The sequence below is a fragment of the Phocoena phocoena genome, chromosome 14 (genome assembly GCF_963924675.1).
Source record: "Phocoena phocoena chromosome 14, mPhoPho1.1, whole genome shotgun sequence".
Classification (NCBI taxonomy): Eukaryota; Metazoa; Chordata; class Mammalia; order Artiodactyla; family Phocoenidae; genus Phocoena; species Phocoena phocoena.
The window spans coordinates 4,300,329-4,444,507 of record NC_089232.1 but is presented as its reverse complement, the minus strand read 5'-3'; the positions used below and the strand labels follow the sequence as shown (position 1 = coordinate 4,444,507).

General features: G+C 41.1%; 2 protein-coding genes across 2 annotated transcripts in view; both read left to right on the top strand.

The window, feature by feature from the left end:
- The window catches only part of SLC9A2 (solute carrier family 9 member A2), an 85,156-nt gene extending 74,896 nt beyond the window's left edge, over nucleotides 1–10,260 (top strand). The window contains exons 8-12 of the mRNA XM_065890776.1: nucleotides 672–833; nucleotides 4,844–4,940; nucleotides 7,175–7,306; nucleotides 8,778–8,868; nucleotides 9,890–10,260. Of these exons, the coding sequence (XP_065746848.1) occupies nucleotides 672–833; nucleotides 4,844–4,940; nucleotides 7,175–7,306; nucleotides 8,778–8,868; nucleotides 9,890–10,260 (853 nt within the window). The remainder of the gene's footprint in view (nucleotides 1–671; nucleotides 834–4,843; nucleotides 4,941–7,174; nucleotides 7,307–8,777; nucleotides 8,869–9,889) is intronic.
- Nucleotides 10,261–38,774: 28,514 nt separating this feature from the next.
- Nucleotides 38,775–86,722, top strand: TMEM182 (transmembrane protein 182). The gene is made up of 5 exons (XM_065891437.1): nucleotides 38,775–39,118; nucleotides 39,357–39,456; nucleotides 41,110–41,208; nucleotides 69,759–69,896; nucleotides 86,131–86,722. The coding sequence occupies exons 1-5, from the start codon at nucleotides 38,987–38,989 to the stop codon at nucleotides 86,349–86,351; spliced, it is 690 nt and encodes a 229-aa protein (XP_065747509.1). The 5' UTR covers nucleotides 38,775–38,986; the 3' UTR covers nucleotides 86,352–86,722.
- The last annotated feature ends 57,457 nt before the right edge of the window (nucleotides 86,723–144,179 follow it).

Genomic DNA, 144,179 nt, shown 5'->3' with positions numbered 1-144,179 from the left:
AAAAAAAAAAAAATCCACGAGGCTGGACAAGACGGGAGAGTGAGTGGAGGTGGAGAAGGGGACCAGGACTGCACCCACTCTGACATAAGAGGAGAGAAAGAAGGAAAAGAACCAACACAAGAGGCTGAGAAAGCGGTAGGAGGGAACCCAGGGGAGTGTGGTGTCCTGGAAGACACTGTTTTAAGCAGGACAGGTTAGGAAGGACTAGCAGTTGACCACTGGGTTTATTTTGTGGGGGTCACTGATGACCTCAGTATGAGTAGCTTCAATGGACAGTTAGAGGCAAAAGCCTGATCTGTGAATGTTCAAGAGAGAATCAGAGGAGAGCAATTGGAGAAAGGGAGTATTAACAACATTTTTGAATAATTTTGCTGAAGGGGGAAGCAGAGACATAGGAAATGTAGAAGTATCTGTATTTTAATCTATAATTAGTGAATATTAGATACATGTATGTTGTGGCTATACACAGAAGTATACTAATATGTGCTCTACATATACATATATGCTCAGGTATGCACATATAAAAATAACTATAATGATCAGACTAACTAAACGCTGCTATTAAATTTCTTCCTGGGACTAGTGGAAATGATTTTATTGGTAAAACCAGGTTTTTCTTCTTAATCCGTGGCATGTTCATTAATCAAAGCTTTGCTTTTCTTTATTTCTAGGTTTAAGAAGTTTGATGACAAGTACCTGCGGAGGCTTTTGATTCGGGAGAACCAACCCAAGTCGAGCATTGTGTCTTTATATAAAAAGCTTGAAATAAAACATGCCATTGAGATGGCAGAGACGGGAATGATAAGTACTGTCCCTTCTTTTGCATCTCTGAAGTAAGTCCTGTTTTGCAAATGAAAGTTAGTATTACTAAATATGTCTTTATAGTTTTGTGAAACCAGTAATAACAGCACATTTGACTTATTTCCTAACATGATTCCTTAAGACCTCACAGCAGCACAAGATCCTGGTTAAAACGTGAAAGCCTGGAAGTGTGTCCATGATGCTGTGTTCTGTCACATCACGGCACACCATGCTGTGTTACTGCAAAGTGGACCAGTCAGAAAGTACTTTGTCATGTTTAGGGTGATCATGCCTTTATGATATCTGCTTTGGGCAGTTCAGTGTGTTCTGAAAGTAAAGCCTCTTTAGCAAGCATTTTGAAATGGAATATTTTAAGGTGCGTTATAATTTGCAATTATAAATATGCATGTAATTACAAAGCTATTTCCTCATGGATTATTTGCAGAGTCATAGTTTAAAGTCTCGGAAAGATCATCAGTGATCATCTTGTGCAGTGGTTGTCAACCCAGGCTGTACGTTAGAAAAACTGTAGGAGCATTTAAACGATACGTATGCCTGCCCCCACCCCCGCCCAGACCAATAAAATCAGGATCTCTGGGGTTGAGGCCCCGGTATAGGTTTATTTATAAGTATATAATAAGCGTATGGAAGTTTCTAATATGCATCCAGGATTGAGATGCATTGACCTAGTCTGTCTCCCTAATTTTAAAAATGAGGAAATGAAGACCCAGAATGTAGAGACTTAAAAGTCTTACAGCAGACTCTTACAGCAAATCCATAGCAGGACAGTAAATACTGTTAGCAGATTAGCAAACGAGTTTATCATGTAAGCATCATTCCTCCTCTACACAAAAATGACAGATTAAGGGTTCCACTGATTTCTTCTTTCACCGATGAGCCTGAAGCTCCTTTAAGCTAAATGTCACCTAAATCAAAATGCTGTCTATGGGATGGTTGAAATGGGAGAGGAAGCTCCAAATCACACCCGACCTTATAAACTGTGATTTTCACTAGGACTATAGTCCCCTATAAAAACTGTGGTAGTTTACACAACCCAGAATAAAAAGAAGGTAGTGGTCAGGATGGCTCAGACATAAAGGCATTATACTGAATTGGAAATGGTGGTGCTTGAGCAGAATGACTGCTTTATAGTCCCAGCACTGCAAGTTACTCACTGTGTGACCTTAAGCTGGTCCATCTGTTTCCCTGATGCTGAGTTTCTTCAAGTAGAAAATGGGGCTAGACTTGATCCTACAGTTTACTCTAGCTTTACAATTTACGATCTTTCTTATGCACTGTTCCTTTTGTGCTTACAGCAAGCAATAATTCAACTATCCAGCTTCTCAAAAGGGAGCCGTTGCCTTTGCGGTCACAGAAGAAGGAAATCTCACTTTTACCTCTGTTCACAGTTCATTTTGAAGCCAGTGGTAGAAGCCAGTAAAGGCAAATGTTTAGGGTTAGGGAAAGTCGGTAACAAAATTAATGGATAGCCACGTAGCTGGGTAAATGATTGCCATATTGACCATTCCACCTCTCCTGAAATGTTTTCTTTAGAGGAAGATAGAAGCAAGAAAGGGAGGCAATAGGGAGTCATATTTCTGGCAATAATGAACTGAGGTCCAGACCAACTACCTTCTGAGAAAACTAGAGGTAAAAGGACAAAATATGTTTTGTCCAAAGTATATTTTAAATATCTGCTTGAAAGCTGGAGAGTACCCTTACAGTGAGGAATTTCTTGGCCAAGAGTCAAAAAAGAGGGAAGTTCAAGAGGATAGAACTGGTATTTGTTGCCATTTTCTCTCTGGAATACAGAGAATGTTATCTGAGACTCTAAAAAGCTAAAACAGAGGTTTTGACAGACTAATTGGTCTTAGAGAATAAAATGGGAATTCAGAACCTACGAAGAAGGAGGAGCATTTGTATGTACTCAGCTCTAGGTTTTCCTTCAAAATCCTACACCTTAACCCTCAAAGGAAAGAAGTCCAGCCTAGAATTATCTCAATTCATGATTGTTTAAATCATCAGAGACTGAGATTGCCTCTATCTCAGCTGCTCAAGAGAAGTACATTTAAATCTTCTCTGGAGGAAATAATATTGTAAAGAGTGTTAAACTATCTCCATCATTTTTTTAATATATAATGTCTAGCACTCAATCCAAAATAACCAAGCATATGAGTAGACAAGGAAATGTGACTGAAAATATTGAGGAAAAGATCAACAAAACATAGAGTAATAATAGGCACAAAGGGGATTCAGATAATTGATTTAACAGACAGTGACTTTAAAATAGAAATAATAATGTGTTTAAGGAAAGAAAATGGCATTGACACTTTTGGCATCCTCATGGAGATTATATAAACAAAAACTATCTAAGTGGAATATTTGAGCTAAAAATAAAGTAACTAAATTTAGGATATCATTTGGTAGGTAGAAAAACAGATTAGACACAGCTGAAGAGAGAAGTGATTAATTGGAAGATAGGACAGAAGGAAATAACCAGAATGAAGAAAAGATGAAAAAGAAATATATGAGATTTCATATATATATATATATATATATATAGTGAAAAGTTCCAGAAGGAGATGAGAGAGAAATTGGTAGAAGCAATATTTTAAGAGATAATGACTGAGAACTTCCCCAAATAGATAAAGGATATGAACTGTGACAACCCCAAGCAGATTAGATAGGGAGAGAACCAAATGAGATACCTGCTAGTAAAACCACTAAAAGTAAAAAATACAAAGAGAACATCTTAAACATACTCAGAGGGAAAAAGAGACTTATTTTCTTCAAAAGAGAAAAAAAACCTGGCAACCGATTTTTCAGCAAAACCAGTGGACACCATTGGTAGCTTGAAAAATTCTGAAAAAATGTAACTGAACCTAGAGCTCCATATCCTGCTAAAATATCCTTCAGAAAAAGTAGAGTTAAAACTTAGGAACTTCTTGCCCTTAGGAACACTAGACAGCACTTCAGAGCTATACTTGGGGACCATTTAGAACAGCAAGATCACCAATAAAAAGCACAAAAATGTGAAACATGGCACTAAATAGGCTGTGAAAAGGACTTTTTTTTTTACAGCATGAGAGCTGAGACAAGGGGGCAGATGAGTTTGGCCTCATTTGGGAACATGCATGCCCAATGACTCAAGTTTTTCTCCACTTTGCACATGTCTGTGAATGACTGGGACAGTGCGATGAGTACTGATAATGTGTTTTATAAATTTTAGCAAGTAGTTGAGCTTGCAAATACGGAATCCCTGAATAATGAGGATCAATTGTATGTACATACATATTATAAATGGTGTCTTTGTAAACGTTTCTAATGAGGTATTTAAAAGAATAGGCCATAATAGCAAAATGCAGCTAAAGTTTTTGTTGGGAAAAAATCCTGTATTAATTTGTGGAGTATTAGAAATAATAAAGTGATAGCATTGCAAGCTACTCTGGTCTTTCCTCTTAAATAATTGCATGAATAGACCCTGAAAAAACTTGTGCATGATTGAACTTGTATGAATGATTTTGACACTGAAATCAATGTTTTAGATTTTTGAATCATTTAAAAATATTGAATAATTCCTAAGTGTTCTTTAAGATTCTTCTTCTTTTTTTAAAAAATTAATTAATTAATATTTTATTTTTGGCTGCGTTGGGTCTTCGTTGCTGCGCGTGGGCTTTCTCTAGTTGCAGCGAGCAGGGGCTACTCTTCATTGTGGTGCACGGGCTTCTCATTGCGGTGGCTTCTCTTGTTGCACAGCACGGGCTCTAGGCGCATGGGCTCAGTAGTTATGGCTTGTGAGCTCTAGAACTCAGGCTCAGTAGTTGTGGCCAATGGGCTTAGTTTCTCTGCGGCATGTGGGATCTTCCTGGACCAGGGCTCGAACCTGTGTCCCCTGCATTGGCAGGCAGATTCTTAACCACTGTGTCACCAGGGAAGTCCCAAGATTATTCTTCTTAAATGGTGATATTATATCGCTAAGAAAGAAAATTGATGAATTTGATACATGTTGAATAGTAAAATATTTTTTTCTAAACTTTCACAGTGACTGTCGTGAAGAAAAAATAAGGAAGCTCACACCTGGTGAAATGGATGAAATTCGAGAAATATTATCAAGAAATCTCTATCAGATCCGTCAGCGAGTAAGAATAATTTACTTAGCAAAATATGTATTTGCCTTTGGCTAAAAATATGCCTTCAGATTAGATGCTGTCCAGTTACAGCGGCTGTTGTCCCACCGTCATGCACCCTCAGCAGGTCCCACACCAGACACTTCCTTCCCTCAGACCCACCCCAGGGTCTGTCCTTTTAGGGTACTGCCCTCCTCCCAGACATCTTGGTCAAGGCTCTAGGCTAGAGACCCAGGGAGCTGGGAGTTCTGCTACCAAAGGATTGGAGATTAAAAAAAAAAAAAAAAAAGTGTGTTATCTAATGGCGAGGAAAGCAATTGATTGCTCTTTTAAAATTTTTTTAATGAAATAGCTTTATTGCTTAGAAGAAGCCTTTTAAAAATGTATTTAACCTTCTTTGTTGTTCATAAAGTGTGATCGTTTCTTCCTTTCCTGTAGCTTCTGAGTCACTTCCTTCAAACAATTTCCAGTTTTAACACCTCGTTCTCATAGTTTGCTAATAATACAGTTAACAGTGCATACAGTTTGCCGAGCCCCATTTCTCTGCATCGCGTGTATTACCTCTTTTAATCCTCTAACAAGTGGTGTTATTTTTGTCTCCATTTTACAGATAAAGAAACTGAGGCACAGTGAGGTGAAGTGGCACAGGGACACAGCAGTTGTCAGGGGTCCCAGTCACTCACATCAGGGCCATTTCTGTGGCTTCTTAGCTGTCCTCCCCACAGACCAGCCCGTTCCATCCGACATGACGGCTGCTCCATTCTTTTCCTCAAGCCCCTTTTAACGCAGCATCCTCCTATTTAAAATGAGACAAAGCAGTCGTGGCTTTCAGGCTAAACTAACTATTCTTTCAGCCTTTGGGATCTATTTTTAAGTTCCCCTTTCTACCTCTCCCTCAGCCACCCAGACACCCACGGAGGACAGGTCTGAATTCATTCCTTGGACTGTGTTGCTCTCCCCTGTGTCTCCACTTGGAATGTCCCACTTCTTCCTGTCAGTCCATCCATATTCTCCAATTTTTAAGGTTTCCCCAACGCCCTCTATGTTGTTCCCAGACCTGTCTTTGAATGGGATAATAGCACTTAGAGCTCCTACATGCCACGCAGTTCTAGTACCTCCTTTCGTGATTTAGTTATTATTTTGCTAGCTTTCAATGCCCAACTAAGATAGCTAGTTCCTCAAGGCAGGAATTGAGTGCTGTTCTGCATTACTTCTGTTTATTACTTCTGCTAGGTCTGATATAGTTCTGGGGATAAGGGTATTCCCAAGAAGTACACATTATTTCTATCAGAAAATGAATTTAATTACTAAATACAATTTATTTTAGGAAGTGGATTTCTCTAGAGCTTGTAAAACTAAAAATATTATGCCCTGGACAGCCCTCGTTTATAAATCGTATGGCTTCAAATACCAGGACATGATCATTAGTGAGGGAGCCAGCAGCTTTTCTCAATTTGAAAAGAAGAAATGTTCTTGACTTAATAGAGGGTCATGGCGCCACCAAGTGGCCCAAAGTGGTTGGTTTCTATACTAGCAATTACTATTCAATAGGGAAGGTATGAGTTGACTTGTGTTTTTCCCTGGCCACTACTGATGGGTACCTATAGACAGGGTACTTCAGGGTAGTCGAAGGTGCTTGATGAATTCGATCGTTTTCTCATTTATAAAGATCACACTTTTCAATGAAAAAAAGTATTCACCAACTCTCATTAGAAGATGAATTCTTCTTTTTTCTTAAGTAGAGGATTTTATTTGGTTGAATCAAATACATAGTTATTGAATACATGTGTGGATATATGTATTGAATATATCTATGAATAGAACAAAGCACTATATTCCCTGCAGAAGATACAAATGAATAAAGTACAGCTCCTGCTCTGACACATTTAGACAAGACCACCACCATCACCATCTTCATCACAGCTAATAACAGTAGGTAATTATCAATTGAGCACTTCTCTGTGCCCAGCACAGTTGTAAGGGTTTCTGTGACACCGATACATCATATATCTCTACAAATAACTTGAAATTCCTACCACTGTTACCCTTAAATTGAGATTTGGTAGAACATGAATTCGTTCAAAATTTGAAAGAATGTTAACTTCTATACTTCTCGTTTTTCCCCTCTGCACATTCATTGTTAAGTACCTATCAGAGGTGCAAAGCCAAAGAAATGGAGTAAAGTTTTGGAATTTCCGGGCAGTGATCATCGTTTTTGTAATATGTTGCTTGTGTTTTCATTTCAGACTTTGTCCTACAACCGACACAATCTGACTGCCGACACGAGTGAGAGGCAAGCCAAGGAGATCCTGATCCGTCGAAGGCACAGCCTTCGGGAAAGCGTTCGCAAGGACAGCAGCTTGAATCGGGAGCACAGGGTAAGGGGGCTTCGTGGCTCTGGGACGCAGAAGCCTTCCAACGGCAAAGCCAGGATGGCCCTGGGGGGCTGATTCACAGGAATCCTGGGATGGAGCTCATCATCACGTCTTTCCAGACGTTGCTCGGACACCTATCACCTTCCAGACACTGTCTAGGCACTTGGAATACGTTGGTGAACAAAATGACAGAGCTCTTTTTCCTGGTGGAATTCACATTCTAGTGGGGGAGAAGGCCACCAGGAATGGGCAGAATAAGAAAACTATCTGTTATGTTAGACGCAGTAAGTGCTGTGGACAAAATAAACCTAAAAGGGCTGAGGAAGGAGATTGGGAGGATGGAGAAGGGTCATACAGGGTACAGGTTTTTTTTTGTTTTTAACATCTTTATTGGGGTATAATTGCTTTACAATGGTGTGTTAGTTTCTGCTCTATAACAAAGTGAATCAGTTATACATATATATATGTTCCCATATCTCTTCCCTCTTGCGTCTCCCTCCCTCCCACCCTCCCACCCTCTCTATCCCACCCTCCCACACTCCCTATCCCACCCCTCCAGGCGGTCACAAAGCACGGAGCTGATATCTCTGTCAGGGTACAGTTTTAAACTGAATGGAAGGGCCAGGCTTCATTTGGAGTCTTGTTTGACCTTTCCAGGGAGCGGGTGCAGCCTGAAGGGGGGCTGCCGTGCGTGCATGTGTGGAAACTTCTAGGAGGCCGTGTGTGTGTGTGTGCGTGTGCGCGCACGTCAGGGGAGTTTCAGAGGCTGCATGCTCAGCATTCGACTTGGTCCAGGGCATTGCCATAGATAAGGAAGCTACTTTAAAAGGATATTCTGAATGATTGATCGGACAGAGCAGGCAGTGCATCTCATTCTCAATAATGTTCTATACTGAGCTGTCAGAGACCAAAACGGTTATGTGTGAACAATATTATTATTTTTTTTACATGTGAAATGTGGCAGCATCGATTAAAAGTTAAAGAAACTAGAGACTGTGGCTTTAGAAATGCCAGCAAGTTGGCTATAGTAATACTTTCTGTTCTGTCATTTTCAAGATTTGTGAAAGTAAATACAACTTAAACATGCTACATGTTTCATGTATCTTCCTCCCTATCCATGTAGGTTCTAAGTCTTTTTTAGTAATGCTGTCATAAGTGGGTGTTTCTGTAGCTTTTCTTTAAGAAAAGCTGGTGGTTTTCATACCTTGTTCCTAAGGGTCCCACTTTGTTTTCCTTAGTAGTACTGATTTCCATGATATTTTAGGAGAGGTTTTACCTATTTTAAATAAAATGACTATTACTTGGAAATTTATTCCCCATCCCTATAGCTCCTCACCCAGTAGTTTCGGAATCCAGAGCTAACATTTTAATTTTTAACACCAAGGTTAGGTTTGACATGAATTCTAAGCCCGTAACATACAATAAGTGACATGTGTGTCATCTAAACAAGGTTTTCTATTTTTTTGTTTTACAGATTTCCACCTCAACCTCCCGATATTTATCCTTACCAAAAAATACAAAGCTTCCAGAAAAGCTACAAAAGAAAAAGAATATTTCTAATGGAGGTATTGAATACAGCTGGAGCAAAAAGACTTTAAACTTATTTATTAGTGTTTATAAAATAGAAAATTTTTCCTTCTTTTTTAAGGACAATGAGTTCAGTCATTTGCAAATCTATAATAATAATTTGGTGACCTTTCATTAGTGTTGCATCCTTTTGGAATGGAGTTCTGTGCACGTTATACGTAATTCAATCAGTTATTTGATTCTATTCGATATAGCAAAAGCAGATGTCACCGTGTGTGGCTGATGAACAGGTAAATAGAAAGTTGTCAGTCTTCAAAGGTTTAAATTTAATTCTATTACTCTTACAACATTTCTAACTTTAAATGTTCATAATAATTTTAATATATTTTCATAAAGGCAACTATATAATTGACTTCTGGCTGTAATTATTAAAGCTTTGACATGACGGCTAACATCTCTTCATTTGATGGTAATCTTTATGTAGATTGCAAGCCATAGTGGTGTTTTGACCATTTTATGAAAATAAAGAGGAAATAAAGCTGTGCATGAGATTGTACGTCCTAGATCAAGACAAGAATCTTCATAATAGCAGCTAATTACTGATCTGTTTACAGTGTGCCAGACACTGAACTGAGCCCCCTGGGGCCGTTCTGACGGGGCAGGTGAGCGCACAGCTGCCGCCAGGTGGTCTCAGTTTGACATCCATCTCCACCACTTACTAATATCTTTTGAACCTCAGTTACTTCATATGTAAAGTGGGTGGTTATGAGGATTCAGTAGGTTAATGCACTTAAAAGTGCTTAGGACAGTGGCTGGCACATGGGAAGCTCTTCAGAATTAGCAAGAGTACACACTTGTGGACACGCGTGCTCGCGGGACTTATGCACGCGCCCAGGACTCAGCTGGAGTCGGGGTGAGCCCTCTGGCCTCCCTGCCCGACCCCCAGAGCCCCAGGGAGGGCACAGCAGGTGCCAGACCCACAAATGTATTGGCCAGTCGCCTGTAACACCTTCTCCCTAAAAGGCCCGCCCACACTGTCCTTCTTTTGCTCTCTGGCAGGTGGCAACAGCAGTGACTCAGACCCAGACGTCGGGACCACCGTCCTCAACCTGCAGCCCCGAGCCAGGCGCTTCTTGCCAGAACAGTTCTCAAAGAAAGCCCCCCAGGCCTATAAAATGGAATGGAAGAACGAGGTAGATGCTGATTCCAGGCAAGGGCAGCCCTCCAGCTCCCCAGCTGCCCACAGCAAAGAGGGGGGCCCCCAGGCCCCAGGCGTGCTCTGCCAGCCCCTCCTCTCCAAAGGTCACTTTGGCTCCATGCGGGGCGACCGTATGAACGAAGGCATCCGACCCAAGGCGCCACCTAGGCTGGTCCGAAGGGCATCAGAACCTGGAAACCGGAAAGGTCGATTCGGGATTGAGAAGCCTTAATGGAAACGGCCAAAGCAGACCTGGGGGGACCGGCCCTGCCCAGCTGTGGCTGGTTACCCAGCAACCTGACACAGCAAGGGAATCCACTTCCAACCCTCTATGCATCTAAATACTGTCCTTGGGTGGTAGAGCCATGCCTTTGATCCATGGGGCAAATGCTTATCCCAAGAAGCAGAAAATCAAAGAAACAAAAGCCCCATAAAATGTCTCATATGACCTGTTGCTAGCAGTTGTATTCTGTGCAAGCCTGAAGAAAAAAAAGCCACGTGTGCCTTTATTGAACTTGAAGGACAGAACTTGAAATTTTTAACACACCCTTGTTGGTGAAAGTTTTAATATATACATGTATGCCTCAGATTTTATTTATGAAAAAATATGTATATCTGTAATTAGTTTTTCAGTGAACGGCACTGAAAATACTCAGAACACCTTTCCATGGCATCCAGGGCAGCTCCTAGAGGATGGGGGGCGTCAGCTCAGGGTGGAGGTGTTTCCTGATCCTGAGCTGACGCCAGTTGGTTAAGGAAGAGTACGGCACGGAGCAGAGACCCCTGAGGATGGCAACAGCCAGAGCATCTAGGCAGAACCTCGTGGCCTGGCTCCCAGACTGTAGCACCTATGAAATGATGAGAGTCAGCTGGTTTTCAATTTGTTCCTCGTTCTACCGCGTGTTTTGGGTGACATCTAGATTCCATCTCCCCGTCGTGTTTAAATGGTACAAAGAGAAGGGCTGTGTGGGTGACACCAGCTTATGCTGTATGCCAGACACAGAGCCAGCTTGTGACGAAGTCTGGCCTCACGTGGTGGGTGTGGAGATGACAGGGCAGCGCCTGCACAGCTGGCTGCAGGGTTTTCTCTTGTGCAATACTGGGAGGAGGATGCAGGAGACCCCCCTGTCACGCCCACCTGCAGCCACCTGCTTTAGACCTTTTCTGTAGCACATTCTAGAACTTTGAATCCAGGACAGAGGCTCCAAGCAGACAAAGATAAAAGTAGGGATAAACAATATTCCAATGTTTAACCAATTGGTGAGAATTCAGGTTTTGAATTTTATGCAGGAAGCACTTTGGAGAATGTGGAGTTCTCTTTTTTTTGCACTAGTCTGTAATTTCTTACCTCTCCCCCCTCAAGAAAGTAGTAGCTCAAATTCTTCATCTAAAAACGAATTCTACTCATCTGAGTACTTTTTAAAAGTACAGCAGAAAGACAAGAAGTGGAACATAATCATTCAAGATTAATATTGGAATCTCTCAGACGATAGATTTTATTGGCCTGTCACTCTTCCCAGAAAAACCCCCTCTTTAAAACTTGACTAGAACAAGACTCAAAATTTCTGGGTTTAGATATGAGATGAAGCCACTCATGTAGTCCCTTGGATTCACATTGGAGATACAGCAAAGGAGACAAGTGACCACCTACAATTGCTGGAAAAAGATGAATAAATTCAACAAAAAGATCCGGTACTTAGAAATCCTCAGCCGTAAATCTTATCCCTTCCTTCTTCCTCCACCAACGTGAAGTAAGTCTTCTACCTTTTTTTCTCATGTTCTAAAATCTTGGAATACTGCTAGATTGTTGGGCATGAGACAGAGGGAAGGGTAAACACACAAGGTACAAGTTCAAAAAGTGCACGATTTCTTTCCCAAACTCTCCCAGGTTGATCAGTGGAAAGCAGTGTAGACGTAATTTGAAAACTGCAAGTTTAGGACCCTGTGCCAAAATTCTTAATTTTAAATGGAAATATTTATATATAAAAATATATATATGTATTTCATCTGCTGGAAATAAATTAAAACTGACTTTTAATTTAGAATTTTCATTATAGGACTATGATTCACCAAGAGATGTGATGTATATTTTTGAGAGTTTGAAGACTAAGTGACAGTTTATGAAATCTGAAAAGGAAACTGAGATGTAAAATGATCTTAAAAATGAATTTCCTGATTTTTCTTGGTGTCCTAGATTAATAAATATTAGAAGGAGTCTAACGTTCTGGAACAGAAGGAGAAAAACATGGAAATGTTTATCATGATACTTCTTGTTAAGCACGTAGACCAAATTCAGCTTTCACCAATTAAAAATCAGGTAAAACACCTGGATGACATTGTGTAAATTTCTAAGAAGGAACACTTACATCATTTTATCTTTATTATCAGTTTAAATTTTTCCTTATCTGTGGAATGATAAAATCGATGAAAAAGAAATTTGACTTTAGTATTTTCTCTGTACCTTCTTTTTATGAAATTATTAATTTCTAGACACTACAGGAGGAGAGGGTATGGAGTTGAAACCCTTTAACTAAATGTCACAACAATCTAAATTTCTGCAGTACAGAAACATCCCTGCCCTTGTAAATGATTCCCTTGTTTCAAACAACACTTGATCCGGCCAGAGTTCCACTGTGATTGTGGAATTTTGATGGGTCTTTAATATTTGTTGTCAAAAAAATTGATTTGAACTATTTACAAAGTCAGGGCTTATTTCTTTATATGTGATGCTAAGGCCGGTTATTGGGAGCAGTTCTGTCAGTTAGCAGACGATTAGAAATTGGCCCCAAAGTCTGACACTTTTTAGAAACGTGCGTTTGCTGTATATGCCCGCAAATATTCAGGGTGAAACTCCCTTCGGCTTTTGTTAAGTTTTGGAGTCGGGGTGTACCGTTTTACCTGGCGGGGGGCGGGCATGTTTGTTTACCTAAGAAGCGAGAAGCAGTTACATGTCTCAGCACATTTTGCATCTGTTGCATTGCCCAAATCATGTTTATGTTAAAACTGGCATTTCACAAACAAGTATGAGAACTAATATTTTATTAGTTCCAAGTGCATACTTTACTCTTTCAAGAGTGATTGAAGGGTTTCTTTGTGCAGTTGATGTAGCTGTGACATTATCTGTTGAGGCCTGAACACTGAATGTTGATTCCCTCCGTCAGCTTGAATAAGCCAGGCTCAGGAATCAGAACTGTCTGGTGATCTGGGATTTTCTGGTTCATTTTTTTTTCTCCACTCTTAGAGCAAAATGGGTAGTTTGCTGGGGTTTTTTTTTTTTTTTTTTTTTTTTTGATGTGAACCAATTTTTTTTAGTCTTTATTGAATTTCTTACAATATTGCTTCTGTTTTATATTTTGGTTTTTTGGTGGCAAGGCATGTGGGATCTTAGCTCCTTGACCAGGGATTGAACCCGCACCCCCTGCGTTGGAAGGCAAAGTCTTAACCACAGGACTGCCAGGGAAGTCCCAGCTTGCTGGTATTTTATATCCCACATTTCAACCAGGTCCTTTCTTCAACCTACCTGCAAGGCAAGTGAGAGCCCCAGCTGGTACCTGCTGCCTGGCAGGGACCATAGCTCTCGTCCACGATAAATGACAGCTCCCTTTGGAATTTTTCCCAATGTCATTCACTCCCCATGTGGCTGACACACTCAGACGGTCGGTCAGCAGATGGTGGCCAAATACCCACATGGTTAGTTAGTTGTTGAGTGTTTTCAGTGTTCTGCTGGCACATCAATTTCCAATCCCTTTTATATTTCTAGTTTTCTACAATTCTTTTTCAAATAAAATTCTACTTGACTACCTCTAAGAATAGTCAATAAACTGTGGGTAGTTCTCATACCGGTCTGGTCAGGGAATGAGTTTTTCTGTGTGCAGAGTTAACCTAGCTACTGTAAATGGATGGTCACGTTTCAACCCGCATGGCCTATTGATTCTTTTGGATGGCTCGGGACCTCTCAGTCTGTCACAGAGGTTTTATGGGGACCCGTCATCCTCGTATTGTAGGGTGGAGAAAATCCCTCTGTGAGATGCCGACTTTAACGCTGGACATACTGGTGGTGACTTTTCTGATTTTCACTTCTGTAACGAAATACTTTGAATTAAATATTCAAATGTTTTTCCCCTTTTTTATTTCATTGGGTCCTGCTGAGTCATAAGTATGAGTGGTAACTGAATTTCTAATTTAAATGAGGCTTTTTTTCTACTTAAATTTCTAATTTAAACGAGGCCTCCAGTTACAGTATCTGCCAAACAAATTGTATGTGTGTACGCTGACAAAGGAGTGCTTCTCCTGGTTTCTGTGAAATGTCGTACAGAAGTTTAAAATATTAAGTTACATGGAAACGTTTAATTAGTCACTATGGAGAAAATCATACATCACATGAAACTAGGAAAGCCCCAGAAATTCCAACTTTTATATTTATACATCAAAACCATTCTCATTTGTACTAAATGGGGTCATGAGAGCTGGAATTTGTGAAAGAAGAATTTTTAAGAGTATTAAAGTAGTTTCAGGGCCTTCCCTGGTGGCACAGTGGTTGAGAATCTGCCTGCCAATGCAGGGGACACGGGTTCGAGCTCTGGTCTGGGAAGATCCCACACGCCGCGGAGCAACTAAGCCCCGTGAGCCACAACTACTGAGCCTGCGCTCTAGAGCCCATGAGCCACAACTACTGAGCCTATGTGCCGCAACTACGGATGCCCACGCACCTACAGCCCGTGCTCCACAACAAGAGAAGCCACTGCAATGAGAAACCCGCACACTGCAATGAAGGGTAGCCCCCGCTCTCCGCAACTAGAGAGAGCCCGCGCGCAGCAATGATCACCCAACACAGCCAAAATTAAATAAATAAACTCATTAACAAAAACAAATAATAAAATATATTTTACACATGAGCCACTCTTTGGGAACATAGTGTTGTATGTACATGGTGTTCACTCACTGTGAGACCAGCTATTTAGACCAAGGTCACAGCTGATCAATCCCTGGGACAAAACTGACCATTCTGTTTGTACTGCATGAATGACTGGACGCCGAGGCCTCAGGACCAGCATGGTGCAGTGGAGGGCACACAGGAGCAGGAGAGAAGGGGCGCATCAGTGAGAGGTTCTGAACTGCAAACTACTGCGTGGTGAGAAGTGGCAGTGGCGAGATCAGCTCTGGATCTTTCTACCCCCTGTGGTCGGTGTACAACCCACCACTCCCAGTGGCCCCTCCGTCTATACATTTAAGTTTTATAATTGATAAGCCATGTAGTTCAAAAAGGCCCAACTTCAAATAGAATCCTAAGATCTGAATGGATTTGATGACTGTCAATTAACTGAAACAAACAAAACTGGTAATAACTTCTGTTTACATTCTTTTCTCCTAGTACGAATTTGGCAGGGAATCATGGGAAAAACATGTTACAATTTAAAAAGCGGGCTCTCATTCTGACTCAGCGAGTCCTTTCAGATCCAGCCACGCAATCTCTTCAGGCCTATGTCTTCTCAGAGGTCAACTGAGGGAGAGAGATGACCGAGGGATCCTTCTTGAAATAAGGGCACTGCCAGTGCTCACCATCTGCACACTTCCTTTTTGGTAAACCTCAACCCCCTATTGTACTACAGCCATGATGGGTGGCCTCAGAGGCGTAGGGTTATACTTTCAACATGTGTTGCCAGGTGGAAGAGGACTTACCACCAATGCGCTGGAAAAGAACTGCAAAACGCTGCAGGAGGAGCCTGTAAAAAACATAAGTGATATCTATAAAATCAGCTAGACCCATCACAAAAATGGATGAAATTAACAGAAAAACATTAGGGGAAAAAAGACCATTTTTAAAAAGTAAATTACCCCATAATAATTTTTCAGATGGAAGAGTAAATTAATATAATTTTTAGTAAAAGGCCTTCAGAATAAAATGGAGGGAAAGCAGGAGAGAGACTAGAGGCAAAGGTCACCCTTAGGGACCTTGAGAGAGTCCTTCTCACCCTGCATGAGGCGAGAAGTCATGACTTCTCCATGACTATAACATTAGGCTACAGGTTCCCGCAGGCAGGAGCCCATGTCTAACCAGCTCCCCGGAGAGGCTCAGTAAGTACCTGTGACGTCACAGGCGGTGTGGGGCATGGGGGTGATGCTATACCTGGAAACCTCTCTGAACATACGTAGTCTAGGAAAAGATGAACTACATTTGCTCCAGGGTCGTACTTTGAAATAGTCTGAAAATTCATTTTATCCCCTTTTCAGTTCACCGTTGGATATTACTTAGCTAAAAGACTGATGTGTTTTCAGGTACTCAGTTCAGGGGGGTGGAAAATCAGTGCCCTGAAAATGTGCAGGATTGCTCACCTACTATTCCAGCAACTGTTGGACTCGCTCCAAAAGACTTGACATGAAGGCTCAGTGAAGGGACGACCGTGCTAACACCAAACAACTCCTAAGGAACAAAACGCTCATTAACGCAAATTGGAAACTGAGGCCTGGGTGTCTTTAAAGTGGTGATCCTAATTATAAACTGATTTTAAAAACCCCACAGTATCTAAAATTTTGAGCAAACAAGAACTCAAAATTGTATTCTACAGTAAGCTATACTCATCAAATTCAAGGAATCAAGGAATCCAAATACAATGTGTAAAAATAGTTGCCACCTGTAAATGCCTGGATCGCCCTGAGAATCCATTTTAACTTTAGCTTCTTTGTCACTGATCCTTAATATTCAAGGAGCATGTACTACATGCATTCCTCAAATTTAAAAAATGGGGAGTAATGAAATGAGCCAAGAGGGAGGGATAATGCGTATTTCTGAGCAAAGCAGCACCTGTTAAATAATGTGAAATTCCTCCCGGAGTCAAGGAAGGAGACCCATGTGCCGTCTATAGCCTGACGAGGTAAGACCTGAAGGGAAAGTCTCAGTACAGCAGAAAGAAGAGAGAAGGCTGGTGTACTAGGGGGTGGCCTGGCGTTCTTCACTAAGGCACAGAAGGTGCATGGGCCCTGGGGTCAGAGGTTTTCAATTCCAGCTCCATCACTTACTAAGCATGTGCCCCTGGAAAGTTATTTCATGTTACCAGCGTCGGTGCTGCCATCTGTAAAAAATGGGGATAACAGTACCTGCGTGGTAGAAACGGGATGAACATTAAGAGACATGATGGCTGAGGGAGGTCTGACACAGCAGAAGTGGAAACGTGTTCTCTTTCCTTCAATTCTGGGGTAAGTACTGATCGTTTGGGCTAACACTCTTGAGTTAGTAGAAAGACATTTTTTCCTTTAAGTTTTGTTTTCCTTCCTCTGTCACTTGGTTACCTGCTACAACTGGTTCTGGAGAGGACAAACACATCTTGCACACACACAGAGAGTTTTCTTTATATTCAACCCAAATTCCTTTTCCTATAATCCTGGTTAAATAGAAATATCTTTTTTCTTCCACAATTAATCCTTTGCTTCCTTCTCTTGGTGGCTGTACATTAACCTAACATAGAAACACGAACTTCCAAATACGCTTCTTAGGGGCCCTTTTCCATGGTTACAGCTTTAGATGGCCATATACTTAATATCCAGTGACCTTAAATAGGTGACACATTTATAATACCAGAACCATGGCTCATTATTTCAATTTTAAGATTACTTAAAATTTCCTCTGTTTCTGAGCCTATTTCTTCTGGGCTTTACTATCAGCTTTGCCCCATCAGCCTGCTGATGATTTATAAGACTCAAAATACATCAGCTAGCTATTGAGTTTTCTGGATTTTTTAGAAAAGGAAACTCAATTGTCCAACAAGATTCTTTTTTCCAAAAAAATTCCCAGTACCACTTGTCATTTATTTCAAATGATTTTTCTACATAAGAAGGGGAGAGGAAGCTGTAAGTAGTCAGGCTGAAATCTATAGGAGGTAAATATGAAAACAGCAACTCATAACAGACTTACTTTAACACTTAGTGAGCCTGAAAAATATTATCTTTCTCTAGCCGGCTGCTAGCTCTTTCCTCTCAGGAAGTTCTGTTTTAAAATTGACTTCTCCATGACTATAAAAGGCAACTTCTCCCTTCTTCTGAAGCCATAGCTTCTTCAAAACCACCCTCTTCTGCGTGCACTTCAAATCTGGCAACTGGTCATGTGCTTATAACCATTTATAAGGAAATCAGGTGAGAGGGGACCACTTAAACCTTTCTCAGGGAACATCTACCTCTCTCAGTGATATCTGATGAATACATTCTAAAGTTTTAGGACCCTTTAGAGGGTAGGAACCCAAATATTTCTTGATTAGTGGATTATCTTTTTTTAAAAAAAGAATTACCACCTGACTAAAGCTGATTAAATGGAATCTAAATCTCTCCGGGTATCTGGAGGAAAGAAAGGACCACAATCATAGATCTTAGCATCATCTTAGGATGCTAATCAAAAAGTACCTAGAGGGTCATCTTAGTCTTCCTTCCTGAACAAATTAAAACCTGGAAACAGATAAGAGCTCAAAACAAAACATTTTGGCAAATGCTTTCATCTTATTCCTTTCCTCTTCCAATTGGAAACCATCTTCCTAAAAGTCTTAGGGGTCTTTACATCCCTAGGTATATTAAAAATAACAACTAAATTATGTATAATATTCCTTAGATGTTAGCTAACAAAGAGCCTTTAGATTCTTCAAGGATACCCAAAGTGGCATATATTTTAATTGTTTACAACGTTTTCCATTAAAAAATTCCCTATTCTCTTTTAACTCTGGGAAATCTTACATTTTCTCCTTAAGATATTAGAGACCTAATGCTTCTTTCTAATTATTAAAATTATTAAAACTTTCCGTCAGGCTTGCTAGATTACACTGTACCATGTGCACAGCATGGAGCCAACATACGAGAAGCTTGGAATATTTAAATCGGTATCGGAAGGTCATAGTGAATGATCTGCAAATGTATTTTAAAAATCTCAAACTATTTTGCATTCTCGTCATGTTGGTCTCCAAAGCTCTCTGAACCCTGGTCTGGACTTTCCAGGTAAGGGTCCAAATCCTCTTCATCTGGCAGAGCCAGATTCCAGTACCATCTGAGTTAGGGTGGTCCCCATCCCCTACCCGAGCATGGATGACACAGAACTCCCTTTCCAAACTTGAAGAACCACCCACAGTGGACGGTTCTGAATTCTGGGTGACTGGATTGGAAGGCTGAAGAAGCACCACATCCTGAGCCTGAACTAAGATTAAAGAAATGGCATCAGAAGGAGAGCCAGGCTCTGACCCCAAGCACTGAGCCTGGGGTGGGGTCTGCCACGGTAACTGGAGACAGAGATCCTGGCACAAATGTTGCCCTCCCTGGGTGTCTCACAGTTCTGTGTCTAAGGGATTTGATGAATATGCTTTCATTGTTGTCTTAACAACTACTAGCTCAACATTAAACTTTACAGACTGTTGAACACCTTGCACTGAGGATGGGGAAGGAGGCTGTCTCCCTGCTCCTCTCCTAGCTAAGCACCGCGTCCTAACTCGAGTCAGGCATCAGACTGGGGAGTCGTGCTCTTCACCTGCATCTGGGCAGAAAACAGTAATTCCTCTTTGCCAGGACCCAGTGCCCTTGGGGACCATCTTCAAGGCCCCAGAAGGCAGCCTTCTCCCATTGACACTTAAACCTGACCAGCTCCTTTTGTCTTCAAGATGAAGTCCCAGGCCCAGCAAAGAGGAAATCCTCCTGGGTCCTTGTCCCAAGGCTGCCCTAACCCGGATTAGCTCACAACCAGGGCAACTGAACCAGGCCTAGACTTGGGGAAAGAGGGGTGAAGAGGCAGATGTAGGGTTCCCGCATATAATGGCACAGGAATTACCAACACAAGCTCAGTTAGTAATACTGCAAGGTCTTCCCAGTTGGGAATGTGTATTACAGTTCCTGGAGCTCCATAACCCCTACCCCATAACAGGTTTTCAGAAATTCCATGAATAAATGGAGGGCCAGCTGGCTGGATGGTTTACCCTACCATACACTCAGTTTTCTAATCTTCCCATTCTACATGGGAAATTAATAATTGTCATTAAACCAGGACGCGCACACAAGTCGTAACAAAACCGAACCTGGCTTGTGCAATATACAAACAGTTTGTCGAAAGGCAGATGTGTATAATTCACTGTGATTTGCATTTTTAAGCATTCCAGTCTACCAGGAACCCTAAGGAAAATGTATCTAATTCTGCCCAAGACCAACAGAACTTCCCCACCTGGCTTGGTAAAAAGGACCTGTGTGTTCCTACCGCTCCCGCAGTCACACCTGAAGCTGGTGCTGGAGCGTCTTAAACAGCGGGGTTGCGATTGGGGGGCGCGAACTGGACCCAGTGGAGGCGCGAAGGTCAGGCCTCATTTGTGGTCAGGTGCAGAGGTAAGGGGGTTACGGGGCAAGAGCGGGACTGAGAGGTAGGGAGGCATCACCAGGCAGACCGCTGCAAGGAAAAGCACCCTTGATCGGGTTCCAGGTCGCGCACGCAGCCGGCACTTCGCGTCCAACCCCGCACGCACTCACCAGGAATCCCACCAGGTAGAGACAAAGCAGGAAGCAGCGGGCTCCGACGGTACCGGGGCCGGGAGCCCCCGCCTGGGTCCCTGTCCTGGGCTTCTTCCGCGGTGTCGCCGAGGCCAGGCCCCGGTCGGGAGCCATGCCGCCTCAGCCCCAGCGTTCCGTAGGCTCACACGCGCTGGGGGATGAGCTCACCCGACAGGCCCGCGGCGCTGGCCCCGCCCCTAGGCGGAAGCGAGCGGCTGCGCCTGCGCAGAGCTGAACGCCGCGGGCGGGCCTTCTTGGGCTGTGCTTCCTAAGCAGGCGCGGCGGGGGGAGTCTGCACGGGTTCCCGCTGGTTCGCGTCCCGCCCGGGGAGTGGACGTGTGTGCACGACGCGCTGGTTTTATGACGGTGATAATGAAGCTCTGCGTATCCTGGGGATAAAGAGCCCGCCGCCCATGCTATTGGAGGGCTGGAGGTAATTGAGATAATGAGCTAAACCTGAGGAGTGGTAGGGGTGGGCCTAGGTGGTAGCGCCGGCTTCGGTGGGAAGATGCGTGGACCGAGGGCCCTAGTTGGCTGTGACTGACCTGGAGAAAGTTCCTTTGGCCCCTCCCGGTTTCGGTTTGCCCCCTTGAAACACAGGAGGACATAGTGTGGACCAGCCTCCTGGAGTTGTAAGGATTCTACAAAAGCCGCGAGCGCTTTCTCTGGGGCCTGCGACGGGAACTCATATCTGGAACATTCGCTGTCCTTTAGGCAAGTTGGAGCCGGCTGGTTTTGAGGTTTTCCATCGCAAGAGGGCAGGGCTTCCACCAGGGACGTAACAAAGGTGCTATTGAGAGGAGAGGAGGCCGTCATATGGACGTTTGGGCCTCCAGGTGCTACCAACCCGTTAGGAAGCAAAAGGGGTACCTCTCCTGGCTGGAGTGATGGAGCCTGGTTAGCGAGGAGAAATTGGGTGATGTGTGAGGAGTGTGATGTGTGATGTGTGATGGAGTGAGGAAGGACTTTATGTGGAAAATTCCAGAAACATGGAAACAAAAGAAGATAGAACTCTGGAAAATCAGTTCCTGAACTCGCGAAGGAAGAGTTTCATCCTTGCATGAAGTAAAGACCCCTGACCAGCTTATGTGTAGGCTGAGGGCAAGTGAAGGAAGAAATAAGTAGGAAAAAAAAAAGAAAAAGAAAAAAAAAATCTCAGTTTTGGAATCAGTGTCTCTTGTTATTCCTATAATAGCTGTTTCCAGGAATAAGTTGATTAAGGGACACTTAGTTTCAAGCTTCATCTATAGATACGAAATTTTATGTGTTAATTGTCATGCTGTTGTCAATTTGAATTAGGTCATTATTACTACTGTTTCTGAAATCTCTAGAAAAGTTTTCTCCTTTAGATAAAGAACTTTGGCAAAAAAAAAAAAAAAAAAAAAAAGAAATAGGTAGCAAAAGAAGGAAGCCATAGATATCAGCTAGGACCTTGGGCCCGGGCCCAGTACAGAAGTGAGGACATGTAGAAGCTTTGCATATTTTCTCTCTGTTATACATGTGGGTGTTCGCGTATGCTAATCTTCTTCTGTCTTCTTCCAAGTGTAATTTTACATACAAGCAGTTGGAGCCTAACTTTACAATTTAGTCTTTAGGTAACAGAAAATGTAGTAAGACTGACTGAATTTGAGGAGTAATTGAGTGATGTATAGAGCCAGAATGGGTGCAACGACCGTTGAGACTTTTTTTCTTGTGTTAGGTGGAAAAATAGAGTTGTTTTATGAAAATTGAAATGTGAACAGAAGGATGCATTTGGAAGCTGAGTACCGAAGAATGGACCGTGCCAGTTTTCAGTTTATTGCTCTTAGCTCCAGATACACGCCTTATTGCCTTGCTGTGTGACCCTGGAGCTGGACCCTGTAAACGTATCTCCTTTGCTAGGTGGCATGATGTTAAACTCTGGCAATAGACCATGCTGAGGGACACTGCATGGGGAAGGAGCTTCTCTTCCAGACCAGTGTGCTGTGTGTGGTAGCCATGAGAATGTGAGACACTTAGTGTTCCTTAGCCCCCAGCAAGGTTCAGTGGCACCCATACAGGCGGCAAGTTCAGTGGGCATCGCAGCTGCTTTCCAGGGGAACCTCCCAGGTGCCCCAGCAAGTAACTTCCTGGCCATTTCCGTAGGCACCCCTCTGGTGGCTTCCCAGTGAGTTTCATCAGTTTCCCAGCTGAATGCAGTAGGCAAGCACAAGATATAAAAGACATCTGTATTTGATAGAAAGATGTAAAATTGTCCCTATTCATAAACCACATGGTCATCTATGTAGAAAACACTAAGGAATCTACAAAAAAATGTACTAGAACTAGATCCCAATGGAGTTAAACTAGATAACAGAAAAAAAGTAGCTGAAACACTCAGAAATATCTGGAGATTAACAGCACAGTTCTAAATAACGCATAGTCAAAGATACACTCTCAAGATAAATTAAAAAAAATATTTTCAACCAAATGAAAGTGAAAATACAACTTATCAAACTTGGCAGATGCAACAAATGTGGCACTTGGAAATTTATAGCATTGAATGCATATGTTAGAAAAAAGATCTAAAATCAATAATCCAGGATTCCACTGTAGGAAACTAGAAGGAGAGCAATTTTACTTTCTTTGTTTAGAACCAACTTTCTGATCTATATCACATTCCTTCTTCCTGAAGAACTTCTTTTAACATTTCTTATCTTATGTGCTGGCAATGAATTCCCCCTGTTTTTATTGTATGACTAGGCTTGTTTTTTCCTTTACTTTTAAAGGGTATAGAATTCTAGAGTGAGATGTGGGTTTTTTCTTCATTCAGTCCTTAAAAGATTTCACTCTATTGTTTTCATCCTTGTATATTATCTGATGATACGTCTGCTGTGTTCTTCTGTAGGTAATTTGTGTTTTCCCTCTGGCTGCCTCTAAGATTTTATCTTTTTCTTTGATATTCAGCAGTTTGAATATGATAGGCCTACTTGTGTGCTTTTTCTATCTTGGTATTAATCCTGCTTTATACTGTCTGAGTTTCTTTGATCTGTTATTTGCTGTGTTTCTCATTTAGGAACATTTTCAGCCATATTTCTTCAGATACTTCTCTGCCCCATTTTCTGCCTTGTACTTCCCGGGACTCCAGTGATGCAGTAGCATGACCTAATGCTATTACCCATTAGACCTTGAATGATGTGTTCTGTTTAGTTTTTTCTTTCACTCTTTTTTTCTTTTCATATTTCAGCTGGGATAATTTCTATTGATCTGTCTTCAAGTTCACTGATTTCTTCCCTTGTCTGTGTTCAGTCTGCTGATGAAATTGTCAAAGACAATCACCATCTCTGTTATTGTGTTTTGATATCTAGAATTTGCATTTGATTTTTTTTCTTACAGTTTACATTTCTGCTGAAGATGCCTATCTGGTCTTAAATATTGTCTACCTTTTCCAACATAATCTTTAACATATTTATCATAATTATTTTAATTTTATTGTGTGATAATTTCAACATCTGTGTCATATCTGGGTTTGGTTATGACGATTGCTTTGTCTCTTCAGACTGTGTTTTTTCTTTCTTTTTTTTTAAACAACATTACTGAGATATAATTCACATACTACACAATCAACCTATTTAACATGTGTAATTCAATAACTTCTAAAATATTTACAGAATTGTGCAACCATCACAAAAATCAATTTTCAAATATCTTAATCACTCCAAAAAGAAAACCTGCACATCTTAAGCATAACCCTCCAAACCCCCAGCCCTCCAAAGCTTAGGTAACCACTAATGTACTTTCTGACTCTACATTTGCTTATTCTGGATATTTCAGAATGCATGGAATTATGTAATATGTGTTCCTTTGTGACTTTTTTTCTCTTAGTATAATGATTTCATAGTTCATCCATATGGTAGCATGGATGCTAAATAACATTCATTGTGTGGTTATACCACATATTATTTATTCCTTCATTAGTTGATGGACATTTGGGTTGTTTCCAATTTTTGGATATTATGAATAATGCTGCTATGAACATTTGTGTACAAGTTTTTGTGTAGATATATGTTTTCATTTCTCTCACAGTGGAGCTTCTAGGTCATTTGGTAACTTTACATTTAAACATGGAGGAACTGTCAAACTGTTTTCTACCGGCAATATATGAGTGTTCTAATTTCTCGACATCCTCATCAACACTTGTTATCTAATGATTGTGGATTTACATTTCCCTGATGGGCGATAATATTGAGCATCTTTTCATGTGCTTATGGGTCATTTGCATATCTTCTTTGAAGAAATGTCTGTTCAGACACTTTGCCCATTTCTAAAATGGTTGTTTGTCTTTTTATTATTGAGTTGTAAGAGTTCTTTATATATTCTAGATACGAGTCCTTTATCAGATATATATACTTTGCAAATCTTTCTCCCAGTCGAGGGTTATTTTTTCATCTACTTGATAGTGTCCACTAATGAACAAAAGTTTATTTTGCTAATGTCCAGTTTATCTAATTTTTGTATTGCTGTGCTTTTGCTGTGACATATAAGAAACCATTGCCTAATTAATGGTCATGAATATTTATACCCGTGTTTTCTACTAAGAGTTATATGGTTTTAGCTCTTACATTTAGGCCTGTAGTCTATTGTGAATTACTATTTTTTGTAAATTTTGCGAGATAAGGAGGGAGTGGGCCATGGCTAAAATGTCAAAGGACTCTTGCTGTTCTCGTCAAAATTTAAGTAGATTTTTTTGAATAAATGTTTCTTCATTTGCTCTTTGCTTTTAGGACAATTTTCTTAGACTTTAAATGGTCAGATGTTTTAAATAGATTTCACGAGTTATACTAGTTTCACCGGGGAATGGATCCGTGGAACTGCCCTGGCTGTCATTCTGGAAGTAGAACTCAGACTGGTTTTTCTTGCTTTTCACATTCCTGTAATATTTTGTTGAAAGCTTGGCATGTTGTATAGGACAGTAATAGTGAAATTATACTATTACATATATATACACACACTTTGCCTCCTGCCAGTCCTTCACTGTGAGGGTGTGTGTTAATCTGGTCGAGAGTGGTCTGAGATTGTAGTTTGTTGTTGCCGTGGTTGCCCTCCAGACACCATACGCTTGACCTTTCTCTAGTGCAGTGTTTCTCAACTACGGTGATTTTGCCTCCTGGGGACATTTGGCGCTGCCTGGGACATCTTTGAATTTGGGGTGTGCTACTGGCGTCTAGTGAATAGACACTAGAGATACTGATGAATAGCCTACAACTCAGGGCAGCACCCCACCCTCCACAACAGAATTATCCAGTACCTGATGCCCGTGGTGCCGAATTTCTGTTACAGTTCTAGGTGTATTCCACTGTTTTATGTACTTGACCCATGTTGGCATGTTGGTGGCCGGCAGGGGAGGGGAGCATTCTCCGATAACTGTGTCTCAGCCAGGCTCTGTCTTAGACGGGCCCTGCGAACCTGAGTCTTGGGGGTGCAGCCTTCACAAATGCTCCCATCCCTCTTTCAGCTGTAGTGCTGGGCCGGGCATCACATATTCCAGCTCCTCTCTTAGGGACAGAGGGTTTTTTTTGGTTGTTTTCTTTTTAGGAGACTTTATTATTTAGAACAGTTTTAGGTTCACAGAAAAATTGAGCATGAAATACAGAGAGTTCCCATATATCCTCTGTATCCACACACACAAACCCAGCCTCCCTGATTATCAGTGTCCTGCACCACAGTGGTATGTTTTTTATAGTCAGGGAACCTACACTGACTGGTAGTTATATCCCCCAGAGTCCATCGCTTACTTAAGGGTTCACTCTCGGTGTTACATATTCTGTGGGTTTGGACAAATGTACCAGGATCTGTATCCACCATTATGGATTCATACAGAGTAGTTTCACTACAATTCTCCATGCTCTGTGCACATTCCTGCTTCTCTCTCAGGGGGAGAAAGTTTCTCCTCCCTCCCTTCTTTCCTTCCTTTCTTTCTCTCTCTATCCCTTTCTTTCTTGTTTTATTAACCTCTTGTCTTACTCAGCCACAGAGGGTTTCCACCAGTGCCCTAATGTGACAATTTTGTTGCTCTTCCCCATGAAGATTAAGGCTTTTGTTCCATAGGGGAGAGAGGTCAGTGGTTTGGCAGTGCCTGCTTTTCTGCTCTCTCAGCCAATACCAAGATGGGAAAGGATCTCAAGGATTGTTGAGAAAAAGTAAGCTGATCAAATCCTCCTTTATTGGGACCTGCAGGGTCTTCATGCTGACCACACTTGGCCTGTATTGATTCATTAGACCTTTTTTTTTAATAGATCTTTATTGGAGTACAACTGCTTCACAATACCGTGTTAGTTTCTGTTGTACAACAAAGTGAATCAGCTGTATGCATACACATATCCCCTCTCTCTTGAGCCTCCCTCCCACCCTCCCTATCCCACCCCTCTAGGTGGTCACAAAGCACCGAGCCGATCTCCCTGTGCTATGCAGCTGCTTCCCACCAGCCAACTATTTTACATTCAGTAGTGTATATATGTCGATGCTACTCTCATTTTGCCCCAGCTTCACCTTCCCACCCCATGTCCTCAAGTCCATTCTCTGTGTCTGCCTCTTTATTCCTGCCCTGCAACTAGGTTCATCAGTACCATTTTTTTTTTTTTTTTTAGATTCCATTTGTATGCGTTAGCCTACGGTATTTGTTTTTCTCTTTCTGACTTACTTCACTCTGTATGACAGACTCTAGGTCCATCCACCTCACTACAAATAACCCAATTTCGTTTCTTTTTATGGCTGAATAATATTCCAAAATAGGACTTAATTACTCTTAAAAGCCTTTGCACAGCAAAGGAAACCATAAACAAGACAAAAAGACAACCCTCAGAATGGGAGAAAATATTTGCAAATGAAACAACAGACAAAGGATTAATCTCCAAAATATACAAACAGCTCATGGAGCTCAATATCAAAAAAACAAGCAATCCAGTTAAAAAATGGGCAGAAGACCTAACTAGACATTTCACCAAGGAAGCCATGCAGATGGCCAAGAGGCACATGAGAAGATGCTCAGCATCACTAATTATTAGGGAAATGCAAATCATTAGAACTTTTTAGCTGAATATTCTTAGGAACTTACATGCTTGCCATTCTGCATTTCCCCAAAGCTTGGGTCCCTTTTCTTCCCACAGAAGAAAGACAAGTTTTCCTCAGAAACACAAGTTGGTTGATTGTTTACCTGAGACCTTGATTCTCCCATGGGTTCAAGAAAAGTCATGCATTTGAAGTTAGTCTCACCTTTTACTTGCAGAGAAGGTGGCAGAATGCTCTTCCCAGTTCTCTATAAACTCCAAGATGGAAATGGAAGCCTTATTGCTTTTTCCCCATTGTAGTATTTCTTTGACAACTGATGCTGAACTGAGATCTGCCTAGAGCATCTAACTCTTGACTTTATCTCTGTGTTCTGGGGTGACACGTTAAGGCCTCACCCTTACAACCTCATTTAACCGGAATTACCTCCTCATGGGTCCTGATTCCATATGTAGTCACAGTGGTGGTCAGGGATTCAACAGATGAATTTGGGGAAGAGTAACAAATCAGTCCGCAATAACGAACTCTGCCATAGAGAGATTCAGAGTTGCCTTGATTTTCTCGATGATGAAACGGGGGAAACCACAGCACTTATCACAGTGGGTTGTTGTGGAGGGTAAATGGCTTAATAAGCCCAAAGCTCTTAGACTAATGCTCAGGACAAAGTGAGTGCTGGGTGTTATTATTTTGTCGCTGTTGTCTTTTTTATTATTTAGCTTTTGTGCTATTTGAGTATGCTGGTAAGTCCTCCCTTAACCCCTTACCACACGTGTGATTAAATTAAATAGAACTTAAGGGACTTGGCTGAGCGGGACATGAAGAGAAGTCTGTAGCACCTGCAGCGATCAGACCCTCTGCCTGCGTTCTGACTGTAATTTCACACCAATGCAACACCAGCTACTTTCCCCCGACGGACGAGACCCTCAGGGGGTACTAAGGTCACACGGGTGTGTCTCTTCCTGCCTCCAACACTCTCTCATGAATTGGATTGTCTTTCCTTTGAGGTCGACCTGTGCTGGCTCACAGACCTGGGGCTCATTTGAGCTTTTCACAAATCCCTTCTTGGAAAAGTCTTAGGAATGGAAATGTAAAAGTCCATCTTCATCTTTACAAATAAAGAAAGACCCAGTGGCAAAGGTATTTAAGGGGAAGGCAACATCCCCAGAGCCAAGGATAAATAAAAGTGTCTTTCTCTAGCTTAAGACTCAAGTCAAGTGTGCAACTTTGACAACCAGGAGACCAGAGAGGGGAACCTTTTCATTCACAGGCTTCTGGTATATGGAATATACGTGTACCCTCAGAAAGAAATACAACGAGACAAAGGGATGAGTAAATTAAATCAAAATTATAATCGTTAAATGTGTATTTCTTTATATAATACATTCCTATGGTTACATAATTTTCATTTCTATTTTCATGTATCAGAAAATTTCCCCTTTGTCCTCAGTTTTGTTTCTGAAATGTTTTTTTCTGTGTTGATTGCAATTGAAGGCAGGTTTTTAAAAAAATAAGTTCCAAGTTTTTTGTGCCTTTCAAGAGTTAATGCACTTGAGTGCACTAAGAGTTCTTTATGGGAATTGAACTTGGAGCTAGGCATCGGACACTTTTACAAAGTGAAAGATATTTTTGTAATATAACTCCCTTTATTTGAGTTACTTGTGTAAGTAGCTCTCAATTTAGTGGAGTGTAAATTGCCCACATTAATGAAGTGAATGAGCCTGTGGATCCTGATACAGTGTGTTCAGCGTGAGCTATTTATCAGGGCCTTGGTACTTTGATGGCACCATCTTAGTTAAGGCTGTTCAGCATCGTATCCTGTGAAAATAGAAAATCCTTTCACTACAGTATTTGTGTGATATACAAATCCCAATAGCAAATCCTTGCTCTACAATATTTGCGTTATATAAAAATCCCAGTGGACCAGTGGACCATGGAATGCAATTTTTTACTGTGGCCAGAAGATGGCAATGTTCAACCCAATTTAATTCAACTCAGTAAGATTGCTACTTGGTCAGCTAAGTTTTTACTGAGCACGTACATAAAGCATTGTGCTAGGTGTTAGGGATGTAGCAGTAAACAAAAACAGAACCTCTTATCATCCCCAAAGAGTTTATTTGTTGTTCCTGTACTCTGTGTAAGATGAGAAGGCTTGTGAAAATAATCTCTTAAAATTCCAGATTGTGGTCCTATCGTCGTATTGTTGGATGGGGGAGGTAGCAGGGAGGGTGACACACGAGAACCAAGAACCGTAACACAAAACAGATTTACAAAGGTCATTAGAGTCACAGAGACATATAGTAACGGTTCATGGTCAGGAAAAATCTGTTTCAATAGTGATCAAAGGGAAAACAATTAATTTTAGGGTCATCATTTAGTCTATTGTCTTGTGTCTAGGACTGTGGGACCACAGTCCCTTATATGTAACCTTGAGGACCTTGTATGTAACCTTATACGTAACCTTGAGGGCCAGGTGTATTTAGAACTCAGAATTTTGAGGATTTTGAAAAAGTAGCAACATGCATATACCGTACATCACTTAACACCCCCCGTGGAACCTGGCGAGCCCTGTAATCCAACACATTCATGCTTGTGAAGTCAAATACGTAAGAATTCACACGATAGCTTATGTGCGCCCTCATGCCAATCAGGTTTGCTTTGCCAAAAGCTTTTGGTTTTCAGAAAGTTTGGATGTTGGAATGGCAGATAAGTATTGTGGTTCTGCAATATTTTATTCTAAGACAAAAAAGAATTTACCCGAAAATCTCCAAAAAAACCACTCCAGTTTTCTGAAAGTTTGATTTGTATATTTGTTTACACATTTGTTCAGCACTTTTGGATGGTGAGCCATTGTTGTGTTTTTATTAAACTAAAGTGAACCAGAATTAATTTTTTTGGAGAATGTTTAGATAGTTTCATTAGATACTTTCAGATAATTAAGACTATTACAATATCAAGATTAGAAATTATGACCTTAGAAAAAAATATTTTGCTCCTTATCACTCACAAATTAAGCATGGTTTGGGATTTCTGCTAAGTTTTAGTGTATTTATCGATAAAAAAGCACAGTTAACTAAATAAAAAGACATTTAATCAAAATAGGCAAAGCCTTCCATTGTCTATGGTCATCTAGCCTTTGGTTGTCAAGTTTTATTTAATCTGTTAAAAAAAAATTTACCACACCACCTTGGAATGCTAATGATCTTTGTATCCTCAAGATTTTGAAAGGTTGACTATAAATTTTTTAGATTGAAAAATTAAAAACATTTTTGCCATAATTTCTCTCAATGACAAGAGACTCTAAAGGGGATGCTATTTCCAGGAAGTCAGGCGGATTGCCAAGTGAAATTATGACAGTAGAAATAATCATAATGATGGGAAAAAAGGCAGGGATGAACAGAGAATTCATGGATCTTTCAGAATGGCAAAACGCAACTGATACATGGTGACTTCTCATATCTGATTTCACAAAGTGTCTATGTTTGTTTGCTTCACTGTTTAGTCTTTATGTTCTCAAAAGTATTTGAAGCTGCTTACATAAACACATACAAAATAATAGGTTAAAAATATGTGTGTGAGAGAGAGAAAGTCAGGGGCACACAGAAAGGAAACTAAGGAAGTCAGGGTAGGGGAGGGAAGCAGGAAGCTGGGACATCGCCTTTTGCACATTTGCCCCTGAGCTTTCCAGGTACCAAAATGAAGAAAAGTACTCTCAGTGCCATGAGAATTAAGCTCGTTGAGGGTAGAGAGCACATTTTATTCACTGTCACGGTTCTAGGACACAGCACCCTGTCTTAGAACAGGCAAGTGATATGCATTTGTCAAATGAATCAAGTATAGTGTCTCTAAGATGAAAAATAACAGTAGTGCTCTGTGGAAACACAACACTTTTTTAGCATCCAGAAATTTCCTCCAGGTCTTCATAATGGGACACTGTAGATGTTGGGACCAGTGTCCCCAGTAACATCTTGAAGGATAATGGGGCAGATTGTCCGTGGGACATTTGTTCATTCATTATTAATTTATTCATTGAACAAAATTTCTCGACCCAGTTTTTTTCAAGACACAGGAACTGACAACTGTCTAGAAGGGCAGGAGTGTAGTTAAATATATGGGAAAGTGGTATAGGGTGTATAATACAGTCTCCTTGGAGAGTGCTGATGGTAACTCAACACTTAGAAGAACATACTGCACACCGTAGCATAATGGTGAATGTTCGTGGAATGGATTAATGAAGAGTTCACCAGCTAGGAGGAAGAGAAGGGACTTCTCATCTGAGGGGAGCAGAATGGGCAGAGATTTGGGGAACTGCTGGTGACCTAGGAGGGAGGATGGTGTGTATGGGTGAGAGGAGGGCTGGGAGCCCTTGGTGAGAAGTTAGCCTGTGGGAATAAACCTGAGTCAGATCTGGGATGCTAGCATCGGGAGTTTTCTTTTCTTTTCTTTTTAAAAATATATTTTTTCCATCAAGAATGATCCCCAGCTAAAGGCAGGATAGAATAGAAGCCTAACGTGTGTGATGCACCAGCTCGTCTGATGCACGTCCTCTTACTTGATACCCCCGATCATCTGCTGAAGCGTTGTTCCCGTTTTCCGTATTAAAAAAACTCAGAGAAACCTGTCCTAAATACCTCCCTGTTCATTCATTAAGACAACACTCAGTGCATGCTAACCACGTGCCAGCCCCACCTCCCGCCTAGGCAACCCTGGGCGGGGGCGTATGTCACTGCGCTTCGGTCTCCTGGCTTGTACACTGGGAGTCGTGAGAATGAACAGGTTAACAGACATAATGTCTCAGAAGAGTGCCATCCTTAGGGACGGTGGGAGGGAGGGAGACGCAAGAGGGAGGGGATATAGGGATATATGTATATGTATAGCTGATTTACTTTGTTATAAAGCAGAAACTAACACACCATTGTAAAGCAATTATACTCCAATTTAAAAAAAAAAACCCTCAGAGACTCAGAGAGTTGAACCATTTGCCCAATATCAGTCATCTGTGAAAGGAAAGTCCACCTCTTCTTAATTCAATGAAATACTCGTTCTGAGATACCAGTAACAAGGGAGAACGTGGGAATGAGAGCTGGTCCCTGCAGTTCCTGTTCTTGTCCCAGGTTCACCAGATCCTGGAGGGTCATTTCCTGGTTCTCAGTCAGCCACGTTGCCTTCTCATGGAGCCTCAGGGATCCAGAGGACAGACTGAAAGTTATAAACAAATTATTGTGAATTGCCTTTGGCAGTGGGACCCCATGCAGAGCTCTCTTTGCTTACCTCTGGCCTTCTACCTGTGACCAGCAACATCTTTAACTCCTACCAAGAAGACCTTTAGATGCTGAAATTCCCACCCAAGACATGGATTATTTCATATTCTACCTACTGAAGACTTACTTGTACTCAAGGCATCTAATATGCTTGGGATGGTGTCTGCTACACAGTAGATGCTCATGAGTATTAGTTATTATCATTCACCTCCATTTACATTTCTGACCATCAAGATCTCCCACAGGATTGAACCTGAGACACCATGCTTATGCTTGTGCTCTTGCAGATTCACTGTGACAAGCATAGCAGCGTAAAACAGATTCAGTATTCTCTAAAGGAGTGGGCACGTACAGTAGCAATGGAGTTGTTCTATTATAGGATTACTGTGAGTTGAGGTTGGTGCTAAGGTATGTCTGTCTCCCCTCATCATCTGGTCTAGAAAAGAGGCTGAAAGGGAAAAGATCCAATGTCTGAATTTGTAAAGAGATCATGAGGACACAGCAGCTGTTTAACAATCACCCTGGAGTATAGACAGTTTTTTAAGCTGCCGAGAGAACTTGGGGAAGAGATACTGAATGATTGTTGGGAGCATTTTAGGAATCATGGTAAATTAGGAGTTTCAAATGGTAGACAAATGGTCCGGTTTTCTAAAGAAAGATACTTTTTGACCTCTGGATAGTTCTATTTTATTTCTAAATAAGAGTCTACTATGGATTCTTTTTTTTTTTTTACATCTTTATTGGAGTATAATTGCTTTACAATGGTGTGTTAGTTTCTGCTTTATAACAAAGTGAATCAGTTATACATATACATAAGTTCCTATATCTCTTCCCTCTTGTGTCTCCCTCCCTCCCACTCTACCTATCCCACCGCTCTAGGTGGTCACAAAGCACTGTGCTGATCTCCCTGTGCTATGCGGCTGCTTGCCACCAGCTATCTATTTTACGTTTGGTAGTGTATATATGTCCATGCCAATCTCTCACTTTGTCACAGCTTACCCTTCTCCCTCCCCATATGCTCAGGTCCATTCTCTAGTAGGTCTGTGTCTTTATTCCTGTCCTACCCCTAGATTCTTCATGACATTTTTTTCTCTTAGATTCCATATATATGTGTTAGCATACGGTATTTGTCTTTCTCTTTCTGACTTACTTCACTCTGTATGACAGACTCTAGGTCCATCCACCTGACTACAAATAACTCAATTTCGTTTCTTTTTATGGCTGAGTAATATTCCATTGTATATATGTGCCATATCTTCTTTATCCATTCATCCGATGATGGACACTTAGGTTGCTTCCATCTCCTGGCTATTGTAAATAGAGCTGCAATGAACATTTTGGTACGTGACTCTTTTTGAATTCTGGTTTTCTCAGGGTATATGCCCAGTAGTAGGATTGCTGGGTCATATGGTAGCTCTATTTGTAGTTTTTTAAGGAACCTCCATACTGTTCTCCATAGTGGCTGTACCAATTCACATTCCCACCAGCAGTGCAAGAGTGTTCCCTTTTCTCCACACCCTCTCCAGCATTTATTGTTTCTAGATTTTTGATGATGGCCATTCTGACCAGTGTGAGATGATATCTCATTGTAGTTTTTTTGGTTTTTTTTGGTTTTGTTTTTTTTTGCAGTATGCGGGCCTCTCACTGTTGTGGCCTCTCCCGTTGTGGAGCACAGGCTCTGGACACACAGGCTCAGCGGCCGTGGCTCATAGGCCCAGCCACTCTGTGGCATGTGGGATCTTCCCAGACTGGGGCACGAACCCGTGTCCCCTGCATTGGCAGGCGGACTTTCAACCACTGCGCCACCAGGGAAGCCCCTCATTGTAGTTTTGATTTGCATTTCTCTAATGATTAATGATGTTGAGCATTCTTTCATGTGTTTGTTGGCAATCTGTATATCTTCTTTGGAGAAATGTCTATTTAGATCTTCTGCCCATTTTTGGATTGGGTTGTTTGTTTTTTTGTTATCAAGCTGCATGAGCTGCTTATAAGTTTTGGAGATTAATCCTTTGTCAGTTGCTTCATTTACAAATATTTTCTTCCATTCTGAGGGTTGTCTTTTGGTCTTGTTTATGGTTTCTTTTGCTGTACAAAAGCTTTAAAGTTTCATTAGGTCCCAGTTGTTTATTTTTGTTTTTATTTCCATTTCTCTAGGAGGTGGGTCAAAAAGGATCTTGCTGTGATTTATGTCGTAGAGTGTTCTGCCTATGTTTTCCTCTAAGAGTTTGATAGTTTCTGGCCTTACATTTAGATCTTTAGTCCATTTTGAGCTTATTTTTGTGTATGGTGTTAGGGAGTGTTCTAATCTCATACTTTTACGTGTACCTGTCCAGTTTTCCCAGCACCACTTATTGAAGAGGCTGTCCTTTCTCCACTGTACATTCCTGCCTCCTTTATCAAAGATAAGGTGACCATATGTGCATGGGTTTATCTCTGGGCTTTCTATCCTGTTCCATTGATCTATCTTTCTGTTTTTGTGCCAGTACCATACTGTCTTGATTACTGTAGCTTTGTAGTATAGTCTGAAGTCAGGGATCCTGATTCCTCCAGCTCCGTTTTTTGTTCTCAAGGTTGCTTTGGCTATTCAGGGTCTTTTGTGTTTCCATACAAATTGTGAAATTTTTTGTTCTAGTTCTGTGAAAAATGCCAGTGGTAGTTTGATAGGGAGGTTATCTACAGAGGAAGCACAGACCCTGCTAAAATCCACTTCTCCAAGTTTCACAAACAGCAGGCCAGATCAGAGCCATTTCTTCTTGATGGATTAGCAGTTGGCTAGCTCAGGAAGCTACGTATTTCTATTACAGCCAAGAGTCCTAGTACAAATGGATTTTTCTTTTTATCTTAGTGCCCCTTGTGTGTCAAGCACTGTGAGAAGCACTGAGGATAACTGAGCTAAAGGAGTTCAGTTTGATGATGTCGGAAGTAATCTATGATATCTTTCTCAAATGGTTGGAAACAATTAGATTGGTTACATTAGTAGCTGCTTTGATAAATATACATTTTGATAATGATACTTATACCTTTTTGGATACACCAAAACATGGTGAAAAAATATTAGTTGATAGACCTCATCCAGAAAGACGATTTTTTGTTTGTGACCGAAACCAAAATTGAGATGAACTGTAGCAATAATAGATCCTGCACTCTTTCTACTTATTTTAACAATCCAGTTGTTTGTGTGTGTGTTTGTGAATGTGTGTGTGTTAAAGATTTAGTATTAATGCATAGATTTTTACATGTCATTACAATATAAATAAAATAAATACAACCTTCCTAAAAGGATTCCTCTTCCTCTGCAAACAACAGCATTGTCACCTACAGTAAAGCTGCAAAACCACAACCACAGTTGTCTTGGGAGGGTGTGTGTGGCTGAGCAGGAGGCTGTGACTGGGGCGGCCAGAAGCTTATTGTAACCTTAGGTACCTCATTCTGAAGAATCTTTTTTTCTCACTAGCTCATGAACTCCTCAAGGTCAGGCCCTGCGTATCTGATAAAATGCGTGGACCCTCGCAAGTTCTCAGTAAGCACTTCTTGAAGATGCATTCCCCCGCCCCCAACAAAAACCCCCTTAATTTGACCTTATATTGTATTAATTATAGAACAGCATCTTTGTTAGTTTCCTATTGCTGCTGTAACAGTATAACAAATTAACACAAAGTCAGTGGCTTAAAAACAACTCAGATTTACTATCCTGCAGTTCCAGAGGTCAGAAATCCCCAAAGTCAAGGTGTTGGTAGGGCAACATTCCTTCCTGGAGGCTCTTGGAGAGAATCTGTTTTATTCCGTCTTCCATCCTCTAGAAGCTGCCCACAATCCTTGGCGTGTGGTCTCTTTCCTACATTTTTAAACCAGCGACTCTCCAACCCTTTTTCTGTGGTCACATTTCTTTCTCTGAGTACTGTCAGGAAAGAGTCTCTACTTTTCTTTTAAGGATTTATGTGATTAGATTGGGTCAACCTGTATAATCCAGGATATTGCTATGTAAGGTAACACATTCACAGATTACGTGATTATATTTAGGATTAGGGTATGGACATCTTTGGGAACCCATTATTCTGCTCATCACAGCATCCAAATAAGAAAGGTGGTGATATTAACTTCGTTAGATTCTACCCGGAATATTTCGCTATGCCTCACCTCAATCAAATACTTGCAGATTGTAGCAAAGAATCAGAACAGCAAGGAGATTGGGAGTTGTTCCAATCTAAGGGATGTTTAAAGGAATGGGATGTTTAGCTTAGAAAAATGAAGACCTATATTAAGGGGTGGAGTGGGGTTTGAGGGAGGCACGAAATGATTGCTTCTTCAAAATATCAGAAAGCTCTGTCATACGACAGAGTTTAAATGTGCTATACAGCCTTGGAGGACAGAATACGATTAAGACTGGAACCTTTAGGGAAGGAGTTTGGGGCAGAAATTAAGGCAGAGCTGTGGACATTATTGATGTCCGTAAATGAAATGGCTGAAAATGGCATGGCTTGTTGATCTGCAGAATCTTATAAAGGAGATTTGAGCATTAGAAGAGGGATCAGCACAGATGTACTCTCAAATTCCATTTAACCCTCACAGTCACTGATTCTATGACTTAGTGAAGTAAGAAAGAGAAAAACAAATATCGTATATTAACACATATATGTGGAATCTAGAAAAATGGTACAGATGAATGGGTTTGCAAGGCAGAAACAGAAACACAGATGTAGAGAACAAACGTATGGACGCCAAGGGGGGAAAGTATGTGGGGTGGTGGTGGTGGGATGAACTGGGAGAGATTGGGATGGACATACATACACTAATATGTATAAAATAGATAACAAGAACCTGCTGTATAAAAAAATGAAATAAAATTAAAAAAAAAAAGATTCTATGACTTAGAATTCCATTCATGACTCTTGGGCACTTCTGATTGCATATAGCTGGAGCTGGTCAAGGCCCTACATCCTTACTAAGGAGTTGTCTTTTTGCCCTTGCGAATTTCATTATCTAAGGATCTATCCCATGTCAAACAGAAGTGGTGAAGGAAGTCGGTAGAGTTCAGATGACTCTTGAGAAGTTGCAGTGACCCGTGTCACAACTGGGATTATAAAAAATAGTAGCCATAGAGACTGAAAGTTTTAAAATATTACACAAATACTTAAAAAAATGCTCTCGGGCATGTTTAGACATGGAACAAAAACGAAGTGAGCTATAGAGGATAGACATGAAGAAAGTATAGATTCATTGCTATTTGGTGACTTGTATGGGTATCAGGTAAGATCCATATTTTGAGGAGGTTGAATATTTAAAATGAAGGAAACAAAAAGTAAACCATATTCTTTCATCCTAATCCAGAAAGTAATATATTTTTGAGGCTTTTTTTTCATTAGTCCACTTTTGAGATGATTATTTGGAATAACTTGTACAAGATCTGGGAGCTGCTATATATAAAGTGCTGTTTTTATGTCATAGTGTATGCTACATAAAAGTATTTTTTTCTACTTTAAGTAGTTTGTGTTACCATATTCTTGATCTTTTAAATACACTTATGAGTGTATAAGTTAAAACCTGAATTGTACTTGCTGTTACGTTAGATCTGTCAACCCACTAATTATTTTATATCCCACAAATATCCAAAAAGGATTAAGATATTAATTACAACTTCAGTTATATCCAAGAGAGGTCTTTGTGGTTCTTTATAGCTGCGGTTTATATATCTTCAAAGAGAGTCTTCAGTGTCTTTGGATTTGTAATGGTCATTCTGGATTAAGAGGAGCTTGTTCAGACACTTAAGACTTTGGGCCAGTGCCGTCAATGACCTCATACCATTCCGTCTTCTTTCCACTTCTATGGATTACCCAGCAGCAGTAACGATGATTCTGGCTAGCTCCTGATACTGCCCTCCACAGTCAGGGGAAGGTCAGTTATTTTTTGATCCCCATGGGAGAGAGACAGCTCCTCAATCAGTATCCTAAAATAGTCAGCCATTCTCAGCTGCTGGGCTGGAGTCCCTCCAGGGGAGAGCAAAGGCAATACAAATCCACCGGCTGGGTGCGAGTGCGAAGCCACCAAAACAGAAGCTAAGAGACACTTCTCAAGAAGATTCTGCCTATTCAAAAATCTTTATTCTTTTTGGTTGAGGAGCTAGGTGTTAGCTATTTTTTATTTTCTTATTTTATTTAAAGGGAAACCAGTGAATTGAAAATGAGACTAAATATTGCCATCTTCTTTGGGGCTCTCTTTGGTGCTTTGGGGGTTTTACTCTTTTTGGTGGCTTTTGGATCAGATTATTGGCTTCTTGCGACTGAAGTGGGAAAGTGTTCAGGTGAACAGAATGTGCGTTTCTTCTTCAAAATATTGTTGTACTCGATAGTAATGAGCATAGCTTTATGTATCCTCTTGAAATCCGAAAATGGTAGTGGAATGTCTATTTCTTCATAGAAGAGATATGTAGAAAGCTACTGATCATCATTACTTAGGAAAAAATACATTGCTTAAAAAATTTCCTGGAGGTAACTGTTTAGATTATGTTCCTTGTGTTGATGGCAAGTTACTTCATTTGCGTTCTGTACAGATAGAAAACGTCACTTTCCACCATGAAGGATTCTTCTGGAGATGTTGGTTTAATGGGATTGTGGAAGAGAATGATTCCAATATCTGGCAGTTCTGGTACAGTAAGTGGAATTCAGCTTTATTTTCCCCCTTGGCTTTAAAATAAAAGTGAACAGTTTCTCATTTGGTGCATGTCACTTATAAAATAGGATTGGATTCTTAGTTGTAGAATCTCAATAGGATATCTTCCAAATGTTCATAAAGTGATTCCTTTTTATTAAGTAGAAATGGCTATAGGAATAATTATTTTATTCTCTAACATGAAATTGGAGTCTGAATACTTATGGCAGAATTGAATAATCCGCTGTTTCCTTGCTCATGTTTAAAATATACCAACCCTAACAAACAAAACAGATATTATCTATAGTATTTTTTTCGAGTGTCTATTATTGCTATGTTGCGAATAAATGCTTTTATTTCTTTTGGCTATTTGGGGGGGCTTGAAATCCCAAGTTTAAAAATCCAGAATTAAAGATGTATTATTTTATATTAATAGCTTCAAAGTTTAAAAAAATCTTCTTTATAACAAAACAGTGATCAGCAGTGGCAGATGAAAGCTTGCTCTATTTGGGCTTAAACCAAGTTTGTGGGCAATATTAAGAAACGCTTTGCTTTTGATGTTTTCATTCTCTCATAGAAACTTTAAAGTTCTTTTTTGAAGTAGAATAGCTCCTTAAAAATGTGATGCATTCTTTCAACTGCTTTTTCTATATTGTGTTAATCTTTGAAAATCAATTCACTGAAAATAGCTAGCCTTTATCTTACTGCATCCAGCAATGCAAGAACTGTTTATTACCCTCAGACTTATTGTGGGTTGAAATTACCAGTCTTCTTATCAAAATGCTCCTGTGATAAATCAAAGTATGGTATTTAAACAACAGTCAAGATCATGGAATATAACGTACAAATATGAGATCACAGAAGACGAGTCAACGGTAAATGGCATATGTAAAAGGAACAAAGTAATGATGAAATGGCATTTTGAGAGAAATATTTCATAGAGTTTCTGATTGTCATTTGAGGGAGGAGAATAAGCCTGTGATCTGCCAGTGAAGGTTATTTAGACTTTGGTAAAGTGGAGTAGGTCAGACTTTGCAAGAGGAAGAGTTTGCCAAGACTTAGAGAAGGGAAGAGTATTTTACTCCTTAGAGGGTATATGATGAAATCTTCAAGGTTTCAAACAACATTAAAGTTCTTTCTTGTGGTTTCTTCAAATGCTAAAAATGTACTTGAATTATTAACGTGTATGGTCTATCATTTACATCTTTTCCCTGAAAATAGAATATAGAAGAAATTTTCTATTAATTAGAACCAATAAAGGTTAAATCTAAATTTATTAGATTTTTAAATGACTATTTTTGGAATACGTACTATGTGCTAGGCATTATGTTAGGAATTGGAGAATATAGTTGTGAAAATGAATGAAATCTGGTGCTTTCAATTTTAGGGTGATATTAAGGGCGTTCTCTCCCTTGAATTAGGTCATGAGCTAGATGTTTTAAATGAATCCACTTTCCAGGTCCCCTGTGCTTTATTTACCATATGAGGTTTTTAAGGAAGTTTCCTCCCTTATTCAATAATTCTCTGAATTTGTCGATCTAACCTATAGTTTTATTTTGCTTGTGTACCCCCAGATCCTGTATTTCTCTTCTGTTAGGAACAAACCTTCACTCAGCTTCTCAGTAACAAATGCCTTTTTTTGTTCTCCTTCCTAGCCAATCAGCCACCATTGAAGAACTGCACGCATGCTTACCTGTCGCCATATCCCTTCATGAGAGGAGAGCACAACTCGACCTCCTATGACTCTGCAGTTAGTAAGTACCTCTTTCCTCAAGGCCCCTGAGAGGGGCCTTTCTTTCTGAAAGATGCCCACCACAGCATTTCTGTGGGCGATTAAAAAATAATTTAACATTTTTAATTTCAACATGTTTTTTGATATCAGTCTGTTATATATAAAATAATAAGATGCCGTTTTTAAAACACCATTTATAATCTTAATAAAATACAACTTTGGTCTAAAATTAAAGCCATTGTAATTTGCTTTCTACTTATAAAGATAATTTTTTTTAAAGTGTGTTTTCTGATATGAAAGTAGTGGTGTACATCAGGAAGAACTACTCCTTAAGATGTAAAACTGGTCTTACAATGGAAAATATTGTAATATACACCCTGATTTTAAAACATTTTTTTGCAGTTGTTACATATAAGAATATGATCATGCTACTGTATTTCTACAAAATGACTGAACTTTGCTGTGTGTGATATCCCATAGAAGAAGTAGAGTCTGATGTCATTAACTGGGAGTCATGATTACCTGAATCCTTTCATGTTTTCATACTATTTTTTCTATAAAACTATATAAACTAAGTTTCTATAGAAAGTACACAATATATATTTGTGTACACACATCTAATTTTAGAAAGTACATAAGCTCAATATGTCAACTTTATTCTCAGCTGGTTTCATGAAGTTTTTAATATTGTTTATCCAAACCTTAAAACGAGGGTTGGCACAGAATTTACCAATGTCATAAACAAAGCCAAAAAATATCTGTTTTTCAAAGAAGATACTTAATATATTTAACGTTCTGAATAAATGTGTATTAGTCAGGATTCTCCGGACAATCAGTAGGGGATTGTGTGTGTGTGTGTGTGTGTGTGTGTATATACAGAGAGAGAGATTGAGGTTGATTGATTGATTGATTGATGGCGAAATTTTAAGAATTGGCTCATGCTGTTGTGGAGGCTGGCAAGTCTGAAATCTGGGGCAAGCCCGCAGCTGGAGATTCAGATAAGACTTGAGGTTGTGGTCTTGAGTCTGAACGCTGGAAACTCGGGTAGAATATCTGTGGTGCAGTCTTGGGGAGAGTTCCTTCTTCTTCAGGAAACCTGTCTTTGTTCTTAAGTCCTTCAACTGATTGGATGAGGCCGACCTCCTCCTTCTGGAGGATAATCTACTTTACTTATAGTCTGCTGATAGTAAATGCTCATCACATCTAAAAAAATACCTTTATAGCAGCATCTAGACTGCTGTTTGATCAAGCAACTGGGCACCATAGTCTAACTAAGTTGACACATAAAATTAACCATCACAGAACTTAATGAATTTTTACGTCATTCATCCATTTTCTCATCTTTATATAAAATTTGTATTTCCACACATTATAATTTTGTTCTGAGTTTGTCAAAGGATGTAGCATCTGCTTATATCACAGCATTAACATGACGTTTTATGGAGCGGGTGTGGGTCTGGATAGGAAAAGGGGTGAGGACGCAGCTGTGCTTGTCCACCAGGCTTGCATGTGCTCAGAGGGTCTGTGGCTGTCGGCCTTGAAGCGTGTGCAGTGGGGATGCTTTTCCCATTGAAAACCTCATGAGGTACCTCATTCACACTAGCCAGACCCTCTTACATCGTGGATGACACGGACCCTCTCACTGACGAGAGAACAGATGGCATGGGAAGAGCAGGATAAACCATTTTTTTAAAAAAGAATATTTATTTATTTATTTATGGCTGCATTGGGTCTTCATTGCTGTGCGTGGGCTTTCTCTAGTTGCGACGAGTGGGGGCTGCTCTTTGTTGCGGTGCGCGGGCTTCTCATTGCGGTGGCTTCTTTTGTTGCAGAGCACAGGCTCTATGTGCGTGGGCTTCAGTAGTTGTGGCACGTGGGCCCAGTAGTTGTGGCTCGCGGGCTCTAGAGCACAGACTCAGTAGTTGTGGTGCACGGGCTTAGTTGCTCCACAGCATGTGGGGTCTTCCAGACCAGGGCTCAAACCCGTGTCCCATGCATTGGCAGGCGGATTCTTAACCACTGCACCACCAGGGAAGTCCCAAACCATTTTATCATATACTACAAAAAGTTACAAAAAAGTTACATTACAAAAAATTAGGAAAATGGTACCCCTTCCTTGTCATTCTTTCTGGAACATTAGGTATTTGCATAAATATTAGTATTGCTGTTGTTGATACTCATATGTTGAGGTCCTGTGATAAGATAGGTCTTGTAAGTACCATATATTTAAAAATGAATCTACATATTTGAAAAGTTTGCACCTCAAGGAGATAGTGGAGAACTTGAAAAACAAGGTAACGTTATCTGTGCATAATAATTACGTTGGAGAAGGATAGTAAATGCATGTCAGAAAAATTACACCGCAATTACATTCGGATTATTATGTGGCATTACATATAATTACTGTGTCATCTTTTGAATCTACTGACAAAACCGTATTCCATTTTGTTTAAATTGTCAAACTCCTCTTCGGCACGCATATTGTAACTCCTTATTCACTTTAAGCAACTTTATCAAACACTCTAAGTAAAAATGACTGAGGTGGGAAGAGGTATGTCCTACAGCAGAAATACTATATGCAAGTTTCATTTATCTTCATAACACTGTACAATGATATGTGATTATATTTGGGTGATTATTTTATTGTTTCCTTTATCCAAGAGAAGGACATAGATTTCATCAAAAAGATTCCACCTGATCGAAAGTGTGTGCTTCCTGGTTAATGAGGCCACATAGACTTCACTAGACTTCAGAACTACTCCTTGGCTGCATAGCTTCTTAATTATCAGGCATTATACATTTGCCAACTTATCTTAGGAAAGTTCAAAGTATTGTTTGTGAAATCTGATGTATCGTGGGCTGGGAAATTATTGGTAAAATGTCTTTGTATTCTCCTGATTTTTTACAGTTACAGTTAGCCAATATTTGAAATCAGTGAAAATGATACAATGGTGGATGGTTTTTCTGGAAAGTCTATTTTAGAATTATTGGATATTACTGATGAAATTATTCTTTTTCATGATAAGGAGGCTGAGACTCAGAGAAACCATGTGATTCTGTCTTCACACAGCTGATCACTGGCAGAACTAATGTAAGGTCCAAGTCTCTGGTTGTTTATTGATAACCTTATAAACTACAGTGAATGAAAAGGCTGATTTTAGTTCTTAGTATTAAATCTTTTTAAGTGTAAGTCTTTTAGTTGGATCTCAATAAAAGAACAAAGTAAACTTATGTTGGCTTTTTCTGCCTTGCTGTCTGATCCTGACTTGTGTATACAGTCTGGTCTAATTCATTGTTTCCTTTATTTTTGTCTTAATCTCAAACGCATACAATCATGGTTCAAATCTAGTCATTTGGATGGTTGACCAAGCTTAGAGGGGGTGATCTAATTCTCAGAATTATTTTCTGAGCTAGGACTGTGTGCTTCAAAGTCCATTAAACAATTTCATTACTTTTTGATATGTCAGAATTTAGATTTTCTGGTTTGTTTCATGCTTAAATTCAGTCATAGTTCATTAATTTGGTAACATTTGGTGATGATGTACTGAATGTGGATTAATTTTCAAGGTAACTCAATCCTTGAGTGAATCAATCGTTTCTTTTTGGTGTCCCCATAGCCTTTGATCACACCCATTGGAGTGCTCCTTGTACTTAACTCTAGTTGTTTGTTTACTGGGCTTCTTAATTATTTATTGCAACTCCCCAAAGGCACAGAATGTAACCTACTCAAATTTATATCACCAGAGCTTAGTGTAGCGCCTGGTCCCCCGTCCCCACTAATACTTGGACTAGACCAGGTTCTCCTTTATAAAAACCATGCTTTAATGTGATAATTTGTAGCACAAATTTTAATCATTTACTTGCATAATTATTTTGTTCATGTATTGCTTCCCGATTCAACTCTAAGCTCCACTGCTGTGATGTCTTTTATGTTTGACTCACCATTGTATCCACTGTAGACTGACTATTTTTGAAGAATTAATATTTCTTGAGAGTCTCCACTAACTGTGCTGTACTCTGGTGCTGGTACTGATGCCCTGAGTAACTAATGATGTGTGTAGGAATTTTTTAAACCTTACTTAAATGGACTGTGGTTACTCTTAAAAAATTTTTTTTCATACTTTTTGTAATTTTTTAGGTCTTCAACATTGTTTCACGTGTCAGCTGTCCTTTGCTTTTATTGTCAATATTTATTTATTTACTTTTCTTTTCTGGTCTGTTCATCCTTCACTCATAAAAATTATAGGGTAGGGCTTCCCTGGTGGCGCAGTGGTTGAGAGTCCGTCTGCCGATGCAGGGGACACGGGTTCGTGCCCTGGTCCGGGAAGATCCCACATGCCGCGGAGCGGCTGGGCCCATGAGCCATGGCCGCGGAGCCTGCGCGTCTGGAGCCTGTGCTCCACAACGGGAGAGGCCACAACAGCGAGAGGCCCGCGTACCGCAAAAAAAAAAAAAAAAAAAAAAATTATAGGGTGCTGTGAATGATGTAAGACTAGAAGCAGGAAAGCAGCTAGGCAAGATATTAGTCAGCAACACATCAAGCTGGAAGTAGCAGAAAACAAACAGCAACTAAAACATAAGGGCTATTTTTCTCCCACAATAAGAAGTTCAGAAGCAGCTGCTATAATGATGCTGTCAGGGACCCAGGCCCTTTCTACCTTTTCTTCCACCATCCTTGGCAGATGGATAGCCCCTGTCATGTTCTTCTATGTTCAGAAGAGCAAACATGTCCCTAGAATTCTCCAGTAGATTTCTACCAATGCTTTCTTCATCGGAACTGTGTCTCATGGCTTTGTTGGGCTGGGATGTGGAGTTGTTTGCTTTCTAGCCTCTGTGGCAGAGGAGGAGAAGGGAGAAGGGCTGGGAGTGTTGATGGATCAACCTAGAGGAGCCTCCTCAGGGGACCAGCATCGTAATCCTGCCTGGAAGTTATCAGGGCAGGACAAGGGTGAGGCAGCAAAGGTGAAGAGGGAGTGATGGATAGCAATGATATTTAACGAGTTAAATGTAAAACTTGGTAGCCAAACAAAAGAAAGCTGGAGGAATCTAGGACGATGAAGGAATTGCCTTTTGAACAAGGTGTAATTCAGTTTAAACAACATACAATCAAGGTAATACGGTCACTTCCCTCCAGACAATAAATATTATTTTAGTGTATTTCTTTCCAGTCTTTTTTTACGTGCATATTATACATTGTTTCAATCATTATAAATGCAAATGTATGTCACTTTTCTATGTTTACATCAGCACATATGTCTCCATATTTGTGCCTAATAGTTTCTCAGATTTTAAATGCTAGTTGCTACCTCCACATTAAATATAATTTTATGTGTATTATATTTGTCATAATTTGTTTTGGTTCTTCGGATTATGTTTTCATAAATGTGAATGGTGGTGAATCAAAAGATAGGAATAAAATTGCATTATCGTTATTGTGCCAAGGTACCAAATTGCTTGCCAACCAGCACTGAACTGTGAATTATTTCAAGAAAATTTGGTAGGGAGGATAGAAATGTGAGAATCAGGAGGAGGTGGCATGTTTTGAAGTGGAGGATGGGGATTTAGTTTGGATTTAGACACAGTAAATTTGGGTTGATGGTGGAATACCAGTTTGAAATAGTTCAACAAGTAGCTTGATGTGCAGAACTGACAATTAATTTAAAAGACATTAATTAGCACAACTGTTAATGATCAGGAATTGCAGACATGGTTTTTGATATCAGATATAATCTTCAAGAAAAAATGTCATAGGAAAGAAGATGGTAAAATACCAGTTATACGTAGGAGAAGGAAAGAAGCGAGGACAGTCCAGAAAGGAGAAGCAGAAAGAGGTATTGAGAAGCAAGCCAGTGGGCAGACTGGTGTGTCGTCAGAGGGGCCTACACAGGTGAGAGTCTTGGGAAAGACGTGGTGGTCCTCAGTGCAGGTGTAGAGTGAATGAGAATTGAGAAGGGGGCAAAGAGGAATTGGATAACATGCTGATAATGAAAAAGTTCTGGTGGCCCCTGGTAGCTCCCTCCCCACCAAGGACCCATAAAGAGGCCAATAAAGTCAGCTCCTTTGAAATATAAACCCACAGGCCCTGCTGGTTTGGCCTGAGACTTCCAGACCTTCTGCTCTGTGTCCCACTTCTGTGCACGGCCCATCCCCTTGGGTGGAGCCCGAGGGCCCTGCTGTCTCTTCGCGGCAATGCCTTTCCCCTCTATTTTCCTGGGCATTCTGTCACCTGATCCTCGTGAGAGCCAAGCCCTAGCGCAGGCTTCCTCCTCTTCTCCCAGGAGAGGTCAGAAGGCGGCGATCCCCCAAAGGGGGGCAGAGCAGCGTGATGATAGGAACGTGAAACCTCACACTGGGTGTCCACGGGGGGCGAGAAGTGAGGAAGTGGAGACCTTTGCAATTAGCCAACACTGGGACTTGGAATAGCAACCAGAAGAGCACAGCCTTGCAGAGAGCACCAGGTCCTCACAAAACCATCCTGCGCTTCACTCTACAAGGCGAAATAAACCATAAAAACGAATGCCCTTATACACCACAGCTTTAAGCAGCAAATAAACGAATTGAGATTTGAGTCAAGAGTTAATATAAATTCTTAAATAATTGCGGAGACACATCAGCATGTCATAGGAATCTAATCACATCGGGATCTCCACGTCCCAACTCTACTTACAAATCAATTATGCTAGTGTAGCTGGATCTTACGTTGCAATTTTTTTGTGTTCGTATGTGGTGATTCTGGACATTGTTGTAAATTCACCAAATAGTTTTAAATACTTCTGCTCTGCCTTAGTTGTGTGGAAAAAAAGAGCATACTCTGCAAAGTTTAATGGAAAATACAATTCGTCTTTTTTTTTTTTGTCACGAATGTCAAGTACCTAGATGTTTGGAAATACCTTAACATTCACTTAATTTCCTACTGTTCATTCAGACATTTGGGATCATGCAGCCATGATCACGGACACAGAGTGATATTTCAGGGGGGCTATACTTCCTGGTTTCCTGCTGACTTTTCATCTGTGGCCCCAGTGTGGGCTCTCTTGTATTCAGGTTAAAGTGCTGCCCCCGGGGCAGCTCGCTCAGGCTTCCCAGGCTGCAGCTCCTGAGGGTACAGTTGGCTTTTCAGTTCCAGGGCCCAGCATCTAAGGATTGGTTGGCAGTTTATGTAAATCCCTCCAATAATGGGAACAATTGCTTTCTATAAACAAGACTGGTTATTTACAACGGTGTGGGTCTGCTTCCCTTCACAGAGGACAGGCCGCAGCCTTGACAGAAGCTTCTGGTAACATCTGTGGAGCTGTCAGCCACACTCAGAAGTAGAAATCCCCTCTAATGATAGGGCACCTCCTGGTGCTTAGACCAGGGTTTCTCAGCCTCAGCATGTTGACATTTGGGGCCAGATGACTGTTGTGGGAGGGATGGTCCTGTGTGTTGTAGGGTGTTTAGCAGGATCCTTGGCCTCCACCCACTAGATGCCGGTGGCATCCCTCAGTGTGACCATCAAAAATGTCTCCAGATATCCTGGGGTATCTGGATGGGCACAGAATCACCTCTGATGGGAACCACTGGGACGTTCTAGACATTAATCCCCAACACTTCTAACCCAGGGCCCAAGCTCCTCTTCAGAATTATATTATCCACACACTGTGCCCAACTCCAGTTCTGGACCCCAAAGCACATAAATAATGGTTAGTTTCCTTCTGCCTTCTTTTATATTGAATGTTTAAACCAAAAAGGAGCAAGGAGACCATCTTGGCCTCGATTATCTTTAAACAGCATTGCTTCTGCCTCAAGCTTCAGACCTTTTTTTAGAAGACAGTATTAACTAGATTTGATGAAAAAAAATAGTGTCTGTTGTATGTTAGGCACTGTTCTGGGTGCTCCAGAGTCAGCCCTACATTCTGACCCTCATGGGGCTTTCACTGTAGTGGGCAGCGGAAGATAAACAAGCCAGTCATGTGCTTGGAGAGGAATAAAAGGAGAAAGAGTGCGCGTAGAGGGAACCTCAGTATTAAATAGGGTTACAGGGAGGCCTTATAGAGAAGGTGACGTTTGTTTGGAGTTGACAGCCCTGGGTTGAATGGGGCTCTGCCACCCAGCTAAGCTGTCCAGTTTCCTGATCCCTCTTTTGGGGACTGGATAGATGCTGTTCAGAGTGCTTAGTACAGGGACTGGCTCTTGGTAAGGGTTCTGTGGGCGTTACAAGCTGGCCTTTCAGTCAGCGGGTCTGCGTGCACTATCTCGAAACATGACTTCCTGTCTCTAATCTCCCCTCAGATTTACTGCAAAAGGAAGATAAGCTTAGTATCAACCTCATGCGGTTGTTAAAATGAAAAGAGAATACTACAAATGCTTAGCATAGTGGTTGCCATCTAGTTGGTATTCAATAAATGTCAGTTATTCTTAGGATGCTATACCAATTTAGAACACCAAAAATAAGCCATCCTCAAGGCACATCAATTCATCCTAGCTTCTCCCTAGTGAAATGCTGCCTGCTCTCTGAGTGTGTGCGTGTGTGTGTGTGTGTGTGTGTGTGGTGTATGCCCACATCAAGCATTTGGCACAGTTTCTGGCAAAGAGTAGGGGCTTTATAAATAATGCTCACTATTATTATCATGATCCCCTTATCCTAGTACATGATACTTAATATTACCATCTGTACTGGCCAAGATTTTCTACTGTTTATGTGATAATATTGATTAAAATTTACTCAATAAATACTGTGTGCTATTCCCTGTTCTAGGTTCTGGGGAACAGCAGTGAACAAAACAGTTGGAAATCCCTGCCCTTGTGGAGCTGCCATTCTAGTGAGGAGAGGCAGACAAAGCAACATAAAATAAGCCAATTATATAGTACATTGGAAAATGACAAGTGCCCAGAGAAACATAAAACATGGAAAGAGGCTGGAAACTAAGGGGCCTGGGGTAGCAGAGGCGGGGGAGATATGAGCTCTATTATGTGAGGTGTCTGTTAAGTAAGGTCTTTGGACCATTTTTTAAAAATTGTTTGTTTTCTTATTGTTGAGTTTTAATAGTTCCTTGTATCCTTTGAATCAGTGTTTTATCAGTTGTGTCTTGCAGATATTTTCTTCCAGGCTGTAGCTTGTCTTTTCATTCTCTTGACATTGTCTCTTGCAGAGCAGAAGTTTTTAATTTTAATGAAGTCCAGCTTATCAATTATTTCTTTCATGGATTGTTCCTCTGGGGTTGTATCTAAAACGTCATCATCATACCCAAGGTTTTCCCTATATTATTTTTTATAGTTTTACAGTTTACTTTTAAGGCTATGATCCATTTTTTGTTAATTTTTGTGAAGAGTGTAAGGTTGTATCTAGTTTCATTTTCTTTGCACGCAGATGTCCACTTGTTTCAGCAGAATTTTCTTTGCTCCATTTTATTGTCTTTGCTCCTTTGTCAAATATCAGTTGATTATATTTTTGTGGGCCTATTTCTGGGCTCTCTGTTCTGTGCCATTGATCTATATATGTCTGCTCTTTTGCCAATACCACACTATCTTGATTACTCTAGCTTTATGGTAAGTCTTTAAGCCAGGTAGTATCAGTCCTCCAACTTTGATTTTCTTCAATATTGTATTAGCTATTCTGGGTCATTTGCTTCTCCGTATAAACTTTAGAATCAGTTTGTTTATATCTACAAAATTACTTGCTGGAATTTTTTTTGGAATTGCATTGAATGTATAGATCAAGTTAAGAAGAACTGACAGCTTGACAATATTAAGTCTTGCTACTCTAGACATGGAACATCTCTCCATTTATTTAATTCTTTGATTTTGTTTATCAGATTTGTAGTTTTCCTCATATAAATCTTGTACATATTTTGTTAGATTTATACCTAAATATTTCTTTCAGGGGGTTCTAATGTAAATGGCATTTGTTTTTAATTTCAAGTTCCACTTGTTTATTGCTGGTATAGAGGAAATCAATTGCCTTTTCTATATTACCCTTGTGTCCTGCAACCTTGTTATAATAACTCATTAGTTCCACGAGTCTTTAATGGATTCTTTCAGAGTTTCTTCCTAGATGATCATGTCATCTACAGACAAAAACAGCTTTATTTCTTCCTTCTCAATATATATAACTTTTATTTCTTTTTCTTATCTAATTGTGTAATTAAGATTTCCGGTGTGGTTGAAAGGGAGTGGTGAGAGGCAACATCCTTGTGTTATTTCTGATGTTAGTGGGAAAGACTTCAAGTTTCTCACCATTAAGAATGGTATTAGCTGTAGGGTTTTTGTAAATATGCATTACCAACTTGAGGAATTTCCCCTTTATTCTTAGTTTACTGAGAGTTTTTATCCTGAATGGGTGTTGGATTTTGTCAAATGTTTGTTCTACATCTACTGATATATGATGATGTGATTTTTCTTTTTTAGCCTGTTGATATGATGGTTTACATAAACTGATTTTTGTATGTTGAAGCAGCCATGCATACCTGGGATAAATTCTACTTGATCATGGTGTATAATTCTTTTTATACATTGTTGGATTCAATTACCTAATATTTTGTTGATGATTTCTGCATCTATGTTCATGAGTGATATTGATTGCAGTTTTCTTTCCTTGTAATGTCTGGTTTTGATATTAGGATAACACTGACCTCTTAGGATGAGTTAGGAAATATGACCTCTGCTTCTTTTCCTCTGGGATATTGTAGAGAATTGGTATAATTTCTTCCTTAAATGTTTGATAGAAATTAACAGTAAACCCATCTGGGCCTACTGCTTTCTGTTTAGGAAGTTTATTAATTACTGATTCAGTTTCTGTAATGTATATATGTTTATTCAGATTGTCTGTTTCTTGTTTGAGTTTTGGCAGATTGTGTCTTTCAAGGGATTAGTCCATTTCAACTACATTGTCAGATTTTGGGGCATAGAGCTGTTCATAGTATTCCTTTATTACCTCTTTAATGTCTACAGGGCCTACAGGGCCTGTGATGTCATCTCTTTCATTTCTGATGTTAGCAGTTTGTGTCCTTTCTATTTTTTCCTTAGAGAGCCTGGCTAGAGACATTGATTTTATTGATCTTTTCAAAGAACTATCTTCTGGTTTTGTTGATTTTCTCTATTGATTTTCTACAGATTCTTGATTTCTGCTCTAATTCATATTATTTCTTTGCTTCTGCTTATTTTGGATTTAATTTGCTCTGCTTTTTCTAGTTTCTTAAGTTAGAAACTTAGATTATTGATTTTAGAGCTTTCTTCTCTTCTAATATAGGAATTCAGTGCTATAAATTTCCCTCTAAGCACTGCTTTCCCTGCATCCCACACATTTTGATAAATTGTGTTTTCATTTTCATTTAGTTGAAACTATTTTTTAAATTTCTTTTGAAATTTCTTCTTTGATCGATGTGTTATTTAGAAGTGTGTTTTATAATCACTGCATATTTGGGGATTTTTCTGTTATCTTTCTGTTATTTATTTCTAGTTTAATTCACTTGTGGTCTGAGAGCAGACTTTGTTTGATTTCTATTCTTTTAAGTTTGTTAAGTTATTTTTTATGGCCCAGAATGTTGTCTAGCTTAGTGAATATTTCATGTGAGTTTGAAAAAAAAAAGTGTATTCTGCTTTTGTTGGGTGAAGTACTCTATAGATATTTATTACAGTTGTCCCTGGGTATCTGCTGGAGATTGTTTCCAGGATCCACCAGGTATACCAAAATCCATAGATGCTCAAGTCCCACAGTTGGTACTCTGCACCTGCAGGATACACGTCTGTGGATTCAACAAACTGTGGATTGCAAACTTAATATATGATCTGAGGTTAGTCAAATCCATGGATGTGGCCTGGTGGCTACAAAGGGACAACCATATATTTTTTGAGAAAATTCCACATGTTAGTGGACCCATGCAGTTCAAACCTGTGTCGTCCAGGGTCACAACTGTATATCCATTTGATGGTGTTGTTGAGTCTAGCTATGTCCTTACTGATTTTCTGCCTGATGAATCTGTCCATTCTGATTAGAGAGGTGTTGAAGTCTCCCACTGTAATAGTGGATTCATCCTTTTCTCCTTTCAGTTCTATCAGTTTTTGCCTCATGTAGTTTGATACTCTGTTGTTAGGTACATGTACATTAAGGCAAAGTGGACTTTTAATTAGTGTATTGTACCATTTATACTTAATGTTATTATTGATATGTTGGGCCTCAACCCCGCCATTTTAATTTTTGTTTTCTATTTGTTCTGCCTGTTTTTCATTTCTGTTTTCTTTATCCTGTCTTTCTATGGGTTACTTGAATTTTTAAAAATTCCATTCCAGGCCATTCCATTTGATTTATCTAAAGTGTTTTAGAGTATATCTCCTCTCTCTACACTGTTTAGATCATCCACTCAGTTTTTATTTTGGGCTACTATATTTTTCATTTCTAAAATTTCCTTTTGTTTCTTCTTTATATCTTTTATTTATTTGCCAGTAACTTTTGTTTTCTCTTCAATTTGGGTCAAGCATGTACGTATTTACTCTTTGAGACGTTTTTATCATGATTCACTCAAAGTCATTCTTAGATAATTCTAACATCTGTATTCTGTATTGGCATCTATTGAGTGATCCTTTTCATTGAAGTTGAGATTTTTCTGGTTCTTGGATGACTCATCATCTTTTAAAATTAAAACCAGGAATTAGGATGTATTATGTTATGAGACTCTAGATCTTCTGTTTTGGTTGGCTTTTTTTCATACTGCTCCTGCAGGAGAAGGGGTGGGCATTGCCTCAATAAAATCAGGTGGGGTGGAATTCCAGGCTCCCCATTTAGTCTGTGTTGACATAAGGGGAACTCTTCTTGGTACTGCTGGGCAGTAGTGAAAGTTCTGGCTTCCCACTATGTTTCCACTGATACCGTCCTGACCAGGAGGGGCAGGATTGAATCGTTACAACTTTAACCATGGTTGCCATTGACATGGTAGGTATGCAAAGGTAACCTAATTACTACTGGGTGGTGATGAAAGTCCTGAATCTCCACTAAGCCTCCTCTGATACCACCCCAGGGGGAGAGGATGTCTAATTTCCACCTTGTAGGGGTGAAAGTCCAGGTTCCCCACATGGTCTCCACTGTCACTGTGAATGGTGGCCTTATTACCCTGCAGAGATCAAAGTCCTGACTCCATATTCAGCTTTCTCTGATACATCCATGTGTGTGTGTGGAGTTGGGAGAGGGCACCTTACCACAGTCTATCAAGAGTCAAAGACTAGGTTCCCCTCTTGGTCTTTGCTGATCACAGTGGGGTTGGGGCCAACGTTTTATTCTGCAGCGTTTGGTGTCAGGTGGTTATTTTCTAAAAGTTTCCTGCTTTGATAGGTAACCCCTTACCTGGTTCTTTGGACAGACAGCTTTTGTTGGGAATTTTTTTGACTGTGATTGTTGGCATTTCTGGGTTGCTTGCTTTTCCATCCCCACTGACACCACAGGATGGGAGCTGACCATTACCACCTGTGGTGGTAAAAGTCTCACCTCCCTTCCTTCTCTGGCATTTCCCTAGCTGGGGGGTTGGGCCTGCTGTTGTCTGTGTCCATTGCCATTTCCTAGTTATTGGCTCCCCTAGCTCTAGGTGTAGGATGAGTGAGCAAAAACAAAACCCAGGGAACTCACCATCACAGCATTCCTTGGGTTCCAAGTTTCCTAGTTGGTCTTCTTTTCTCCCTTCTTTCTGAATCTTCTTCTGTTTGTTTCATAGATAATCAGCAGGGATTTTAGTTGTGATTAAAAGAAACAATAGGGAAAAAGTATGTTTGCTTCATCTTCCTGGAAGCAGAAGCTCAGTTTATCTAGTTACATTCTGAAGGAACAGCTGACCAGATTTGCTGATGGTGTACCTCACTGTGAGGTGTAGGGAAAGAGCAGAGTTAATGATGACACTTTTTGTCCTTAGCAACTGGAGGGATGAAGTTGTTATTTTTAGAGATGGGGAAAGCTGACGTAGAGTTGATTGTTAAGAGGAAGCTTTGGAGTTTTCAGACATGTTAAGTTGAGGACACCTAGTAGAGATGTTATATAGGCTTTTGGATCGCAGAGTCTAGAGGTAAAGGTTGGTTTTTGAGCAGAAACTGTGCATTTGGCAGTCATTGCATGGAGGTATATTTAAACCATGGGGCAAGATAAGAGCATTTGGAGAATGAGTGTAGAGAGAAAGGAGGTCGGTCCAGGCACAGAGCCCTAGGCTGCTCTGTTGTTCAGAGGTCAGGAAGAAGAGGAGAGACGCACAAAGGAGACTGAGGATGGGCAGCTAGGGAAGCGGGAAGCAAACCAGGAGAGTATGGTGTTCTGGAAACCAGAAAGAGAAAGCTTTTCTCAGAGAAGGGAGTGATAAGCTTGGCCAAATGCTGCTAAGAAGTAGAGTAGGGCGTGGACTGGGATTTGACCCTTGAATTTAGCAAGCTGTCCACAGCAATTTGACCTAGTGTTTTGCAACCTGGATTTCTTTCTTCTTGGGCTCACTACCACTGTTTCCCCTTTGACAGATCACATTTTGTGTAATCTCTTTTTTCTCTCTTTTACTTTTAAATGATAATATATGAATTATATTTTAAACATAAGTACTGCTTGATAAATTTCAGTGCTGGCATGAGGGCTTAGATCCAGTGAGTTTATGAATAATTGGAGCCATTCATTGCACAAAGGCACCATCATAATTTCTTCAGAGTTGTTCATTTATACCCTTATTTCTTGTTTCTGCGTGTTGAAACCCACTAATCTATTGACAAATATATAAAAAAAGAAAAGATGTTATTTATTTTATAAAAATCATTAATATCACAAGAAAATGACTTATTTTATTTCTTATGATAAGCTCCTATTTTGTGCAGTCATTGGGCTAGCCCACCTACTTTTTATTTTACAGAGATTGCCTCCTTGGATCTTGATGACAGTGCTGTGAGGTAGAGTTCATTGCTGCCATTTCAAGGCCAAGGAAACTTAGAGCATTTGGGTTTCTCAACTCAAAGTACATGCTCTGCAGTGAGCTGCCTCCGTTTCCATAATCAGCTTCTTGATAACATTGTAAAGGAGATTATGTTTCATCTTTCTAACAAGGAATGTATAGTTTAAAACAAAACCTATAATTAATTAGGGGAGAATTGGTGAGTTCTATTATATTACTTCTTAGTTTTCATATGGTGACTCGATATGAGTCTTTCTTTTACTATTTATTACTCTTTACAAGCAAATTTGGGGGTATAGAAATAAAATAAAAGTGATTTTTATATATAGTTTTTAAAAAATATGATTGATTTTTATAAAGCACCTTTTCTAGGACTCAGATTCATTGCTTCAAGTCTGCAAGTGGCTGTGGCAATTATTCACATCCACAGAGTGTTGATTTAATATCGTTAAGGGAAGGGACGCGTTGAATGGAAAGCGAAGCGTTAACTTGTTTCCAGAGCCACAGCTGTTGTTACACAATATGAAGGGCATTTGCTCCAACAGCTTGCTATGTTGATTAGCTAGAGAGTGAAGTCTTCCCAAGATGTATCTTATCACTGCAAATAAATAAATACAACCAAATCCCCCACTAGACTGTGTGTAGAGTAGCTATGGGAATGCTACGTTTGATCTTTTCAATGATTTTCTGCTTAAACATGCAGTTTCAGAAGGCTGGTCCTTTCGAGTGGAGACTTGGAAGTTCAGTCTATGCAGTTCACTATCAAGGGGAAATATTGACTATTCACTTGTTGGGACTCTAACCAGAAGAGTTGGAAGTGACTTCTGAGACTGATAGTCTACCTTTTTATCAAGAACAAGCAGAAAACCAGGGAGGCTGGACAAGTGACCCACTTCTGAAGAACACACAGCAAATAGCGGACAAGTCAGTGAAGACCGAAGGCTGCCGATAGGCATTTCTACCCCATTCCTTCAGATTGAGCCCTGGAAGAGGCCAAGTCAGTGAGAAATGCCCAAGAGGGGTTTAGGTCCTTGGTGAATGCTGACTTTGAACAGCAAAGATCGTGTTTCCTGCTCATTGGAGAAAATGTGGCTCTGTTTGTGAGTAAGCAAAGTGTGGATGTTTGTTCTGGAGTGAATGAGGCGTGCTGCCCTGCCAGGGGTGGCAGCTATGTCTCAGCCATCTTGTCTGTCCCCAGGGGATGGCCATTTCACACCGGCTGTGCTAGTACTCCTTGCATGTGCGGTTCACATCCCAAACTACGCAGGTCCAGATTCTAAGCTGGCTGAGTATTTTTCCAAGGCATTTGCTGGCTGGGACAGGCCACTGCTTATTGCCTGCACAACCCTCTCACCCCAGCAGCCAATGGTTACTCCCAGCTCTATACCTTTATTTTGTTGCTAGAAACTTTTTAACTTCCTTTCTTTTGTTATTACAATTCCTTGATAAGGTCTCTTGCCCATTTCATTTTACTCACAAGAGAGGCTAGTTTCCATGAAGTACCGCTAGATTTTTTGGTACCTTTATCTCTAAGTATTTTACCCCTAAGAAAAAAATATCAAGAAAATATAAATGCCTGTAATAAAGAAAAGGGAGTAGGTGTTTTACTGCCCTTTTTTTCCCTCTTTCGCACTGAAAACACCTCCCCGCGCCTCACAAAACCAGACTGCAAACCTTTTGCCTATGGTTTGATTATTAATAGATTGAAGCTCCATGTGGACAAAATACCTATTTTAATTTAAGTTGTTCAGTGATTTTTCATATTGTTTGGAGGGAAAGTTTCATGTAATGTGGGCCAAAATGCTCCCCTGCTAAATGACCATATTCTACAAGGACCGTCATGATGTGCCTCGTACCTTCTCTCTCTCACCACTTCCCCAGCACCAAAGCTTTCCTTCTCTGTGCCTTCACACTAGGCTACTTGCACACACCCGCCTTCTTTCTTGTTCGTACTTTCTGCTCTCTGCCTTCATTTCCTGCATTACTGCTCTCCTGTTTAAGAATCACCTCCTCCAAAGACTGGGATTGACACATACACCCTCCTATATATAAAATAGATTAACTAATAAGGACCTACTGTATGGCACAGGGAACTCTACTCAGTACTCTGTAATGGCCTATATGGGAAAAGACTCTAAACAAGATTAGATATATGGGTTTGTATAACTGATTCACTTTGCTGTACACCTGAAACTAACACAACATTATAAATCAACTGTACTCCAATAAAAATTAAAAAAAAAAAAAAGTGAATCAGCTCCTCCAAGAAGCCTTCTGCAAATATGCCAAGACTGGGTCAACTACCCTTCCTCTATTCCCGTGTGATATACCATAGAGTTCTCCCCTTGCCCTTGGTGTAGCTGACAGTCATCTGATGGTGTGTTTCTCTCCCATTAGACTGCTTGATAGCACATACTGGACTTTTTTTCATGGCGTATCACCAGTATGTACTTATCTAGCACAGCACCTGATACAAGATAGATTTTTCAATCAATGTTTGAGCATGGGTAAATGAAAGAGTGGGATTCAATTCAGTTGTTAATCACTTCTTTTGTTGGTGTTTTATGATCAAGATAGAGGGGAAATATCAAATCATCTTAGTGCTATGCAATTCTCAAACTAACTTTTCTGATAAAAAAATATAGAAACTACTTTTGAGCCACATCCCTTAGAGAAAGATTCCTGGATGTATAGTTGCAATGAAAGACCATAAAGTTCCTCAGAGAAGTGTGATTTCTAAGGTGTTAGAGATTTGTGGAGGCAAATCATCTGAAAGATATGAAAATGAAGGCTCAGGAGTCCTAGAAAACTTACAATCAAGTAAGCAAGGCTTTGCTATAATTATTTTCAATTGTCTGCCAAAAGCTTTGGGTAAACAGGTTCATAGTCAATGTTTAAAAAAGGTATATGAATAAAGGGATCCTAAAAATGTTCCTTTCATGGCTCAGTATAAAAGACAGCAAGTCTTCTCAGGAATAGATCTGATTTTTTAAGAGGGAATTAGTTAATGAGGAAATTTGCCTCTCTTCTGGCATTTTTAGAGTTGGGCAGGAACATTTACAGAAGTTCCCAATGTTCTTGATTCATTTCTATGTACTGGGTATTCAGCAGCCTGGAAAGGATGGTTACATAGTCCTTGGTACTCTTACTTAGTATCCAGGTGTTAACATCTCATCACTTGATAACTCAACTCTTCTCTTCCGAGTGCCTGTTTCTCCCTAGTAGGGATTTAAGTGATCCCTAGCCATTGTGATTATAGGCCAAGACCATCAATTCATTTCCGTTTTGAATGAGTTAGCTTCATTCTGTCCCATGGCCATTAAATATCTCACTAACCTTAACCGTATACATTGAGATTTCAGTGGAGACTGAGTGATAAGTTATTGATTATTCACTTATTCATATTTTATTGAGCATCTATTACATGCCAGCCATAAAGATTCCCCTGGGGTTAGAAAGATGGGCAAGACTGAGTTTTTGCCCTGCAGGAATGCACAGGCAAGAAGTGGAGGTGGAAACGTAAAGACAGAAGTACAACGCAGAGTGCTGTCTGGTGACGGGCATGTGTCAAGACCCCGATGGAGTGCAGAGGCAAGGCGCTGCTCAGGGCTGACTCACAGTAACTCTTTCAGTCCTCTTAAGGGCACTATAGGATGGGTATCTTTTTTTTTTTTTTTTTGCGGTATGTGGGCCTCTCACTGTTGTGGCCTCTCCCGTTGCGGAGCACAGGCTCTGGACCCTCAGGCTCAGCGGCCATGGCTCACGGGCCCAGCCACTCCGCGGCATGTGGGATCTTCCCGGACCGGGGCACGAACCCGTGTCCCCTGCATCGGCAGGCGGACTCTCATCCACTGTGCCACCAGGGAAGCCCTAGGATGGGTATCTTTATTATCACATCTTAGGGAAGGAGAGTGAGGCATGGAGAGCTAAGTAACTTACCCAAGGTCACACAACTGGTAAGAGATATTCCAGCTCTTGAGTCTGATTCTACACTCTCCTGCCTTTTGGTGGAGATGAGGACATAACTCCACTATGTCCTTTTGGGGCGGGTTGGGGAGGATGTTTGATTGGATCTCAAAGGACAAGTTGGAAAGCTGTGTATTCTAGCTGACAGAGGCAGTATTATGAAAGCCTACAGGTGTGATAACAGCATTTCCCCACCGGAAACTTCAGTGTAATTTCAGCATTTCTGGAGGATAAGGTACGAGGAGCCAGAGTGGGAGGATTTGAGCCTAGAAGCCTTAGATGGATCAGTGACAATTTATTGGAAATAAACACCACAAACATTGAGGCTAATGGTGTCTGAGACTGAGCTCAGATAGCCCTGAGTTCAAATCTTGACCTTGTCATTTACTGGCTGTTTCATTTTGGGGACTTTACTTAACCTCTCTGAGCCTCATCTGTAAAACACAAAATAGGGATTTTTGTGATGACAGAGGAGAGAATACCTGCAAAGGCTGAGCAGCACCTTCTCAATAAAATTCGCAGCTCCAGAGAGACTCAGCAGGCCAGTGGTTCTTATCCTGGCTGTACATCCCATTCTTCTAGGGGACTTTTAAAAATATGGTCACTTGTGCTCACCCTCAGAGATTCTCATTCGGTTGGTGTGGTTTGGAATCCTAGCTTGGGTATGATGTTAAAACCCTCCAGGGTGGCTCTGAAAGCTGAGTGGGGAGGGGAGCCATCAGTCCAGGCCCCCTCAGGCAGCAGGGGTCAGAGGAAGACCTTGGAGCTGGAGCTTTACTCTGGATGCTCACCTGGTCCCCTGTGCGAGGATCTGAGTGGCTTTGTACACAGTGCCGCCACAGGGAAGGAAGAAACATTTTCCTCTACCCCCTTAGGTTCAGTAACTGGGCCCTGCAAATTAGATGATAAAAATGGACATTGACATAGGAGAGGTTTATGATTATGTGTGCATACAGAGGCCTTCATGGAAACGTGAAGACCCAAGGAAGCAGATAGGCCTGGGAACTTACATACCTTTTAGCAAAGAACGATGAACATGGAGATGCGACAAGACAAAGGAAGAAGAGGTTTGGGCTCGGGTGGTAAACTGTGGGAAAGTGACCAGGAAAAGTATAGGAGAGAAAGCAATGGAACATATGGCTTGTATTTGTAGCTTTGTTTAAAGACCCATGTTGGTGTTGACTTGCTGTCTTTTTCGTGGCCATAAAACTCCCCTGGAAGTCCTCATTTCTCAGAAGTTTCTCCTTCCAGTTTGATAAGGAAAACTCCTGGGAGGTTTCTTTCTGCATTCATTGATTCTCATTTGCTCCCAGCTCAAAATAATCCTTATACCAAACTGGCATATGTGAGGGTGGCCTGTTCTGGTCCCCTTCACCTCACTTCCAAGAGCCTGGGTTCCCGCCCTACTGCGACCTTGAGGGTGCCGCCACCACTCCTACCTGCATTCCTGCAGCGCCCCTCTGCCCAGCTCCCCGGCAAGGCTCCCTTCCGGCCGCTCCCTCCCCAAAACTCTCAGGAAGAGAAACTTGAGAATGATTTCTGGGCCTTTCCCAAGGTCACAGCCAGTGTGGGTGGTGAGGGCCCTGCCCCTCCTTCCTGAGGCACTTTCTCCCTCTCAGCTCTTCCTTCACTGCCAAGTTTACAAGAGGGAAGTCAGTAAACTCTGTCGGGTCTCTCAGTGTTCTTTTTGTCCTGAAAAATCAGTGGCCCGAGCAGAACATGTGGCTTGGCTTGGCACGTCCGGCCTGTGGAGCTCCGACACGGCCGCTCTGTACAGCCTGTCCTTCTGCTTTGGTGCGGGCATTGCTGTATTTTTAGACCCGCCCGACATCGCCAAGACAAGTAGTACATGGAGATGCAGGACAGGCTTGCTGGCCTGTGTAGCAGAAGCGTCTTGCCTAAAGCTACGGCGACATATGCTGGGGGCTCTCGTTTGCTGCCGAGGATGGTGGAGGGGGTGATGTGTTTTGTTTTGGCTTCATTTAGACCGTTTTATAGCACTTCACGCTGTGTGTGCTTGAGGATGTGTCGAAATACAGGATTAGCTTTCTGAACTAGCTTTGTGAGGTGTCTGAGGCAAGATAGCAAGTTTTGAAAAATGAATAACACTTAAGTTTATCTTTAAACTGCAAGTACAATATTTACATTTTTATATACCCAACAAAATAATTTATCAAAACACTACGAATTTGGAATTGTGATCATTTGGATTGACTTTCCCCCTATGCTCTGTATGAAAGAGGGTTTGTCGCGTAAGTTGAAATGTTACAAAATCAAGACGATTTCTTAGTATCTCAACAGAACAAACCGTTTTGATATATAAATGAAATCCATGAAGACAGCCTTTATCTTGCTGGTTTCTTACTACCTGTAACAACAGAATCACTGAAGCTCGTTTCACCTCTCCCCCAACTGCCCGGCATTAGTCCCCACTCGGGGGCTGTGATAACTACATAACTTGTTTTCCCTGTTCTGTCTTTTTCCTGCCAGTTCATTCTCTATCCAGTTACAGGAATGATAACTCTCATACAAATGTGACCACCAGCTCTGATCACTGACTTCAGGGGCTTCCTAGGACCAGTATGATAAAGCGTCAGCCCTCGAGTGGCATGTAAAGCACTGGCTACCTTCCTGGGTTCCTCATTGTCGTTCCCCTCATCCACCTGGGTGGCAGCTTAGGGAAGCTGCTTTCCCTTCCCCCGTCACCTTCCTCCTGCCTTCTGCCTACTGAAATCCTAGGCAAACGTCAAGACCCAGTTCAACTATACCCAGTACTGTAGACCTTCTCTTACTACCATCCAGCCCTGAAACAGTGGCCTCTCTGTGCAGGCGTCATCTGGCTTCGCGATATTCTGTGCACCCCTCGGCTAGGGCACTTAGCACACAGTGTTAACTGCTTTTCCCTCACTGGACTGAACTCGTGAGGGCAAGGGTTCTGTCTTGCTCTAGCGGCTTTTGGTGCCTGGCACCTGAAGAGCTGTCAAAATATGTTTGCCAAATTAAGTGGCTTCTGGTTGTCAGCAGCGTGCCCGTTTACCAGGCAAACTTGGCAGGGCTCTGCTCAGAGGTCCCTTGTGAGACATCAGTTTGGATTATTGGATGGATAGGAATGACTTGGAATGGGACTTATTCTAAAGTAAATCCACAGTTAAAACTTCAGGTTGCTTTTGCCCATCATTAAACTAGTGAGGTTTCTGTACATTTTTATTACATTTTTAGTGGAAAAGAAATACTGTAGGGTTTTATTTTTTTAACCCCTTACATGGAATTTGGAACAGGTGCCACTTCTGCCGTTGGCTTCCTGTCTGGTAATCTGCACAAGCATATACACACACACACGCACAGTTGCATATACGTGCACACGTGCACACACATGCACACATATTGATGTGTATAATAAAAGTCCACTTTATTTCATGGTCTTCACTGTCCTGTCGTTTGGGGTGATTTGTATGTTTCCTACCTGAAGGATTCTTAACAGATGTCTCCCTACACTTCTAGGTGTGTCACTTGGAATTAGGCCTTTTGGGTACTTTCTGGGACATGAGATCGTTTAGTATTTGTTTGAATCTGAAATTTGAATTTGCAGTACAGTTAAGACTATGTTATGCAGTTTTTATGAATGAACTGAGACATCATGAACATAGTTTTGCATTCATATACACTCTTAGTTAACAAACTAGACAGTCTCTAATGATTTGATGTCTCTTTTCTTGAATAAAAACAACAGGATAATACTGTAGAGGTAAAAGTTTAATTGATTTAGGAAAATAAACTGAGTACTTCAGGAGAACCATTTCTATAACGTCTGTTGTGAGACTAATTATTCATCATCTTCCTCATTACGACAACCGACCAAGGATCACTTTGTTAGGTCAGTTCACCAATTTATTTAGAATTGACAGAACTTCATTTCTTTGAAAACAGTAGTTAATTTTGGCCGTTCACAGATTCAGATGAAGCTTTCTTTAATTAATCCAAATTGTGATGATATAGATTACATGTAAATCTATTTACACTGTAAATCTTGCTTCATGTTCTAAGGAATTAATAGAAATTCAATATTGTTTAATTTGAGCTTTACATTGTATTAAATGGTCGAACTGGATTTTTAGAGATGTTTTCACTTGGTGCAGTCCAAAGCTTTCAAATACAAAGCTTTGCCGTTTTTATGGGCTCATATTAAGAACAAGGAAACAAATTAAGTATTCTCAGAGATACATTCAAGATGTAGGAGTCTTAAACAGTATAAACCACTAATCAAACAAGAACATCCTTTAAACCAAACAAGAACATCCTTTAAAATTTTTAAAGTGTCTATATACTAGAACTGAAAGCTTGTCCCCATCCTAGATCCATGAGATAAATAGATATCTTTTAAGTGTCAAGCACATTGTTGACAAGAGTATTTTATTACAAGGCATGTAAAAATAATAGCAATAGCAAATACATTTGATTCCTTACTGCATGTGGCTACTTTTCATATATGTTCTCAATCCTTCCTATAAACTTATTTGAAGGATACTGTGCTTTATGTTAGAAAACTGTGGTCTCTCAGAGTCACCCGGTTAGTAATATCTCAAAACATTCATTTTATTTTGAAAATTCTCTGATTGCCTCAGTTTTACTTCAGACAGTGAAAGAGCTACCCAGTTCCAGGAGCTGATTCTTCGTTACAACTGAACATTTCAATTCTGGAATCAAAGTGTGCCACATATGCAAACTAGGTAATATAATTAGCTAAGAAACAGGAAATTCCAAGAAATTTTGAAATAGGCTTAAAGTTGCACACTTTGGAATGTTGAAGCACAGGCAGAAAATAAAGCCTGTGGTGACTGCAGGAAGGAATTTTACTTGGAAGCTATGTCTGTATGGTCACAACTCTCCAGGCAGCCAGGTGCCCCCTCCTTTAAGTACAGATCTGTTGCTCCTGCCTTTCACCTGGGACTCAGAATCAAAAGTCAGGCTGCTCTGCTAGGGCAGACCAAGGGCAGGAAGCAGCAGGTCTCAGGAACAGCAGTTCTGGGGAGCACTTATCCCCCATTTCCATCTGGCTCTCTTTCTCTCTCACCCTCACCCGGTGTTTTCTCTTTCTGGCAGTCCCCCTGCTTCTCTCTGTGGAGAGGCTCCTCTGCTTTTCCTGCCCTCTCTATGGCCTGAGTCATAATTCCTGCCCTCTTGCTTGGGTATGGCTGTGGCTCACCACAGCTCTTCTGGATCAGCTACCAGTGCTTCCTTGTAGCTTCAGCTCTGCTGTGAATCCTCTCCCTTTTGCAGTGTTCCCGTTCTCAAGGGGTCACACTGATTAGCTCAGCTCATCTCTGCATGGGTCAGAGGCCACCACGTTTTGGTCTTTGTGTCAGGTATCTGACCCCGTTTGTTTGTATTTGGGGTAATTAAGAGTAGAGTCATGTGGTATGAAACGTGGCCAGTGCCTTCTTAGTGGACAGGGAAACTTCCCGTGGAAGATAGTGTGAAAGCTCTGTGGAACTGTGTGTATTGGCCAACACAACCTGTGCTGTAATCTAAAGGGATTTTCTAATGTCAATGATACATAAAAACCACTGTGCAAGGCTCTCTGGGGGAAGTAATCCACTTTCCTATTACTGACCATAATAACCTCTGCTGTGTCATGTTAATGAGATTTTAACATGCAACAAAAGCAACCGCAAAATAAGTGCCATTCATTGGTCTCTTGTGATATGCCACACACTTCAAATACATTGTTAGTAATTCTTCCAAGAACTCTAAAGGATGGACACAAACATTCTTATTTTACAGAAGTGAAGGTTCAGAAAGCATTCCTATTTTGCAGGTTCATAAGTTTAAGTAAGTGGTCCAAGGTTACATTGCAGGTAAGAGTGCACACAGGTCACTCTGATTCTGAAACCTACACTTCTTTGCTGTATTATGCCATATATATATTACTCTAACTGTCAAATATATTTGAAAGAAATTAAGATGAGAAAAATAATCTATATTTACACAGATATCCACCTTTTCTGTTTCTCTTCCTTCACTTCCGAAATTTCAAAGAAACCCTGGTGTCATTTCCCTTCAGCCTAAAGAAATTTCTTTAGGATTTCTTTGTAGAGCAGGTCTACTGATGACAAAGTCTATATTTTCCTCCTTGAGAAATGGCTTTCTTTTCCCTTCATCCCTCAAAGATATTTTCACTGGAGGCAGAATTTTAGGTTGACAGGTCTTTTTCTGGGGCACTTTTAAGATACTGTTTAACTGTCTTCTGGCCTCAGTCGTTTCTTTTTCTGTTTGTTTCTTTGCCGTGACTTTTACTGTTGTGTACTTACTCAGGGTCCCCAACCTGAAAGTGGAAGCTGTCAGACCTCCTCTGCCCTCTACTCTCACAGGGCTGCTCTGTCCCCAGCATGCCCTCAGTCCTCGAGCAGCCCCTCTGATCGAAGGTACACCCTGTGATCGTGAAAGGGGACCACCCAAGTCAGCAACCCTTTTCCTCTACTTTGCGGTGATTGTGACAATGTGCCCACAGCTCACAATGTCCACTCTGACTTGGGCAGTGGCCTCAGTCACTTCTGATGAGAGACTTGCCATCCATGGAATTACTGTTCCTGTCCATCTAATGGGTCATCTCCACCCCCATACCCCCAGCTGCTTTCAAGACTTTGCCTGTGGTTTTCAGTAATTTTCTTATTATGTGTCTAGGCTGATTTCTTTGAGTGTGCCCTCTTTGGAGGTTGCTGAGTCTCTTGTATCTGTAGATTTGTCTTTCACCCAGTTTAAGAAGTTTGAAGGCATTATTTCTATAATGTTCTCTCTGCACCAATATCTTTTCCCTCTGCTTTAGGGACTCCAGTGACACAAATGTGAGATCTCCTCATATTGCCCCATGAGTACCTGAGATTCTAGGCATTTTTCTTTTCAGTCTCTTTTCCTTCTGTGGTTCGGACTAGATAATTCTTACTGTTCTCTCTTCAAGTTTTGGCTCTTTCCTCTCTCCTCCCTGTTCTGCTAGTGAGCCCATCTAAGGGAGTTTTTATTTCACATATTATATTTTTCAACTCTAAAAGTTCAGCCTAGTTCTCTTTTTTATAGATACTACTTCTATCTTGAGAATTTCTATCTTTCTATTCATTTCAGGAGTGTTCACCTTAGTTCATAGAAGCTGGTTCTAAAAGCTACTTCAAAGTCTGTCTGATAACTCACATGTCTGGATCGTGTTTGTGTTGGCATCTACTGATCGCTTGGTCCTTTGAGAATTGGTCAGATTTTCATGGTTGTTGGTATATCAAGAAATTTTGGATTGTATCCTGGACATTTTGAATATTTTGTTGTCAGTATCCGCATATTGTTAAAATCCTCTGGAGAATACTGATTTGTTGTTTGAATAGGCAACTGGCTGGCATGGTTCTGTCCTTTTCCTCTGTGATAGTAGCTGCGTTGTCAATTCGGTTCTCTATGCTATTTGGGTCTGCCTGGGGCATCACCGCTCCGGGCTTGCTCTGGTACTTGGGTGGTTTTTATACTGTAATTCAGTTCTCAGAGCCTTTGCTATACATCTCTGGGTGTTTTCTGCATGTGTGCAACGTGGGGAGTGAGCCCAATACTTGTACAGATTCAGACACAGAACTGGAGATTCTTTTGTCCAGCCCTCTCTCATCTGTGGGATTTTCTGCCGTGTACACCCTCTGGCTCCCACGGCCCCTTTTTCCCAGTTTCTCTGGGTAGAAAGATGGGGTTCCTTCAGAGTTTTGGTCTCCTGTGCTGTGGCAGAGTTCCCTGCAGTGGCACCAGTGCAGACCAGCAAGAGAAAAGGTGATTCCCCCACTCTTTTCGCAATTGAGTTTCTTTTTCTGATTCTTCTGTCCTGAGAGTTGGATCATCTTTGGGATGTTAAACGTCCACTCCCCCATGGGGGTGGCAGTGCAGATCTATGTTTGAAGCTGGCTGTGAAGCAGGGCGAGGAGAATAAAAACATGAGGTCTCCCCATACTCTGGCTTGCAGAGCCCCTCTCCTGCTTCTCTAGCCAGCATGATGGCCTTCACTAGGGATATTGTGCTCTTTGAACCTTTTTACACAGTTCCCAATTTGGCTTGCCTTGAGGCCAAATCCTGGATGAAAAAAATAGAAAAAACCCAGAAAACCCCTTGCAGCTGAGTTGATCTTTCATTAAGGTTTCACGTCCCTCCTTAATCCACTTGCTGTTGTTTACTTTCCAAACTCCTGTTGTTTGCCATTTTGTCTAGTCTTAGTTGTGACTGGAGGGTGATCACAGGGTGATTGGAGAGGTGATAGAAGGGCTCCGTTTCCCCGGACCACCTCTTACGAATGTTTATACCCTATAGCACTTGCCACAGAACGACCGTGTGATAGTGCACTAAATGAAGTGAATGAAAGTGTAAAATGTGAGGCTCACCAATTATCTAGCAAACTCTGGTAGGACAGGGCTGGCTGACATTTGGCTCAAAGCCTTTCACTCTCACTTCCCACACTGAGAGCTGATCAGTACCTTTCTGCCCTGTGCCTTGAGGAGCCTGCATACAGCCACAGAATACTTCCTCACCAGCAAGCCTGGCAGCCACTGCCAGATGGATGGCATTGGCCTGTGAGGTGGAAGCCTGCCTTTTGTTTCTGTCTTCAAAACCGAGTTATTCACGCGGAAATGTAAGCCTTCTTTTCTCATTTAACTGTGGTGGTTCCTCTCCTCGATTTTCCATCCTCCCATTCTCTTTTCTCTTAAAGATTCCAGTTGATTGATATATTTTTTCCTCTGCCAGGTGGCTTGTTGAGAAAAATCATTCTTTGCTTTCTTATAAAGTTTCTGTATTTTCGTAAAAAATTGTAATTTCATGAATGTGTTTCAGTGAGCTTTCCCTCACTTACACACGTAGGAATTTATTTTTGTGTTTTAGCCTTTGGGAAATGATGAATTTGTTTAAGAGATCGGTAATTATCCCACTCAAAAATGAACATTAGAATTCTTCTTTATTTGATCACTGTATGTCACCAAATCCACAATTTATCACCAGCTGCATCCATTAATTCAGACTTACTGGCCCTTGACTAAGAGACCACTATAGCTTCTCATTTTAAATCTTTATAGGAACAAATATTAATAGAAAATAGTAAGCCTTAAATATATCTGATCTTAAATCTCAGTCTGTACAAACCCTTTTTTTTTTTTTTCCGCTTTGCTTGTCGTTTTTATTACCTTAAGACTATTTTCCAGTAGAGTCACAATCTAAATAGAAGTGTACTTTTTTGTTAGGAGACTGGGGGGACCATTACCAGCTTCTAAGGGATCACTGTGGTATAGGCACTATCTTGGCAGGAATTAAGAGGCAGCATTTGTGAACGTGAATGCCTTTTTATGTCCTTGTCCTTTTGGTGTGAACACCTATGTGTGACCTATCTGGGAACTTTCTCAAGAGGAGTCTTTATAGAACGTTAGGTGTTCCCACTTCTAACATGGATAATCTGGTTAGAAAAATGAGCTCCCAGAGTATATTAAGCACATATGTGGTGTAAATACCAAGCGCTTGTTGATAGAAGTTCGGCATCATTGAGTCCAAAGTCGTCTGGTGAGGCTTCCTTTTAAAGAGAACTCAGGACCACAGCCTGGGATTCCGTCCAGCAGTGCTGGGGCTGAAATTAGAAAACTGAAGAGAGAAACTTACTGTGTGACAGTCTGCTGCGTTCACAATCTAAGTGTGCCTTTCTCTTGTCCTTTTCTCCTGGGGTCTGCAGTTTACCGTGGCTTTTGGGCGGTCCTGATGCTTCTTGGGGTAGTTTCTGTGGTGACTGCGAGCTTTTTGATCATCTGCGCAGCCCCCTTCGCCAGCCATCTTCTCTATAAAGCCGGGGGAGGCTCCTACATCGCCGCAGGTACGTCCATTGTGAAGGGTATGATTTCCAGCTGTGGTTTTTCCCCCATATCTTCATATTTTCCACTTCTAGTTTCAGGGGTGAGGCTTCTAGTAGTAAAAATATGTTAATATTCATGTACAATATTTCCTGAGTGCTACCTATATGTCACACACTTTTCCAGGGACTTCCCGTTTTCCATTTGCTCATTGTATCCACATTATATGAATGAAGACAGTAGACAGGAAAGCTCTGCTGTAAGAGCCTTTAATCTCTCTTATCCTGTTAATTTTCTACCTGTAAAAGGGGGTTGTAACACGTCTCTCTGTAACATCTGGGCGTAGGTGAAGCTTTTTGTGCTCCTAAGAAGATAGCCCCATTATGATATTACAAACCCTCAAGATTTGTTTATTGTAGGTAAAAAGCATCTTTTTCTATATCATCATCATTCCATTTTAATCGTGGTTTACGTGCATTATCTAAATGCCTTCTCTTCTTTGTAAAACCTGTATCTTTTTTAGTCAGCTTTCTAACTAGTCTAATTCCTGCTAAAAGGATCATAGTACAAATAGAAAAATAATTGAATAGGTGAGTCTTGTGAATTTTAAGACTTTTAAATTTAATTAGGAAATAAAAGCCAGAGCACTAACCTGAAAACACAAGCACAAGGATTTTTATAACATAAACGTTCTAGGAATTTAGACAAACTACACTACGACTAAGACCAAACTGTACCTGAGTTGGGTCCATTGCAGCATCCCATAAAAGGGACCAGTTGTCTCACCTGGGAAGTGACCATGAAGGAAAGGGACAGAGTGGGGAGCTCTACTGCCTTCCTAATCACTGCAAAGATGGCTCATGCTGTTGCCCAAAGTCATGTAATCAATGATCAATTAACAAATAGTTCCTTTAGACACTATTTTTCCATAATATTGTGCTTAATTTTTTGCAGAGGGAATAAAAAGAATAATCAGATAGATCCTCTGCTCAGAGAGCTTAAAAAACCACAAAACAGGGCTTTCCTGGTGGCGCAGTGGTGGAGAGTCTGCCTGCTGATGCAGGGTACGCGGGTTCGTGCCCCAGTCCGGGAGGATCCCACGTGCCGCGGAGCGGCTGGGCCCGTGAGCCATGGCCGCTGAGCCTGCGCGTCCGGAGCCTGTGCTCCGCGACGGGAGAGGCCACAACAGTGAGAGGCCCGCGTACCGAAAAAAAAAAAAAACCCCGCAAAACAATAACAAAACCCAAAACCCACTGTGGGGACCAGGGCCCTCTATTTAACTTATTGGGTCTTTATTTTTGTCTTTTATTTAAAACTCTTTTCTTCACTGAGTTTTCAAGGACCCAGATTTAGCCATTTGAGCTCATAATTAAAGAAATAACTTTAACAATTGAGATATAATTCACATACTACAAAATTTACCATTTTAAAGTATATAATGCAGTGTTTTTTGATATATTCCCAGAGTTGGGCAAAGATTACCACTGTCTGATTCCAGAATATTTTTATCACGCCACAAAGAAACCTCATCCTCTGCTCCTCCGCCCCTCCCAGTCCTGAGAACCACAGATCTGCTTTCTGTCTCTGTGGGTTTTCTGTTCTGGACATTTCATGTATATGGAATCACACAATACATGGCCTTTTGTGTCTGGCTTCTTTCACTTAGATCTCGTAATTGATAATCTCTCTTCTTTACTTCATAATTCCATAAGACCAAACCCCTTATATGCCTTAAAACTGAGCATCTTCTTCACCAAATATTTCTTCTTCCCCAAATCACATTCTACTCTCGGTTTATCCAAAGGTCTAGTTAAGGTGTATATTTTTGAATGGTCTTCCCAGAAACAATAGCACTCCACTAAAATGTGTAAATATTTGTTTCTTCTTCTTCTTTGCTTTTTAATCTTTTAAAATCTTTGTCAATAAAGGGAATATGTACTAGCAGTAATTTAGTACTAACATTATGGGCAACATAATTGTTTTAAACTCAGAAATGCTCTGATCCTGAGTTTGGTCTTATTAGAGAATTGTGTGTTTCTGTATATGTGTGTGTGTGTGTGTGTGTGTATGTGTGTGTGTAGTGCTTTTGAAAAAAATTGTTGGTCATTTTTTCCATTTTATACTTTTTTTGAGAAAATAGTATATCTAAAGAATTATTTTGGCTGAGGACTCTGAAGGGAGATAAAGCATCTGATTTGCACCCATGTGCCTCTGACCACTGGATTCACTTTTTCCAGTGACTCTTTGGCTGCAGTGGGTGTGGGTCTGAAGTCCTCTTGGCTCAGGTCTTTATGCAGAAATGCCTTGGGAGGGGTCCACCGTGTTCTGGGAGCCCATCCTGAAAGCCACTCAGATGATTACAAGGATACTTCTTTTTAAATCTGACTTTTAATTTCCTTCATGGCACTATTCTTTATTGTTTTTATAGGACTGTTTATTTCCCAAGAACAGAGAGATATTCTGTTGGATGAGATTATTTTTTATCAGTTTGGGCAGTAAAAATGGTGTTCTCAGGAATAACTAAAATTTACTGTCAGGTAGCAATTTCTACCATGGGACACATCTTTTAAAGCAGTTATGGGGCAAATAAATCATCCTCAGATCTGAGTGTTATTGACAGAAGAATTTTCAAAACCTTCCAATTGTCTATTATTAACATCCCCAGATTTGTTAATAGGCAACTAATCCTTTCAGATGTGGAGATGGAAACTTACATACTATTCTGTATGGACACTAGGAAAATATGTGCTAAACACTAGGTTTTTGGGGCAGGCAGCCAAGATTTTTCTGTACTACGTTTAACATGGAACTGTGCGTGTAGTCTTTCACTGAGTTAAACTGGATTGAATTTGTCATGCTTTCTTTGGTTAGATGTTATGTTTTCAAAGCGAAGCGCTCTCTTTCCATGGAACTAGTATTCCAGAATCGCTCCCTTTTAGGGCTTGCCTTGTCATTCCCTGCCTCACGGTCTCCCTTTGCCAACACTCTGTGCTCAGCCGGGCAGTTGGGAACAGGTGCAGCCTGGGCCCACAGTTTCTGTGACTACTTTATCAGTGCCACAAACAAGACTGGACACTCTCTCTTTATTTGGACAGATGGCCTTAAGAGAGGGCAGAACCAAATTCCAAGTGGTCATTGCTGGGTGTGTGCACACAGAAAGACTCTTTGGCATCAGCAAGAAGACTATTTTGGGGCATTCCACACATGGCCGTGGCATGCTGATGTCACAGCTGTCCATGTGAGCAAGGGGTGGGGTCCGTGTTTTTCGTCTTGCTTTGTCAATGGCTCAGAGATCTGGAGGCCATATGTTGCCACTCCCTGCACTTGGGCAGATGCCTCCTCAGCTTGGGCCATGTGTCCCCCACGGGAGGTCATTTCTGGACCAAGCACATGATAATTGTCAGGACGTTATGACACCCGAGTGTGTTTCAGTGAGTCTCATCCACACCTCCCAATGCCTAAACAATTGCTGAATTTTCTTTCAATGTGGACTCCAGGGGTACTCAGATACAAAGGGCCGACTCGTGTTTTCTCCTAACCCTGTGATATTGGATGTGTTAGGAAAGATGCAAGGAGGCGTGACATTACAAAACATTTGAATTATGTGGAGAAAATTACTGTTCAGCTGAATATTCCTAATGCCTGGGCAAAGCGACATCAATACAGGAATTGCTACACAGGAGTAAGATCCCTAAGTATACAAGTAAGAATGAGGATGGGGTCTGGATGTTCTGGGACACTGATACTGGGTGAAAAGACATAAAAAAGCTAGACATTAGTATTTTACCAGCATATCAGGGTAGAAAGATTCTTCTTCCATAATTGAAATCCCCTTTACCTGAATGGCAACCTGGGGTTACATTTTTCTGCTGGATGTAGAGCTAGACAGTCTCACCTGAGTAGAGGGGCCTGGAAAGCTTCTGAATCTTGGCTAAATTCCTTGTTAGAGGCTCACGTTGGTGAGACTACACAGACGTCTTGTAAGTCGGAGGAACATAGAAACCCACACTCCAGGCCCAGGGTGTGTTAGCCGAAGGAAAGGACACCTTTGCTGTGTAATTAGTCCTTTGGAAGGGTGACGGAGGTAAAGTTGTGGCCTGACTCCTGCCGCATCCTGTGACCACAGGGTATGTTTCTTGCCCAGAAAGCTGTTTCACCAGCTGTCTTCCCAACCAAGCTGCTGTTGGTCACCAGGAATGTGAGCGGTGTGAACTGGGGTGAGTTGTATAAACCCTCTGCCAGGTGGGACAAACAGCCTGAGCATGTCCTTATGGGGCTCAAACCTGCTCCCTTCTGGTCTGGAGGACAGTGCTTTCTAAGAGTGTAGGGATATGAACCCCCTTAAAAACACACTATAGGGAAGGTAAGTGGATATGAAGGGGATATAACATTCTTACATGTAGAGGGCAAAACTGACTCAGAAGTAAACTGGATTTGCGGTTTGTTTTTTTGTTTCTTTAAGAAAGATCCGTGGAGTTTGTATAGCTCATGGTAAACATGACTCATTTCTACCTGAGATAGGATAGATGCGATGGGTGCATAATACAAGAGACTTTTTTGCCTTCATCCTAGAAAAAATAGCTCACAAAAGCCAAGGGACTTGTTTCATCAGAGGCTCATTTTCCTTCGGCTGAGACTGAACACGTGGCTCACAGGAGGCACTGGGGGTCGTGTCTTGCTCCTCACGTCTCCCTCCAGACAAAGCAGAACACGGCGGCAGTCAGGGCAGGAGAAGAGTATGTGGAGGAAACAGCCCCAAAGCAGGAAGGGATTAGGGGAGAGCTGCTGACAGCCTAGAGGCAGGCATTCTAAACTTACGGGAAGCACACTCACCTCCCCGCTTACACCTGCTGTCCCCATGTCTGTATGCTGAACAACCAGCCTGTAAACAGCCGCTGATCCCCGAGAGGCAAAGGGGGCCTCCTGTGTGAGGGGAACGGGCCAGGAGGGCCAGTGAGTGCTCGCCAGCTTTGCTAAAGCTTCTGTCTTTCTTAGCATGCAAGAAGTAGGCTCTCAGGGGAAAATCAAAAGCATCACTTCCTAGTGTGGAACTGAGTATTTCACCAAAGTCCAGGACTTCAGCATTTTATTCAGAGCTCTGGTTTGTTGGAGGTGGATGGGGGAAAGAAATAGTGATTAATAAAAACTATGTATTACTGATATCAGCCAGATGTACTTTTGTCGTAGAATTAGTGTCTCTGATTTTCATGAACTGCAGAAGGGCTGCTCGGATTTTCCTTTTGCTCAGGCCAAAGGTTTGGGTATACAGATCTGCTTTCTAAGTAGGAACAGAAGACCCAGTCACTCTTATGTTTCTAAAACTACCTGCTTTGTACACTTGCTTTCTGCCTTCAGTTGTCATATTTGGGACTTTATTTGGATAGTATCAGTATCCAACAAAAATTATTGTCTTGGATACTGATACTATTATCATGTGGAATTTTAATGTCCTTGGTCTGATATTTTTTATAGATGTCAAGTGCTAGAACAAGTCAACCTTGCTTAATATTAAATAGGAAAGCGCTTAGAAGAGCTTTTATTTACAAAAATACTTTAAAGCCTTATTTTCTTTCTCAGATAGTTCTTTGAGCATTTATTTCTCTCCATGTTGCTTATTGGTCGAAATATATGTAACAGGCTGTTAGAATCAGACTTGTCCAGACTTGGTTTTGAATAAGGAACCAACATGGTAAACACAGGTACACCTTGGAGATGCTGTGCGTTTGCTTCCAGACCCACTATGCTGTAATTGATTAGCGTGCCATAGCGTTATGTCTAAAAACTGTACGGACCTTAATTAAAAAAGACTTCATCGTTAAACAGTGCTAACCATCATCTGAGTCTTCAGCAAGTTGTAATCTTTTTGTAATAGTAACATCAAAGATTACTGATTCCAGATCACCCTAACAAATATAATAATGAAAAAGGTTGAAATAGTGCGAGGATTACCAAAGTGTGACACAGAGACATGAAATGAACAAATGCTGTTGGAAAATGGCACCAACTGACTTGCTTGAAAGCAGGGTTGCCACAAACCTTCAATTTATTAAAAAGTGCAGCATCTGAGAAGCGCAATAAAGCAAAATGCAATAAAACATGGTCTGCCTGTATGTGGCACTAAAGTGAGGAAACAAGTTCCCAGAGGAAGAATTCAAAAGGGACACGTCACACCCAGTCCAGTGAGTTTCCAGTGTCTCAACCAGATGAAGGCTGTGGGAAGGAGGGGGAGTGCGAGGGGAGAGAGGAGAGCCAGAGCTGGCTCGTTCCTGTGAGTCCCCACCCTAGCCTGAGCTTGTTACACCGTCCTTGCTGGAGACAGTCTGGTTCCTGGTTGACTCCTACCCAGATGAGTCGAGGTGTGAGAGGCTCGCTCAGTAATAGCTTTGGTGGAACTTTTCTGAAGACTTGACTAAATGCTCCCCACCCCCTTTAAAAATGTATCTGAGCTGTTTTTCTTTTCTTTTTTTTAAAAATTTATTTATTTATTTTTGGCTGCGTTGGGTCTTCGTTGCTGCGCACGGGCTTTCTCTAGTTGCGGCGAGCGGGGGCTACTCTTCGTTGCAGTGCACGGGCTTCACATTGCAGTGGCTTCTCTTGTTGCGGAGCACGGGCTCTAGGCACTCGGGCTTCAGCAGTTGTGGCACGTGGGCTCAGCAGTTGTGGCTCGTGGGCTCTAGAGCACAGGCTCAGTAGTTGTGGTGCACGGGCTTAGTTGCTCTGCGGCACATGGGATCTTCCCGGACCAGGGCTTGAACCCGTGTCCCTTGCATTGGCAGGCGGATTCTTAACCACTGCGTCACCAGGGAAGCCCTGAGCTGTTTTTCTGAGAGCTAGAGCAACAGGCCTGGCAAATGAATGCTTTCACTCACATGACATATTACTACGGGGTATAATTAATCTCCACCCTGAAAGGGAGTCTTCAGATGTGTTAGGTGACCAGACTTTCTGGCCTATAAATAGGATCTCTGGTTTGGAATTAATTTGCCATGGTGGAAGGGCAGAATGAGCTTCCATCTGCTTCATTCTCCTTTTCCAAAGTACGTGTATCATTAACATCTACTATTTACCCAGTACTGTTAAGGCATTTAGTTTGTTTGCAAATATTCTGTTTCATTCCTCACCCTTCCCCCAAACTGTCACTTTGCTCTTTGGTTTCTTTACTAGATTATGTTATGCATTTTCTGAGGCCTTTTTTTTCTCTGTACTTTCTCGTGTAGAAGAGAAGCACACGGAGTACAGATTCATCTGAATGATCAGATCAACATAGGCTGGGTTGTCCTAGGAAGAATTTTTGCTTCCTGTAACACAGGGGCTGTCGAGGAGGGGCGGGAGGTTTGCTTGACTGGGCAGTGGAAAAAGAAAACGTCCTTAATATGAATAAGCCCCAGTTTGGGTTCACCTGACGTTCTTTCCAGAATGTGCCCTAGTGGGGCTGTGAGGTGGCGTGTGCCACCTGGTGGAGAATTCCAGCGAGACACTGGCAGACACATTTGAAGCGACCTTTCCTTCAGAACGGGAAGGCCCCATGGCAACTTTATTCTCTTGCCTCTTGGCCAGCCCTGAAATAGCCTAGTCACATGAGAAGCTCTGACGCTTTAGAAGATTTCAGAGAACAACATTTCTAGCCATAGCAAGAGCTCATGCCAAAGCGTAACAGTAAAAGTAGCCAGTGCTCGTTATGCGCTAGCCCTGTTCCATGCATCTTGCTGAGTACTTCACCTCTGTTAATTCCTCGTGACTGCTCTCTGCGGTGGGCACTTGAATTATCTCTGTTTTACCAATGAAGAAACGGAGACACAGAGAAGTAAAAAACTTGCTCAGTGGTACTCAGCTGGTAAAGTTTAAAGTTTTCTGGACAGTAAGCCTAGAAGCAGGGCAGACAGATTCCACACCTGTGGTCTTCAACCACTAAATACTTCCTGAAACTCAGTTACCATCAGTAGACACTTCCTTGGCATTAAATGAAACTGCTTTTCAGATTAAGCCCCTAACTATTTGTAGGGATGGATATAACCTCGTGATCATTCTCTGTCAATAATTGTTTCTCAAGAGAGTGCAGAGTATTGAATATATAGGATATTTAATGCCTAAAATTATTATACCAATCTAAGAAAGTAATAAATACTTGAAAAATCTGATAGATGATAGATATTACGTAGGTTTGGTTGACTAAATAAAACATGAGGCCAGAAAATGAAAGGGAAGAGGCAACTCATGTATTTGGGAAGTAGTATGAGGAGGTGAGGGCAGCAATGAATATTTGGAAATCAGATAGATGTAATGAAAATGTATAGTCGTGAAGTTATAACTGTTTAAGTTATTCAGGCCATCTCAGAAAATTGGGGAAAAATCAGTGGAAAGTGAGTCAGAAAATGAAGAGTGGAGATAAGCAAAGAATGTTGACGGTTGACCATTGTGCATTGGTAGTTTTACAGTTTCTGAAATATGATATGTAAAAGCGAGCATAATTGAGTTATAAGAGAAGGCAATGTGTATTAATTTAAAGAAGAACAAGCTGTTACATAAATACAATTTAAATTATTTTTAAGGACTTCTAGTTTATTTTATCAGAAAAGCTAATTTTTTAATGAATGCAATATGTACTATATGCAAGACTGCTTTGGAAGTATATTACAATATAATAACAAGTATTACTCTTTAGAAAATGTAGAATTGGTAAATTTTCCTTTCCCCATTATATAATGATTAGAAAAAAAACCAGGTATACATTTAGACTGTGCATGGACCTGTGAGAGTAGATTCAGCCTGCACTAATGCTCGTGTTTCCTCCTCTGGAATGACACATAGCACTTCTTAGAAGTTGAGAAACGCCTCAAACACTGCAATTTTTAAGATTCCTAACATATTAAAAGTTAACACATGTCAAGATTCATTTTCATATATTGTGGAATTTTTTAAGTGTTTACATTTGATAAGTCAACGCTCCATGCTTTTAAAATACATACATAAAGGTAGTGGCCCTACACATAACAATTTTCAGATATTATCCAAAGTCTTGTATGAGAATTGGGCTCAAATCAGATAATCCTAATGGACCCCAATGTCATCCATATCGTGAGGGGGCACATGATTCCACCCGAAGGTCAAATCCCTTGCCAGTTCTCAAGGGAGATACCTAAATTTTATCCACTGACTTAAAGCCCAGAGATTCTCTTTAAATATCTGAGGAGCAACTCTCTTTCCAAAGGAGCCCCAGAAAAAAACAGTTCATGGATGGTAGTCTGGTTCCTAGGTTGGGGACCACTTCACAGGGGTTCATTATATAATGAAACTTCATAACATTCATTTTTATGTCATATTTTATATGTTTCAAATAATACATAATGAAAGTTTTAAAAAATTAGGGAATTGAAAACAACCGGTTACAGAAAATCCCTGTGCTTTAGGCACTTGGAGAGCTTAGCCTCTTGGTGAGCACTAGTGCATGACTGTCGAAAGTTTTGTTGGCAAAATTGATGTTTGAGGAGGAGAATGTCAGAAAAACAACTGTGCCCTCGCTAGGGCTTCGTGGGCCTGCTCGGGGTGTGGGGGGAGTCTGGGCAGCTGCACTCTAGGTCACCGCTGGAACAGCGGTAAGCCCGGCGCCATTTTCTCTTTTGGGAATAAGATCATGTTTTGTAAAAAGGTGTTTTTTTTGCCAATTTTTTTTCAAAACCATTTGCCTAAGGAAATGCTATTCATCCTTGCAAAACTCAATGTTATTTTCATAGGAACTTAATTCATAATAGCCAAAACCTAGAAAGAGCCCAAATGTTCACCAATAGATGAGTGGATACCACTGGATGAATTGGTAGGTTCATACGGTGGAATCCCGCTCAGCCATAAGGAGTAAACTGCAAACACAAGCAACAACATGGATGGATTCTCAGTCATTATGTTGGGAAAAAACAGCCAGAGACAAAAGATGGCATGCTGCTATGATGTCATTTCTATCAAGTTCTAAGGGCAACACTACGCTATAGTGATAGATGCTTTCGGTGGGTGGGTGGTGCATGAGGACCCTCTCTGGAGGGACAGTGATACATACGTTCTATTTTTAACAGGTTGTGGCTACACTGATGTTTAGATTTACCAAAACTCATCAAACTATACACTTAAAATCCATACATTTTGCTCTATTTAACTTATACCTCAATTAAAAGGCTGAGAAATAATGAGAAACAGTAAACAATAAATACATGGAATGCTTTTTACCCATTAGAAAAACCTTCAGACCATTGGAGCTTAACATTATACCTTCAGACATTAGTATGGGCTAATGTAAGAAATGTTTGTATGAAGACTGTTGGTGTCTCTTCCTCAAAAACTCCTTGTGGGGACATTGTCAGTTATGTCCTTCAGTGTTCCTATGCAGATCTGCAGATGGCATTTTTAATATATTTCTTCATGAATTGCTATGATTCCTTTTAGAAAATGATAGTAAATACATAGCTCATCAAGTGTCCTTTTTGTTCTTTCTTCTGAGCATGTCAGATCTAGGCTTACCATTCCATGAATGCTGCTGTCCTTAGCATTCTTACCCACGCTCCAGATTTTTTTTCTTTACTTCTATACTTAGGATGAACTCTTGCCCTGCCTTCCAGGCAGCTCCACCTGGAGAAGTAACCTAGTCTCCTGCTGCCTCCTTGGAATAGTTTCCATATTGTAGGATATTTTGGAATGTCTTCAACCTAATGTGTCACACCTGCTATCAGGGTTTCAGTTTGAGTTATGCCACAGGCTAAACTTTTGATCTCGGTAGACAATTAACTACTGCAGACCTCATTTCCATCCTCTGAAAATAGACACGATGAGTAAGCTGGTGTTATCATCCCTAAAATGTTATGAAGCTTACTTTCTAGTTCTATATAGATGCCCTTGCTGAAAATTGCCCTGTCTCCCCAGTGTGTGTGTCCTCTGAACAGAGAAAAGATGAGTTCTCCTGATTCTAATTTAGTATTCACTATAACTTCCTTCATGAAGCATTTTTTTTTGACTGTGGGATTCCGCAGCCTTTCCTATGGCCACTGAAAGCCAAAATGAGTTTCCACTGAATTTGTGTGGAAGCAAAGAGGCCAATGAATCATCTGGAATTTATGATTCTTCCCCAAGTAACCAATAACTGTCCCTAATTCAATCTGTTTAAGTACATTTCAAAGGCAATTCAGTTACATCTAAGCAGCTAAAGATCAAGTTTATTGTTTTTCAGTAACTCCAAAAGGCTTTTTTTTAAAAAATATAGGTATATGTACTTCTAGGCAAGAATATAGGGGTTTGGCATTTGCCTGTCTTTTGAAGAAGAAAGTTTTCATTTCTGTGGCTAGCTTTTCCCTAGGAATGCATTTTAAAATCCAGTTTTTATAATACAGTATAAAAGATCTTTCTAGGGATTTCCCTGGCTGTCCAGTAGTTAAGACTCCACGCTTCCAGTGCAGGGGGCGTGGGCTCCATCCCTGGTCTGGGCACTAAGGATCCCACAGGCCCTGTGGCAGCGGCCAGTAAATAAATAAATAAATGATCTTTCTAGTATGCCTTCTTTTCTGTTCTTATATCTAAATAAATAAATAAATGATCTTTCTAGTATGCTTTCTTTTCTGTTCTTGTATCTGTGGAATATTGAAGACGTGCAGTTTTATTTCTCAGTCTGTGACTTGGCGTTGGGGAAATCCTTTTGGTTTTATTTCCATGTTTTTTTATCATTAGCAATTGCGTCCCTAATTTGTGACTGATTTTTATGTGACCTTTGTTTCAGAAAATGTTTTCCAAATTGAATGTATGACATTTGTGAGAGAAACTGTGCAAAAATCATAAGCTTGAATGACTCTTCCCCACACTGCCAATAAAAGAGACCCAACATGTTCTTGATGTGACAATTATTTGTCCATTGTTTCATTGTGGTCACAAATTTCCGTGGGCTTTGGGACCATATTTTGATTATGCCTCCATTGAGCAATTTTACAAATTTTTGTTGGACTTCAAAAGATATAAATTTATAAAATTCAATAGGAAATAAATTATGCTTTCAAAATATATGACCTAATTTAAATATAACTTCATTTAAAACAAATTATTACCTGAATATTAGCAATATGTTCTATTCCTGCTAAAATCACCATGGCAAGTGGGTTTGAAATGTAACTCACTTGTCACTCAAGACCGTTACTGCTTATGTTTTTATGAATGAAGGTCTTAAGATATCAAGGGAAAAAAAATTAAGAGTTTTCCATAGTATTGGTATTGCCCCAGAGGGGACTCTTCAAGATTTTGTTTCTTGTTTTGAAATATTTTCAGACTTACACAGAAATTGTAAGTCCCTTCACCCAGAGACTCCATTCAAAGTTTGCTAATTTTCCCAATAATGTCTTTAATAGCAAAAGAATCCAGTCCTGGAACATGCTTTGCATTTAGATGTGTCATGTGAGTATCCATCAGACCAGAATAAATCCTTCTTTGACCTTCATGAGCTTGGCTCTTTTGAAGAGTACAGGCCTGTGATTTTCTAGAATGTTCCTGAATTGATTTGTCAGATGCTTCCTCATGATTGGATTTAGGCTCTTCATTTTTTCGCTGCAGTATCATAGCAGTGATGCTGTGTTCTCATTGAATCTCATGAGGTAGTGAGTGACATCAGTTTGTCATGTCCTTGGTGATATTAACTTTGATCACTTGAGTAAGGTGGGATTTGCCAGGTTTCTTCAGTGTGAAGTTACTGTTTTTTCTTTATGACTAATATGTGTTTTGTGGGAAAAGACTTTGAGCCTGTGTAAATGTTTATTTCTCATCTAAATTTCATCCACTAGTTTTAGTATCTGTTTTTATTTCTTGCCTAAATTAATTATGACTTAAATGATTGCCAAATGGTGATTTCTAATTCAGTTATTCCTTCTACATTTATAAGTTAGCATTCTGAATGAAAGGCATTCCCTTCTCCCCACTTATTTATTCACTTGCTTATTTATATCTCTGTGGGCTCATGTATTCCTGTTTCATTTGATGAGATGTAATGGGCCTCTATCACTATTTGTTTGATAATCAAATGTTCTCAGAATTGGCTAGCAGAAGCCCCATGATCTGGCTTCTGAAATGCCCACATTATTCTCTGAGCACATCTGTACTTTTTTGGTATAACATGATGTTCCAGATTCGTGTGGTACTTTCTGTCCCAGCCTGGACTCAACTATTTCTTAGAGATGTCCTAATTCCTGGTATTTAGAAGCCAAGATCTGGACACTTGGTGTCCTCCATGCTACTGGGGATTTGTTGCTCCCAGACCCTCTCAGGAAGCAGAGCCAGAAAATATATCTAGGTACATACACGCACAAAGGTATATTTTAAAGGAAACATATACTTTTACTTCTATATTCATTCATTTATCTATCTAAAGCCATAAATTCACACTGATATATTCAATTCTAAAAAAAACACCATAAAGTTCATTCTAGCTTTCCCCCTTTTCAGGCAGTGAAGAACTTGACTCCAATTAACCTCAATATATGTATTTATTTGAATAGCTAGCTATAAGTACCAGTCTCCTGACTCTTAGCCCCTTACTTCATGCAGGCCCCCCTCATCCATTTTTGCTGCCATAGTAGCTGAACCATTGGCCTTTGGTATAGTTTCTCCATGTTTGTTAGTTCATTTTCCTTCTGTTTATCTGTCAGTCTTTACCTACACACACACACACACACACACACACACACACACACACACACACACGTATACATATAAAACACTGGCAATTTAACGGGTAGGGAAAGTAGGGAAGTGCTGTTTTACTCCATGGGTATAATCATAGGCTGATCTGATAGGAATTAAATGGACTATATCTCCAACTAGTGAACAAGTTAAAAAGTTGTAGTGATAGAAACAACTATTATTCATTGCTTTCAGGCTGTAATTGCTCTTCAAGTAACAGCAATAATTAAATATAAGTTAATTCTTCCTTATTAAGAACCATCTACATGATGTCCTGCAAAACTTTCAAAAAATACTCTAAATTCAGTAATGGGTTTTACAATTTTTGAAGAAAAGGTGTATAAATCTACTGGTTTTTCACAAAGTAAATTTTTAAAAATGAAAATACCTGAAAGCACAAGAGATTCACATGATGTAAGGAAGATTAAAAAGAACAGGGGGCTTCCCTGGTGGTGCAGTGGTTGAGAATGTCTGCCAATGCAGGGGACTCGGGTTCGAGCCGTGGTCTGGGAAGATCCCACATGCCGCGGAGCAACTAAGCCCATGAGCCACAACTACTGAGCCTGCGCGTCTGGAGCCTGTGCTCCGCAACAAGAGAGGCCGTGCTAGTAAGAGGCCTGCGCACCGCAATGAAGAGTGGTCCCTGCTTGCCGCAACTAGAGAAAGCCCTCTGACAGAAACGAAGACCCAACACAGCCAAAAATAAAAATAAATAAATTAATTTTAAAAACCCCATATCAACAAATAATAAAAAAGGTTCGCAATGTGTTGGCATAAGGCAAATGGTATGCAAATAACCAAGCCAAACCTTTACATTAGCAGAGCATACTGTCTGTATATTTTCTGAAAAAATGTTTTGAAATGCTCAGAGTTGCTAGACAACACATGGCCTCACCATATTGTTGTCAAAATCTGAGGCACGGCTCGACTCTGTGAGGAGTTTGCTCGCGGGCTATGGCTTTACTATTTTTCTGTGATACAGTTGTCGTTCAGTGGTTAAATTGCTCTATTCTGTGCTTCGGTATTTGCATTTACATTACAGACAACAGAGTGAAGGATGGTTCTTATTAGTGAAACATCTACATTGATTCTTCACAGCTTTGTAGTTTGTATCATGATTAGGAGAAAGTTTCAGCTCTGATGCTGACATACTTCAACATACGTATGGGCCCTTCTTCCATGTTTACTTGTCAAGATTCTTTATGAACTTGATGACCCAAGAGGGAGAGGACATCCTAAATGCTGTAGGAGCACAATTAACCCCAGAAGAGTGATTGATGGCTAGGTTTGTAAAAGCAACTCCCTCCTGCCCACGTTCCTCAGCCTCTGCTTCTGATCACAGGGCGGTGTTTACCTTCTAGACAGAATATCAGTTAGGATATGGAGATTTTATACCTGATGGTTCAGTTAGTTAATTCAGAGAGTACAGTAGATCCTTGACGAGTTTGAATTGAACTTTTGGACAAATTGCAAGTGTCCTTAAGTATATTTTGCTTTGGGGCAAATTCGTGTGCGGGGCCCTCACTCACCAGTGGGTCAGCTTAGCAGGCTCTCCTGAACCTGCAGCTCAGTGCAGTGGTATCGCCTCCTTCTGTTGCTACAGTAACAGTCACACGGAAAAGCGTCTGCTTAGTAGTATTCTCAAATTTTAGCATTCATAAAGCTCTTCTGTCATATTGCTTGTTAAGGTCAAGGGTCCAACACCGTGGTACTTCTCTACCCTTATAATTCCAACAATATTTTTGAATAGGTGGATTGCAGTTACATTGAAATGGTTGATAAATTATCTTGCCTTCTAGTTAGTGGTTAAGCATTTTCCATCCCTCCCTCCCTCCTTCCCTCCTTCCTTTCTTCCTTCCTTTCTTTTGTTTCATAAGGCTCTTGATCTCAAACCTGAGGTTTTATATTCCACAGAATGTTTCTTAAAGAGTCATGTATATTCTTTTACATTAGTTCAGTGCTTCCATCTCTGTTCTTGTCTGGTACTTACCTTGGCTTCTATTTTCATTGCCATATGTAACTGCAACACCAGTTAGCTGTGTTATAATAATATAACAAAAGTCAGAAAGACCTGAACTGAAAATCAGCTATGAAAACTACCAGCTGAGTTTGCATATACTTAAAACTGTGGGTTAATAGTACCTGTTTCACAAGTTTATTGTACATATTGAAAGAAATAATGTATAGCAGTGCTTGTCACAAACGAGGCATACAGTAAAAATGGATAAATGTTAGAAAATAAATTCCGCTAGGCAGGGATCTTTGACTCTTATAGTTCACAAGCACCTAATACAGTGCCTGGCACACAGTAAGCACTCAGTAAATACATGTCATCTGTTGCCATTTTTCTTCTGCAACTATAGCCCTCACCACAGTGCTCTGAAAACTAAAGATCAATGATGTGCCTATAAAGCATACAATAAAAGGTCTGACACAAAGTAGGTGAGTTAGCTAGAATTATATTTTTATAGTTATATCATCAGGCATATGACTGGTCTGATATAGCATTCTTGGGCAGACATCTTCAGAAAGGCTAAAGGTCTTTTGTTTTGTCCTTCTCAGGCATCCTGTTTTCCTTGGTGGTGATGCTGTATGTCATCTGGGTCCAGGCAGTGGCTGACATGGAAAGCTACAAAAACATGAAAATGAAAGACTGCTTGGATTTCACCCCTTCTGTGCTGTACGGCTGGTCATTTTTTCTGGCCCCAGCGGGGATATTTTTTTCTTTGCTAGCTGGATTACTATTTCTAGTTGTTGCACGGCATATTCAGTTACATCACTAACCAAACTGTTGCCACCAGTATTTTCTTGAGAGATTTTAAAACAGAGCATTTTAAAAAAAATTTTGTCTCCATGATCCTAGCATAGAATGAGTTGATGTAACTTTTTAGCTGCTATGTGAATTAGCCATTTTACTTGGGATCTTCTCTAATAAGAGGGTCCTAGAATCTCTCCAGACTCCATCTTGCTTCCATCTTATCTAAGTGCTCTCAAGAATCTAGTTTTTTAGGGAACAGGTAACATGGGCCTTCCCTTCACTGCACTTGTTAGAGTTTGCGGGTAACAAAGGCCTGGCAGTAGCAGAAAACAGTCACCAGGGGCAAATCGTGATTTGAGTTAAGCGTCCTCCTTGGCATTCACTTCTGCTGCTCTTAAAAAAATTCTTTGGAATCCCATATCTGATAAGAGGTTAATATCAGAATATATTAAGAACTCCTACAGCTTAACAAACAACGGTAACAACAACAAAGCAAATACCAGATTTAAAAAGGGGCAAAGGACCCGAGCGGACGTTTCTCCAAAGATGATGTACAAATGGCCAAAAAAAAAAGTCCTTTGGAGATTAATTAAGAACAACAAACAAATGTTGTCAGAGAATTTACTCCATTTCTTCTTCACACACATACACATGTACTGACACCTGTGAGCAGATTATTCATTATTTAAAAATAGACAGCAGTTGCTCTTGTAGCAGGGGCTGCGTGAACTCACCAGTTACAATGGGTCACAACAAAAACAACATGTACTTATTCCGCTTTCTTACCAAAAACAAGTTTGGTTATGTAACGTATTCACTTAATTGTGCATGCTTACATAAATCTTAAACTATATTTAAAAGAAGCAAATCTGTACACCAAATCCCATACAATGAAGATTGGATTTTTATGAACTTAAAGTGGGTTAATTGTATATGTAATATGGTTGAAAACATGTAAAAACCAAGCGCCTTCACTTTGTACATAATTCTATTCGATATTTTTAGATTTCATTTAAAAATTATATTGCTAATATGTTCAGCATGTGAACATTTATTGATGAAATGTGCTTTTAATATGCACTCAACTATAAACTTTCGAAATACTTCCAGATGAGGGTGATAACAGCCTCGCTTTATTAAAGACCGTGAAATGTGAACTTTTCCCAAGATCTTATGGGTTATAGTTCTGATCATTTGATTCCCTTAACTGTCGTCTCTCCCTGTCTTCAGCTTTACAGCAGGTATGTTAACATTTACAGATCTGCTATTTCCTGGAAGATAACTTTTTGGGGATGGTTGTGGGAATGATTCTTTATTATTCACTAGAGTAGACATTTTGCATATCAAAGATTTTTGTTTGGCACTAATTTTGACTGAAATCAAATCCATCTGAGAAGCCTAGGTCATATTTGCATTTTGGAAGCCTCCTGACAGAGGAGTCCCCTGTTAGTGAAGGAACAGAGGCCCTGCGTGGTGTGCGGACTGCATTTCAGGCACAGCATTTTACTCCGCAGCTGTTTGAATACCGAGGGCCTGACTCGGAGGCACATTAAAGGGTGACCACCTAGAAGCCGCTGTAGGATAGAGGCGCTGTTGCTTTCACCCCGGGCTCCCATGATGGGGAGATTGCCTGAATCTTCTCTGCACATCTTGTACTTTCCATTAAACCTTGTTTCAGTGAGAGGGCGCTCTGGGGGAAGAGCGAAGATCTGAGGTATCTGCAGATCACCAGGACATTTTAGGGGTTAGTGACAGGGCTTGCGTGTTTAAAAAAGACTTCAGGGCCTTAACTGGTCTCTCAAGCCGTTTCAGTTTTATCATAAACGTTTTCCTGGTCCTTTCCTTTGTCTTTTTCTGTTTCATTTTTATATTGCTTCATTTATGTCTTTGCTTTTGGCTTGATTATTACAAAAATAATTATGGGTTCTGTTATTCACATTGACTGTGATATTAAGTTGTGGCATGCTATTAAGTTTTCCAGACGATGCTAGATGTATTTGCTTAGTTTATGTCATCTGTAAATACAATTCCTTTTTGTAGAACTTTGGAATGGAGCCTTTTTCTATGTATTATACATCATTTAAATTTCACATGCAAGCTGCTTTTAGTAAAGGTTTGAATATTTGTAGCTTTCAGATGGTTAATCTTACTTTCTAATACTTACGCGACTACCATATATTTATCTTAAGGCAATTGGCTGAATATCTGATGTACGTGACACTTTTACACAGATCCACACTTTGGAAGTGTTTCATAGGTGTAATGCATCGGTCACATGAGTTCAAACACATTTCCTGACCTATTTCACCAGCAATCCATGGAAGAAAGGAAGGTGAATTGTATTTGCTGTGTCAATGAGTAAAATATACTTAAAAATAGCAGATATATTCTCGTCACAGCCTTGTATCTCATTTGGGGTAATATGTTTCCTTTTATTTCTCTATTTGGTGTATTGATTTATTTTCAAAAGCTTTCAAATGGAGTGTTAAAAATCTTTTTAAGAGGATTGATTTTGCATCATAAAGTTTCAGTTCAACAAATAAGATATCTTTTTGGTGACACTTCTAGAAAGAGTGAGGAGAGAGGGCAGTGAGTTATGTGCTTGGACTTTGGTGAAGGCTGTGATCTCTCCATACTGTGTTTGCCCAAGGAGTTTAGTTCAGTCGTGTGGCAGGGAGCACAGGAAACTGGCTAGAAAAACCCTCCAGAGACAATGAATGAAGATGTTCAATTTGGGGTTGAGCGTAGGACTTTAAATAATACCATTAGGTGTGCTCTTACTGGTCATTGGCTGCTTTTATGACTAATCTATGAAATGTATTTACTGAATTTGAAGATTAAATCCACTTATAAGAGTATATTTATATGATGGAAGAGGTGTCAGTGTTTGGTAATTAACTATCATCAACTTTGTGTGTGTGTGTATGTGTGTGTTGCATGTATAAGTTTGGATAGAGTTAAAGTGAATAGTGGAAATCAGTACATTTGAGTAGCACATTTTTTAAAAATTCAGTTTCTCAGGGACAGTAACACAGTTGTTTCCCTGGTGGGCTCTACCAGGAATGGCATCTCATACGAAAGAGATGAAATAGAAACTAAATTTGTATTGATTGTCTGAAGGAGTTAAATATATGGAGACATTTTTTCCATGATGATCAAGTATAGGCAGAGAAATTCCAACAAAATCCTAGGAATAAGGTATGTTAGATACGTTAAAAACCAAGGAGGGTGGGAAAATAGTTAGCATCATACATATTATAATAAGCGTAAACTAAACAAAGGAGCATTTAATCTGATTAGCAGGGAAAGAGGAAAGAAAGAAAAAAAAAGTTAGAGCTTAGAGCTTCTGAACTAGCCACAGCTTAGGCAAGTGGTAGGAGCTCTACCCTCAGGACCGTTACGATCAGCCTGGGCTGGCTGTGGACGTGGGAGTATTACAGAGAACAAGTTGGAAATGACAGAGGAGTACAAGAGGCCCCCTCTGGCTTTTGAAGGGTCATTTTTTCCCCTCACTTGCAAAATTGAAGGGGCAGTTGGATGGTTGAGCTTTGTAAAATGATCCACCTCTGGTTGTAAAGAATCATATGGTATAGCTAGTAATTCTATTGCACGTGTATATGTATATATATATGTGTGAGGTGTGTGTGTGTAGTGTGTGTGTGTGTGTGTATGGAGAGAGGGAGTGTGTGTAGAGAGAGAGAGTGCGTTTTCCCTCAGTACCTCCGTATCCATGGGGGACTGGTTCCAGGACCCCTGCAGATACCAAAATACACGGATGCTCAGTCCCTTATATAAAATGGCATTGTATTTGCATATAACCTATGTATATCCTCCTCTATACTTTAAATCATCTCTAGATTACTTTTAATATCTAATACAATGTAGATGCTATATAAATAGAGCCCAGCATGGCAAATTCACGTTTTGTTTTTTGGAACTTCCTGAAATTTTTTTCTAGTATTTTAAATCCGCAGTTGAATTTGTGGGTGTGGAACTGGTGGATATAGAGGGGAGGGCTGATTATACGTAAGGTATCTATAAGTAGCTACAAGGAATCTATAAGTAAGTAAATTAGAATGATTTTTAATTCTTGAAGTGATGGTTTTTCTGGTTCACACAAGTGACAGCGATAGTCTAACCTGGCTGTGTGAGGTAAGTATGGTTGGAGCCATTGGCATCCTGCACCAGTCCTGAGCATTGTGCAGGTGATTTAGGGGGGAGAAGACTCACTGCAGTAAAATAAAAACTTTGAATATTCCGTTCTCCTGGGAATCCGGGAGTTAATGGTTCTTCCTTTATAGGGCAACTCTTTGTTTTTCTTTTCTTAGCACTTCTTTATCCATTAATTCTAACAAGAGACTGCCACTGTTAAAAAATTCACCAGTGCCTGCAGACAGCATTGGTATTGCAGACTCTCTAAACAAGTAGATATTTAAACAATACCGCTTAGAGAAGAGTGCAGTACGGCTTAAAGAGTAATGCTTGTTGCCTCATATTTTGCTGTGAGATATGCAAGACACTGTAAGAAATACTGGCATATTGTCTTCACCCCCCCAAAATACAAGAGACATTTTTTTCTCAAGAATTTTATGGGTATGTGTAAATATCTGGAGAGTTGTCAAACAGAAAGTTGGATTAATCTCTGTGTGTGTGTGTTTATATGTATATACATATGTGGTATGTATGCATATGTATTTGGATACAGATTTGGATAAAACTGTATATTTGTCAGTAGGTATACGTCTGAATACACATGTACCTATATACATATGTGTATTTATAAAAATATTTTTACATCTATAATGTATACATGTATATATATATAAGAAATGCCTACATTTACATCATTGTGTGTGGATTTCCACATAGCTATCCGTCTCAGGCATTCCCAAGCTCTTAAGGTTTGCGGAACAGGAGGACACATGTCATCTTCATGCTATTGCATGCCTGTCCCCATGGAGGGTGAGGGGTATCGGGGAGGCTCAGTGGGTGGTGTCATGGTCTCTCTCTCTCGGATCCAGGGCATATGTGGTGATGCTTGTGCAGTGGACTGTTCACTCTTACCCTGTGGAGGCCCAAGGGCAGTGACCCTGTCTTGAACATCTTCTAGCAATTGACACCCAGCAACTGATAGCTGTTGGTGAACATTTAACAGTTACAAACTTTGCTGGATAAAAGGATTCCTTTATAAAGCAGCATGCCTTGCTGATACATTCACTCAATCCCCCTGCAGAACATTACGCCGAGTGGATCCCCCCATGGATTCTTTATTTGGTTCACCTTAGGGAGAAGCTTATGGTGTGGTGGGGGAGGTGATAAATCTGCATCTGAAGACCTGCACTCCGATTCTGGATTTTAAACTTTTGGTTTGGAAAGTTATTCCACCTCATTTTGGTGAGTTCTTCACCTAAAATATTTACTAATATATTCAACAGATACACACTAATTGTGTATACACCCATAATTGTGTACACACTGTATGTGACAAATGGTGCTAGATGTTAGATATAACTAAACAAAGCAGACATTTATTTAATTGTCACTCTTCAAACTGGGATTCAAGGAAGAAATATAGACAACAAACAAGTGAACAAAAAATAACTATGAATTTATCAATTGTGATAAATCCTCTAAAGAAAAATACACAAGACATAATGATACATAAAACCATGACTGTTGGATAGTCCGGGAATTTCTTTCTAAGAAGAGAATTCTGAGTATTCTGATATGTAAAAGATATGAAGCATCCATCTGGGTGAAAAGCAGCAGTGAAAGGATTTCAGGGAGGGGAACTAGGGGGAGAAAAGGCCTGAAAGTGAAAAAGAGCTTGGCATGTTCTAGGAACAGCAAGGTGGCTTGTGTGGCTGGCATGGAAGGGAGGGTTTGTGATACAGCTGGAGAAGTAGGAAAGGCCCCATCCTTCAGAACCCTTGAGCCATTAGAGTATAGTCTGAAGGGTAAAACTGAAAGAACTTGCTGGTGGATTGGCTATGGGTTGAGAGAGGGGCAAATTAAGAATCGCTTTCAGATTTCTAGCTTCAGTGAGTAAGTAGATGGAAGAGACTGGAACAGGGAAGACAGGAAGGCAAAGGCTTGGGGGAGAAAGGAATCCCTTGCTCGTTGTGATGCTGTAATAGTTGATAAGCCTGTGAAGGGTGCAAGTTGAGACGGTGGTGGATAATTGGATGTGGCCATCAGGAGCTCAGAGGAGCGATCTGTGCTGGAGACTTATATTTGCGAGTAACCAGATTGAAAGCCATGGGAAAGATGAGACCACCAGGGAGGATGGCTAAAGAGAGTGACTCTCTCTGCCCTGGGAACCCAACATCTAGAGACTGAGCCAAAGACTGAGCCTGAAGAGAGGCCAGAAATAGACATGGAAGGATTGGTGGGAAATGTGATACTGAGGAAGCCCAGAGGGGTGACTGTTTTGAGAAGGGACTGCTGAGAAGATGACTAAGACGAGGAAAGAAAGGGGACCTTAGGCTGTGGAAGCATGGAGGTTGTTTGTGACAGGGACAGCAGAAGTCGTGGCATGGTGGTCAGAACAGAAGCCAGATTTGATTGGTAAGAGGAGTTAATGAGAGGTGAGGAAGTAGAGAAAGCTTGTTGTGCAACTTCTAAGAGGAGGTGGTCTTTGAAGGAGAGCAGTCACGGATCTGGGTGGAAGAGGGTATGAGGACCAGAGAAAGCATTCTGAAGACCTGGGAGAATGAGAGCAAGTCTGTGTGTTTTGAAAATTATCCTGTCCAAAGGGAAAGTTGATGATGTGGGAAGGTGTGGTGGCCAGAGTGGAGTCAAGGAGCTGCCAGTGTGTGTGGAGGGGCAGTGCTACCTGCCGCCCCTCAGAGGGGGTCCATATCTAAAAACACCCAGAATGTGGAGAGCACTCATTACATTAAATTTGACAAAAACAAACAAAGATCTGGCTGTGTATTTACCACGTCCTTGTTCCAACATTAGGTGTTGGGGTTACAGAGAGTTTGGCAAGTCCCTTGTCTAAGTCAGATGTAATACTCTTCATTGCTGGTCAGCCAAGCATGTACAGAGGACCCCAGGGAGTCAACAGAAACGACAGCAGATGCAGTGTCTCAGTATGGGTCCGTCAGGATCTTACTGCCTATCTAGACGATTCCATCTTGCTAGTGAAACTAAAGCTCAATACTCCCTGACGTCTCCAGACAAGTGTTTGAGAAGGAGATTTCTTGCTTCCATCTGATGGCGTTAGTTTTATTCCTTTCTTGAAGAATCTGGTGACTGTCAGAAAGCCATTCACTGGTGTGGTGGGGATACTCTGCTTCCTCTTTAAGGACAGTCAGAAGACACACCAGATAGTGCACTAGAGCCCTGGATCTGGGTTCTGTATTTTTGATCTGGAAAAATACCCTAAGATAAAAGGAAAAGTACAGTATATGGAAGAGGGGTGATCAAATAAAACTATCAGAAACAGGCTCAGTTTGGATTCTAAGAAATTCTTATATTTCTTAATTCATCAGTAGTAAAATTAGAGGAGTTTATTTTTAAAACAGAATATGTAGAAGAGTTGTGTTCTTGTCTTTTTTTTTACTACTCTCTCTCTCTGCTTGGCCTGACTACTAGCACAATCAGTGGACCCACTCAAGACTGCTGGGGTACATCTTACGCTCATAGATACTGTAGTTTTTGATTGATCAATAGCGTTATCAATACAGTTTATGATTTCTAATACTTTTGCCTGTCCACATGATAGCACGATGTTTCTCATTAATGCGGTTGTTTCATGACGTTGTTTCAGTCATAAAAGTGTGAACCCCAAAGCCTACAATTTCACTAACTACCTAGCTTTCAGAAAAATAGTTTCCAAGTTCTGTTACTTCCTATTCACAGACACAATAGGACAGAAAAAAGATATTAAAAATACTGTTTAATTCTCCAAACTGTTTTTCTTTACAAAAGCAATACATATTCATGAAAATTCAGAAAGTACCAGTGAGCAGAAAGAGAGAAATTTCACCCATAATTCGACCACTAGAGTCAAGCAATACATAAATGGTTCTAATAGGTAACTGAAAGGGTCACACAGAAAAATGTTTTGTAAACTTAGATTTTTACTTAATATGACAGCTTTAGCATTTTTGTGTCATTAAATATTTCAAAGATTATCTACACTCTTTCAACATGAGCCAAACCAGCACATCGCAGACACAGGCCAGCCTGGTCTGTGTCGGAGCCTTTGACTCTGGAGAGTCTCTACTGGTTTTGAGTCACTTTGTTGTTCTCCACGTGGACATATTTTGAAATGGAGGAATGATAGGGAAAGTCCACCCTAGGTTATTGTGAGTTAAATAATTGTGGACAATTGCAAATCGTATCACAAGAATAATAGATGTCCACTCTAGATTTCCACTGAGTGAAAGTCCAGACAAGATTAACAATGGGCTGACTCTGATTCCTGAGCACCTCCTGTGTACCAGTAGCCTTTCATACGTTGTTTGGTGGTGTCATTCCCATGGGGAGTCGAGGGCACCGAAACTGGGAGGGTTTGGAAATTGCCCAAGGCCACACAGCTAGGAAGGATTGGAGATGGTTTTCTAGCTGTTTGAATCTCCATGCTCTTTCTGTGATACCACTTGGCTTCTCCCTAATAGTGGAGGGAAAATATTTTGAACATATTTCAGTAAAAACAGAAAGATTTCTGTGAATGATCAGGGCTACAGCTTGGATTAGTTGCATGAATGAAAAACTACAAATTGAGCTACTTTTAGATCCTCCACTGACTACTCCCTCTACTGCAGTCTTTGGGCTTCAGGCATTAAATGGGATGGTGCAGATGTCAAGGTCCCTATGGCACACTCAGTGACATCAGTCACCTAAAATCTGCTATGAGTCTGAAGCCACTTGAATGGCTTATGCCCCTTGAGTGCAAAACAGAAAGCCCACTATTTAGAAAGCAGATACCGCCTTGCAGGAGGGTCTTCCTTGCCATATTATTGGAGGCCATTGCTCACAGTGTTGGAGAGCACCTCCAGCTATGTGTAGGGAAAGGCAGTGGACTTCTGAGCCGAAAACCCATCTGGTCCCTTAGGCGGGTCCCTGAGCCTCTTTACTTTTCTCCAAACGATATCATTGGGCAAAGCCCCCAGGACAGTGTGCAGTCTGTGGTTGGCTTGGAACAGATTTCCCACTGAGCGCCAATTAGCAGGGGTGAAGTCCTTCCAGTTAAGAGAGAAGGCCCTGGAGAGAGAGAGAGAGAGTGAGCTCCAGGCTTGGAATGTGAGTTCAACTATTAGGAGTGTGATTTTGAGCAACTATATAACTTCCCTCTGCCTCAATCTCCTTGTGCACAAAGTAAGGACAGCAAAAGTGGTCATGCAAAGTGTTTAGAACAGTGCCTGCCACAGAGTAATCGCTTAATACATGCTCTCTATCATTGCTATTCATTTTTATTTTATTCTAGTTTTGAATTACCATGTTTCTATAATTTCTGATCCAAGACTTCTTACCCTACTTTTCAAAGATCGTGGATATAATTTTTCCAGGACCATTTCTGTTTTCCTCATTCCTGCGCTCATTTTAGGAACATCTTACATCCCACTGACTCTGTGTGTATAAGATTGCCCAGGAGTGTGATGAGAGCCAGAAGAACTTGCGGGGAGGGGGACAACAGTAATATTAGGTCCCTTTGATAGAAAATAGACTGCCAAAGAAAAGTTATCTCAGAAGTTCCTGGGGTGGGTTTCCATATGTGGTTGGCTAACCAAAAAAAAAAAAAAATCCAAATTGAATTAGTGCCTTTTAAATGGGGAATACATTTAAATATATATAAAAAGGAAGGCACAGAAAGGCAATGAAGAACGGCCCCCCGCACACCAGCCCTCCTTGCGCCCTCGTTACACGGCTTCACTTTGAACCAGATCGCTCTCCAGCCTGCTGCCAGCCACTACATGGCTACTTGGCAGTTATTTAAAGCCCAGCTCATATTACTGCAATGCAGGGCTGGGCACCCGTGTCCCAACTGGTACACAACTGATCTATTCAGAAATCAACTCTGAAATTAAGTGTGAAGGCATGATTTCTGTGATCCTCTTTTTCCTTTCTTTTGCGTTATTTCTTTTTGGAACCGTGCCTCTCTTGCACCACAGAGGAACTTCAGTTAGGTTGTCAGTCTGATAGACTGCGTTATCAGATACGTTAGCTTTCCTCCCTCTTCCGCTGGCTTAAGAGCTTTGAAACACAAAGAATAAAAAGTGCTAAATGGGATGAAATGACCTGTCAAAGGTAGACTCAGCATCTGTGAACGACTCAAAACCCCCCCCAGCTTCAAGGCCCTCCAGTCTGAGTTGCTTTTTACTTGGCTTTCCTCTCTTCTCCTCTTTTCGAACTGAAGTACTTTGTGCATCATTGATCTTGGAAGATTGTTTCTTGAAACGAAACCGTTTTTCCCCAGCCTAAGAAGCCTCAGACCAGATTTGGAAGTGTGGTTGAGTGTTGAACCTTAGAAGAGGAGATTTAAGCCTCACCTTCATTATTATACAATATTTATATTTCACAGAGTGTTCAAGAAAGACAAACAAGCAACTTCCAAACAGGTTTGGCCAATACATACACTGGATAGCAGTGACCTGTGGTTTTAGGATTAGAGAAATAAAAACGTTTTAGAATGTGACTTAGTTAGAAGATACAGCTCTGTGCAGCTGTAACCAGAGAGGAGGAATCCAGTCCCTGCCCTGTGAATGATCAAAGGGTATTAAACATGTCTCAGGTCACACGTAATAGAAAGTTATCCCTGGTGGAACAAATTAATAGAATTGCTACTGTTTATGGGAAAGTGGGAGTGAAGACACTGCTTCTATTCATGGCTGATGTAGGTTGTGATCTCAAGAAAGACATTGCTTATTTTTTCTATCTGTGAAATTGAAAGAGTCATTCTTGGAAAGAGCTTGGAAAACAAGGTTGCCAGCTCATGTCCCAGGTTGTCACATGTTATCTTTGCAAAAGAGCCATCAGGAAAACTGGGTATGATTTCTTTTTTTAAATTTATTTATTTATTTTGGCTGTGTTGGGTCTTCATTTCTGTGCGAGGGCTTTCTCTAGTTTTGGCAAGCGGGGGCCAGTCTTCATCGCGGTGCCCGGGCCTCTCACTATCGCGTCCTCTCGTTGTGGAGCACAGACGCGCAGGCTCAGTAGTTGTGGCTCACGGGCCCAGTTGCTCCGCGGCATGTGGGATCTTCCCAGACCAGGGTGCGAACCCGTGTCCGCTGCATTGGCAGGTGGATTCTCAACCACTGCGCCACCAGGGAAGCCCCTGGTTATGATTTTGACATCCCTTCTGGTTCTGGTGCAAGATTACCATCCGTCATAGTAGTTAACTCTCCCCAGCGATGGCCCAGCTAAGGGGTGTTGCTGATAACCCCTCTGTGATGGAGTCTCCACAGTAGGTACTGAGTAAACACCACCTGGATGAACGAAGGGCTGAGTGAGTGAAGGGAAGTGGTCAGGGTGAGGCGAGCCCAGAGCAAGGTCACTTTTATTGATGACTTAGAAGAAACAGAAGCAGCATGTAAATGTTTATATTAAACAAGTATTCTGTGGCTTATTTATGTTCATTTAGGAAAATGAAAGTCATTCTTTAAAGAGTTGGAACAGAGCAGAAGTTAGCAAATATTCTGGATTCTGTCTTTCTCTTTTAATGTGTACTAATTAGCAGGAGGAGTTTAAGTGCAGCTAAAGTTAGGGGTGGCTGATGTTTCTCACCAGGTCCTGCTTGCTCTTCACCTACACCAAGCATGACTGCATTAAGAATATCCTATTTCCTTGGGGCACTTTGTTGAAACATACTTCATAAGAAAAGGTAGTAATAATGTCACAGAACTGGCTCCTGTTATACTTTCTAGGGACCAGGCCCCTAGTTTATGCCACAAAACCAGAACAGGTAGTTGTGTCAAGATGTGGCTCCTGGCCCCAGGACAGCCAGTCCATAGTCTATCCAACTGCTCGTGACTTAGGACCGTAGCCCGGGACAAAAGTTGGGCAGTTGGGTTCTTCTCCTTCTCCCCTTCCTCTTTCTCTCTTCTCCCCCAGCTGCTGCTCTCCCAGAAACTTATACTGGGGGCATATGCAGAGGTGTGAGTGAAGCCGGATCTAGCCTTTGTACCCCAACACCAAATTAATTCTCGGAGACAGAGTTTCCGGTGAAGTAGAAAAGAATAGCTTTATTGCTTTGCCAGGCAAAGGGGGCCACAGTGGGCTAATGCCCTCAGAACTCTTTGTCCCAACCTGGAGGGGTCGTGAGGTGTTTCATAGTAATGGTTCCATGATAGCGTGATTGGCTCATGGACACTCTTATGATTGGCTGGTGGTGAGGTCATTGGGAGTCGGCATCATCAACCTTCTGGTTCCAACAGGTCTGGGGTCTCCGTGCTTGTGGGCAGAAGACAGTTAACTTCTCCCGCCTGGAGGGGGTTTCAGTACCTGCAAAACAGCTCAAAGATATTGTTCTGTGCATCCCTTGAGGGGAACCAGGACCCTGCCCCAAGGTTGCGCTGTTGTGTCCTGACTGCTCCTCCCTGGTCTCTGCATCCTCGCCCTTCCCTGATTAGTAACTGTTTGAACCTGCTTGTTGGAACTCAGGGTAGGTCCTGGAGGCTGAATGAAGCCTATTTCCTATAATCAAGAAATGGATGGGGGACACAGAAAGGCTTTCGTGCCCAAGAGCCCTACAGGGCTCTGCTCGGTATCATAAAGAAGTAGTAGAGACAGAAGCCAGCAGTCGTCATGGGAACAGTCAGAAGGCTTAGGGGGATGGAGACATTAGAAAGCACATGAAGCTTTTTGCCAGCGGGTCAGGAAGTCACCCACATGAGAGTGTAGAGGGGCCCCATGAATACCAGATGGCTGTCGTGAGGTCCGGAAGCTTTTGCTGCTGTGGCCGTTGGTGCCTCCTGGCCTCCAACTCAAGGATCCAGTCAGCCTAGGCCTTTTTGTGTCTTGTTCTTGGCTTTTTGTGAGACTTTCTCTTCTTGTACCATCTGTTTTGTTCAGATATTCCCCTCCCCCATTTACACTAGCTGAGGGAGTCCACATTCTTGGCAACCCAAAGAGCCAAACCAAAACTGGAAAGGAAAATATAGGGGCAGTCGCCCCACGATAGGTCAGTTCATATTACCTGTAAGAGTAACAGGGCGAGAGGAGCAGGCAGTGTGTTCGTGTTGCTTACGTACCGTGGAGGGAATCAAGAAGTCTGTATCAGTGGAGGATTGATTATTCACCCAGTTCTATCTCAGGGTTTATGTCTTCTGCAGAGTATTTGGTTTCTAATCTGCCCCCATTCATTGTTATAGTCATATAAATGTCTTATTACTCTTGCTAATTTCAACGTCTGAAACTTTACCTATTATTTTTAATACCACGATCCTCAGATTTCATGAGCAATCGATTTTTGACAACCATTTCATACAAATGACCATTCTTGTCCTGTAGACTCAGGATTCAGAATCCAGAAGTGCTGGATTGCTGGCATTAAGCCCTGGTGCTATATGAATGAATAGGTCTTGAAGCACTTAGGTTTAAAGCATTCTGTGTATAGAGGTGGGCAAGTTCATGATACCAGCTCTGATAAGGAGGCTTTTGTGAGCTACCCTGGGAAGTAGGCTATTGTTTACAGCACTGGAGCTTTGGGAAAATGCATTCTAAGTTTCAACCAACTGGCCGACCGTTTATAAACAGGGGCCCATCTGCATACATTTTCCATGCAGTCATGTTAAAAGAAGAGTGATGAAGAATTTCAAACACAGAACTCTGGTTCTTGGGATACGCTTCATATGTGAGTTTCCACCGTGACTTATGACAGATGTGATGTACCCAGCTAACATGGTACTTGTAAAGAAAGGCCAGGCGTGGTTTTTGCTCTAATGCTCCTTTTTTCCCATAGTACACAGACCTACATTCTCTTCCATATTATATGTTTAAAGGTGAAATAAATGTGCCAAGTAGAGAAAACTCAAGAAAAATGGAAAATATTGACATAATTCATGTTTCTGTGCCCGTTTCTGTGTGCCCAGCATGGAAGAGTGGTTGTGATGGACATAGTGGTCACGTTTTTCACTGGACTTCATCCACCTTCATCCTTTATTCTGCCAGGTTTCCACTTTGTACATCATCGAAACATAACCCAAGGATGTATTTCGGAATTAACCCTTAGGTTTCAATGATTCTCTTCAATCTTCCTCCAAGTTCTATCCAATGAAAATACTTCCTGCTTTTGTTATCATAGTTGCTGTTGCCCTTTTCTGCTGGATTTATATGTCCATGTGTACATTTCACGATTGTGATTGGAAAAGGCCACACCCAACTTGATAAGGTACAGGCACTTAAGTATCATTCTTTGAAGGTCCTTAGAGGGTTTTGTTGTAGCATTCATTCCTGGGGAATGTTGACACTGGCGCTAGGAGTTCTGAGCCGATGGCAGCCTCACATACAACTGTGTTCAAGTCCAGCACTTAAACATAAGCCAGAAGAAGTTGGAACTATGGCAAACCGCATTCATAATATCGTTTGAGGGACAGCTGGGGTCAGGGCTAAATTGTAATTTATCAGATGCAGAGAGGCAACTCTTGCATAACAATAAGCACAGGCTATCTCGCTGAATGGAAAATAACATTTTCACCTTGGAAAATATATTCTAAATAGGACAGTAATTGTTTTTAGGAAGCTATTCATGACTTCCTTTTTTCCCCCCCTCTACTTTCAAGAATCATCCAGGAATAAGGTAAACTTTTTATCATAATTTATACAATGTGGTAATTTTTTGAATAGTTTAGAATTTTTATAGCCTGATGACAGACCTGCCAAATTCCACACAGCCATTGTGCACTGGCAGGGAGATGGGCTGGGATGACCTGCTGGGTCCTCCACATCTCTGACGTCTGAGAGTCTTTGAAATACATCCCAGAGCTTAATTATGACAGCGGTCTTTATTATTCTGAGCCCCTAACGGCATACTTCAAGGGAACAATGTAAGGAGAGAAGAGCTGGTGCCTTAGCAGTGGTCGACACAAGAATTGGAACAGGCGATTTCAGGGAGGAACTTCCATTTTGCAGGCGGGTGGGAGGTTGGAGGAGGAGTGGTGGGTTAGGGAATAAGAGGGTTGCTGGCAGGAACTTATCAAACTAATTCTCAATCATTTGTCCACAGTCTGGCATAAACTAATTACGGATATACTTTTTGTAGAAATAACAACCATGTTCATTTTGACCCTTTGCATCGATCTAAGCAGGGTAGATGTCATTCCCATCCTGTACCACATGCAATCCCGGTCCCAGTATCTCCTCGGAATTGTTGTGCATGGGGACTGGAACATCAAGCACCAAGCTATTTTCAAAACTTTTTAATTTTTAAATAAATTTAAACTTACAGAGCAGTTGCAACTATAGACAGAGAAACCACAGGACAACTCTCAAGAAATTCGCTCTGGTACAATACCTCTAACTAAAACTGCACACTCTTTTCCGTCTCACCAGCCTTTCCTCCAATGTCCTTCACTGTTCCAGGATCCAATGCAGGTCCCACACTGCGTTTAGTTGCAGGGTCTCCATAGCCTCCTCCCATCTGTGACCTTTCCTCGGTCTTTCCTTGTTGTTCACGACCTTGACACTTCTGAAGGGTACCGGTCAATTACCTTGTCAGGTGTCTCTCATTTTGGGATTGTGTGATGTTTTGACAAGTTGGAGCTATGGCTTTTGGGAGAGAATATCACAGAGATGATGTAGCCTTCTTGGTGCATCGTATCCTGAGATGCAGGACATCAGTGTCCCACTACTGGTGACGTAACCTTAATCAAGGTGGGGTCTGCTAAGTCAGCAACATAGAACGTATTCCATTTCTGTGAATGGGGCCTGGGTTAGCAAAAGAACTTAGCTAAACTCGTGTTAACCATTAGTTTAGAAGACATACAGTTTAAACTGCATGTATGGGCCTTGAGTAAGTATTCAGTGCTTTGAATCATTGCTTGGGCTTGCGTGATTCATTTCAGTGCTCTGTGATTTGTGGCCAGCGTGATGGATATAGGTCTGAACACATCTCTGGTAATGCTGTGGCTGTTTGTAGCCATCAGTGAGTCAAGCCCTCAGCCCACTTTGCCTTGGTCTTAACTCTGAGGCTGAAGGATAATCCATTGACGAGTACTACACACAACAGCCCACCTAAAGGAAGGAGCACCGATCCAGTTACCACCTTAGGAGTTCTCTTTTTTATCTGCCTGTGCCACATTTATCTTTTTCTCCCCTTAACCCTGCGAGATAGGAAAATCAGAAAGAGTGTTATCTTCATTCCATAAATTGAAAACAAAAGCAAACCCACCCAAAACTGATGAACCGATGCTGAGAAAAGTTCAAGGACTTGCCAGGGTTCTATGGCCATGGCAGTGCAGCATCAGTGATGGGACCCAGGTTCCCGGATGCTTAGTCCACTGACCTGCCCGGACACTCAGTGCACTCCAGCAGGAGAGGCTGGGCTGCCGCAGGTCCAGAGCCGTCCAGCACGTAAGCAGGTGGCTCCAACTCTGAACTTATTACCAAGTTATTATGAAAGCCGAGGAGCGCTAGTTAATCACTCTTGTTTTTCCACTTGGTGATTGTTATTTCAGGAATAAAATATCCCTGGGGTTTACTTCTAATTTAATGCCAAGATGCCAATTGTGCCTCACCTGTTTCACCTGAGGCGTTATTTATGCCCAAATTACACCTCCTCGATGAGGACCCATTGTGCATGTTTCCTCCTTTGGAAATTAAATATAATAATAGTAATCAGCTGCATACAAAGCAATTGTAGGGGGTGGGAAAGGCTCAAAATTTGTAACAGCTCAGGAAAAACCATCATCAGGGAAAAGCGCTATGGAAATGCTCAATGCAGACGTAAGAATTATGACGTCTCTGCCAATTCACCACCAGAGGCCAGGGTAACACAAATGCATGGTAAACATGAACTTCGTTCAACAAATATATATTGGCTACATGTAACGTCAGAGTCTAAAGCTAGAGGGGATTTTATATAACGATAACCACAGCTAAAAGTTTTGAATAGACAATTTTTTTAAGAACAGCTTTAGGTTTATAGCAATATTGAGCAGCAGGTACAGAAATTTCCCATATGTCCTCTGCCCGCACCCTGATCCCAGCAGCCTCCCTCATTATCAGCATCCTTCACTAGAACTGCTAGAACTGATGATCCTACACTGACGTGTCATTATCACCGGTGGGTTACATGAGAATGCACTCTTGGTGTGCATTCTGTGGGTCTGAACAAATGTATAATGACATGCAGCCACCATTCTAGTATCATGCAGAGTACTTTCACTGCCCTAAATATCCTCTGCTCTGTCTGTTCATCCCTCACTCCCCTTAACTCCTGGCCATCACGGGGCTTCTTACTGTCACCACACTTTTACCTTTTCCAGAATGTCATATCGTTGGAATTATACAGTATGCAGCCTTTTCACGTTGGCTTCTTTCACTTAGTAATACCCATTTACATTTCTTCTATGTCTTTTCATGGCTTGATAGCTTATTTCCTTTTAGCGCTAAATAATATTCCATTGTGTGAGTGTACCACAGTTTTTCTTTTTTTAAAAAATCTATTCACCTACCGAAGGACATCTTAGTTACTTGCAAATTTTGGCAATTATGAATAAAGCTGTTATAAACATTCGTGTGCAGGTTTTGTATGGACATAAGTTTTCAACTCCTTTGGGTAAACACCAAGGAGTGTGATTGCTGAATCGTATGTTAAGAGAACATCCAGCTTTGTAGAAATAGCCAAAGTATCTTCCACTTTGTGTACCCCCCAGCAATAAATGAGCATTCCTGTTGCTCTGATCCTCTCTAGCATTTGGTGCTGTCAGTACTCTGGATTGCGGCCATTCTAATATGTGTGCAGTGGTATCTCATTTTGCTAGAAGCTCTTGAGGGCTTACTGTGTACCGGACACTGGACCAAGCACTATAAATGAGGATCTCATTTAATCCTTGCAAAAATCCTAAGAAGTGAGTGCTATGATTTCGTCTTTCCCCCTTACAGAGAAGTAAGGGGAAGCTCAGAGAGGCTACGTAACTTACCCATGTTCCCGTAAGCAGCGAGCACAAAGCCACGTGGGCCGAGGAGCTCCCGTGGAATGTGCAGCAGCCGATCTTGGACAGTGCGGTTCCTCCACACGCCCCTTTTACAAGGACATTGACTCCAGATCTCTGAAGGGCTCCCTGGAAGTCACAGCTGATTAGGGGCAGGAAGAGAACCGGTCTTTGTCTGCCCTGCCCAACTTCTCAGCCATCAGTCTCGTGGAGACTGGCCTCCGATATAATGTGTACAGTTCAGGATACTGATGAATCTTGATATATGACAGCTATTCCAAGGTTCTCAAACCCAGTGCTTATTTTGAACGTATTTAATTTAATGCTCAGATGAGAGACGGAAGACCTCTCTTGACTGCAACATAAACTTAGCATCGCCTTGCTATCTGCTTGAAATATGCTTTCTGCCCCGCACACGAACACCAGGCGCAGGTGAGCCTCTGTGTTATTACGGGACCTCCCTCCAATGCTAATTGTTTTCTTAGGTAGTTTCCATTCCCAGCTCTATGGTACCCATGGTGTTTCTAATTTTTTCATACGTGATAGGGAATTCTTAGAACATTCGTCCCAAGCCAGTTCAATTTTGTAAACAAATGTTAGACATAAGAAGGTGACGTTTGTGGAGTTTTTTCAGTTGAGGTGGCTGTAATTCCAAAAATGTCAAGAATTGTAGAGTTGCTTATTCAAATAAGGAAAATCATTTGTTTCTAACTTGAATTAGAGAACACTAGAAAAGCACCAACTGTAAAGCACTGACTAACTTCTACAGATTTCCTGTAGAATGCTTTGCTGTTGTTAATAGGATGGAGATTCTGTTCTTGGAAAGAGGAGAACGTGTAAAACTGACGGCAGAGTCAGGGTGAAAGAGGCCAGTGCAGGCCGTTATAATCTTTACGTGCGGAGGTGCTGTGAGCAGGCTCTGTGGGACTCTGGAGCCCTGTGACGCCATCTTGATGGGACCACCGAACCCCCCGTGCAGCATGGTTCACAGAACAGTGGTGGAGCTGGAGCGGACAGGGGTATGGGCTGGTGCAGGGGCTGAGGGGGGTCGGGGAGGGGTGTGAGCCTCCCACCAGGCGGTAGAGGTGGGGCTGACGGGCCCTTAGCACTTCCTGTGGACTTGCCTTAGCTGCATTCTCCTGTTTTCTGTTCATGGGCTACAGACGCCTTCACAGTGACTTTAGTAAGAAATACTCTAACACAACATTGTAAAGCAACTATATTCTAGTAAAAATTAATTTAAAAAAAGAAATACTGATTCGTATTTTTACATGACCATTTACAAATTCACAAAGCCTTATTCCCTTTACCTTGATGAACTAAATTATCCACTTCCACCCCCATAAATGGTGTTGTACTTCTATTTCCCTACTTTGGGTTAGGTTTCGTGAGTCTTAAATTTCACAACAGAAAACCATGAAACTCAGTCCTCACTTTTGACAGAAAGCTCAAGTTCGAACCGAGGACCTAACTTTGTTGGTTCAGAAACGTACTGTTTTTTCTCTTAGTTCCACCGCCCGGTACAGTGGACCACAGACACCCTGGACATGGTCCTCCTCTCAAGGGCTCATGTGTTCACAGGGTGTAAAGCACATAACTATGTGGTAAGTGTGTATAACGTGTTAGGATGTGCAGGGGACGGAGGGCTTCATTTACCTGCAGGTGGTTGGGGAAGGTTTTCCAGAGGAAACTACCATGTACTGTCCCTGTCTCTCCCCAGCGCCCCCTGGTGATTCACAAGTCACCTTTGTCGTTTCCCACATGCAGGCCCCTTCTCACTTGTCAGTAGTAACATCCTGAGGCATCAAAATCCCCAGCACACTTTGGACACTGGTGCAAAGGACAAGGAGGTCACTGATGGCATTCGCAGTGGGAATGAGATCCGGGGCGCATTTTAGAAACGGGGCTCCGTGGAGAACGGATGCTGGGGCCTGGGGTGAAATGACCGTGAGCGCTTGAACCCACGAGGGTGTCACAGCTGCTCAGGCAGAGAGCCCTGAGAACTCAGCCAAGCCACTGGCACAGGAGGGGCAGCGAGGGGATGGATTCAGATACATCTTGGGTGTGAGAAGTGAAGGAGAGAAGTCAAGGATGGCTTGTCTCTTACAAGGTGCATGAACCAAGTCCTGGATTCCATCTGAGGGAACCGCAGGCCTTCTTGTTGGGACTACTCTGTAGAGCATTGAGTAACCAGCAGCGATCATGCTTGTGTTTAATATTTCTGATGGGCTCAGCTTCCCGGTTGATTTCCACCTGTTTATTTTGCTCTCTTCTTCATTTGACCACAAGCACTTTGGTCACCAGGAGTTTTCTTTTTGCCTTTGTACTTACGTTTGTTTTACATGGCGTAAACAATGGGTGCTAAATACAAGTGACATGCCATTTTCTGATTGGTTAGGATCCCGAAAAGGACATCAAAGCTGTCCTCTTCAGAGGCTCTGTGGATTTAGTCTGTTGACTTAAATGCTTTAGAAGGAGGGAGAGCAATTTCCAAAAGCCGCAGGACCCATCTGAGTTAGCACTGATTTCAGATTTATTTGCTTTTAGTGGCTTCACGTCATACCCAGCACCCTATCCTAGATAGTCGAAATGTGCCTTTTCCGTTTTTTTTTGAGACTAGAACAGCACAAGTGTAGGTGTTAGATATGACTGACATGGCAGATGGTGTGACTTTGGGGGTAAATATTGAAACACCTTGAAACTCAAATGCACTGCAGCTGTAGCTCGTGGCCAAACTGTTCAGAGAAAAGTGTTTGCTTACACAATGCCAGTGTGGTGTCATTCTCAGCATGTGGCTTGTGAAGTCAGGAGGCCAGCAATTCTACAGCAGAGAAGGGCACGGGGACAGAGAATCCCAGACTGATGGGTAAGAATGAGTTGCACAGATTACAATGGACAAAAAGAAAGTTTCTCAGGGATGCTGCAAACTGGGGAAAGGAGTGTAGAATTCTTTTGGGGAAAAAAGTAACAAGGAATGGAAGTCACATCAATTCCTAGTGAGAACCAGCTCTGAGTGTGTCATTAGAAGAAAGAAGAAACTGAACCCACCTCCTCACAAATCGTAAAATAGAGGTTGTAACTTGCAAAATCGCCACTAGAGGGCTTGCTTCATCTATAAAGAAAATTTTCCCTTGGAAACCCGGGGAATTTTCCAAAAGGCTCTTGAGCACATCTCAAAGGGTGGCGGGGATTAGGGTGGTGGGGGGAGGGGAAGAAAAGGGCAGCCTGAGATAAGGGACTTCTATCCTTGGGTAACAACTGGGGGAGGTGTGTGTCTCAGCGTGAAGTCACTGTGGCTTACGAGGCTGTTTTTTCCTGATTGTTGTGGCCTCAGTATACACAGCACATATTCCAGGGACAAATTCAAGACTACCTACTCCAACCTAAGTCTTCTATGGGGGGACACAGATCTGGCGAACGCTCCACTGTGCTCCACAGGGCCTGTCCACCTAAGACGGGGCAGGAACCACAGTGGATACAGGCGTCTTCCTGGGTCGAGAAACTGCTCTTCGGGCACAGAGAATAGGGGGCCACAGAGTTCGTGTCTGGCCAACTCAACATCATAGAGAGGCTAAAATAGAGACCTGAGGGATAAAAGCAAAAATGGAGAGAGATGATTAAAAAAAGAACATTTGACAGACAATGTAAAATTCCAGCTTCTTCCACAGAAAGCAAAATATTCCCAGAAAGGAGCAAATTCCCAGCGATAGGGGGAGTCAGAACTCAAATAAGAGCTCCAATTGTAGGCATTCTTTGTTGGTAATCCCTCCATTCTTATAACATTTTCCAGATCTGCCATTGCATGAACTACGTAACTGACAAATCTTCAACTCACATTATATTTAAGTGGTTTCCCCCATCACTTCTCACAGTTAAAAATACATCACATAAATTACTATCCTGCCTAGTGAAATATGCAATGACTCTGTTGTCTGCCGTTTATTTCTAAAACATTTTGGCACTCTCCGCGGAAGTCTTCTTCTCAGTTACGGCAGGGGACTTTCTTTCAGTTTTACTTTGTTATTAAGTACAGCATCACAGAGACCCACGGATGGTATCATGGCTGGGGTGTGATGGAGGGGACTGATGGCTACATGCAGAGGCGGGAGAGGAAACTGGGCCAGTCACACAGCGACAATGAGATGTAGGCTTGTCCCCTTCACTTGCCAGTCCCTGGGGATCTTGCTGCTTTGGGACCTGGCTGGAACTCACAGCTCAGAGGGCCCCAGAATCTGGGTAGGAATCATCCTGAAGAGCTCCGCACTCACCCGATGAGAAGCAGCAGCTGCTGTAGGAAGGCAGGGGAGAACCTGCCGCCCCCCACCGTCCCTGCCCAGGACCCCCCAGTGGGGACGGGGCTGAGCAGTGCTTTCTTCCCAGCAGGTGTCACTGTGGAATTATTAAAATAGGGAGAAGAAAAGGAGCTGCGTGTTAGCTAGCTGAGCCGCAAATCAAAGACCTTGAACCCAAATTGTACCCAGGCTACGTAGCAATGGCACGGAGGAATCAGAAACACTCCCTCCACTGACTCCTAGGCTGAGAATCTGCAGTGACTGTTGTCTTTGATCTCTTTAGTTCACCTGGCTTTTCAAGTTTTAAGAAACACAATCATCCATACGGACATTAACAAGGTAGATATCTACATTTCACAGTGTCAGTAAGGATATAAGTGTTTCTCCCATTTGCTGGCTGTCTGGATAGGTGTTTTGTTTGTTTCTTAATGAGGAGGGGTAAGATGTTATAGAAAGAACTCAGGAATCTAAAGCTCTCGGTTCAGATTCTTGCTTCTCCACCCCACGTGTGTGTTACTTTGGACAATTTACATAATTTAGAGCTTTCAAGCTCAGTTCCATGACAGGGTAATTGCAAAGGTTAAATAAAATAATATTCATGAAAGCACCTCTTATGGTTAGTTAAATCTGAATCCAGATGCATCACTGAAATACTGTTTAGATTTCATTATTATCTTAATATTTTAATTTCATTTTGAATAGATTCTGTTCATACATTATTAGCCATGTACAAATTATAACCTCTAGGAAGATAACCTGCTTTTCTCATCTGGGTTCCAATGCCTACTGACCTTCTCTGCTCAGACGTCCTGCTTGGACACGAATGCAAAATCATTATCTGTATGGTCCAGTGTCCTTTCTGCTCTCTTTATTCCATTTGCTGGTGCTGTCCCCTTTCCCTGGCCTTGAACTGTTGGGATCACCTCAACTTGTCCTTAATCACGGTCCTCCGTTTCCAAACAGGTCCCTGAACCGGCAATATCATTTTCAAAGGCTGCACCATCTCCTTTGTCTGCTGCTTTTTCGCATTGCTTGTTGGCAGGATTACTAGTCTGGTTTCCTATCTCAGTGGCTTCTGAGTAGCTGGGGAGGTCTCCCCAGACAACAATTCCAACCCCCCCGGATCCATGTCTTCAGAGTTGTAGAGTGTAGGGGCCCAGGAGGACATGGCTTTGACATACACTCCGGATTTTGTTGGGGACCATGGTCACATACACCTCTGACTTCAAGTCAGTTCTACCTTTAAATCCAAAAGGCACTTCACTCATAGAATGCTCTTCTTAAAGACATATTTTTATTTTGTTTTTTCCCTGCTATGCGCCTTCGGGTTTCCCATTTCATAGAGAATGGGCTTAACGTCATAGTCAGGGGACATCACTATGTAGCAAAGTACCTGGCACCTGGTGTGAGTTTACTTACAATAGACACCTCTCTGTGGTCGCCTGGATCACAACCAGTTCCCCTTCTCCGGGGACGATCTTGATACATAGGAGGGCTACTGGCACTGCCCCTTGGCCACAGCTGTTGATGCAGAGGGAAGGCTTCTGATCCAATGGGTGTGGAAAGATGCTATTGCCAAGGAAAGGAGATCTGTAACGCAGAGACACTGGGATCTGAAGTCATGGACACTGGGTCCCGTGAATGGCAATCCCTCCCCTTAAGAACCCTGGCTGGCACGGCTCCCGGACTCAGCCGGGTTCTGCCCACTAGGTCGGCCCCTCAGGATATCCTAACATTCCCTCAATTACCGTGACATCCCCCAATAACTAGTCTTTTTTTTTTTTTCCTAAGTCACCCAGAGTCAATCTCTCTTGTTAGGAAATGACAGATATAATCTGATACATTATTGGAGATTTAATCTGTTCATGATATAGTGCCAATCATGTTATTTCTCACAATTCCCCGAGAAAGTTCTTCTCTAAAACCCAACAGTTCTATAAATTTCACTTTTCTATGTGGAATTTCCTCTCCTCCCTGTTACTCGTCTCTCAAAGCCTTTCTGTCCCAGCTCCTTCCTGAAACTTCTTTAGTGGTCAATGGTCTCTCATTCCTCTGAGCTCTTACACCACTGCTGGTAGAAACCATTCACTGAACATGTATCACATCTGGGTGTTGATTGCCATTTATCTTTTCACTTGTAAATAATGCATCTTCCCAATTAGTTGCAAGCCACTTGGAAGCAGAGAACAAATCTTGAATTTGTTTTAAAATGTTTTTCTCTTTAATGCTTACATGCTCCTATGCTACTTTTATTCCTAATGCTTATTGTTTAAATGTTTCTCCTGTACCATATCATGTCTTATAAATATTTATTGAATTAATGGAGGAAATGTATACCTGTTTAAACTTATAATTAAAGAGAGCTGGGGATAATAGTATTTGTTTTTCCAAAAATGCTTCCAATTATCCATTCCCTCATCAGTTCACATGCGGCAGGGAAATGCAACAGTCGCTTTGTAGCACGTCTGCTCCGTAATTGCTCCTGTCAGGGTGATTAATGGATAGGGCTTTGTGACCAGGAACCTCTATGGTGACCCAGTGGTCAGCAGAGGCCACTTGTCTCTGATATTTCTATCCCTGCATGAGGTTTTTTTAAAAAACGAAGTTATGGCTTTGGAAAACAACTAAGGTTGCATTATGGTACATTTGCATACATATTCCCAGAGCCTGTCCGTAGCTAATTGCATCCAGGCAGGAGGCTTGATTTGCTTCCCAGGCCCTCCTGACTGGGACTTGGGCCAGTCCCTCCAGGCTGAAGGCAGGCCACTGCCTGGGGCCAAAGGTCTTTTCTTCCTTGGGCCCGCCCTCTGCATGGGCCCGCCTGGCCTGCTGACATCTCAGGCTGAGGCTCTGCTCTGGTCCTGCAGGGCAAGGCTGGACAGGGCTGGGGATGGGAGGCTGCAGAGGCTGATGGGAATTGGGGTCCCCCACTCCACCGGCATTGACTTAAGGTCCAGTCACCCAAGGTTAAAGGGCTCTCCACCCTGTCATGTACACCCTTCATACTGCTGCTGTGAGTGACCTTGTTCCTCTTCTTCCGAGACCCTAAAGTTGCTCTAGGCTACAACTGCCCCCTGGTGACTTGATGGAAAGTAACAACTCTTCCCCAAGGAGGAGAACAGCAGTGGCTGGAGCTAAGGGTGGAAGGCTATCTGAGTTCCGGGAGCAGAGAAAGTGTGGCTTTGGAGGGTGACACTCAGAGACTGTGCTCCCTGGGAAAGCCTGAGGGCTGTCAGCTGATGCTCTTTCTGTTCCACCTGCCAGTCAGGGTCCCAGGTCCCTGGGAGCTGCTGGTGTACTGGTCCTAGCAAAGCAGTATTAGTGTACCAGGTGCATAACTCAGTGATGCTGTGCGGGGTTATACATATTCAGTGGATGTTCCTACTTAATCCTCACAACAACCACAGAAGGCAGGGACTCTTATTAATCCCATTTTGCAGTGGCAGAAACTAAGGCACAGAGAAGTTAAGTAACTTGTCCAAAGTTGCACAGCTCCTATTCTTATAATAAGTATTCTTATAAGAATAACAAGAATTCTTGTAAGAATAATGAGTACTCCTGTAGGTACTCTTCCTAGTTAACTCTTCCCTAGTAATCATAGAAACCTTGCAGTTATATTTCAGGATTCAATTTAGCAATATTAGGTAAAAGCCTTCTACTTGATCATTTAACATTTATTTATTGAGCACCTATTAACCTGTGGCCTCGTTCTACAAGTTGAAAGAAATACCAAAAAAAACCAAAAAATGATAAACACTGACAACGATATAGTTTAGGAGAAAAGAACTTTTTCTCCCCATGCCTGCCTTGTTATATATGGCTCTGGCTGTAGGCATAGCTGCATACAGGTGTCCACGTGGATGCAGGCACCGTTAGTGGAGCCAGGCTGGGCAGCAGGGCAGTGGTCAGGAGGGCAGCGCCCAGCTTGTCCATGAGAGGCTCTATTGCTCACTAGCCGCATGACCTTGAACATTCATTTAACTTCCCCGTGTCTCAATTGTCTCATCTGTAAAGTGGGAATAATCATAACTCCTAATTCTGCGGGAGCGCGGTGAGAATTAGAATTTGTACGTGATGAGGGCTTAGAATAGTGCTGGACACGTTGTGAGCATCAACTGCAGCTACCGTTTTCCTTGTCTTTCTGCAACTCTGTGCGTGTCTAATTTAGAAGAACCACTTCCTCTTGGAAGCCCCTCTAACCCCTGCCCCCGCCTCCCTAGCACCTTCCCACAGGATGGGTTGGCTGTCCCTTGGGCCGATTTCTGTAAAATCTTGTGTGTTCTGCATGGACCGCACATTCCTGTCATACATGTTTAGTCTAGATCTACCATGTGCCAAGCACACAGGAGGAGCAGTGAGCAGACAGGCAATCCTTCTCTGCTGGAACTTAGCCTGGCGGGAGTGGCGTTTAGTTGTGAAGCCACCAATAAATATCGAAAGCCCAGGAATCATAAGGAGATGGTCAGGGGACTTCACCTTCTCAGAAGCAGAGGTTAACTGAAGGTGAAGAAACGCTTCGGGAAGGGTTGACGTTGAAGGCGAGACCCGAAGGAGATGCAGGAGTTGGCACGGGTGGGGGGGGGGGCAGGGCAGGGAGAGGATGTCTAGGCAGAGGGAACAGGAGGTGCGGAGCCTAGAATCACGAGCACCCGCCGGGCAGCAGGCAGAGCTCAGGACCCCAGGAGTGTGTGCACGTGGGCCGGGCCCCTCGGGGAGCTGGGTGGGTGCTCTGCCCCGTTATTTTCCCCTGAGCTCTCTGATGGTGTCGACTTGCCTGGATCCTCACATCAATGGTGTTTAAAACTGGGGAAACGGAGAGATGAAATAACTTGCTCCGCTCAGCACCATGGTAAAGGGCAGAGCTGGGACCTGAGCCCAGGCTGCAGAGCAGAGCCCTGCCCTCTGGGTGATGCTAGATCAGCTTCACGCATACACAGGAGACCAGGTAACAAGGGAGTGCTCAAGTCTCTCCGGTAAGTTTATGATCAGAGACAGAGACTTTTGTGGAAGCTGTGAAGCAAAACAAATCCTCTCTCTTGAATTGATGGAAATGGCAATTTGGGGAAAGTTGAAATATATCCAATGACTTTTTGGCATCTTTTTAATCACCTGAAGTGATCTTCTTGATTCAGAAACATAAAATGCATTATTAACAAGGAGGGTTACTATTGCCCTGGTCGTATTGGTATGTTTTCTTATATCCCACCCCGCTATCCCCAAGCAAAAAGACAAAAATGAAAACCACCAAAACTAAATGTTTTTGGTGAGAAATATTTTTATAGCTATTTTTAAGTGAAATTTTAAAAAATTCAGTGTAGGGCTTCTCTGGTGGCACAGTGGTTGAGAGTCCGCCTGCCGATGCAGGGGACACGGGTTCGTGCCCCGGTCCGGGAGGATCCCACATGCCGCGGAGCGGCTGGGCCCGTGAGCCATGGCCGCTGAGCCTGCGCGTCTGGAGCCTGTGCTCCGCAACGGGAGAGGCCACGACAGTGAGAGGCCCGTGTACCACAAAAAAAAAAAAAAAAAAAAAAAATTCAGTGTAAAAACTACCTTTGTTATCTTTACCTGTTTGGAAAACTTTCCTCCTCCTTCATAACTCTAACCTTTTGTAAACCAATGGCTGCTCTATGTCGTAGTTCTTGTCCTTATGAAATTCAAACCAGAAGAATGCAAGCTGACTGGCGCCCAGTTTCATGAGTGTGCTCTGAGTTGTTGTACTTCCTGGAGGATTCAGTGGGGCCTTATCGTGAGTGTTCAACAACAAGAAAGTTGACTACGAAAGGGAATTTGAATACAAAATGTTAATTTGACTTTGAGTTCAGATACTGTTAATATTATTATTAAAGTAGGTTAGGTTTCTTCCCCCAAGTCCTAGAGGACTATATGAAGATGTGTTCAAGGAGTGAGTTTTTTAAAAAGAGAAATGGACATCTCATATGCTTGTTTTCTAACCTTCCACGTCATAGAACTGAATGAACAGGGAAGCGTATACCTTACAGAGTTTAACGTGTCTTACTGAGAAAAGCCTTTAACTGGAGAAGACAAAGTGGACTCCTAAGATTTTTAGACCTTTACAGAGGAATTGTGGCTGCTTTGCTTAATCAAAGTTGTTTCAAAAGCCAACTTTCCTTTGTAGGATCTGATGTACAGTGTTGACAACAGCACATGTGTCATGGAAGAGCAACTGAGGTGGCAACTATCTGTACCTGTGTGTGTGAAGAGAATTCACAGGACAGATTAAAAAGATATATGTACATAGATATACACACATATTTAACTCAGAATTATCAATAATTTCCCCTGTAAATTAGCAGGTTTTTGAAATAAATTGTTATTGAAGGTATTTTTAAACTTGCAAGTATAAAGAACAGTATAATAACCCCATGTGTTCATTCCCTGGATTCCACAGGTATCAACAGTCTCCCAGCCTCCTCTCATCTACCCCCAGCCCTGCTCTTTTTTTGATCTATTTTAAAATAAATCCTCCATACTATATTATTTCACCAGTGGATACTATATTAGTTAAAGTGCCCTTCTTTTACAAATAAACCTCAATAGTATTATCAGCAAAAGTAGTCATGATTCTGTAATATCACCTGACACCCAGCCTATATCCAGTTGTCCCCAGTTGGCTCAAAAATGGCTTGTTACAGTTGATTTGCTTGACTCAGGATCCGAATGAGATGTACATACCCAGTGCATTTCATTGGTGTATCTAAGTGCTCTTTAAGGTAGCTTCCCTCCCCTCCCTGCCTCTAGCTCCCTTTCCTTCTTTTTTTCTTCCTGCCATTAATGTGTTGAAGAAAAAGTGGGTTATTTGTCCTGAAGACTCAGCGTTCTGCATTTGGCTGATTGAGTCCTCCATTTGGCTGTGAACTGATGATAGATCTGAGACTTGGTTAGATTCTGATCATTAGCAGGAAAAGCTCAGCAGTTTTTGTTTTATTTAAATGTCTCTCCCAGGAACGACCACCTGGTGGCAGTGTTAGGCACAACATCTCCTTCTTGGGTGCGCCTCCACGTTGGAAGCGACCTTGCCCCGCCTCTGCCTTGATTCTCTGCCTTTTCCGGGTGCCTGCCAGCCACAGTAGAGCACGCACAAGCAAAATGAATGGCTTCAGGCTGAATGGCAGCTCATCTTGTCCAAAGCCCCTCTCCTTGGGGTCCGCTCAGTGCCTGTGCCTATAATGAGGGTGGCTGACAAGATCTGCCCAGCTTGGCTTGCCTGCCTTGTCATAGAAATCACTGGCTCTCCTCCAGATTTTAGTTCGTTTGAAAGTGTAAGAAAGTTTTTTGGTTGGAGACTGAAGGTTTTTAATTTGAGTTAAAATAAGCAATGAGGCATCAAGGGTGTTTAGCTAATTTGATAGAAAATAGAGGCAGCGCACGGTGTTTATGTTTATTCGTCATGATCCCCTTACCCAACTCCAGCGTTTTCCCAAAAAGAGAACAATCAACTTTGTTGGTTTCACCTTCAGTTACTAGACAGCTTCAGGGAAACAAGAAGTGCTCGTTTTTTCATCCTCATGTCAGACACCTCCTGGATGGATCAAGTACATCTTTCCAAAATTGCTTCATCAGAGACCTGGAACAGAAACAGGCACAGCACAGGGAATGACAGTGTTGACCTGGAAGGGGTTCTACATTAAGGCTCTGGCACCAGATTACTGACTTATACTTAGCCCCGGTTTATTAGTCTGTAGAGTGTGAACCCCTGTCCGTAAGTGACATTAAATGAGTTAATTTGTGTACCTGTTAAGTCGTTGCTGTCAACTTATATTAACACACAAGCAAGCAAACTCAATTACATTGGGTCTTCAGAGTGGGAGTTGGGTGAGTTCTGGACCATTTTAAAATTTGCAGGGCAGAAATACAGACACAGATGAGAGAACAAACATATGGACACCAAGGGGGGAAAGGGGAGGGGAGTGGTGGTAGTGGGATGCATTGGGAGATTGGGATTGACATGTATACACTGATGTGTGTAAAATAGACAACTGATAAAAACCTGCTGTATGAAAATAAAATTCAAAACGATTTGGAATGATCATGCTGAATGAGGGGCCTGACGTTCAGGTGACACAGCAGGGTAGTGCCTGAACTATGGCAAAATTAAGAAATGAGGAGAAAGTAATTCAGTAATATGTGACTAATGCACACTCAGCCTCTGCACGGATATCCGCAGTTGATTTGTTAGTTACAATTGGCTAAGAACTGTTTTACCTAGAGTATTTCCTTCCTTGTAATTTAAAATTAAACCTTCAGCCAAGGCAAGTAACTTTAATTTGAAAGAATTTCAGACTCTCCTCCGGAGACTCTGACTTCTCTCTGCGACTTTCTGGCTGCATAGTCATCATGCATCAGAGCTGCCGAGGTCAGCTCGCTAAAGCGACTTATTTTCTTAACAATTTTGAGTATATTATTTAGAGCATTTAAACTGCTTTTAGGGAAATTACTGACAAGTGTATATAAACCCAGACCCAGGTCACTGTAAAGAAGAGAAAGAGGAAGAAGAAAAACACCCTTGTTCGACATCCAAAAACCATAATTATGGTCATAAATAATCATGTGCTGCTCTAATAAATTATGGGATGTTAAGCCAATATAACTTGTACAAGATTATTTAAAACATTTCCTGAATTAAAAAAAAATTAATCATATGGTTCTTTCTGTAACATCTTGGGTTTGAACTGATTTATTTGATGATATACCAATGATGAGAAGAAAACAGGAATATTTAAGGAATTAATGATAGAGTGCCATGAGAACTCTGCCAACCACTTACAAAAAGAAGCCAAAATATTAGTGGTATAAAATATGTTTATATACATTCAGAATTTTAATGAGATGCCTTTGATATGTTATAAATTAATTGCCAAATTGATCTGTGTTTAAGCAGATCATACAGGTATTAAAAATAATTTAGGTAATATGTATAGGTGCAGATTTAAAAGTTCATATTTAGGAATTTTAGTAAAAATGCATTCCTCAGCTTGAATTGGTAAAATCCTTAGAGATTATTCTATTTGTATCCACTGAAAAACAAAAGTTAAGAAATTTTATGGTTAGCTGAGAAAAGCTGTGGTATTTTTTCTATATATTCCTCCCCGCCCCCCCCCCCCATTTAGACTGTTGCTGGATGATTCTCATTTCTACACTGTAATTTCCAGCTTATCCTAAATATAGATGCTGGATTTGAGCCATCCTAATTAAACTGTGAAGTTCTTTTGTAGTGAGCACTGATGCCTCTGAAATCAATTTCAAGGTTTACACAAGCAGTGCATGTCACCTTCCTGGTTTTCTTTCACTTTATGAATTTATCTAGAAATGATAAATTGCAAATAATATTTTAGTGGCAAATTTGTACCTGTTTTCATCCAGGCTGTATTTTATTTAAAAAATATCTATAAACTTTCTTCTGTGCTGTAGAGATTGAATTCCTTTTTTCAAAAGTTTCCCACCCTAATGCAACTCCCCTCTTTCTACACAAAGTTTAAGTCTTTATATAATAAGCGAAGAAAGCAAGCTAAAACGGTTTTGCCTAAGGCTACCTAGAAAAACAAGTTTGGTATCCTTCTGTTGTTACACAAAATTCATGTCTTTTCTTGACACACAGCTGTTAGAGATAATGGGATTTTCACGAAGGGAATAATAGAAGGTGAGAATCAAACACAAAATTTCCACGCAAACCAAGTCACAGAGTAAGGCTGCCGTATAGACTCTAGGGTGCTGGCTCAGGAGTGCCTGTGGTTTCAAAGCCTTGCTGGAAGCTGGCCCCCAGCCCCCTGGAGCTGTATGGAGCTGGAGAGTTCACGTTCTGGGTTACCTCGGGGGGGGGGGGGGGGGGGGGGGGGGGGGCGGGGGGGGGTAGTCTCCATCTACCTTGGAGAGCTCCAGGCTGCAGTCTTTGAGCTGGGATTGTGGGAGACCAAGTTTGCTCTGACTACAGCGTGGGGCAGGGAATACAAGAGGCAATAAGAATTCCATAAGAAACTTGCAAACCAAAAAATTTTTAATGAAACCTAAAACCCTGTATCTGTTGGAGGTGCAGTTTGAGAGTAATTTTAAATGGACTCTGATTTGTCCTTTGACTTCAACTTCCAGAACGTAATTTTACTAGAACTTTTCCTGATGGTTGTGAGGTATTGGTAGTGGTGGTTGCTCTTTAAATTGCCTTTGAAAGGCAGAAACACGTGAAATAGTGTGTTTGCCCCAGGGCTTACAGGGTGGAAGAGCAAAAAGCAAGCACTCTGTGAGCTAAAGTTGGCCTCAAAGTGTTTCTCAACCCTAGCTACAGGTTAGAATAGTATCTCAGGGCTATTGAAATAGACAGAACCTAGTCCTACCCCTACACCAACTAAATCAGTTTCTTTGTGGGGCGGGGGCAATGCATGAGTATATTTTAAAAGCTTCCCAGGTGATTCTAACTTGCACCCAGGGTTCTGATCAGAGTGGGGTTTCCAAATCTGGATGTCCTCCGCAGCCCAGGGAGTGTCCTGTGGACTGCCTGAAGAGTTGCGAAAGTCTAAAAATTCGTTTTAATATGCTTTATTTAAAACAAAGTTATAAATTTAGATAGCTATCTTAGAAGGAAGAGCAAGCAGGAAGGATGCATTGAGGGGTAAAATAAATAAATTACACAGCAGTATGGTCCCAGGTTTAGTTTTCTCTGTGTTGGTCTAAGTTATGAAGAACCAAAATAAAGGAAAATGGGGGCTAAAATAGAGAAATCATGACAAATTTGATACGCAGCATTTCTTTTTTCAGTTGGCCTGGTACTTGGCAGAAATGTTACATTTTAGCTATGAGATTATGTCCCATTATAATAGTGTCAAGTGAGCATCCTGAATATCTCTGAAGAAAGGGTCCATCCTTGAGCTGAGGTTCTAGCATACAGTTACACTTGGAAAAGGAAGCAGCTTTTCCGGTTCTAATTCAGCTTAAAGCAGTGGTTCTCAGACTTGCATGCAGGAGAATCATCTGTAAACCTTGTTAAAGCAGATTGCTGGGTCCCATTCCCAGGGTTTCTGACCTATTTGCTCTGAAGTGGGACCTGAGAGTTTACATTTCTAGCAGTTTCACAAATGATGCTGCTCTGGAGCCCATGCTTTGAGAACCACTGGTCTAAAGCATTAGAGAAGCATTTCACAAGTTCATTTTACATAATATATGTCCTGGCCTAGGTTCTCTAGAAACAGAGCCTGAGGCTAAAGCTTACATGCTAATAGTTTACCGGGGTGTAGGGTCCCTGGGAAGCTGGCATGAGGGAGACAAAAAACAGGAAGCAGGGAAGGAGGGAAGACCCATGTGAGGTGTGTGCTGCTGCATTGCAGGCGGCCCTCACATTGTAACAAGCCAGCTCATTGCCTGGAGACAGCGAGGAGGGGAATTTATCTACCAACTCTCTCTAGTCTTTCATCAACAACTGAATAATGCTGCCCCAGGGACGTTCCCCCCACTTCTGGGTCGTGTCATTTTCCTGACCAGGCGGCCACTGGAACATCCAGCCTCCATGGACATAAGCCTGCTAGAGGGCAGGCGTGGCAGCTGGCACCATGCACAGGCTCCTAGGTCCAGAGGCTCCCAGCATGAGTGACCAGTCCAAGATTCAGCTGTTGCTAGGATGACTCCCATCAGGCGAAAGCAAGAGAACCAACCCAGAGTAGCACATAAATGGACACTAGTCAATGATTAGTGCTTCTCAAATTATTTGCTGTGAAAGACACTTTTAAAAATTTTCCATTGGTTCGTGGGCTCCTGTCCTACCGAGTCCTGCTGTGCCAGGCTGGCACGTGCCCTGTCACATGTGATTCAGAGTCTGAGCTCAGCCGCTCCCAGATACAGCCAAACCCCGTCCAAGCAGAGGAGACCCTGGTCACACAGCTGGAGGTCATGGCCATGCCAAATTGCTGTACAGGTCTCTGGATGCTTGCTCTCAACTTTCTTTCTGTCCTTTTCTCCCTGTGAACTGGTCGAAGGGTCTAGGAAAGGGTCTTTGAAGTCAGGTAAACTTGGTATATAAATTCTGTTTCTGCCATTTTCTGACTGTAATCCTAGGCAAGTCATTCATCTCTATGAATCTTGGGGTTATGTATGTAAAAATAGGGACAAAAGAATGACCTTCTTAAAGTGATGCTTAAATGGGTTGTCATATAGTAAACATATGGCACTTAGAAGTTGTTCACAAATGTTAGTTCTGGCCCGTTGCCTCTGTATGATCCAGCGAGCCTCCTATTAATGTTTTAGTAATGACCTAATCAACTATATTGTGGTTTGAGATTAAAGGGAGGGCAGAGGTCCAAACAACTGATGCTGGGTTTTGGCCATCTTTTCTCCAAAAGATAACTAATGGTTGATAAGGGAGAAGCTGAGAGAGGGAGAGACTGGATATTGCTTTTGACAATATCTAGGGCCTAAGACAGGAAGGATTGTTATCTAAGACCTGTTAAAACAGGATGAAACACCTCAGCTTAGGGTTGGAGCTCCTGAGTGCTACAACTGAGGAGAACTATCTCTGTGAGGATGGCACCTCAATCACTAAAATTGGAGCGAATCTTGGAGTATGAGTGTCCTCACGTAGCTGGCCAAGCAAACATCAGATATCTATGAAGGCCTAGACTTATTTCTACATGTAATTTTGCAAATATAATACCTAGAAAACGGTACAAATTTGACTAATTTAGCTGAATAAAACTTATCTGATTGAGATATAAGACAGCCTGACATAAAACCAAAGAAAGAAAGCCAGATCAGGGGTCAGGATATTGGAGATATCAGTGACAGATGGACATTCTGGAATTTAAAAATATAATAACTGAAATTGAAAATTTAGTGGAGAGTTTTATGACTAGATTAGACACAGCTAAAGAGAGAAGGAATGAATTGGGTGATAACTCACAAGAAAGCATTCAAATAGAAGCACAGAAAGACAAAATATTAGAAAAATTAGAAAAGAGGGTAAGAGGCATACAGTGAAGTTTTAATAAATGTTTAATTGGAATCCTACAGGTTTCCCAACACAATCTTCCCTCTGGCCTCCTATGAGTCCTTCCCCTCTAACCAACAAAATACATCCACACCCTCTCAAGGCCCACAAAAGTTTCGTCCCATTCTAATCTCAGCTCAAAGTTCTGAATGACATTATTTCAATCAGGTCCAGGTATGAATGAGGTGCCTCAGATATAGTTCTTAAGTACAACTCTGATGGAGAGCACATTTCTATCTGTAAATCTGTAAAACTAAGAAGAGAATTTATATGCCCCCACATATACATACAATGGTGGGACAGATATGGGATAATTGAGACATTCTTGTTCAAAATGGGAAAATCGGGGGCCAAAAAAAGAAGTCACTGGTCCATAGCAATTTTGAAATCTTGTTGGGAAAAATATTGGAAGTTTGTTGATTAGGTCTGAAGGCCTGGAAAAAAGTCTCCATGACTCTTGATTCCATCCTCAAAATCATCTGTCTTTTTCATGAAATGTAGCACTTGTTTGCAACTGAGTAGTTTTCTTGACCTGCCTCCCACCAATAGAATCTGGGGGGGTCCAAATGGCTCTTTTCATTGTGTCCTGATTCTGATTATTTCATTCCAGGTTGATCATAATTCTCCTAACAAAATTCTCTCAAAAACTTTGTGGGCCTCCTTAGAATCTCTTTGTGGTTCACTCCATTAAACAAAGCCATACCTCTGGATCCCTTTCTAGTGAGAACTTAAGCTTTTCAGAGGTCCTCTTGTTCAATTGAGAGGATCTGTGAAGTACACCCTTACTTTTTTTTTTTTTATACATATATCCCCATATCTGCTCCCTCTTGCATCTCTCTCCCACCCTCCGTATCCTACCCCTCTAGGTGGTCACAAAGCACTGAGTTGATCTCCCTGTGCTCTGTGGCTGCTTCCCACGAGCTATCTATTTTATGTTTGGTAGTGTATATATGTCAATGCTAATCTCCCAATTCATTGCTATGAACATGGGTATACAGATATCTCTTTGAGACCTTGCTTTCAATTTTGGGGGGTGTATACTCATAAGTGGAATTGCTGGATCGTATGATAATTCAAGTTTTAATTTTAATTTCCCTTTCTCTTCTTTGTTCGCACAGCTCCTGGGGTTCATCTTTGGTCTTGGCCCCATCTCTGTGTGTAAGTCACCCCCAGGCATCTGTTCCCGCCCAGACAGGACGGGGTTAAAGCAGCTGCTGATTAGGGGGCTCTTGCTCATTCAGGCCGGGGGAAGGGAGGGGTATGGTAGTTTTAGGAATGCGGGGCGAGCCTGCAGTGGCAGAGGCCAGCATGACATTGCACCAGCCTGAGGCACGCCGTGTGTTCTCCTAGGGAAGTTGTCCCTGGATCACAGGACCCTGGCAGTGGCGGACTGCACAGGTTCCTGGGGGTGTGTGTGTGGGGTGGGGTGTGGATAGTGAGCTGTGCTTGCACACAGGATTCTTGGTGGCTGCAGCAACAGCATTAGTGTTTCCTGCCCGTCTCTGGTGTCTGCACTGATAGCCACGGCTCAGGCCCCTCTCTGGAGCTCATCTAGGCGGTGCTCTGAATCCCCTCTCCTCGCGCACCCCGAAACAATGGTCTCTTGCCTCTTAGGCAGGTCCAGACTTTTCCCCGGACTCCCTCCTGGCTAGCCGTGGTGCACTAACCCCTTCGGGCTGTGTTCACGCCGCCAACCCCAGTCCTCTCCAGGCGCTCCGACCTCCGACCTCCGAAGCCCGAGCCTCAGCTCCCAGCCCCGCCCGCCCCGGCGGGTGAGCAGACAAGCCTCTGGGGCTGGTGGGTGCCGGTCGGCACCGATCCTCTGTGCGGGAATCTCTCCGCTTTGTCTTTTGCACCCCTGTTGCTGTGGTCTCCACCGCGGCGCCGCCGAAGCTTTCCCCCTCCGCCCCCCGTAGTCTCCGCCCGCGAAGGGGCTTCCTACTGTGTGGAAACCTTTCCTCCTTCACAGCTCCCTCCCACTGGTGCACGTCCCGTCCCTATCCTTTTGTCTCTGTTTTTTCTTCTTTCTTCTGCCCTACCCAGGTACGTGGGGAGTTTCTTGCCTTTTGGGAAGTCTGAGGTCTTCTGCCAGCGTTCAGTAGGTGTTCTGTAGGAGTTGTTCCACGCGTAGATGTATTTCTGATGTATCTGTGGGGATGAAGGTGATCTCCGTGTCTTACTCCTCCGCCATCTTGAAGGTCCCCCCAACCCTTACTTTTTAAAGGACCGTTTTTTGTGTGACTGAATAGTACTCTGGAGCGTCAGCTTTGATCGTTCTGAAGATTTAACAGAAGACTTTATATTCCCACCCTCAGCTTCCTCTCTAGACCATATTTTGCTGAGAGTGCCCTGGATTTGACCTTTACTTGGAAGCCATTTCTCAACTTTGGAAATAACCATTTGTCATCTTGAGGGTCTGAGAACTTTCAAATCCAGCAAGTCCTGGCTCCTTTCTGATTAACAGTCCTTCCCACAATTTATGTCTCTCCTTTTGCATGTACTATAAGCAGCAAAAAGAAACCATTTGGTACCTTCAACAACTTGCTTGGAAATCTCCTTAGTTCATTTGACATATGTTCTACTTTCCATGTTATTGCAGGTGATAATGCTGCAAACCTTTCCCCCACTATATAACCAAGATCCCCCTTCCTCCAGTTTCCAAAAATATATTTGTCATTTCCTTGTAAGTCCTCACTCAGAGTCCTCAAAACCTAGAGTGCTACTAACAGTCTGTTCAAGGAAATTTATGCTTCTCTAACATTTCCTAAAAATCCTTCCAGCTTCCACCAACTGTCTTGTTCAAAGCTACTCTCACATTTTAAGGTATCTTTTCATGGTAACACCTCATTTCCAGGTACCAAAATATGTATTATTTAGCTATTGCTACATAATGTTACCCCAAAACTTAGTGTCTTAAATCAAAAAACATATATTATTTCATAATTTCTGTGGGTCAAGGGTTTAGGAGTGGCTCTGCAGGATGGTTCTGGCTCAGGGAATCTCATGAGGCTGCAATCAAGATATTTTCTGGGCCTGCAACCATCCCAAGTCTCAACTGGGGCTACAGAATCCACTTCTTAGCTCACTTATGTGCCTGGCTTAGATCTGCTTCCAAGCTCACTTATGTAGCTGCTGGCAGGCCTCAGGTCCTTGCCATATGGGTCTCTGCATAGGCTGCCCGGGTGTTGTCATGATGTGGCGTCTGCTGATGTGTGTGTGAGAAAGAGAGAGAGAGGGAGAACCAGAGGATAGGAGAAGGTGGCCACCGTGGAAGCCATGGTCCTTTTGTAACCCAATCTCAGAAATGATATCTCATCACATTTGCTGCATTCTATTCCAGGAAACAAGTCCTTAAATTCTCAAGGTGAGGGATTACATAAGGGTATGGATTCCAGGAGGTTGAGGTCCTGGAGAGCTATCCTCACATCTGCCCACCACACTAGAGTATGCTGTATTCACAAATGACCCCAAATAGCATTAAGAATGCTTCTGGTTCTTCTCAATGTCTTCATTATATGATTCAGGATAGCACAGTTGACTCTATCTGAGACCCTGTCTATTTTTTGGCAGAGGAAAAAGAGATTTCAGCGGTATCTCATGTCACTTCCACTTAGACTTTGTTGGGCAAAGCAAGTTTCGTGGCTTAAGATTGATGTTAGGGTGTAAGAGTACAACTCCACTGCAGAGCGGAGCATCAGAAGAGGGGTAGCACGTGTTTTGGGCAATAACGCAGTCTTCCACAGCTAGCCTCAGGGATTTCAGGAGATTGATATCAAGCAACATATATTTTTGACTATAATGCATTTAAGCTAGAAAATAATAACAAAGTCTGAATAACCTATGTATGTATCAAAGCAAAAGAATCGCAATTAAAATTAAATAATGAATAACAAAATTACTATATATATCAAATTTGTGGAATACAACTAAAGCCACACTTAGAAATTTATAGCAGTAAGTGCCTATGATAGAAAAGAAGATTTGAAAGTACGTGAACTGGACTTCTCTGGTGGTGCAGTGGTTAAGAATCCTTCTGCCAGTGCAGGGGGCACGGGTTCAAGCCCTGGTCTGGGAAGATCCCACATGCAGCAGAGCAACTAAGCCCATGCTCCACAACTGCTGAGCCTGCACTCTAGAGCCTGCGTGCCACAACTACTGAAGCCTATGCGTCTAGAGCCCATGCTCCGCAACAAGAGACGCCACTGCAATGAAAAGCCCCTGCTCGCTGCAACTAGAGGAAGCCCATGCGCAGCAACGAAGACCCAAAGCAGCCAAAAATAAATAAATAAATAAACAAATAAATAAAATTAAATTTAAAAAAAGAAAGAAAATACATAAACTAAACATTCAAGTCAAACATTTGAAAAAATAATAACAAAGTAAACTCAAAGTGGGGGAGACGAAAAATCAGAAAATATAAAAAAAAATAGAATAATTAATACTTAATTGAAGTAGTAATAAATAATAAATAATTAATTGGAAAAGGGATTGTAACTTTAATAACACCTATAAAATAGATGGCAGAGATAAGCAATATTTATTTGCTTGGCAACAACAGGAATGCCAAAGGATGCTTCAGTACAGATCCTATAGTCATTACGATATCATGGCAGAGTATCATAAGCAAATTTATTTTAATGTGCTTGAAAATTTTTATGAAATTTTAGGAAAGCATAAGTTACCAAAATGACTAAGGCTGGAATGTAAAACCTTACTGATCCTTTCACTTTTAAAGAAATTGAAGAGTAATTATAAACCTTCCCACAAATAAACTCTAGGTCCAAGTGACTTACAAGTGGATTTTACCAAGTATTGAAAGAATAAATATTATCAGTATTTCACAAATTCTTACAGAGAATGAAGGTAAAAAGAGAGAATATTCCACAACTAGTTTTAAGATGCCAGTGTAACCTTGATATCAAAATTTGGCAAGAACACTATAAGAAAGGAAAGTTACAGGTCATTCCTACTCATGAAAATAGATGTAAACTTCTAAACAGAATAATATTAAACCTAATCCTGACAATTATAGACAGGACAATACATTATGACAGGTTGGGTGTATTCCAGGAAAGTAAAGTGGATTTAACATTTGAAGATCAATCCATGTATTTCATCATATTAACGGGATAAAGGAGAAAACGTACATGCAGACATTTTAAAATAAATTTGACGTGCATTCATAATTTTAGAAAAACTCAGCAAACTGGCAGTAGAATAAAACTCTCTTAACTTGAAAAAGATCTATAAAAAGCCTACAGCAAACACCATCTTTAGGGTGAAATGTGAAAGCTTTCTCTTTGAGATCAGAAAATGATGAGAGCTTTGCTGTCACCCTTTCTATTCAATTTTTTGCTTGATGTGCTCAAATAGTAGATAGGGTGAGAAAAATAAATAAGTATAATAATTGGAAATCAATAAATATGGCACAATGATATGATATAACTATGACTGCATATATAGAAATTTAGAAGACTCTATAGATAAATTACTATAATTAACAAGTTTAGCAAGAGAGGTGAGCAGTGTATGTCTTGGTCCAGGCTGCTATCGCAGCAGACATTTGTTTTCAACAAATTGTGGAGGCTGGGGAGTTCAAGATCAAAATTCTGGAAAACTGGGATCTTGGTTCTCTTCCTGACTTATACTCAGTACCTGTGGCTGTGTGCTCACCTAGACTTTCTTTGCTGTTTGTGCATGGAGAGAGAGCGAGCGAGAGTGAGAGAGAGAGAGAGAGAGAGAGAGAGAGAGAGAGAAAGATATTCTTCTTATAAGGGCACTAATCCCATTATGAGGGTCCCACCTTCATGACCTCATCTACACCTAATTATCTCCCCAAGTCCCCACTTCCAGATACCATTACATCAAGGATTAGGGCTTCAACATATGAATTGGAGGGGGACACAAACATTCAGTGTATAACAGCATACAAATGTGTAAATATACAAAGTACGTATACAATATTCAAAAATTCATAAATAAATTAGGTTTTTGCTTACCAAAAATAGAAGATTAGAAAGTTAAAATGAAAACCATACCTTTTACAATAAAATAATGTACCTAAAAATACATCTAATGAAAAATGTTTAAGAACTCTACACAAAAACTACAACACCTTACTGAGAGAAATTAAAGAAGACTTAAATGAATGGAGGGATATATTAAGCTTGTAGGTTGGAAAGCCTGATTTCATAAATATGCTAATTATTTCCAAACTGATTTAGAGTTTCAAAGCAATTGCAATCAAAATTCAACTTTTATTTTTGTGGAACTTTATTGTTTTATTTTACAATTGCTGTGAAGTACAAAGGTCTAAGAATGGCTAAGACGTTATTGGAAAAAAGAATAACAACGTGGCAGAACTTACTAGACCTGAGACTTTTAAAATATTATACACTAAGACACTGTGTTATTATCACAAAGGTAGATGACCACACAGATGAAGTAGAATAGAGACATGATTTTAAATTTCAGAAATTCTGTTCCTCAAAAGACATTCATTAGGGATGAAAATAAATGTCACCAAGTTGGAGCATATATTTGTACTACATACATATAACCCCAAAAGTTCACATAAAAAATAGACATTTCTCCAAAAAAGATAAACAGATTGCCAACAAACACATGAAAGAATGCTCAACATCATTAATCATTAGAGAAATGCAAATCAAAACTACAATTAGATATCATCTCACACCGGTCAGAATGTCCATCATCAGAAAATCTACAAACAATAAATGCTGGAGAGGGTGTGGAGAAAAGGGAACCCTCTTGCACTGTTGGTGGGAATGTAAATTGTTACAGCCACCATGGAGAACAGTATGGAGGTTCCTTAAAAAACTACAAATAGAGCTACCATACGACTCAGCAATCCCACTACTGGGCACATACCCTGAGAAAACCATAATTCAAAAAGAGACATGTACCACAATGTTCACTGCAGCTCTGTTTACAATAGCCAGGACATGGAAGCAACCTAAGTGTCCATCGACAGATGAATGGATAAAGAAGATGTGGCACATATATACAATGGAATATTACTCAGCCATAAAAAGAAACGAAATTGAGTTATTTGTAGTGAGGTGGATGGACCTAGAGTCTGTCATACAGAGTGAAGTAAGTCAGAAAGAGATAAACAAACACCGTATGCTAACACATATATATGGAATCTAAAAAAAAAAAAATGGTCATGAAGAATCTAGGGGCAAGACGGGAATGAGGACGCAGACCTACTAGAGAATGGACTTGAGGATATGGGGAAGGGGAAGGATAAGCTGGGACAAAGTGAGAGAGTGGTATGGACATATATACACTACCAAATGTAAAACAGATAGCTAGTGGGAAGCAGCCGCATAGCACAGGTAGATGAGCTCGGTGCTTTGTGACCACCTAGAGGGGTGGGATAGGGAGGGCGGCAGGTAGGGAGACGCAAGAGGGAAGAGTTATGGGGACATATGTATATGTATAGCTGATTCACTTTGTTATAAAGCAGAAACTAACACACCATTGTAAAGCAATTATACTCCAATAAAGATGTTTAAAAAAATATATATATATATATATATGAGGAGCTCTTATGTGTCTAAGAGAAAGACAAACAATTCAATAAAAAAATGAGTAACTTGGAAGGGCACCCCTCAAAAGTGACTGATAAATGTATTAAAACACTCTTGATTTCATTTGTAATCAGGAACGTCTAACACACACACAGAATGAAATACACCACATTAACGTAACCTCCAGAATGGCTGATATTGTAAAAGACAGATAATGTGTTCCAGAAAAAGAAGCAATATTAATTCTTACACACTGCTAATGATGGTAAATCTTGGTAGAATCACTTTGGAAAATAATTTATAATTATCTAATAAAATTTAAGAAAATCAAAATTTCTGACCCAGAAATTACATACCTAGGAATATACCCCTGAAATGCATGTATATGTGCACAAAGAAATATCTATATATCTATATCTGTATGTATATCTAAAGCTATATCTATAGCTATATCTATATCTGTCTATCTATCTACACATACAAGAATGTTTTAACAGCATTATGAATTATGTCAAACAGAAAAAAAACCAACGTTGCCATCATCAATAAAATGGATCAATAAATTGGGTTTACCTGTATAGTAGCATAGTACACAGTACTGAAAATTAACAAATTTACAGCTGAACACAAAAACATAGATGAACCTGACAAACATAACGTTGAGCGAAAGTTCCCAAACAGGTGAAGCTAAGCCATGGTATTTAGGAATATGCATGCTCACATTGTACAAGTACAAAGAAAGAACAGATGTGATTTCCCTGCAAGTCAGGACAGTGGTCACTTTTGATGAGGGCTGGGACGGGGCTTCTGAGGAGATGCAGTGTTCCGTTTCTTCATCAGCCTGTAGTAAATGTATTTAAAATTATTAAACTCCCATGTTTAGTTCATTGAGCCCCAGAGCATGGACATGACTTCACAGTTCCTTCTTCTAAACCTTTCACATCCAACATTAGAGAAAATGGAAACCAGCAGGAAAGGAGCTGGCACAATGTCAACATTAAAATCTGCTTGTCATTTCCTGGAGGGCTCGTTCCTTTTTGACTGCAACTTGGGCCCTGGAGCTTTCCTGTGGCTCATGTTGCCGTATCGTCATCCCCACCACGGTCATCATCACCAATAGAATTATTCTCCAAATACCCTGTTACCTGGGAGAGCTGATACTTCTGAGTCTTTCCTCACCAACGTAGAGCATAGTCGCAATAATAAGAAAGTAAATATTTTGTGTTCAGCCACCTAGTAATAATATGTGGCTATAAACTGAAGTCTTCAAATTCCAGATGGATAACTTCACATCCCATTTTCAGATTTGAAGGCCTAATCTTAAATTCTTAATTTAGGGTCTGCCTGTATCCTTAGGAGTGAGACTGTTACTCTGTATAATAAAAACACGTGAGCTTTAAGGAATGTGACTAAATAATTTGCCTCCACTGAATATCTCTTGTATGTTGACTGGTTCCCTCATCTGTTAAAAATGAAAGTTTGCACTAGATCTTCAGGTAATAAAAACTGTGCTTTTGGTATGAGGAAACCATGGTGCTGGATGCTGAGGTGGAGAGGAACAGGGCAAGATGACTCCTACTCTTTCAGGGAGTCTACAGTCAAGGGGACATGATAAACACAGGTGCAGCTCGATTAGAGAGGAGGCTATTTGGAAATAAAGTAGTATGATGTCCACCCGTGTGGTTGGAGAGTTCATGAACAAGGTGACTGGCTTGCTCAGCACTGAGACAACCAGCCCTCAAGCAGAGGAGTGCCTAGCATGGTCCTTCATGGCCGCTAGCTCCTCTCCACGCGACAATTTTTGATTCCTTAACTCCGTGAGGGGACATTTTCTTTAACAGTAGCCTGCGTGCGACGCCTTCATTTACATAGTGCAAATAAAGGAACTTACTCTAAGGGGACAAGTTGCCACCACTAACGCCACATGACACCTGTGTAATCCAAGATTTCAAATAAGTACTTGCAACACTCTGACAGGTGCTGTCATGCTCTAACACCTCCTTTTTTGTTACGGCACTGTAATAGACTAAGATGATATCACATTAATGTGATAGGAGATGACAGAGGGTTGAGAATGTAATACACTGGTCTCTCAATCTGTGTGATAAAAGCTGAATGCTGACAGGAAGTGCCAAACGGAGACATGTAGCATCTCAGGCTCCCCATCCCACTGCAGTCCACCTGCAGGGTGAGGTGTCCTGTCGCTGGTGCACCTGCTAGAGCTGAGATGGTAGGAAAGAGCTGGGCCCACAGGGAAGCTGCAGGATGCAGACAGAATGTTCTCCCCAGTGCGTATTTCTTGCCAAGGTGACTCAAAGGGATTACTGGTGCCCAAACCATGGAAAGAGGCCCAGGCTGGGAGTCAGCAGCCCGAAATACTAGTATTCATTTTTCTTTAATCTCTGGTTACTTTACTCTTCTTAGTCTCTGCTTCCTCATTTGTAAAATAAAGAATTTGGATCAGAATAAATCAGTCATTGCAATTTCAAATATGTAAGAAACCAGGCAGGAAATGAAATGTGGACAGCAAGCCTGGTGTAAATGACACGGGGTGCTTGAGCCTGAGGCAACCAGAGGCATACAAACCCCAATTAAAAGAGTCAGAATTCATTTTTAACACTATGTTGGCTTTAGCAAATGGACAGCTAGTTTGTAAACCCCTATGTTCGATAAACTGTAAAGTGTTTTCCCACTTTAAAGTGCAAACTCAAATTTTCCCCAAGACATTTGGTAATTACACGACATATCTACTTCACTCTAGCTAAGTAAATCTTGTATGTTAATTAGGATAACATTCGGCTGCAAGCAGAAAGGAAATCTCAAAGAATAATGGCTTAAATGAAATTTATTTCTCACATTTATCCAAGTCAGTCCACAGACAGCTCAGGGCAGTCTGGCATCTCTGCTCCTCAGGCCCCCGGGGACCCAGATCCTTTCCAAACGTTCCTGAGGTGTGACCCTTGTCTCAGTAGTCTTTTTTTCCAGGCTGTGAGATGGAGGAAGGGATGAAGAAGCAGGAACAGAGGACAGTTTCTTGAAGTAGATCCCCCAAAACTGTCCCGTGGCACTTCCTTTTCCATCTCATTAATGAGAACTTAGTGACCTAGTTTCAAAGGGGGCTGGGAAATGTAGTCTTCACACTAAGCAATCATGTACTGTTATGAACTGCATTGTGCTCCACCTCCAAAACTCATGTGTTGAAACCCTAAGCCTCAAAATGATGGTATTTGAAGCCTTTAGGAAGGTAATTAAAGTTCAGTGAGGTCATAAGGATGAGACCCTAATCCAGTAGGATTGGTGTCCTTATCAGAAAAGGAAGAGAGGCCAGAGCTCTCTCTGTCCACATGCACAGAGACACAGTGAGAAGGTGGCCATCTACAGGCCAGGAAGGGAGTCCTCACCAGAAACAGAATTTGCTGCCACTTTAATAATAGACTTTTAGCCTCCGGAACTGTGAGAAAATAAATGTCTATTGCTTAAGCCACCTAGTCTGTGGTATTTTGTTATGGCAGCCCAAGCAGACTAGTACGTGCATTGTTACCTTGCACTGTTATTAAGTTGGCAAAAAAGAAGAGGTGTGCATTAGTCAGGGGTTGCCAGAGAAATAGCACCAATAGGAGAAATATCTGTATCTATATCTTTATCTACATCTACCTCTATACATATATCTATATCTGTATCTATCTATACTCTATCCATATATGTAGATATTTAAATACAAACATATTATAAAAAAATTGACTCATGCGATTTTCGATGCCGAGAAGTTCTATGATCTGCCTTCTGCAAGTTGGAAATGCACAAAAGCTTGTGGTGTAGTTGTAGTCCAAGTTTAAAGGCCAGAGAACTAGGGGAGCTGGTGATGTAAATCCCAGTCGAAGGGCAGGAGAAGACCAATGTCTCACCCTTCTACCTTGGAAACAATTAAAAAGCAAGAATTCCATGTAGCATTACATTTAAAGACAAGTGTTGGAGCAAGAAGTGTTATTTGAATTCAGAGAAGGAAAGTTCAGTGCAGGAGAGTAATACAGGAAACATCAAAGGTGAGTTTTTAATTGCCTGGTTGGAATCAGACGCCAAGCAAGATGTGGCATGAAGTCAGTTTCTGTTCTAACCCCTGAGAACTTTCTCACTGACCACAGTGCTCTATTTTGGTCGACTTTACCAACCATGACACTGTGTGGTCTCACTGGCTTCACATAGAACTGAGCATTCAGCATAATAGCTCGATAAATTTTATAAAGATTGAAAACTGAGGTCGTGATCTCATTAATGGGTCAAACGCCAATCTTCAAAGCAATACGAAATGGGTTTTATCCCAGTATTGGATGTTAATGTGATGTTAATGTCACTGTGATGTTAATGTCTTATGAAGAACTTGCATGTGTACATTGTCAAAAAAGTAGTACAAATATTGAAAGCAAAATCAAACAAACAAAAATCTCAACAGCTTCTCTTTGCCATTAACCTAATGGAATTACCTGGCATATTGTTTGTCATGTAGGCATTCTTAAAAGACTTTGTTGAATAGAATTGAAGAAGAAAACTTGTGGGTATTAGTAACTGTCATACTTGTGCAGACATGGATTTAGAGAGCAAAATAATACCTGGTACTAATGTTAATATAATACTTAAAAATCATGGGATTGAAGAGTTACATAAAAAAATGGCACTTACTGTAAGATATCATGAATTTGCCTCATGGTAATTTCTTATATTTCTCATTTATAATACTACAAAAGCAAATAAATTGTTCCTATAGAAACATAATTTTTCAAGAAAATTCAGATGATAGTATTATTGAAAAAAAGGAGAGAATAGATGTTGATAAGTTTATGATATACTAAAACACTTAAAATTTTTTTGATCTGTAAAGGCTTTTACCTTTGAATAATTTCTGTCAATTCGTCAAAACTGGAAGTCAGTTTGTACTTTTTGATGGAAAGGAAGGAATGCATAGTAGGGCTAACAATCTCATTTGAACATATTCATCTTTTTATGGCCTGGTGCATGTCTCAGAAAACAATGGAAAGATACTTGGGAGACAGTGGTCAGTTTCTATACAAAAAGAGTGTGAATTATGAACGGGTCATCTTGGATAGCAGGCCATAACTTGAGTTTTCTTACGTGTAGTTCATCCACTTCCCAAATTCAGAAGTCATTTTATCCTCACTTGGATTTATTTACTTAAGACAGCAATTAATTTTTTTTAAAGAAATCATCATCACCAAATATTTAATTATGGTATTAGAGTATTTAGATTGTTTTGCATATTCACTCAAAGTGATTTTCTAATTGACCATTTCAGGAGTCACAGACTTAAGTTTTTCTTCTGTATTTTCCAAAGATACAGTATCAGGAAGAGGCGGAAAAAAAACAAAACAAAACAAAACAAAAGCTATCTGAGCCTCTCTCAGTAAAGCAGAGCAGTGGGGTCTTTGTCTCCCTAATGTGATATGTCTTCTGAACCTGATGGAGTGGAAAGCTTTGAAAGTATCCTCAGGCTAAAGTTGAACATCTCCCATTCTAAAGTAAGTAGACATTTTACAAACATGAATTAGAATAGAGTCAGAGGTTAATTTTTCTTCAAAATCATTGCATTAAGGTCCTCTGTGGTACTGAAAATACTGAAATTGGGTAGATTTTATCAATAAAATCCGAATTGAGTATTTGGTGTCTTGTAGACAACCTATCTAGACATTTTTAAAAAAAAAGTATCTTTCCGTCTTAAACAAGTTATCCACCAATTATTTTGCCTTTATTCTGACCCAGCATCAATCTGAGTATCATAGCTAATTTCCATTCCTGCAGGGTTGCATTCTCAGTACAGAGGAGCCTTTTGAGCCATTCCTGACGTGCCTCATGTATTGATTAACCAGAGTGCAGGGCCTAGTGGTGATGGGAGACTTGAGAATGACACAGTATGAGTCCACGCTCCAAATCATGGGGACAGATTTCTTAACTTCTGTGAACCTCCATTCCTTCGTCAGTCACAACCAAACAGGTTGCCGTGAGTGGGCAAGATATAGGCGACTGTGACTTACAATCATAATGACAACAATAAGGGCAGGTGACGTTTATTGAAGTCTTAGCCATGTGCCAAGCACACAACTATACCTGTTGGGAGTCTCATCTCTTCCCCTCTTTATTGACTGGAGAAGCAGCCTATAGTAAGGGCAGAGATCACAGGAGTCCTGGGGGGATTACCTGGGATGCTGAGGCATGGACACTCTCCTCTCCTGGACTCAGTCAGGGAGGTGGTGAGTTCAGGAAGGGCTGCAGTGAGAAGGGCAGACCCTGGATTGGCAGCAACATGCCTAGACTCTCCCTCCCCACCCTAGTCCCATTTTTTTTAATAAGACAGTCTGAGTCAAATATCTTTCGCTTACAAACAAACCCATATGTACATCTTACTTAATACATTTGAAAACTTGTGAGGCCAGTACTAATACAATCCCCATTTTAAGCATGAGAAAACTAAGGTTTAAAAAAGCTGAGTAACTTGCCTAAAGCTACATAGCTACTGGCAGGGCAGGGATTCCAAAAAACTGTCTGGTCTCCCAATGCCCAGGGCTTAGCCACTTCTCCACAATTCCTCCAACTGATGTTCCTTTCTTATGCGCTGCACCACAAGGAAGGCGGGTGGTGGTGGGGTGGTGGTGGGGGTGATGATTATTTGGCCCAAGGCCACGATGAAAATAAGGATCCTGGCTGGCCTGTGGCGGCCCAGGGCCAAGGGTGGATCATGAGGTCGTTTTGAGTGCTATGAACCCAGTAAAGAGCTGGATTAATTAGACACTGGAGAAGGTTTCTCTATGGGAGTTTTCACTGGAATTTAGAAAGAAATGAAGCAAGTGTCCAAGCCCCAGACCCCCGTGGAGAGGAGGTCAAGAGAGAAGAGGTAGTGGAACCTGTGGAATTGGCATCCCTAAGCTGTTGGCAGATTTTAGCTCTTTCATCCCTGTCTTTTCTCCAGGAACCATGTTTTTTCTAAGCCTGTAACTCCTCCTCTCCTTCCCCTGTCCCTTCCAACATTATTAGTCCACATTTATAGGACGTAGTGCCTAATTTCTCTGTAACTTGGTGGCCATGAAGATCCCCATCGCTAAGTGTTATTGACCAGCTCCCAGCGTCCTCAGTTCAGTCCTGCGTCTGTGTAAGGGTGAGACCAGCCAAGTCTCTGGATCTCACTAGACCTCACTCCCTTTTCCTCTAAAAAAAGCAGCAGATTAGGTCATTAGTAAGACCACTTCATGACCTAAAATTCTGTGGTTCTTGTCACAAAAAAATTCGTAAATTACAGTGAGTAAATGAGGATTTGAGATATCATTTCTGGAAGGTTGCTGACCTCTAGTGTCAGCACAGATCTGGAAGGGAAATTCAGACCTCTGTGTTAATTTCACATTCCTATCAAGACTTCCCCACCCCCTTTCCAGTTTCCTTATGGAGGAAAAGAAAATGTAAAATACTTCAAATTAAAGTTCTATTAACTAAAGCTTTATTTACAGAATAAATATTTCTGCTGACATTTGACTGATTATATCAATTTTGAACTTCAGATTTTAATAAGGTATTACCAAGCCCAAGAATAAACAAGCTAATCAGGCCCACTTTCATATTTCCTCCTTTGTATTAAATGATAAGTGAATTTAAAGCTATGCTTTGTCTTATTAATATCTGCTAAATATGGATGAATTACTGAATATATATTTATTCTTAAACTCATTTAGAGGCAAATATTTGCAAGGCTTTTCTGTTATAATCTGATTTTAATATCTCAACTGAAACTGATTTATGGCACGTGACTTCAAATGTGGTGTTAGTTAAAGAGGCCAAGAATTAACTAGCTGATTCTATCAAGGGTTTCTTGAAACTGATTTTGAAAGGGGGAAAAAGTCTTTTTTTTTTTCAGTCAAATTTTAATTGTAGGAATTTTCATGGCAAATATCAGAGTCCCACGTAAACAAATCTTTAATAATTTTTCATGTGCATATTTGGTTTTACCATAATATTAACTGAATGAGGAACTCACTTCAGTAGTTTGTGTCATCCACTGAACATCATTTCTAGCACGCAGGCGGGTGCTGTGTGTTCTGGAATTAGCTACCAGGGAAGTCAGTAAATTCTATTTCTTGGAGTTCTTTCTTTAAAACTTGCTGGATAAGAGACATGGGCAGTAGAGGTTGGTGAAAGCCAACCAAATGTCTCTGCTCCTCTGGTTATCAGCTAAGGAATGCTGTCCACCTACCATGTTGTACTTACAGAGCTTACGTCTTTTCCGATGCTTAGGAGAGTATACAAACCTCTCTGATTAATTGGTAAACTTCAGTCACGCAAAAAGTGCTTGCTGTCTGCGAGTCAGTGAACAGATCTCAGGCAATCTTAGTTTCCTCTTCCTGGAGTTTTGTGCTGGTCAATTGTGAATTTAACACGCGTATGTCTTAAAGTTTGTAACAAAAATAAATAAACATTAATATATACATTTAAAAAATAAGATATAAAGATTGTTTATAGGCCAGCACACCTATTTTGGAAGAGAAGTATTTTAGATACTGGGCCCATTGGTGCCATAAACCCCTTCACCACTGTATTAGTCAGGGTTCGCCAGAGAAACAGAACCAATAGGATGTGTGTATACATATATATATAGAGAGAGAGACACAGAGAGAGTGGCAAAGTGGGAGAGAGAGAGAAAGATTTATAAAAATTGACTTGTGTGATTGTGGAGGCTGGTAAATCTGGCAGGGCAGGTCAGCAGGCTGCAAAGTTTATTTTATTTTTTAAAATTAATAATCATATTTTTATTTTCTCTGCCTTCTGTCTCCTCACAGAGTGCTTTTGCATCTCTGGGCTGGAAATTTTAGCAGAAGTCAGTGTTTGCAATCTCAAGTCTGAAGGCAGTCTGGAGGCAGAATTTTCTCTTTCTCAAAGGACCTAAGACTTTTCTCTTAAGTCCTCCAACTGATTGGATGAGGCCCACCCACATTTTGGAGGGTCATCTGCTTTACTCAAAGTCTGCTGATTTAAATGTTTATCATACCTAAAAATACCTTTGCAGCATTATCTGGACTGGTGTTTGACCCAACAGTTGAACACTATAGCATAAGTAAGTTGACATATAAAATTAACCATGACACCCTGTAATACAATTATGCATGGGCTTGATTTAATATTTTATTAAACAGTCTTTTGTTTTTTGTATAGTTATTCACTTGCCTCAATTTGAGAAAAGTTGAAATGATGAAATGATTTTATTATGTAAAGAAATCATTCTTCCTGATTGGTCCTACCCTGGCTCCTTTCTCTTCTTCACATCTGGGCCTTGGAAGAGTCCACTTTTATCTGCAGATTTATTTCATTTCTTTTATCTTTTCTTTGAAAGTGATGTTGTAGCTTTTATCCCAGGTATTGAGTCAGCTGGGTCTTAAGTGATGAGTCCATTTAGAAACTGTGAGGGTTAATTCTGTGCGTCAAATCGGCTAGGCTACCGTGGACAGATATTTAGCCCAACATACGGGATGTTTCTGTGAAGGTGGTTTTTGGATGAGATTAACATCTAAATGGGTGGACTTTGAGTAAAGCAGATGACTCTCCATAATGAAGGTGGGATTCTTCCAATCAGTTGAAGGCCTGAGTAGGACAAAGTCTGACCTCCACCCAGCAAGAAAGAATTCTGACAGCTGACAGCCCTTGGACTGGAACTGCAACTCTTCCCTGGTCTTCAGCCTGACAGCCTAGCCTGCAGATTTTGGAGCTGAATCTCCACAATCCTGTGAGCTAATTCCTCAAAACAGATCTCCAAATTTCTCTCTCTCTCTCTCCCTTTCTCTCTGTATGTATATGTATGTCTACTTATGTATACGTATATATGCACACACACATACACATCCTGTTGGTTCTGTTTCTCTGGAGAACTGTGACTAATACAGAGAGAGCTGGAACAACTGACAGAGCAGAATTCTGCCTTTTTAATCTGGGATTTCCATTGTTCTGAACGTTTTAAAGGACAGCTCTTGTTCTGCATAAAAATCGTTTTATTTTTAAAAATGTCACAAAGTGCTAGTAAGATTTGGGAGGGTTCAACAGAGGCCCAAGGGAACTTTCGATGTTTCAGAATAAAGAAGCTGAATCTGGCTGGGCTTGGTGACTTTCTCTGTGTCTGGGACCTCACAAGTAGATGCTGTGTTCCTGGAGGCCAAGGAGAGAAGCACCCTTTCCAACGTGGACCTCCGGGAAGGGTGGTTCCCCCGGTTGGAATGGCTCAAGCTGAGCACCGGGAACAGACCCCTGGGGCCCACAGTGTGGCAGTCATGAGAATGTGCTGTTTGGATGCTCAGATCTGCGGCAGGAAATTGACGTGGGTCGCCGGGACCCAGCGGCTGTGATTTGTACACATCACTTCACACCTGCAGGGCAGTCCTGCTTCCCATGGGCTGCTCCCACCAGTGACCCAGCATGGCCAAAATGCTTCTTGCCTCTGGGGTGCTTTTGGGAACTGCTCACGGCACCACATCAGGACGCAGGATGCTCAGGACGTCAGGCCGCGTCAGGATTGACCATGCCCACCAAGCTCGACCTCTGGTCATCAGATCTCTCCACTGTGGAACACATTTCCCTTATTCTAATCAATAGCTATTTGGAGGGCTGATACTAATTCATATACTAATTTATCATTTTTAACAAGTCATTCCTGAGGAATGGGGTGTAGGGGAGATTCTTCTAGTAACATTTTTACGTAACTTTCCCAGTTACTGAAGTGCACTTTCCGACATGCAGTAAGGACACTGGGGAGTTAATGCTGGAAGGGACCCAATGATAATCTGGCTCAATTCCATTTTTGTATTTAACAGAAGAGGAGCCCAGGTCATCTCAGTAAAATAGTAAGAACCATGCTCCAGATCCCCTGATTTTTGTTCAATTTCCTATTATTTTCAAAACATGTTTTACTGAATCCTTCAAGAACAAAAAGCAAAATCTTAGACAATCAAAAGAAGACATGAGAGGGACACAGAAGGTATGCTGTTCTCGGGGATGTGTATTGGGAATGATAACACCAGGATGTGTCTGCTCTGTAATAAATAAATAAAATATAGTGTGAGCCACAGGTGTGAGTCACATAAGCAATTTTACATTTTCTAGTAACCACCTTAAAAAAAGTAAAAAGAACCAGAAGGAATTATGTTTAATAATATATTTTATTTAACCCATATCCTACATATGATCAGTTCAACATGTACTCAATATTTTAAAAACTATTTATGAGATAAATAATATTTGCATTTCTTTCCTTTTTTCTTTTTTTGTTGTTAGTTTCTGGTGTACAGAATGGCGATTCATTTATGTGTGTATATATATAACTGAATCACTTTCTCTTTTTCAGATTGTTTTCCATTATAGGTTATTATAAGATATTGAATATAGTTTCCTATGCTGTACAGTAGGACCTTGTTGTTTATATATAGTAGTGTGCATATGTTAATCTTGAGCTCCTAATTTATTCCTCACTCCCTTTTCCCTTGGTAACCGTGCTTTTTTAAAAAATTTTTATACAGCAGCTTCTTATTAGTTATCTATTTTATACATATTGGTGTATATATGTCAATCCTGATCTCCCAATTCATCCCATCACCCCCGCCCCTTTCCCCCCTTGGTGTCCATGTTTGTTCTCTACATCTGTGTCTCTATTTCTGCCTTGCAAACTGGTTCATCTTCACCATTTTTCTAGATTCCACATATATGCATTAATATATGATATTTGTTTTTCTCTTTCTGACTTACTTCACTCTGTATGACAGTCTTTAGGTCCATCCAAGTCTCTACAAATGACCCAATTTCATTCCTTTTTATGGCTGAGTAATATTCTATTGTATATATGTACCACATCTTCCTTATCCATTCATCTGTCGATGGACACTTAGGTTGCTTCCATGTCCTGGCTATTGTAAATAGAGCTGCAGTGAACATTGGGGTGCATGTGTCTTTTTGAATTATGGTTTTCTCTGGGTGTATGCCCAGTAGTGGGATTGCTGGGTCATATGGTAATTCTATTTTTAGTTTTTTAAGGAACCTCCATACTGTTCTCCATAGTGGCTATATCAATTTACATCCCCGCCAACAGTGCAAGAGGGTTCCCTTTTCTGCACACCCTCTCCAGCATTTGTTGTTTGTAGACTTTCTGGTGATGGCCATTCTGACTGGTGTGAGGTGTACCTCATTGTAGTTTTGATTTGCATTTCTCTAATAATTAATGATGTTGAGCAGCTTTTCATGTGCCTCTTGGCCATCTCTATGTGTTCTTTGGAGAGATGTCTATTTAGGTCATCTGCCCCTTTTTTGATTGGGTTGTTTGTTTTTTTAATATTGAGCTGCATGACTTGTTTATATATTTTGGAGATTAATCCTTTGTCCATTGATTCATTTGCAAACATTTTCTCCCATTCTGAGGGTTGTCTTTTCATTTTGTTTATAGTTTCCTTTGCTGTGCAAAAGCTTTTAAGTTTCATTAGGTCCCATTTGTTTATTTTTGTTTTTATTTCCATTACTCTAGGAGGTGGGTCAAAAAAGATCTTGCTGTGATTTATGTCAAAGAGTGTTCTGCCTATGTTTTCCTCTTAGAGTTTTATAGTGTCCGTTCTTACATTTAAGTCTTTAATCCATTTTGAGTTTATTTTTGTGTATGGTGTTTGGGAGTGTTCTAATTTCATTCTTTTACATGTAGCTGTCCAGTTTTCCCAGCACCACTTATTGAAGAGACTTTCTTTATTGTATATCCTTGCCTCCTTTGTCATAGATTAGTTGACCATAGGTGTGTGGGTTTATCTCTGGGCTTTCTATCCTGTTCCATTGATCTATATTTCTGTATTTGTGCCAGTACCATATTGTCTTGGTTACTGTAGCTTTGTAGTATAATCTGAAGTCGGGGAGTCTGATTCCTCCCGCTCCATTTTTTTTCCCTCAAAACTGCTTTTGTATCTCCATACAAATTTTAAGATTTTTTGTTCTAGTTCTGTAAAAAGTTCCACTGGTAATTTGATAGGGATTGCATTGAATCTGTAGATTATTTTGGGTAGTAGTCATTTTCACAATATTGATTCTTCCAATCCAAGAACATGGTATATCTTTCCACCTGTTTGTGTCATCTTTGATTCCTATCATCAGTGTCTTATAGTTTTCTGAGTACATGTCTTTGACCTCCTCAGGTAGGTTTATTCCTAGGGATTTTATTCTTTTTGTTGCAATGGTGAATGGGATTGTTTCCTTAATTTCTCTTTCTGATCTTTCGTTGTTAGTGCACAGGAATGCAAGAGATTTCTGTGCATTAATATTGTATCCTCCAACTTTACCAAATTCATTGATTAGCTCTAGTAGTTATATGGTGGCATCTTTAGGATTCTCTATGTATAGTATCATGTCATCTGCAAACAGTGACAGTTTTACTTCTTTTCCGATTTGGATTCCTATTATTTCTCTTTCTTCTCTGATTGCTGTGGCTAGGACTTTCAAAGCTATGTTGAAAAATAGTGCCCAGAGTGGACATCCTTGTCTTGTTCCTGATCTCAGAGGAAATTCTTTCACTTTTTCACCATTGAGAATGATGTTTGCTGTGACTTTGTCATGTATGGCCTTTATTATATTGAGGTAGTTTCCCTCTGTGTCCATTTTCTGGAGAGTTTTTATCATAAATGGGTGTTGAATTTTGTCAAAAGCTTTTCCTGCAGCTATTGAGATGATTGTATGGTTTTTATTCTTCAGTTTGTTAATATGGTGTATCACATTAATTGATTTGCATATATTGAAGAATCCTTGCATCCCTGGGATAAATCCCACTTGATCATGGTGTATGATCCTTTTAATGTGTTGTTGGATTCTGTTTGGTAGTATTTTGTTGAGGATTTTTGCATCTATATTCATCAGTGATATTGGTCTATAATTTTCTTTTTTTGTAATATCTCTGTCTGGTTTTGGTATCAGGCTGATGGTGGCCTCCTAGAATGAGTTTGGGAGTGTTCCTTCCTCTGCAATTTTTTGGAAGAGTTTGAGAAGGATGGGTGTTAGCTCGTCTCTAAATGCTTGATAGAATTCACCTGTGAAGCCGTCTGGTCCTGGACTTTTGTTTGTTGGAAGATTTTTAATCGCAGTTTCAATTTCATTACTTGTGATTGGTCTGTTCATATCTTCTATTTTTCCTGGCTCAGTCTTGGAAGGTTATACCTTTCTAAGAATTTTTCCATTTCTACCAGGTTGTCCATTTTATTGGCATACAGTTGCTTGTAGTAGCCTCTTATGATGCTTTGTATTTCTGAGTTGTCCATTGTAACTTCTCCTTTTCTATTTCTAATTTTATTGATTTGAGTCTTCTTGCTCTTTTTCTTGATGAGTCTGGCTAAAGGTTTATCAATTTTGTTTATCTTCTCAAAGAACCAGCTTTTAGTTTTATTGATCTTTGCCAATGTTTTCTTTGTTTCTATTTCATTTATTTCTGCTCTGACCTTTATGATTTCTTTCCTTCTACTAACTGGGTTTTGTTTATTCTTCTTTCTCTAGTTCCTTTAGGTGTAAGTTTATATTGTTTATTTGAGATTTTTCTTGTTTCTTTTTTTTAAATTTTTTATTTATTTATTTATTTTTGGCTGTGTTGGGTCTTCGTTTCTGTGCAAGGGCTTTCTGTAGTTGTGGCGAGTGGGGGTCACTCTTCATTGCGATGCGTGGGTCTCTCACTGTTGTGGCCTCTCCCGTTGCAGAGCACAGGCTCCAGACGCGCAGGCTCAGTAGTTGTGGCTCACGGGCCTAGCTGCTCCGTGGCATGTGGGATCTTCCCGGACCGGGGTACGAACCCGTGTCCCCTGCATCGGCTGGCGGACTCTCAACCACTGCGCCACCAGAGAAGCCCTACTTGGCTATCTTGAACCAATCTCATAA

Excerpts from the sequence above, each read along its gene's own strand:
- TMEM182 (XM_065891437.1), top strand. The coding sequence starts at position 38,987 with ATGAGACTAAATATTGCCATCTTCTTTGGGGCTCTCTTTGGTGCTTTG. Across the intron at positions 39,119-39,356 it reads AGTGTTCAGGTGAACAGAAT|ATAGAAAACGTCACTTTCCA; the intron begins GTGCGTTTCTTC and ends CGTTCTGTACAG. Across the intron at positions 39,457-41,109 it reads TATCTGGCAGTTCTGGTACA|CCAATCAGCCACCATTGAAG; the intron begins GTAAGTGGAATT and ends TCTCCTTCCTAG.